The 144,179-nt window shown below is 34.5% G+C and overlaps 5 protein-coding genes across 7 annotated transcripts; 1 reads left to right on the top strand and 4 right to left on the bottom strand.

The window, feature by feature from the left end:
- Positions 1–4,230: 4,230 nt before the first annotated feature.
- Positions 4,231–5,388, bottom strand: LOC108345181 (TLC domain-containing protein At5g14285). The gene has a single exon (XM_017583761.2). The coding sequence runs from the start codon at positions 5,169–5,171 to the stop codon at positions 4,434–4,436; it is 738 nt and encodes a 245-aa protein (XP_017439250.1). The 5' UTR covers positions 5,172–5,388; the 3' UTR covers positions 4,231–4,433.
- A 63,313-nt stretch (positions 5,389–68,701) lies between these two features.
- Positions 68,702–69,310, bottom strand: LOC108344456 (uncharacterized). Its single transcript, XM_017582897.1, has one exon. The coding sequence runs from the start codon at positions 69,308–69,310 to the stop codon at positions 68,702–68,704; it is 609 nt and encodes a 202-aa protein (XP_017438386.1).
- Positions 69,311–85,669: 16,359 nt separating this feature from the next.
- Positions 85,670–86,875, top strand: LOC108344457 (uncharacterized). Its single transcript, XM_017582898.2, has one exon. The coding sequence runs from the start codon at positions 85,785–85,787 to the stop codon at positions 86,685–86,687; it is 903 nt and encodes a 300-aa protein (XP_017438387.1). The 5' UTR covers positions 85,670–85,784; the 3' UTR covers positions 86,688–86,875.
- A 25,164-nt stretch (positions 86,876–112,039) lies between these two features.
- On the bottom strand, positions 112,040–121,538 carry LOC108345823 (cytochrome c1-2, heme protein, mitochondrial). The gene is made up of 8 exons (XM_017584606.2): positions 121,381–121,538; positions 119,786–119,853; positions 117,301–117,515; positions 116,518–116,797; positions 116,303–116,374; positions 112,798–112,914; positions 112,622–112,687; positions 112,040–112,534 (listed from the first exon to the last, which is right to left on the bottom strand). The coding sequence occupies exons 2-8, from the start codon at positions 119,840–119,842 to the stop codon at positions 112,418–112,420; spliced, it is 924 nt and encodes a 307-aa protein (XP_017440095.1). The 5' UTR covers positions 119,843–119,853; positions 121,381–121,538; the 3' UTR covers positions 112,040–112,417.
- A 7,669-nt stretch (positions 121,539–129,207) lies between these two features.
- LOC108343718 (fructose-bisphosphate aldolase-lysine N-methyltransferase, chloroplastic) lies at positions 129,208–135,306 on the bottom strand. 3 transcript variants are annotated; one of them, XM_017582061.2, is made up of 12 exons: positions 134,799–135,306; positions 134,386–134,461; positions 132,906–133,111; positions 132,697–132,783; positions 132,511–132,603; positions 131,565–131,719; positions 131,373–131,457; positions 131,205–131,291; positions 131,010–131,129; positions 130,657–130,758; positions 130,405–130,575; positions 129,208–129,484 (listed from the first exon to the last, which is right to left on the bottom strand). In XM_017582061.2, exons 1-11 carry the CDS (start codon positions 135,129–135,131, stop codon positions 130,408–130,410), a joined length of 1,512 nt encoding a protein of 503 aa, XP_017437550.1. In that variant the 5' UTR covers positions 135,132–135,306; the 3' UTR covers positions 129,208–129,484; positions 130,405–130,407. The 3 variants fall into 3 exon arrangements, with proteins under 3 accessions (XP_017437550.1, XP_017437547.1, XP_017437548.1); XM_017582058.2 differs by having other exon boundaries at positions 129,208–129,514; positions 134,799–135,305; XM_017582059.2 differs by lacking the exon at positions 129,208–129,484 and adding an exon at positions 129,835–130,069.
- Between the last annotated feature and the right edge of the window lie 8,873 nt (positions 135,307–144,179).

Here is a 144,179-nt window from a genome sequence, read left to right as displayed (position 1 = left end):
CGGATATCGTTTCCCAAGAGACTCGTGTCACCAAACAATCGTATAATTTCCAACTAACTTAAACTAAAGAATGCTTCATAATTTGTGTTTTTGTGCAATTAAAGTAAACAAGAAACATAATTGATAAAAGTGATCTTAGATACTCAAACACTAGGAAATGGAAAGATTAGAAATGACATGGAATGGTATTGTTGGGGGTATGATTTCACCTACTTCACTATTATGTATAGAAAATCACTTCCTCTTCATTAATATGCCAATGTCAATCTACTAAATTACTCAAACCCAATTCCTTGGTAGAGAGAGCCTAGACTTCCTTATTAGGTTCCAATCCCTTGGAAAACCTAACAATTATTTCTGCATTAAGAATTGAGATCTTAAGACAACCAAAGGTCCTAGCTCTATTCCTAGATACTATTTCCTTTAGGTGTTTAATCCAAGTCCAGATTTACCCAACATTTTCCAATATCAAGCAAACCCTAAAATCATGTAATGGGTAGCAATTTCACAACAAGCATTAAGAAAAGGAATTAAACACTAACAATCAATGAAAGAGGCATAAATTCATTCAAAACATAGTGGTTTACATAAGATTTCAGTGGCTACATCAATCCCCCAACAATAATGAAACTAGCTCTCCATGAATGGAGAGCTCAAGCTTACAACAATGGTGGAAATGGAAGAAGGAGGAAGACCCAAGGTTGAAGAAGGACTGTTTCCACAGCTCCTAGCTCGCCTCCAAGAGCTCCAATTGAGAGAAATCGCGTTTGGGCAGCCAAAGATCCCAACCCCTTCGCGTTTTAGGGTTAAATAAGCTAGATCTGACACATCAGCAAAAGTCGCGCTCGGGCGCCCTCTCAGTCGCGCCCGGGCGCGAGCCTCTCGGAAAAAGTCGCGCTTGGGCGCCCCATTTCTCACGCCCGGGCGCAAGCTTCTCGCAAAAAGTCGCGCCCGAGCGCCCCTTTTTCACGCCCGGGCGCGACCAGCACACAAAACTGGCACCTGGTCACTTTTCTGTGCAGAAACTGGCCCTGGTGCAGTCGCGCTTGGGCGCCCCTCAGCCAGGGGGGGCTTGGGCCTGACCAGCACACAAAACTGGCACCTGGTCACTTTTCTGTGCAGAAACTGGCCCTAGTGCAGTCGCGCTTGGGCGCCCCTCAGCCAGGGGGGGCTTGGGCCTGACTTTTCAGCACTGCATCAATTTCACTTTTTCTGCAGATCTGCTTGCTTCTCATGCTTGGTTCAGCTTTAGACATTATTGGAGACTCTTCCAAGCTCATTATTAGCTACAAAATAAGGGATTATTGATGAAAGCACATCAAAGTAGCCAAAGATACAATTATTTAGAAAACAAGACAAAAGAAGAGGATTTAACAAGTTATAAGTTATAAAGGAGTTGATTTTGCTACTAAAATGATGCTTAGATAGTGGTAAAAATTAGCATTATCAGTCATCCTCTCAAGGAGCAAAGCAAATGTGGGATACTTTGGTCATTACGTGCAAGGAATTTGACGAGATTAAAAGAAATAAACTCAGTCTACTTACTAGACAGTATGAACTTTTCACAATGCTAGAAAGTGAAAATGTTTAGACCATGTTTAGTAGATTCCAACCGATCATCAATAAGCTTAGATCCCTTAGAAAATCCTACGACAACTTCGATCATATCAATAAAATCCTACGTAGTATCTCTAGATGATGGCAAATCCCCTAGTCATGATCAAACACTTTTAAGAAGAGTGGAAGTCATCCTTGAAAATGATATCAACTCTACCTTGTGGACCACCTTTGAAGCCATCATGGAGCATAGTTTGAAGAGTAGTGTAGGTTGTTTAGACCATTGTATCCAGCCATGTAGTGTAGGTTGTTTAGGCCATTGTATTCGGGCATGTAGTGTAGGTTTGTTTAAGGTTTTGTATTAAGACCTAATTATCATAGAGTTTTCCTTAAGTTAGACATCAAAACCATGTGAAAAGTATGTGCTATGTGTCATACTTCTATTGAAGATGATTTTCTTTTAGTAATGGCCACATGATACTCTAGGAATGGAGAAGATTGTATTTTGTGAGTGACCACATGTGCTATCTCATTAGAGAGGATTTGTTGACACTTGTCCACTCTCTTGTAATGATCTTTGATGTTGAGTAATGTTATACTGCCCATTTTTGGCTATACTACTCATCTTAGATCAAGACTAGAGCAACCCATGAGGCCCCTCTAGTCACCTCTTAGAGTTGGTTTAACCTCTCTTTGAGCCTTCAAACACCACCACCACCATTTAACCACCATATGGCAATGAGCTTTTAGCCTCACAAACACCATAGCTTCCGCATTTCCAATCCCTATCCTTGATGATCCACCACATTTCAACACCATAAATATTTAAGGGACCATCTCCATAGTATCTTTATAGCTTTGACCTAACCTAGCCAAAAAGGTTGCTATCATTAGAGAATGGAAACCATTGGTTACTGTTGTCAAGACATTAAAAAATCTTGATGGTATGAACTTGGAAGAGCTGATCGAAATTTTAAAGGTGCATGAGCTTGAACTCCAAGAAGATGGCTTAAACAAGAAAGAGAAAAGTATTGCTCTTAAAGGCCATCAAAAAGACACCCATAAAAGCCCTCAAAATAGAGTCTTGAATGATGATCCAAAAGCTGGTATTGATAGACTCCTTGCTAAATGCGTTTTCGAATGAAACAAAGAAAACTTAAGAAGTGTTTACACAGGTTAAATGATACCATGTGTCGAACGATATCATTCATCCAACGGTGAAGTCTTCATTAACTACTTGGTATCTTAGTGAAAAACTTAAACGATTAAATCCTACCTGAATGGTAGAAAACATGAAAAACACTTTGTTGTTCTGAACATGCATTAAATGCTATTAAATGCTTAACGTTTAAAAACAAAAAAAGTGATAAAAAAAGGCATATTTGTCTCCATGCATATCTACTCTACTTTGTGCAGATTACCTATGTCAAGTATCCACCTGCTCCATCCTATACAAATCAGAAGTAGAAAAACCAGACATTCACAAAATGTTCTCACTATCAAAAGTCGTGCCATAAAGTTCGTACAACCTACTTTTGATAAGAAACTGAAAAAGCATGCATGCTTTGACAAGTTGACTTTAACCAACGGCTGTTACCTACGACAAGACTAATAAGATTCGAAGATCAAAGCAAAGTACTATCTAACATAATTTTTTTGAAATCCTATATATTGAATAATGTCAAAGAAAAGAGCAAGAGAATAAGAACACGAATACGAAAGAAAAATTTGTGAAGAAAAGAAAAAGAAAATACTCTCAAGCTTCATAGAATTAAAATCCTAAGAGTCTATTAGATTGAATTGTATTATATACACATCCTCTCTACGAGAGTAACGGTCTAAGGACTTGTATTTGATTTATTGATATTACTTTTATTAAGAGCTGATCTTATTAAAATGTTGTAGGCAATCCATTTAAACGATTGAAACTATTTGTTTGAAAACTTATAGTTTGAATAGTACTTTCAAGTAGAACATTTAACAACTTATATAAAATCTTTTAATCCTTGAGAAGTCTGTTAAATTATCTTCTTTGCGAAAAATTTTCCTATAACACTAATCACCCCCTCTAGTTTCTTCCAAGTACATCAATAACATCTAACACTTATTTGTCCTCCTTTTCTAGAATTTACATGTTTCACAAACTCCATTTATTTCATCTTTACATGCTTCCGCCTCCAACACATGAAGTCTCCTTCAACTTGCTTGAAAAAGGGTTTCTATCATTTGGCACCAAACCTTCATATGGATCATATTTTATCCTTTAGGTCATGTTTCATCATTGGTGTCAATTTTGCATATTAGTGAAGAGTGCTTTGGTTCACTTCCATTATTTGATTTTCGAGTAAGTCATTCTTGCATCATATATACTTTAAATTAGTTTTATTTAGTCAATATGAAACTTTTAATACCAACAAATTTACTTTTGTGAATAAAACTAGTAAAAAAAATCTATTTTACTAACACTTCCATAAAATTTTATTAATAATTACATAATTTCTTATAATAAATGAAAAAATACACATAGTCAACATTGAGGTTACAAACCATTATAATATAAATGTAGAGAGTAAACATTAATATCATCTATCCATCTTTTACTTGTCTGTTTTTTTTTCATGTTATTATTAACATTGAAATTAATGTAATATTAACATCACATGATACAAAGATTATTAAAAAAAACACAAAATAGATATAAATTAGAAGTTTGTGTTTAACATTTATACATGAACTCCACCTAAGGTAGTTTTTTTTTCATTTTTTTCTAAGAGAGTTTAATCATACCCAAATATTTATTACACGAAAAACATTTACATAAACAGTTGACCTAACATGCAAGCTATTAATTTTGTATTAAGTCCCACATTAATGCACTATCTTATCTTGTCCTCAACTTTCCTTGATCTTTCTTCGTAGACTTCAATCCAAAGATTAGAAACCCACGCAATGCTCGCAGCAATGGCCACCGACACTACAACGACCCAGGAAATCCAAACCCACGTGGCAATAAAACCCTCAGCACCTCCACCTGAGTAAAACGCCGCCATCCGGAAAACAACATACGGCCCCAACAAACCTCGTACCACAGAATACAAGCCATAAAACGGAACCGACAAAACACTAGCCACACTCGCCGCGAACTGCGCGTCCTTCCGACGCGCCCGGGCCAATGCCCACGCGTTCTGCGGCGCGCTGGTGACCTCCGCGATGGCCAGGAGTGTGAGCACTGCCACGGCCCCGTGAACCGCCACGTGGCGGCACGTGAGGATGACGAAGAGCGTGGCGAAGTGGTGGAAGACGAACGTGAGGTCTCCGCTGCCGGTGAAGAACGTGGCGAGATGTACGAGGTCGGCGGCGAAGTAGGCGGCGCTATAGTCTAGCACGAGGTTCTGGAAGTTCGTGTTTGCGGCGGCAAGACTGCGGTTTTCAGCCGAGAGGACGGCGGCGACTGCGAGGACCGTAGCCGGGGTGCCGTGGAAGAGGGAGATGAGGCAGCTGGAAGCTTCGGGTCGGATCTTGGGGCTCCATTTGCGGAAGATTATGAAGTAACCGAGAAGGTAAATGAAGAAGAAGAAGGTGAAGAATTTGTGGACGTGGTTTTCCATTTGCATTAGCTTTTCAGAATTGGTAGAGTGAAAGATGGTGCATTTAATAAGGTTTTGTAGAGCGTGCTTTGTTGTGTTGGGAAAGAAAAACAGAACTGGAATGAACAGGGTGGTGGGGGAGGATCAACGGTTTTATTTTTCAAGTTAGATACAAAAAACGAATTCCTTTGTTTAGGTCTTTGGTGTTGGAACGGTTTGATTTTGCAAACTAAGACATTGTTTATTTTATATAAACTACCCAAAAATTATTTTTATTAAATAATTCAACTTATGTTTTAATTAACTATCTTAATTTAAGATTTCGTTAGTATAAAGTTGTTATTAAGTAGTTATTTACATGAAACAAAAAAAAAAAAACTTCCTAATATTATCTTTTTCTTATCTTACTTTTAGAAATAACGATATATTAACAACTCGTTTTATCCTTTACCACCACTTATAACTTTTTATTATCTTTATTAAATAATTAATTTGGATTGTAATTAACTTATTATTCTTATAGTTTAATATTTTATTATTAAAATGTAGTTATTATATGATCGTATAAAAGTTAATCAGTTGTCAACCTATATATAATAATTTTATTTTTAAACACCTGAAACGTAGTATTTATAATATTTTAATTTTTTATTCTATCCTTTACTTGCAAGGATTGATTTTCTAACGAAGTTGAAATTTTGGGTAGATATGATAATGATATGTTGAGGTAAAAGTAGCAGCCCAGCCCTACCTTCACTTGATCTTTGGCAAACAAACCTAACAAAGATTGACATGTAATTAATAAGTAGAATAAGATGCAGAAATTATTTATTCCTATATGTAAAGCTAAGTTGGACAGTTTTACAACTCTAAAATCAAACATTATTTCAGATTTTTAAATTCAATGTACAAATGAACTATATGAATGCATATTTAGTTATAAAATGCTTGGATTAAACTCAAAACATATTGCATTCAGGTTCAACTTGTGTTTGTGTCTTTTGGTTTTTAAATGACCAGTTAAATCTTTATATAGGTTAAAGCAAAGAATTAAAACTGGAAAACGAATCAACAAGACAAGTAACAACTAACGAAGTACCTAAATTAAAGGCATTTTTGTGTTGATCAGTGGTGGAGATGCATTCTTGAGTTAAGCACTCATTCAGTTAAGCATACAAAGAAGTGAGATGCCATAGAACAAAAGGAAAGGACTAACATAACAGAACAAACATGACAAAGCATCATACAATCCACACATAAATTAGCTCTCGTACTCTGGATAGATTTAAGTTAGTCAACCTATATCACGTGCACACATACCATGATATCATGACCGGTTTTACAACAACAACATTCATTCTAATATACTCAAACAAAACTGAATCAAAGGTCCAGGACTTTAATACATTTAAAAGCTTCGTACCCTTTAGCAATCTGGCCATAACACTACATTTCACACATGCAACATAGCTTGGAATATAAGAAAAAATAGTAGTTCAACCTAATATGACCATAGCAGTCTGTGGTTTCAATCATTCCCAGACAAGGATCAATAATACAAGCAATGTAATTCCCTAAGATGAACTCAAAGCACTTTAATAATACAATCTCATTCTTTTACTAATGCAACCACATTTTTATTCAACATTTAACCATAATTCTACATCAATGCTCACTTCGTTAAGAGACAAAGAGCTTACCTCCATGCTACAACCTCCCTGGACGAAGACAACCTCCTAACACCACACCTTTGCCCTAGAGTGAGCTTCACTCGACCTTCGACGCACTACTACAATTGCAATCATTTTCCAATGATATTTAGTGTTAAACAAAATCTCCAATGCGAACCAAAAGCAATACACATATACAGGTTAACTCACACATGCATCATAAAGAGGGCAACCACCAAAAGGTACATAATTTGAAACAATAATTTGAAGCAATAACTTACCTCTACGGCAGCGACAACCCTAGGTGTATTAGCACCTCCGATACCCTCTTTCGTGAAGCCCTTCTCACGCAGCGAAAGCCACTTCGTCACATAGCCCCTGGATTAGCCTCCCTCAACAACTAGAATCTCTACCCACGCCGCGACACCAACCCTGACGCAGCGACAACACCTCCTGACGCCGCCAAACCACCATTGTAAAGAAAGAGGGGCTCGAAAAAGTGAGAAACAATGGCAATGATGGTTTCGGATTGTGAACGACAGAGGGAGACAAAGATTAGGGCAAGGGAGAGTGGAAAGCGGGGACCTGACAAATTGGGAGTGAAAGTTTGGGAGAAGCTTTCGCAGAAAGTATTTAGGAAAATGGAAGAGAGAAATCCCAAATTCTGATTTCATTAAGTGAATGTCTATACCGACGGCCAAAAGCCTTCGTTGCCCAATACCGAAGGGCAAAAGCCTTCGGTAATGACCATCTTAAATAACTGTTGGGAAATCCTTCGATATATCAATTTTATCAACGACCAAAAGACCTTTGGTAATCAGCGCATTTCTTGTAGTGAAGAGAGTTTTATCAAAAAATATTTCTGTCATTAGGTAGACAAGATATATCAATTCATAGATTTATTTTATTTTAATAAAGACATAATTTAATATTTTTTTGTTAAATTAGTTATAACCACGTCTTTATAAGTTTTATGTGTCAATTTATAATATTTTTATTTTTTTAAAAGTTTTTTCGTCTTACGTATTAATATTAATATTAGTATCACGTATTAGTACTAATGTTATCTGTTAATGTCTTATATTCAATTCGATTTTCATATTTTTTTATTTAATTGAATCTAAATTTTGTTTAAAATTGAAAAATGTTATTTTGTCCACGTATAAGATTTGTTCGATTTTTTTTAAGTTAATTAGACTTAACTAACAAAAAATTTAGTTCAATTGAGTTTACTTATCAATAAAAATAAAAAAATCTACAAAACTTCTTCTATTTTATGAAAAATATAAAAAATACTATTTATTTTATAAAATTGTGAATGTAAACGTAAAATTCTTATTGTAATTTTTAAATTTTAATATTTGAATAAAAAAAATCCTTTTTTAGCTTAGTTATAAATTTAATTCCTCTAACATTAATAAAAAAATGCTAATATCCACATCAAATTTAAACCGACTTATTAATATTGTTTATATCTCTTAATTAGTCTATCTAAATCAACTTTGTAAAATAAATAATATTCTTTTACAATTTTTCATAAATAGAACAAGTTATGTAATTCATTTATTTTTATTGGTAAGTAAAATAACTACTTTATAATTTTTAAGTTAGTGTTGACTGTTCTATATCTTTATAGAAACAACATTCTCTAATCTTAAAAATATATATAAAAATTAAACTTAATATAAACCATTAACATGTGATGCTGACTTAACACTTAAAAATATATATAGAAATTAAATTTAATATAAATCATTAACATGTGATGGTGACACTAACACTTGACATTATCACACAACATAACATCACTCATCCATAAAAAAAAACAAATAAAGTAAAAAAAAATATACTACAAAATTACCCATAATATTACAAAGACATCATTAACCATATGAACCAAATAGTAATAAGGACTTAGTTGAGAAAAAAACAATATCAACACTAAATTGAATCATACAAAAAGCAAAAGAAATTAAGGTCAAAATAAATGAACTAATTTACTAAGTAAACCTTTTTTTTCTTCTTAAGTTCATCTTTTAATAAGGTAAAAATTTATCTTTTAAAAAAATAATTTATTTATTTATTTGATAAAATAAATAATTAAAAAAGTTCTCTACATCTCAAAAAATTAAAAAAAAACTATTTTTAAAAATAACTAGAACATAATTTTTTAATATTATTTAAAAAAATTATGTATATCTTATTGTATTACTTTTAATATTTAATAATATTTTGGTATCACCTTTTAATGGGACGATTTTATCATTTAATAAATAAAAAAATTTATATTTTATTATTTATTTATTTTCTTTTGGTGTTACTTTTTAGTTGAACGATTTTATCATTATATCAATAAAAAGTAATGTGTTTATTTATTGCATAAAATATACAGTGAATAATTTCTCTTTTATTTTAAAAAACTAAATAAATGTTTTAAAATAATAAAGTTTTTAAATATTACTTTTAAGTTGATTCCATGTTTTTTCAAAGAATTTATTCTATTATTTAATTAATTATTTTGTTAGATTTCTAAATTAATTAATGTAAATTTTCAATTAATTTGTTGGCGTTATCAAAGTAAATTTTTAATTAAAAATAAAAACTTTGTAGATTATTTATAGTAAATTTAACCAAAATATATCTCGATTAAATATTATTATGTCTAATCATGTATATTCTTTTACTTCTTACATAAAGTAAAAAGTTAATTAACCAAATAACCTTCTTGATTAATTCTTGTTAACTTTTTTACCTTTAATCAAAGTACATTCTCAATTATTGGCAAAAAGTCATTATATCAAATGAAAGTTTCTAACTTTAATCAAAGTAAATTCTCAATTTAAATTAAAAGTCCTTGGACTCATATAATTGATGTGTTATGTAGATTTAACACCATGTTAATTTTCTACAATGTAAAAATCATTACTTTTACTTGATTAAAAGACAAAAGACAGATAAAAATAAATCAAAAAACAAGAATTAAAAGAAAAAACAAATTTATTCATCTAATCTCATAATCCAATTAAGAAATTACAATAGAATCAATTCGAGAGGCTTAAGGATGAGAGGACCCTAGTCGAAGGTAAGGATGAGAGGACCCTAGTCGAAGGTTACGACAGGTTGTTCAAGGTCGAAGGTGAAGACCGATCATCTAGATGAAACATCAATACTAGTTTATTGGGATGACATTAAAGAAGAGATGGCCTAGGCCAAAGTTTTGAGACAGGTTGGCCCATGCACAAGGTAGAAATGAGCTAGCCCAAGCCCATAGTCGAGCTGAGTCGATTCAAGCCTATGATTAATGCAAGATGATCTAGGTCAAAGGTCGAGACAAGTTATCCTAGGCAAAAGTTTTAGTCAAGTAGGCACAAGTCAAAGGTCAAGCTAAGTTGTTCGAGTTAAAGGTCAATCAAAATTGGACAGGTTGATAATCAATATAAGTTTGCTCGACCCAAAAGGTCATGCTTAGTCATCTCACACCGATAGTAGATCCGAGTCAACCTAGATTTGATCCAACTTTGTCTATCTTGATCTTAAACCAACTCAAATATGTTGGCCCATGGGTTGGCCCTAACTCATAGGGTTTTTTGAGTTATTTTGACCTTGTAAACTTTTTCTTATGTGGGCCTTTTGACCTTGTGAACTTTTTTTACCTTGACCCATATAGATCACGACTAAGACTTTTGGCTTGGCCAAATTGATATGTCTAATGATAATATTCTTTAGGAAAAGTATTATAAACTAGAGCTTGGTTGGTGAAAATTTAAACATGTTGTATTAACTTGGAAAATTTAATAGATGCAATCAAAGTAGAGGCAATGCTTTAAAGAAATGGAGACAAGAAAAATTGTGAATTTAGTTTATTATCATGAGATATTGATGTAAGGGATTTTTAAAGTAGTAATATTGTTAGTGTAACATAACTACTATGATTGACCCTCTTGCTTGGATAAATAGACATGAACGAGATTTTGTAACATAAATTGATTAGTTTACTAGTATTGGTAATTCATGACACAAATTTTCTTAATATAAGGTATCACATCATAGGTTCAGTTATGTTTAGGTGCAGGAAGAAAAAGTAAGAAAGATTATCTTTGAAGGGAATTAGAAGTCCATGAGAAAGATTAGATATAAAGATGATGATAGTAGTATTGCCTTGAAGAGTTGAAGCATTATCTTTATATTGCTTAATTTCACAATTTTAATGATTACAAGAACCTCAAATACTTATTTAATTCAATGGAGCAATATGAAACAAAGGTTATTGATGAAGTTTTAAAGGATTGTTAATCAAATAAAAAAAAAGTTAATCCAGTATTAAGTATTATTTGAACTGACTATAAATTTAATGATAAACGTAGATGGAATATATATATATATATATAAATATATATATATATATATATATAAATATATATATATATATATATATATATATATATATATAAAATGAAATTTATAAAAGTGATATCAAAAGTTTTTGATGTAGTAAATAATTTAACTTTTAAAGTGTTATCACATTTTTATTATGTTATTTAATGTAATGAGTAAAAAGTGTAAATATGAAAACTATAATCTATCAATATAATATTACTTAATGTCTGAATAATAAAATAAACATTATAAATAGTATAACGGTTAAAAAAATAAGGAAATAATACAAAAAGAATTCTTAACCATTATTATGAATTTTTATTCAATAAAAAGTTAAAAATAAAAATAATAAAACTTTCTCTCATAATATGATAAAAACATTTAAATAAATAACAAATAGTTTGAGGAGAAAAAGAAATAAATATAAAATGTTAGAAATAATATTTTAAAAAGCTTTATATCAGGTAGAGTGTAAAAAGAAATGGTACAAGCTAAGGAAAAAAGTTGCTTACCAAATACTTCTAGAAAGGTACACAGTTTTCAACTAAAAAAGAAAAAAAAGGGTAAAAACTAGCTAGATCAAACAGACACATATACTTTAGTTTTTATGTAAAACAATTTATCACTATCTCCACACCAAAACTCACGTTACTTTTCCTTATGTTGCAATATATTTAATTCCACCCATTGATATTTGTATGTCAATGGATTTTAAGTATACACTTCAAATTGTAATATTAGTATTCAGCCATTTCTTCCTGCACCTCCCTAACTTTCAAAATCTCCCTTTTACCCTTATGAAATATAATTAAAAAAAAGAATTAAAATGGTATTGTTTTCTTTCCTTCCTACACAACCTTCGTCCTTCGGCTTGTTCTTCAGCTTGTTAATGTAGTTTATTTTCTTCGTGCTTATTTTTCTCTTTGTTCTTTAGAAGAAAATTCAGCAATGAAGATTAAGTTTTTCTTCAACTTGGAAAGAAGTATGACTTTATTCTGGTAGAAGAAAGACTTGAATCTTTTCAGATTAATCGATCTTGTAAACACATGTGAATTTTGAATTATACAATTCGAAATGTATTTTTGAATTTGAAATTGTATTTCCAGATTAAAAAATACCTTGATCAATCCGAAAAAGGGATTGAGGTGCAGAAGGAGAAATGAGAGAACTGCAATAGATTTTATTAAAAAATTTTCAAGGGTAAAATGGGAATATTGAAAATTATGGCGGTGCAGGAAGAAAAAAATAGGGATGCACGAAGAAAAACCCTTGCTATTGTTATTATTTTTGGCGTTTTTTTCATAGATTTAGATTAGCCAGTCCAAGGAATTTATTAGCAGTACTAAGTCTTGAGGGAGAAAATTTATAAGTGAGTATTCTTTTAAGTGAAGCTTACAAGGGAAACGGAAAATGTAAAAAGAAAAAAAAGAAATTGTTTTGTTTTAAGGGTTTTTTCTTTTCTTTGATTATTTTACATGACGAAAACACTTTAGGGCATATATTTGAAACCTGGCTATCCGAATTGAAAGCTGTAATAATATTTGACGAGAAAAAGAGAGTTCTAGACAGATCAGTTGGTAACAAAAAGAAAAGTTATTGCGTAACATTTAACTGTAAAAAGGTAAATTAAACCAATTTATAAATATAGTTCTTGAAATTATTTGATTTTATAAGACTTCAAAATGCAATGAAATATTATTTATTCTGAAAAAACAATCGATGTAATTAGTTTCGTAAAATTCTGAAACTTAGTTTCGAGATTGTTTCAAAACTAAATTCTAGAAATCATTTGCTAGATGTTAGCATATGTTGTAGAAATTAGTTTTTGTAAGAGTATATTTATAAAAAAAACAGGTAGAAAGAGAGGAGAGAATGCAAACAAAGTACTATTCAATTTATATATATATATATATACACATGTAAACATATATTTATCTGCTCATTTAACTTTTAATATTAAATTTTTAATATATGAGTATATATGACTCAAAAAGAAAATGAAGCAAGGCAACTTGTTTTATCTAATCACAAGTTGACCTATTTCTATTTGATTACAAGTCAACATTTTTCTATCCGGTCATAAAGTCTACCTATTTTTAAGCCGATCTATTTTTATCCGGCCATAAATTAATCTATCGTAATTTAATAGCTATTATTCTTTAACTTAGCATATTTTTATTAGAGAACTGGATTATAGGGTAAATGGACCATTAGACTCATTCTAGTGCCTATAGGTAAGGGCTCACAAATGTCGTAATAAGTAGTATAATCATCGAGGTAAATAATTTACAATCATATTTACAACATTAACTGTTATCTGACATATCCGACTAACTTGGACATCAAAGTGTCTTTTGCAAGCACACCTTCATTCAGTAGTGAAAGATGAGTACCAAGAGGAAAAAGGAAAAATAGTTGATGCATTGAAGATTCAGGAAGTCCGTGAAATTAATCTTATACATATATATAGGAAGTCCGTGAAGTTAATTTTATACTACGTAGAAAGAAGTTGTCCCTAAAATGGAGAGGGAATCATGATATAGGAAAATAATCTTTTCAAACAAAAACAAACAAGAGTAAAAATTTAACTAAAAGCGCACAAGAAGTTTAATGTGATTTTGCACAATACTCCACAAAAAAATTACTTAGCATGCAATTTTCATGGATAAAATCATAAAGCCTTTTTTTGCAACCAAAAGTCTCACATGTTCTAAAACAAACATGCTAATAACATATCTACTTGAATTGTTATTGCCACTAGTGATCTAGTAGACTCAGTGGTAGTGACAATTTTTTTGCGTCATCAGCCCTCATTACCTTGCACATCAAACTTAATTGTCAGCAACTTTCACATAATTGTCACCGACAACTCATTACTCAAAGTAAAATCCATCATTAACACAATCTCAACTAGGGATGGCAACGAGGCGGGTCGAGCACGGGTAGTGCCTACCCGCAACCCGACCCGTCGGATAAAAATGTACCCGCTATCTGCTTGGGTACCCGTTTAAAAAATATCCGCGAGTATTTTAAAATCCGCGGATACCTGCAAAAAATAAAAAAAATATATTTAATACCTTTTTAAAATAAAATTTAAATAAAATTAAAAAAAATATAATATAAATTAAATTAAATTTTAATTTTAATTAAATTTAACTTAATAAAATATAATTTTATTTTATTTTTAATTAAATTTAATTAAAAGATATATAAATTATTAAACTTTTTTAATTTTTTGCGGGTAACGAGTACGCGCGGGGCGGATAGTATACTATCCGTACCCGACTCGTTTAAAAACAGATATTAAAATACCCGTTACCCGCGAATAGTAAGTACTCATCACAGATTTTACCCGTGGATACCTGTGCCTGCAAGTAAAATTGTCATCCCTAATCTCAACCAAGCTAGACCTAATCACACGTACATCAACAAACATTATAAAAAAAAGATGATAAGACTAATTTCTGTCCAAAAGAAAAAAAATAATAAAAAAATAACCTCTCTCCAAAATCACAACAATTGGTTTTGATTAGTAAGCCAAATTATTTCTCTTCCTTCCTGTATTAAAACCTAAGCTCTTATATCTATATTGAGAATCATGCGATAAGAAAATAATATCACATTCATAAATAAGAACACAAATATATTAAAGAAAAACACAAGAAATTTGTAGATAACACTACAAACCCTTCGTAATACATAACTAGTCTTTCCTATGCCCAAAAGACAATTGTGATTATAACTCCAAAAATCATTCTTTATTTTTACAGTGCCTCTTTTTCATATTACTTTCCTTGACACGGAATCAAATCCATTACTTAACAATTTTCATTATACTAAATCGAATTTGATTGTTAGTTATATGAAAATTTAAACATAACCAAAAAAAAATCAATAGATACAATATCTATTAGTTTTGTTATTATATCAATTGAAACATTTGTTATAAAAAAGAAGACTAATATTAACATAAAGAGTTATCAATTTTGTGTTATCGTCATTTTTAGTGATTGGTAATTTCTTTTCCCAAAAACACCTTTAATGCCATAAGTTTATATATATAGTAATGAAATTCGATCTTAATTTGCGTAACTACCCACCTTTTTCAAGTTGAAACAACGGAATATGTGAAAATGAACAAATTATTTAAAATCATTTTCTATTCGGTTCAATTTGTTTGTAAAGCGTATTAGAAAGTTGAAAGTGTTAATCTTGTCAACACAATTCCGTTTTCTTAAAATTTGTTTCTAGAATACTTCAATAAGTTACAAGAGAAGAATTAAACGAGAGAACATTTCGAAATTGTTTATGTTTTTGTTAAAAAAATTGTTTGAATAATAACAAGTGTTTAAGATGGAAAATTAATTGCTGAGTAGTGGAAAAATATTACTAAAATCAGTTGTTAAAACAAAAAAGAAATAGTAAAAAGTGTGAGAACCTGAATAATTAAGAACTTAAATCCACACTCTGATCACCATTTATTACACCTTGCCACGTCAAAACCCACTCACTTCCACTCTGCATGCGCCGGCCATGTGTCACTGAGGGAACGTTCCAAAAACGTTAGTGGAAAACAAGTGGCATGATGAGAACGGACGTTCGTCCTGTGTGGGAAGGGAAATCACCCTCTGCATGCGCTGACGCCATCTGTCACGTCAGAAGCTTCTAAAAGCTGTAGTGGAAACCAGGTGGCAGTACGTGAATGCATGGTCGTTTGACGTGGGAGAGAAATGATTTCTCTGAAAAACACTTTCCATCAATTCTGCATTCACCTTCTTCCTCACGAAACCCTTGCTCTTCTTTTCTCCAACTTCTCTCTAAAACTCCTTCATCTTCTCTCTAAGATAACTCACCACCAACCTCTCCGATTCCATTTCAGAAACCGTAGGATCATTCACGACGTCGTGAGCTCTCGCTGGAACCGAACGCTTTAGAGTTCTGTAACCGGTAAGTTCTCAAACTCTAAACGTTCCTTTCTGAGTTACATGCGGACCCTGGTACCGCTGCATGTTAGAATATAAACTAAGATCTCCTACGTTTCTTTTGGTTTGAAGTAGCGAAAACATTTGAGAAGCCGTTGAGTGTAGAAAAACCCTAGTTGGACGAGTCAAAAGCCATTGTGCTTGGAAGTTCACTGCTAGACCAGGTAAGGGAAGCTTTAGTAATTTAATTTATACTTGTATGATGTGTGTGAAAGCATGAAACTGTACTGGATGTATGAACTGTATGATATTTAAGTATGCATGAACGAGTACTGTGAAATGGATGGATATGAATGATATTGTTTGAACTATATGCTGAGAATGAAACGTATGATTTGGAAAATGAATGATTTCTGTATGTTATGAGATGATAATATGAATTCTGTAATGTATGAGATTTATGGTGGAGATAAATTATAAGATATGAATCGTATGAAAATGGTGAAGTTACAGTAGATGAAAAATCTGGAAAATATCATATTCTCTGCTTGATAAAATACGCTCGTCCTTGTACGGTCATATACCATTCGGTTTCTCTAAAATTGATTTAGAGTGAAATTCTTTCATTTGGAAAGGATTCTGTCTTAGAACGAGCGTCCCCATTTGAAATGCTAATTGAGCGTTCGTCTTAAGTAGCGCTCGGTCTTACACTGAGCGTTCGTCCCAATAACGATCGATTTTATTAAACGTTCGCCTTAAGTAGCGCTCGGTCTTATGTCGAGCGTTCGCCTTAATAGTGTTCAGTCATTAACTGAGCGTTCGTCCAAATGGATTCTCGGTCTTGTATCGAGCGTTCGTCCTAAGTGGCGCTCGGTCTTAGATCGAACGCTCGTCCAAAAAGGTAAATGATAAGTAGCGCTCGGTCCTATACCGAACGCTCATTCTTTCCGTACATTTTAACGAGCGAGAAATAACGTTCGTCCTGATCTTAAATAGCGTTCGTCCTGATCTTAAATAGCGTTCGTCCTGATCTTAAATAGCGTTCGTCCTGATCTTAAATAGCGTTCGTCTTGATCTTAAATAGCGTTCGTCTTGATCTTAAATAGCGTTCGTCCATACAGTTAATTAACGTTCGTCTTTTTAGAGAAGTGTAACTAAGAATGAAAATGTGATGTTGAGGGAATTGTAAAATGTGCGAACCATATATGAGATGAAATTATGAATTTTGAATTTGAACGAGCGTTCCAAGGAGGAACGTCTCTCTGTTTTGAATATGATGAATTGTATAGTATGACCATGGTAAAATCGCTGATGGCTGTTCATCCTGATATTTCGTGAGTGCTCGTCCTCATATAGAGGGGAGTAGGTCATGCGTGGGAATGGCAGGAGACTCTAGTCCTATTGAGTACTTTGGACTGATAGGGTTAACCTCGGGTGGCAGCTGATGGATGGTTCCAGTTACTACATCACCCGGGTGCACGAACGCCTGCGGTTACATGGATTCATACAGTCCGGACGGTCGTTAATTATGAGAGTTTGAACGAGTTATTATACGCTTGGATATATATATATATATATATATATTGCTGTATGAATTGTATGATTGATTTCATATGTTAAAGTATGTGGGTTGTATGAATTAAATTACCTAAGCTTACCCTTGCAATTCCTTGTGTTGTCTACTGTTTATGTACGTCCGTCTTGTCAATGCAATGATCATCCGTTGTGGATGTGAGCAGATGGAGAGGCGCCACTTGAAGATATGCTGGAAGAAGAAAATTTGGAGGACGCCAATCTGGTGGAAGTGGAGGTTAAAGTCGAGCCTTAGTGCGCTCGTTAGGTTTTAGTCTTTGGTTTATCTGTATAGTTTTTGGGGACGTTCGGTTATTTATTTTGTAAAACCGTTCGTCCTGAATCTTGTATATTTTGGAAATTTACTGAACCTGGTATCTGTTTAGCGTTCGGCTTTTATTAGCTGATTTTTAGTTAAGACTGCACTGTTTAACTCTGTAAATGTGATTAGTTCTAATTAATGGTAATTACTATTTATTGGGATGTTACATTTAGTGGTATCAGAGCAGTTTTGTTCTTTTAAGGACGTGTAGGTTATGAGTGCACCATGTTTTGCTGTGTGCTTAATATGTGTTTGAATGAGTTCTTTCTCAACTCTTTGAACATCTCTAACGTTCGTTTTCTCTGTGTTCAGAGAATACATGGCACCTAGACTTCCTCCGCCACCTCAACCCAACGAACAGGATACGTCCAACAGCGCTCGGTTGTTGGAGACGGTGATTGACAGACTTCAGCAGCAGAATACCACCCTTATGGAACAGAATGCTACACTGATGCAGCAAAATCAGGTAGCTATGCAGAGTCTGGAAGCTTCTCGATCCAACTCTGAGGCGACGCAGCGGCAGTTAATGGAGATATTGGCTGCAACTAGGGGCTCGGCTGGAGCGTCCTCTTCTAACGCTGCTCCGCCTACTGCTGAGTGGAGTTTAGAAAGTTTTCTCCAACACCGTCCTGCCAAGTTTAATGGGAAGGGCCTTCCGGACGAAGCGGATCAATGGCTAAGAGACATGGAAAGGATTTATGATGCCAAAAGGTGCCCGGACGATAACCGTTTGGCATTTACAGAATATTTGTTAACGGGAGAAGCTAGCCATTGGTGGTCGAGTATGAAGATGTTATTGGCCAAAGCCCAAAGCCCAATTTCCTGGGAGGTCTTTCGGGCTAAATTTTATGAAGAGTATTTCCCGGACAGTGTGCGGTTTGCTAAGGAGGTGGAGTTTCTTCAGTTGGTACAAGGTGGTATGTCCGTCTCGGAGTACACCAACAAATTCAAGCACCTGGTCCGTTTTAATACCATGGCTACGAGTGGAGAATGGCAATGCAAGAAGTTTGAAAATGGGTTGAGAAGTGACTTGAAGGTATTAATATCAAGTCTGTGTATTAGATCCTTCCCAGCCATGGTTGAGAGAGCAAAAGTACTGGAGAAGAACGTTGCTGAGGCCGAGCAACAGAAGAAACAGCAAGTGAGTAGGGGGCCGGTTTTATCCAGAGGTACAACGAACGTGAGAAGGTCTCCATACGTTCGTCCAACTCAATCCCCTGGCGGATCACAAGCCTTGGTCACTGCCGGCCAATCTGGACAGCCAAGGAGCTTAACTTGTTATCAATGTGGAGGACCGCACTATCGGTGGGCTTGTCCACAGTTATCAGGAGGAAAATATTGTACTCGTTGCAGGCAGAATGGGCACTTGGAGAACGAGTGCAATATGGGAGGACGTGCGGCAATGAGGCCGCCGAATGCTGGAAGAGCCCAACAAGGAAGAGGTGGACGTGCGCAAGCTACAGGAAGAGTTTATGCAATCACGGGTGCTGAAGCTGCTCGTTCAGGTACACTCATCACCAGCACTTGTGTGTTATATGGAAAGCCTTGTTGTGTATTGTATGACTCGGGGGCAACACATTCCTTCATCTCGAAGGCATGCGTTGAGAGGCTGGGGCTAGTGGAGAGTGAATTACAGTTCGACTTGGTGGTGTCAACCCCAGCGGCTGGTGGGATCAAGACGTCTACAGTTTGTGTAAGATGTCCGATAGAAGTTGAGGGGCGTAGATTTAAGGTTAATCTCATTTGTTTACCCCTTCAAGACTTAGAAGTAATTTTGGGGATGGATTGGTTGGCTACCAATCGGATTCTCATTGATTGTGGGAAGAAGGAGTTAGTCTTCCCAGGTGAAGAAGAGGAGGAGTTATCTGTTGATCGCGGTCAGTTGAAGGAGGACATCATGGAAGGAGCGAGCTGTTTTCTGATCATGACGTATGAAGACAACGAAGTGGAGCGTTCGTCCAATGATGAGAGCAGTGGAGGACGAACGGTAGTGGATGACTTTCCGGACGTCTTTCCGGATGAAGTCCCTGGTCTACCTCCCGTTCGTGAGGTCGAATTCACGATCGACCTGGTGACAACTGCTGCACCCATCTCGGTTCAACCTTATAGGATGGCACCAGCCGAGTTGGCCGAGCTAAAAATGCAGATTGAAGAATTGATGGATAAGAAGTTCATCAGGCCGAGTGTTTCACCATGGGGAGCACCTGTGTTGTTGGTCAAGAAGAAGGACGGCAGCTCTCGGCTCTGCATTGATTATAGACAACTTAATAAGCTGACCATCAAGAACAAGTATCCACTGCCAAGGATAGACGACCTACTGGATCAGTTGCAAGGTGCGTGTGTGTTTTCAAAGATTGATCTACGTTCGGGCTATCATCAAATTAGAGTGAAGGAGGGAGATATTCATAAGACTGCATTTCGGTCTCGTTATGGTCATTATGAATACGTGGTGATGCGCTTTGGGGTGACGAACGCACCTGCAATCTTCATGGATTATATGAACCGGATCTTCAGACCGTACCTGGACAAATTTGTAGTGGTGTTTATTGATGACATCCTTATCTATTCCAAGAGCTTTGATGAGCATGAAGACCACTTGAGAATCGTGTTGAGCGTGTTGAGGGAAAAAGAATTGTATGCCAAGCGTTCAAAGTGTGAATTCTGGATGAAGGAAATCCAATTCTTGGGGCACGTCGTTTCTGCAGGTGGTATTGCAGTGGATCCAGCCAAGGTGAAAGCAGTGCTGGATTGGGAGAGCCCACGTTCGGTCACAGAGGTTAGAAGCTTCGTGGGGCTCGCGGGCTACTATAGGCGGTTCATTGAGGGATTCTCTAAGATAGTAGCCCCTCTGACTTATCTCACGAGGAAGGATCAGCCGTTCGCATGGACTGATCGTTGTGAGGAGAGCTTCCAGGAATTGAAGAGGAAACTAACGAGCGCCCCAGTGTTGGTCATTCCAGACACGACCAAACCTTTTGAAGTGTATTGTGATGCGTCGTATCAAGGTTTGGGTTGCGTATTGATGCAGGAAAGGAAGGTAGTGGCGTACGCTTCTAGGCAGTTGAAGATCCACGAGAAGAATTACCCCACACACGACTTAGAGTTGGCAACAGTCGTGTTTGCACTTAAGATTTGGAGGCATCATCTGTATGGAGCAACGTTTCAAGTATTTAGTGATCACAAGAGTGTCAAGTACCTCTTTGATCAAAAGGAATTGAATATGAGGCAAAGGAGGTGGCTTGAATTCTTAAAAGATTATGAGTTCGAGCTGTTGTATCATCCTGGAAAAGCTAACGTGGTGGCAGACGCCTTGAGTGGGAAGGCAGTAAGGGTCTCGGCAATGATGGTGAAAGAGCTGACCTTGGTAGAAAGTTTTAGAGATCTAAGGTTACAGTTCGATTTAGGAGCGAACGTGATTAGATGCTGTAACCTTAGACTTTCTAGTGATGTGTTTGATCGGATCAGAGTGAAACAGCGTGAAGATGAGGAATTGGCAAAGATATTGAGTACGCTCGGCACAGATCAGGCTAAGGGATTCAATATTGGAACGGACGATTTACTGCGCTATATGGATAGAACGTGCGTTGCAAACGACGGCGAACTGAAGAGAATCATCCTGGAGGAAGGACATCACAGCCGTCTTAGCATGCATCCGGGCATGACTAAGATGTATCAGGACCTCCGTTTATCATTTTGGTGGCCTGGAATGAAGAGTGATATTGCACGTTTTGTAGCGTCTTGTTTAACTTGTCAACGTGCAAAGGCTGAACACCAAAGACCAGGTGGATTGCTGCAGCCATTGGAGATTCCAGAATGGAAGTGGGATAGCATTTCCATGGATTTCGTGACCCATCTGCCACGCACGGTCAGAAACCATGATTCAATTTGGGTAATTGTGGATAGATTAACTAAGAGTGCCCACTTCCTAGCAGTCAACCTAAAGATGTCAATGACAAACATGGCCAAATTGTACGTAAAAGAGATCGTTCGGTTGCATGGAGTTCCTTCAAGCATCATTTCAGACCGATACACGAGATTCACATCTCGTTTTTGGCAATCGTTGCAAGGAGAATTGGGAAGTAAGCTGCAAATGAGTTCTGCCTATCACCCTCAGACGGACGACCAATCTGAGCGAACCATCCAGACGCTCGAGGACTTATTGAGGACGTGCATCCTAGATCATATGGGAATATGGGATGAAGTTCTACCGCTCGTTGAATTCACATATAACAACAGTTTCCAAGCAAGCATAGGGATGGCACCGTTCGAAGCTCTCTACGGAAGAAAATGTCGAACGCCGCTGTGTTGGTTTCAAGAAGGAGAGAATGTATTAACAGGACCAGAATTAATCCAGCAAACAACCGAGAAGGTGAAACTGATTCAAGAACGATTGAAGACGTCTCAAAGCAGGCAGAAATCTTATGCTGATAAGAGAAGAAGACCCTTAGAGTTCGCTGCTGGAGATCACGTGTTTCTCAGGCTGAATCCAATCACTGGAGTGGGAAGAGTTCTTCGTCCAAAGAAGCTTTCACCCAAGTTCGTAGGGCCTTATCAAATTCTGAAGAAGATTGGATCAGTGGCGTATGAGCTAGCTTTACCACCTCAATTGTCCAATCTCCATCCAGTCTTTCACGTTTCTCAGCTCAGAAGTATGTAGCTGATCCATCACACGTACTGGAGTTGGAAGACGTCCAACTTCGCCCAGACCGAACGCTGGAGATGCAACCCGTCCGAATTGAAGATAGCCGTACCAAACTCTACAAGGGAAAAGAAGTTAGTCTGGTAAAAGTGGTGTGGGACGCAAAGACTGGTGATTCAACATGGGAGGTTGAAGAGGCTGTGAAGGAATTATACCCGCACCTATTTCCTGGTAAGTTTTAGAATTTTCGAGGACGAAAATTTTTGTAGTTAGGGGGAATGTGAGAACCTGAATAATTAAGCACTTAAATCCACACTCTGATCACCATTTATTACACCTTGCCACGTCAAAACCCACTCACTTCCACTCTGCATGCGCCGGCCATGTGTCACTGAGGGAACGTTCCAAAAACGTTAGTGGAAAACAAGTGGCATGATGAGAACGGACGTTCGTCCTGTGTGGGAAGGGAAATCACCCTCTGCATGCGCTGACGCCATCTGTCACGTCAGAAGCTTCTAAAAGCTGTAGTGGAAACCAGGTGGCAGTACGTGAATGCATGGCCGTTTGACGTGGGAGAGAAATGATTTCTCTGAAAAACACTTTCCATCAATTCTGCATTCACCTTCTTCCTCACGAAACCCTTGCTCTTCTTTTCTCCAACTTCTCTCTAAAACTCCTTCATCTTCTCTCTAAGATAACTCACCACCAACCTCTCCGATTCCATTTCAGAAACCGTAGGATCATTCACGGCGTCGTGAGCTCTCGCTGGAACCGAACGCTTTAGAGTTCTGTAACCGGTAAGTTCTCAAACTCTAAACGTTCCTTTCTGAGTTACATGCGGACCCTGGTACCGCTGCATGTTAGAATATAAACTAAGATCTCCTACGTTTCTTTTGGTTTGAAGTAGCGAAAACATTTGAGAAGCCGTTGAGTGTAGAAAAACCCTAGTTGGACGAGTCAAAAGCCATTGTGTTTGGAAGTTCACTGCTAGACCAGGTAAGTGAAGCTTTAGTAATTTAATTTATACTTGTATGATGTGTGTGAAAGCATGAAACTGTACTGGATGTATGAACTGTATGATATTTAAGTATGCATGAACGAGTACTGTGAAATGGATGGATATGAATGATATTGTTTGAACTATATGCTGAGAATGAAACGTATGATTTGGAAAATGAATGATTTCTGTATGTTATGAGATGATAATATGAATTCTGTAATGTATGAGATTTATGGTGGAGATAAATTATAAGATATGAATCGTATGAAAATGGTGAAGTTACAGTAGATGAAAAATCTGGAAAATATCATATTCTCTGCTTGATAAAATACGCTCGTCCTTGTACGGTCATATACCGTTCGGTTTCTCTAAAATTGATTTAGAGTGAAATTCTTTCATTTGGAAAGGATCCTGTCTTAGAACGAGCGTCCCCATTTGAAATGCTAATTGAGCGTTTGTCTTAAGTAGCGCTCGGTCTTACACTGAGCGTTCGTCCCAATAACGATCGATTTTATTAAACGTTCGCCTTAAGTAGCGCTCGGTCTTATGTCGAGCGTTCGCCTTAATAGTGTTCAGTCATTAACTGAGCGTTCGTCCAAATGGATTCTCGGTCTTGTATCGAGCGTTCGTCCTAAGTGGCGCTCGGTCTTAGATCGAACGCTCGTCCGAAAAGGTAAATGATAAGTAGCGCTCGGTCCTATACCGAACGCTCGTTCTTTCCGTACATTTTAACGAGCGAGAAATAACGTTCGTCCTGATCTTAAATAGCGTTCGTCCTGATCTTAAATAGCGTTCATCCATACAGTTAATTAACGTTCGTCTTTTTAGAGAAGTGTAACTAAGAATGAAAATGTGATGTTGAGGGAATTGTAAAATGTGCGAACCATATATGAGATGAAATTATGAATTTTGAATTTGAACGAGCGTTCCAAGGAGGAACATCTCTCTGTTTTGAATATGATGAATTGTATAGTATGACCATGGTAAAATCGCTGATGGCTGTTCATCCTGATATTCCGTGAGTGCTCGTCCTCATATAGAGGGGAGTAGGTCATGCGTGGGAATGGCAGGAGACTCTAGTCCTATTGAGTACTTTGGACTGATAGGGTTAACCTCGGGTGGCAGCTGATGGATGGTTCCAGTTACTACATCACCCGGGTGCACGAACGCCTGCGGTTACATGGATTCATAGAGTCCGGACGGTCGTTAATTATGAGAGTTTGAACGAGTTATTATACGCTTGGATATATATATATATATATATATATATATATATATATATATATATATATATATATATATATATATATATATATATATATATATATATTGCTGTATGAATTGTATGATTGATTTCATATGTTAAAGTATGTGGGTTGTATGAATTAAATTACCTAAGCTTACCCTTGCAATTCCTTGTGTTGTCTACTGTTTATGTACGTCCGTCTTGTCAATGCAATGATCATCCGTTGTGGATGTGAGCAGATGGAGAGGCGCCACTTGAAGATATGCTGGAAGAAGAAAATTTGGAGGACGCCAATCTGGTGGAAGTGGAGGTTAAAGTCGAGCCTTAGTGCGCTCGTTAGGTTTTAGTCTTTGGTTTATCTGTATAGTTTTTGGGGACGTTCGGTTATTTATTTTGTAAAACCGTTCGTCCTGAATCTTGTATATTTTGGAAAATTTTTACTGAACCTGGTATCTGTTTAGCGTTCGGCTTTTATTAGCTGATTTTTAGTTAAGACTGCACTGTTTAACTCTGTAAATGTGATTAGTTCTAATTAATGGTAATTACTATTTATTGGGATGTTACAAAAAGAGACTCAAATAGACCCACGTGTTAACGATTTGTTTCTAGTTTTCGCTTTTAGTTAATAACTTAATATTTTAACCACTAATCTTAATATATCATATTATTCACCTTTACTACTTTTTTTTTTTAGAATTTATAAATGAAATGATAAAATATATTAATTAAATATTTCCTTTATATAAATCCTTAAAAAATGAAGATAAAATGATATTTTTGTAATTATAGGTTAAAATAAATTGAAAATAACAAGGATAAACACAGTCTATTGTAACATTTTCTTTATAAACAACACAAAATGGCCTTTTTAACAATCATAAACAAAAACATAAATGAACACTAGATATGGATAAGTTTTCAGTGCAATACAGCGAAACTTTACCAAAACACCATTGAATAGATGTGATGACTTATTAAAGAAGAAAATACACCAAAAGAAACAATCATATTTATAATAAATCCAAGTACAACTAAAAGTCATAGAGTGAATTAAATATGATTCAAGCGTTGTAACATCTTAATTTGATATATTTAATTAATTTTTAATTTAGGGTTTTACAAAAAGAAAATACTATTAAAAAATACACAGTATAATAATTATTAAAAGAATAAAATCTAAATTTAACTTAATTTTATAAAACCGATTTAATAATATAAGATTTTCAATATAAAACCACTTATAAGTTATAAATTAATATTATTTCAAATTAAGATTCTAAAATATTTTCTTATAATAAAGAATCACGCGTTCATGTCAAAAATATCAATCATGAAAACCGATAAGGTTAATAACAAACGATACAATAAAAACAAAAAAAAACCTTAAATATTTAGAAGATCATATTAAAATAGTATGATTTAATTTTAATTTAATATTTTAAAATTGATTTAAATAAAATTTATTTTATTTATATATTATAAATTGATTTTATTTTTAAATAACATGAGACTTTTACTAATAAATAAAAAAAGTATTGAAAGAAACATTGATATTAGGTTTATAGGTCTAGAGGGTGGACAAATCATTTGACTAATGGCAAGTACATGCTATTGGCCAATGACATATATGTCTTCTTTTTATGTGTAGATGGGACCAAGAAACCTATCAAAGGTTGTGACTAGTGACCTGCAACTAAAATAATTCAATGATTTGAATATTATAAGAGGCTGCTGCATGCTATATATAACTATATCATCAAATGGTACTTGAGAATTTTCAAAATAGATATATATTTTTTGGTGTATGGTTCAGATCATGCATTCAAAAAGCTACTAGTTTTTGTTATCCCAATGTGTATCTTTCTATTAAACAACTCCATCATAGTGTACTGCTATTTCTATAAGTTAGGCAAATTTAATTTTCTCAGTCTAGGGTTCCAACATCACCATAGCCCATGAGAATAAAACTTATTATATATTAAAAAAATAACTTCAAAGTTGCTTGATTGAATGCCAATAATTAAACTGTTTATCTTTTCCTAATCAACGTATGATGTGCACGGTTAAGGACATGATTTGAGATAAAAACAAAACAAAATCAATTATTTTATTGATTAAGATATAACTTTTTACTTTTTGCAAACGAACTATCACATAACCAATATGATAAAAAGGGGTCGATTGAGTTCAGATTAATTAATATATACGTATGTAAAAAAATTAATTTTGGAAAAAGTATATTTATCTAAAAATTTATACATTGGATATGTAAATAATATGTATTTAATGATTCATTTGGTTCCGATTCCATCTAATTTTAATTAATTTGAATATTTAAAGTATGTAAATAAGAAATTTAATATTCTAATGAATTATGATGGATTAGATTAGTTTGGATTTAATATAACGTAAACTAACTAAATCGTTTTATATTTATTTAATTAATTGATTCTTATTTCTTGGATTCGTAAACACCAGTTATTATTAGTTTGGTTCTCGTATTTATATTTTTTCTTTTAAAACCCGAATAAGAGAGTGTATTAATATAAGAATATACAGAGAAAAACTGTAACACCCCATAAATACAATAATAAACCATATAAAGTAGAATATTCACATATATTAATATATCAAATCAGTCTTACAATTAAAGAGATAAAGTCCGCTCGTGGCCGAACGATCTTACATAACTATACAAATATTAAAGGCGTTCAATAAACATAAATGACTGAATGGTTTACAAAATAGAAATACCGAACGGTCAAATTACTCAAAAAGGGAAGGGGGTCGCTCTAATACAGCAAGTTAAATATAACTACTAAACAGCCAACTGAAAGCGTTACTGTTCGGCCTTCACTTCCACATCCACGAGGTTTGCTTCCTCCAAATTTTCTTCTTCAAGTGTTTCCTCAAGCAACACCTCTCCATCTGCTCACATCCACACGGATGATCATTGCAAAGACAGGACGGACGTACAGAGACAGGACAACACAATGAAAAACGAAGGGTAAGCTTATTGAATTCAATTCAAGTAATAACATGCACTTCATAACACAATCAAACGCATTAAATACATTCCAACATATAATTCAATAAGTTCTTTACTCAACCAATTCCTGATACTAGACTAACTGTCCGGACCGTATGAACTCTGTGTAGCTACGACGTTCGTGCACCCGGTGATATAGTAACTGGAATTTTCATCAGCTACCACCCGAGGTTAGTCCGTTCCGTCCAAGTTACAGTTATGGACTAGGACCTCCTGTCGTTCCCACACATGACATACTCCTCTCTACTTGAGAATGAGCACTCACGGAACATCAGGATGAACCGCCAGCTAAGCTTACCACATTCATACTTTACAATTCTCAACTTTCATTCAAGAGTCGTTCCTCCCTGGAACGCTCGTTCAAAATCCACAACCATAGTTTCACCTCATACACTGTTCATTCTTTATAATTTTCCACTTTAATATCATTTTCATCTTCTGATCTAATTTCATAAAAGGACGAGCGTTAAGCCCTCTCCATAACGAGGACGAACGTTAAAAACGAAACCGAGAGATCCTCGTTTCTGAAGAGAACAAAACCGACACTTATTACATGACAAACGTAATTACCACTCGAATCAGTTAAATGAACTGACTCTAGAACGATCCGATCGATACTCAGAACAGATTAAGTACAAAGGCTTTAGGCTGAATCCAAATGGATAGAGATACAACAAGACGAGTAATTAACTATACCGAGGACAATTCATTTAGAGAGACCAACTTCCAGTCAATGACCGAACGCAGTAATACGCATTTACTAAAATGTTTGGACGAACGCTATTTACACCCGTTTGATAATTAAAGGCAAGGACGAGCGTTCGGCATAAGATCGAGCGCCACTCATAACGAACGCTTTGGGTCGAGACCCATCACTGATTCGAATTAATAATAGAAATAGAAATAAGACGAGATGATAAAGTTAGATTTTTAAGAATGACTAAGTGTCCGAATGTGTATTTTCAAGCTTCTCAACTCCTCACACAACACTCAAGATATCTACGTTTGGCCGAACGCTCAAACGTAGCATTAATATAAGAGGGCGTTCGTCCACAACTAGAATTCTTTCCGAATGAAAGGATTCAATTTCAAATAAAGTTTAATAACAACACCGAACGGTCAAGGACCGTTCAATGACGAACGTAATTTATCATAGGGAATTTCATACTTAAAGATTCATTTACATTTACTCATTTTCAACATATACATTTCATACTTCCAAATACTCATACCATAGTTCATCACATATTCACCATACATCAGTTCATACTTATGACCATATATCAAAATCAAATATCACATATCATGCTTCATGCAAATCACAGAGCATCCATACAGCACAATACAACATGCGAATTAAATTGAATAAGCTTCTCTTACCTGGATCAGTGGTGAACGTCCTAAGAGTATGATTTTGATTCGTCCAACTACAGCTTTCTACCCTCAACGATTTTTCTTAATTCCTCCGACTAAGTCTAACCATAAAAAATATAAGGAAGAATTTAGATTATACCCCTGCATGCAACCAAAACTTGGTTTTGCATGTAAACCAGAGACGAACGACTCAGGTCGAGAAACTTACCAGTTCCAGAATCTGGATCTGTTCGGTCCAAATTGAAGCTTACAGCGTCGGGAGTACTTCTATGGTTTCTGAATGATGAACGGAGAAGAGAAAAGGTAAGTTTCAGTAGAGAGAAGGAAGATGTTTCTAAAGAGAAGGAGGAGAAAATGGATATTTAGAGTTTGGGGGGAAGACGGTGCGTGCAGAAGAGTGTGGCAGGTTTTTCAGAAATCATTTTTGTTTGCCCCACGCCCACACGGTCATGCGCGCTTCTGCTGACACCTGCCCTCCACTCACTGACTTTAGAATGTTCCATTTTGACACTTGGCAATTGTGCGTCAGAGTTTGTGAGTGCGTTTTTAAGGCACCTGAGCAGGGTTTTGGGTGCATTAATTGTGATTAAACAGGTGGAGTTTTGGGTGTATTTAACGAGGCCTGACAAAAACTCTCCATAAACATAAGGCTAATTAAACATTTATAATTAAATAGATTGAAATTCTAATATATCAAATGTTGTTACTTTATTACACTACTATTATTGCATATTTTGTTTAAATGAGTATCAAAACTCTTATGAATATAACCTTATGTGAAAAAGAATATATTGTAAGTTATATCAAAATTATCGTCATTATTCTCATTTCATCCCTTAAATTAGATAACAAACATGTAAATAAGTGAACCATTTATTCTATTAATAAATGTCACTTTATTATCTTCTAAAAACATTAACGTTAACATAAAAATAAAGAACATTGAATTTTTAAAAACTATAAAGATACATTAATAAAAATAATACAAAAAATATATGAAATTATTGTTATGAATATAAAATTAAAAAAACTATTTGTTCATGCATATAATGTGTAAGATTGAGAGACGTACCTTTCTGACTTGACTTTTTTGCTCTTCAATGCTTGAGTTGCCTGCTCCGCTCGCTATTCTTGACCAGGGGAGAGGTACCTGCAAAAGACACTCTAACGCTCAAGTTAGGAGCAGTTTAGTGAATTATTTATGATAATTGAGTATTTGAGTTCTGGTCGAACATACCTGGCTTTTGGCCTTGACCTTATATTTATAAGGCATCTCATGGATCATAAACTAGCACATATCCAATAAAATAAAAACAAACTTACTTTTAGATTCGGTTAGTTACGTATAAACGGTTTATCAATATCTTTAATCAGATATCTTTGATTATTTTATCGTCTGCTGGACTATGGGCCTAATAATAACTTAAACGTTGGACCAATTATGGCCCAACATTGTTGATGTAGCGGATGGACCAAACGGTCCTCAGTGTTAACCGTTCGGTCTATACAATATACCATACATATGCTCCCAAGTTTGAGTTAACCGTTCGGCTTTAGCCAAGGTTAACTATAGGACTTGTATGAGCTTGAGAGAGGTCATTATCGTGGTGTTGGGGAGCTTGTTTTTAATGTGCTTTTAGTCGTTGCTCATCTCTGAACCGAACAACGAACTCTAGGAGATGGAAGTTCTTTCAAAAACCTTTTTCCCATGTTGAGCAGTAGACGCTGCAAATCCGGACGACTGATCAAGCGAAACCGCTTATTATTTTATTGGACGTTTGAAGCCCAAAACGACAGATCTATATTAAGAGGTGTCCTTGGTGAGCTATAGGTGCTTTACTATCTTTTGAACTGCAAAATAGATAAAAAGGTGGCCGTAATAACATTAACAAGCACAATCACTAAGAAGGTTCCTCGCCGCTCAGTTTAGGACCAGGGGTTCTCGGAGAGCGTTCCCTAAGTTTTGTGGACGAGAGTGAGAGTTCACGGAGAACGTTCCTCACTGCTCGGTTTAGGACGAGAGTGAGAGTTCCTCACTGCTCGATTTAGGACCAGGGGTTCTCGGAGAGCGTTCCCTGGGTTTTCTGGACGAGACTTTGCCGCTCAGTTTTTCAACCTAGGAGTTCGTTTTGGAACTTCCTAGTGTACGAGAGTGTCAGTCCTTGGGGACGTCCATCACCGCTCGGTTTAAAACGAGAGTGAGAGTTCACGGAGAATGTTCCTCATCGCTCGGTTTAGGACCAGGGATTCTCAGAGAGCGTTCACTTGGTTTTGTAATATCGCCATACAACCGTTCGATGACTTGAGACGATAATCTCCAGGTTGACCAAGTGGTTGTATACAGGATCATGTCATTTATACTGAAGAGAAAATAGCAATTGGAATTCAAATGGTCAAAAAAAATGTAGGCAATCAAATTAATATTAAAACAATTTGGGTTATAAAGCCGGATGGCCGGGCAGGGGAGACCGTTCGCTCTTCGGTTGAACGTTTGAAAGCCAAATTGAGGAAGCCACATTAGAATGTGTCTCGGATGAGCTATAGGTTCTTTATGCTTTGTGACCGAACTAGAGAGAGAGACCAAGGTCTGCCCGGGCCATACCTTGTAAGTAATAATTTTCTGCACAAACTTTCTCTGGTCATATGGATAAGAGCGATTGGCCTGATGGCTTGCTGACAATTGGTACATTTGGAAATAACAAGGAAACAATAGAGAAGAAGTGCACAAAGCTTGTGATGCTGAACGGTCGAATGGATTGAATACTGGATGCCAAATTTGTTAGTACCTGAGGCCATGGAAGGTCGAGCAGTTGAGGCCGAAGGGCCGAATACCTGTGAGGCCAAAGGGCCGAATACCTGTGAGGCCGAATGACCTAATAGTTGAATGGTTGAAAACTTGACATGCCAAATTTGGCTAAGTGGTGAATGTGCCATTGGACCTTGAATAAGTATTGAATAAGTATTGAATAATATTATAATATTGAATTAAGATATTTAAATTAAATCATTCAGCAAGGAAGAATAATTATCAAAATATATGTATTTTTGAACAAAGCCGAATGCAGGCAGGTGCTAAAGCTATTTTTATGTTGTTGGTGAGTCTTTTCGTAGGTGATGCATCAATCATAGAGGATGTTTTTATATGTTGAGATGGATAACATGAATATTCCAAATGGTTTAGAAGTATAAATTAAATATATAATATAAAATGAATTTAAGATGGTTATATCAAAATATTTATCTGTAAAGTCGTAGAAGCTTATTGACGTTGATGGTGAGAGTTTCTTCAATCGAGATCAATATGTAAGGGCCTGGTCAACATGATGATGCTGAGACTGCGTTCTTGTCTGGTTCCTTACAGTTTCAGTGGGATGCCGCTTAGCCCCACGGTGGGCGCCAAAATGTTCCTGCATATAATGTGTAGGACCGAGAGACGTACCTTTCTGACGTGACTTTTTTGTTTTTCAATGCTTGAGTCGCCTGCTCCGCTCGCTTATATTCTTGACCAGATGGGAGGTACCTAAAAAAGACACTCTAACGCTCAAGTTAAGAGCGATTTAGTGAATTGTTTATCATAATTGAGTATTTGAGTTCTGGTCGAACGTACCTGGCTTTTGGCATTGACCTTATATTTATAAATCATCTCATGGATCCTAAACTAGCACATATCCAATAAAATAAAAACAAATTTACCTTTAGATTCAGTTAGTTACTCATAAATGGCTTATCAATATCTTTAATGAGATATCTTTAATTATTTTCTGCTGGACTATTGACCTAATAATAACTTAAACGATGACCTAATTATGGTCCAACAATATTGATGTAGCGGATGAACCGAACGATCCTGAGTGTTAGCCGTTCTGTCTATACTATACACCATATACTATTAAACCTATAATATTTTATAAGAAATGTTGAGCGAATTTGATTCAAAATTGTGTTTAATGGGAAAGTTATTAGTGACGTAAAAGAAAATAATAAAGGAAATAGAAGTGAGAATAAGGGTAGCGTGAAAAAGGATGTGATGTAAGAATATTATAGTAGCATGGTGTTCCCTGGGAAGAAGCCACGTAGAGTCCGTCTTTCGATAACTGAACTACACGAAGTTGAAGCTCATTGGGCCTTGCTTTTCGAGGGTAACCAATCAAAACCCTCCAAAATATGCCACCCAAGGGATACTGGGACTCACCTACTTCCAATTATTCAATTCTAAAATTATCCAATCAATCTTCCCCAGACACGTGGTGCTTCCTCCCCCAGCCACCCTGCTTCCGCTATCATTGCACATCAACCGCAGTTCATTAACACGTGCTTTCACTCTTGTTGGTTTTAAAGTTTAACCGTCTTCGTCACAACTAAAATATTGTGATATTTTGGTTACTTTTAATGTAATTTTTGTTTTTGGAGAAAGATTTCATGTGGTATTCTTTATTAATATTATTATTTTATATTTGGATGAGGGCAAATACAAGACTTTGATGGAAATGTGATCGAAGGTCTTGATGGAAGAGGATGAGGTGGCGAAAGTAGTTCTATTAATATAATCTAAAATTATCTTAAATTTTAAATATAATTTAAAAATAAATATAAAAAATAAAATAAATAAATATTTAATATTGATAAATATCTAACGAGAGAATTTCTCATCCAACGAATTAAGGGAAAAAGAGGTTCAGATTTACAGTGGAAAAGTGGCGTTCATCGACTAATTCCACCGTTCAGCGTCCAAAAATCAAAGAGCTCGCTGACTTGTGGCGTTTAATGTCCATGGTGGTGTTTAGCATCCTTGAATTTAGTGGCTCTTCGATTTGACAGCACTCAGCGTCACACAGAACCGCTCAACGATATATCATACGACAACCACTTGGTTTTCCTGATTTGGTTGCACCCAGTTCTATCAAAACAACCAAATTGGTATTCTTAACACTAGAATTGACTCAAAAACGTGTTTATAACTATAATTGAGTATCAATTTGCTTAATTGGTTAGGAGTGAGATTCACCATATCAAACCAACAACTCGAAAGCTCACAACTCAACTCTACAAGTTACGAACTAGATTTTTTTTATCTAAGTAGTTAAACAAGTCACAAATGACACAAAAATAGACCCCAAATATTTATCTTCTCCCAAAATAAACTCTTCTAAATTTTTACTTGTCAAAACCACCAAAATAAACTCGAAAACAACCAAAAACTAACCTATTGACTACATGAAGAAGAAACAGGTGATTCCACTCAATTATGACCTCAAAACCTAACCCTAAATGATCAAAATAGTTAACAATCAACAAGTGTTTACAACAATGCTCTTCCAACTAAGATAATACATATTTAGTTCAATTTCAAGCACTCCTACTCTTACAAGGCACACTTGAGTGAAATACACAATAAATGGGATTTCCTTCTTGGAAATACCCTACAATTCCTCCATTCATACCATTGTTTCACTTTACAAACCAAATACAACATTAAGATCACAATTTTTTATCATAAAATCATGGAAAACAATGAATAAAAATGTAGAACAGATGGGACCCATCGACATTAGAGGTGTGCCTAATGTTGGCCTTCTAAGGGCTTGTCGCCTAGTGTTGGACCTTTAAAGGCTTGGCTCTTGGCGCCAGGACCCGTGGAACACATTTGGATGAATTTTAAATTTTAGCACCCAACGATAGAAGGTGGCACCCAACAACACAAAGTTAGTGTGCTCATTGACTTTGGTTCCACCCAACGGAGAATAAACTCACCTTGCAAGAAACAAGTCAGAGGGCCACTGAGCCTACTTCAGTTGATAATGCCATGACATAAACTAGAAACTGATTATGGAGAATCTAGCCGGATCAATTGACTGTAATTGATACCTCTACTATTTTCTTTAGATCAAACAAATTTATACCACTCTTTAAATGATACCAATCAAATTAGTTACTCGATTTAGAATGCTCTCGCTCAATTTCTACCTCAAACCATAATTCATCAAAATAAGAACACATACAATTTGCACCCAAATAATACATGATCACCTCAATTTCCACATATCAAACCAGATTCAAGAGAAATTATATTGTCTAAATTTATGTCAACATCAGAATGTAGTAATACAATTAGTTAATGTAAGACCTGGGAAATAAATTCAAGTCTAGGCATAATTTAATTGGTTGGAATAAGTGTTAGTTAATAAAATAGGTTATATGTTATATGGTTTACTTAGTAGGAGTTTATTTGAGTATTTCTAAAAAAAAATAGTTTATTTGGGAAAAAAGTTCCCAAAACCAGCGTGAGGGTTCAAAGTATTACCTCATCCACTGTGCAGCCATTGCCCTCTCTTTCCATAACCATCCATGGGGTGCTAATGGGGGAAGATGTTTTGAATTATGGGTTTGCGTGGGATAGGAAGCAAGGCATGGGTGGAAAGAAGAAGGACATATAGTTTTACGAGCCCTTCACCTTCGTTGGTGTGTAGTATGCATTCAACGATACCGTTTATCTTCAAACGAAATTTGCGATGTGCCTCACATAAGGAAGCTAATGAAGGTCTGGGAGAATCACGACAAGTCGAGGAAAGTCAAGGTGTAGTGGTTCTTCCACTCCCACGAGATTCAAAAGTTCTTGGAAGTTTTTTTTTGACGTGTAATGACGGCAAGGGCTTCGCCAATGTTAATCCTCTCGAAGCTATCGTTGGAAAGTGCAATGTCGTTTGCATTTATAAGAATATTGGAAATTTGCAAGCAAAGGCTGATTTTTTTTTTCTACCGTTTTCTTGATGTTGACAACGCAAGGTAGTGAACCAGACATATGACAAGATTGATGAAATTAAAGATAGAGAAGGGGGTTGTGGAGCGAGCGATATGAGCAATCAATGCTCAACCGGAACAAGGGAGAAAAGCGGGTAGAAGTAGAAAGCATAGATTTTAAGAGGTTGTATTGTGAAAGGGAGACATGAGGGAGACGAAGGGGAGTTGGGAGCAAAAAATTCTCAGAGTTTTGGTGTGTTTGGGGTTTAGGTGAGTGTTACACTGAGGGTGAATTCAATGTGGTCGAGAGGGAGAGTATAAATTCGGAGAAAGGATGTCGAAACTGGAAAACAAGAAGTAGAAACCGCAACTAAGGGATTTATGGAGTTAGAAAGGCAAATACAGGTATGGGAGTTAAACTGAATGTGTTTGTTTGATTTGTGTATCTGCTTAATTTTCTTAAGTTTTGGTTTCATGAATGTGGGTATTGTTTGAAATATTATTCATATGCCAAATTACATAACGTGAATGTTATTTGATGGTACATTGGAATGTTTGTGTTCATTGGTAGAGATTCACCTGAGTCTAAACCTTGATGATTGAGAATTGTGGTGTGTGCTCTGTTTTCGACCCATGAAAGTGAAATGGTTAAAAAAAGTTTTTGGAATACTTGAATGAATATTTTTGGATTATACTCTTAACGTAAAAATGATACAACTTTGAGTGCTAAACGTTTGAGTTCATAGTTAACGGTTAAGGTTACTTGGTTGGTTAGTGATTCTATTTTTGTGATATGGGAAAGTGTGGAATATTGTTCAACTATTTACAGTTGAGGTAGAGACTATGTGATTGATAAGAAATTGATTGTACTTCTCTTGGATATCATTGGTTGTGGTCGTGATGGTTTGTTGTTGTGTGGTAATATTTGACATTGGTATTGGCGATTTGAACTAATTATAGCCCTGAGGATTATTGTTTATGATGTTGAGAGTTTGGTTGACTCTAATATCTCTTGATTGAGAATTAAGTTGTTGGGCTGTTGTTTTTGTGCACTGGTATGATAATTTGGTTGTTCGTGCCAAGAGGTAACAGTTGATTTAGTACAACTGGTGGTGATGAAGATATTTATCAATGTTTAGACTAATTAAGGTATCTACGGGTTAAGGTATACTATTGGGTGGTAGTAGTTAATGAAGATTTTCCAAATGGTCAGGTTATGACTACAAGAGTGTGATATGAGATTTCTGGGATTGAAAGCCAAAGGATGAGGAGTTAGTGAAATGGATTGTTCTGACAATTATCTTGTATGTTGTTGTACTACCATGAGGTGTGGTGGTGGTGGTTGAGTCACTAGATATGTCTTCTTATTATACTTTGTTAATCAAGAGTTTGAACTTTTCCTCTTGTGAGAGGGTAGAAAGGTAGTCATCTTTCCTTTTGTGATGGGGTAGAAAGGTAGATCTCTTCGTCTTTAACAGGCAGTGTAAGAGATGTGTCTCTTCGTCCATGGTGGGCAGTAGAAGGGACTAGGATTCAAGTGTTGCATTTCCTCTTGTGAGAGGGTAGAAAGGGATGAATGTCTTGCCTATAGGGTTCCAGCTCATGCTGAGTTTAGAGCTGATTTGAGTAGCTTGAGGAATAGGGTTCGAAGTTGCGATGAAGGACCACTCAAATTGTTCTGTTTTGGTAAATAGGGTGGGGGAAAGTTTGGAAGAAGACATATGTATATGGAGATGGTTGGTATTGGCACATGTTTCCTTTAATGGGAATGTTGTGTGGAACTATTAGGTTGATCATGGTTCCTTATACGGGGATATATAAGTTGTCAATGTATTGATATTCATAGTCTTACTATGTGTTGATATTGTTTGATGTGATAGAATTGTGATAAGAGTTTAACATCTGAAATATGGATGTTGTGTTGGTGTTTAAAGGTTGATTTTGTTAGCTCACTCATACATTTGTTTGTGTTGTTTGTGTCTGTGGCGATGATTGTATAATGTGTTTTATACGGGAGCTCAAATAAGTATACAAATGATACTGAAGCAACATGATTAACGAGAGAGGGGTTTGTAGTAGGAGTTTGATTAAAGTCTTTATTTACTTTGGGAAAGGGATTAAAGATGTGTATTAAGCTATTTATTTTTGTGTTGGTTTTGGGATAATTAATATTTAAAGTTGTAATAGCTATATTAAGAGGAAAATTTTAATTACATTATGGTTTTAGCGAAATTCTTTAATATTGGTTTCTCTAGGTGACTCCCAAAAATTGGGATATTACAATTAAAGCTCCCAAAGTCATAGACCAAGGTCAACTTCCCTTACCAAACAAAACTGCTCAATATAGCTCTAAAAAAACACACACTTTCAGGCGTCACGAAAATGATTAGGTCATACCATTATGATTACTTATCAAAAGGAACCATATAGAAGACTTAAAAAGTCACATGCAAACAAAAAGTGGCCACATGCAAAAGAAAACAAATTTGGATCGAGAAATAATGGAAACATGATTTACTAAGATGGAGAAATTGATCAGATTACTAGGAAGATCTCGTTATAAGGATCACACCAACAATCCTAAATTTGTGAACAAATGAACAAATGGTAAGAACACTAAGAGAGAAGTTATATGATTCTAGAAAAGAATTTTCTAGAGAGATAATATGTTTTAAAGTAATGAAACTCATTATAAGATTTTTTATTTATAACTAAATATTTAATATTAAAATAATTGAGTGTCATTATTTTTAAAAAATTATTAATCTTAAAATATCAATTTCTCAGTTCTCATATTATGTCCATAAAAATTTGTATAAGGTTTTAAATAATTATATTTGTAATAAAAGAATTCACACATCACAATATTATAAATTTTGTTTTATATTCTTTGAATTCATTTTTTAATATTTTCTTTTAAAGCTTAAGATTTTAATAAGACCAAAGAAAAAGTAAAAACCAACAAACTAATTGTATTAAAATACACCATTAATGTATTTATATTGTTATTAGAGGAGTATAGAAATATATATTAGAGATGAATTGATTATACGAGTCTAACAACACACACTATTCAAATATAGCAAAAAAGTTAGATAAGTCTAACAATCTATATTATCTATTGTAATGTAGAAAAGAAGATACTAGGAAATTTACTTTTTTATCCATGTTTATTTATTTGAATAAAGAAATATCTTCCTTGAAGCTATAAGAAATGAACACCTCCTTTAAATCACACAAAGGATGAACATACCTCTTTTGAATCACACAAGAGAGGAAGAAACGTCTTTCTTGAATTCACAAGGGATGAACACCTCCTTTGGATCACACAATCTTTTGAATCACACAAGAGATAAAGAAATACCCTCCTTGAATCCACAATTAATGAACACTTCATTTGCATCACACAAAGAATAACCATAACCCTCTTGAATCACATAAGAGATGAACAAACTTACAAATCCTAGCAGACAACAATACTTATTCACTCATGAGTCACATATGATGAAATTTAAGCCCCCCACAAGAATTATGTTTTTCCAAAGCTTATGATAGAGCTAATTTTCACAATCTAACTTCTGTATTTTTAGAATAATAACTCCCTCTTCATTTATAGAAGCTATTTTTTAAATTAGGATTAAAATATAAAAATTCATGTTACAACTACCCTGCTAATAATCAATTATTGTAAGCAACAATTGATTATTCCCATATTTCTTGAAAATAATTTTTCTTTACAATAATCAATTATCATAAATATAATCGATTTTCACCGTGTGTGGTTTGAAAATTTTGTTTTTCCTAAATTGTTTTAGTGTCATTGCTCTATGACTATATAAACTGAGTCTAAAACACTTTAATTAACATTACAAGGTTTTACAAAATTTGAACATTGTAAACAAAAGTTACAAGTCTTTCAAACAATTCTTGATTTTTCTTTTTCTTTAAACCTTTGGTCTTGGTATCATCATTAAAACAATACCAACTTCTTATTTTCTCAATAATTTATTATCTATTATAATATAAAAAAAAGAAGAAAATGTATTTTGTTGCCTATGTTTATCAAATTTGACAAGTGTCCCAAAAGTTGTTTATTTTTTTGTTATTTGACATTGTTAATTTTTTTTTATTTATATTTTTTTACTATGTTTGTTTTATTGATAAGTGTCGCAAAAAGTTAGTTTTTGGTCCTTATTTAAAATTGTTAATTTAATTTGTTATTTATATTTATTTGCTGCAACATGTGCATAGAGTTATTTTACTCTTTTATCTATTTATTCTATTTTTAAACTTATTTACTCGAATGGAAATATATTCAACTTAATTTACCCTTTTACTATTTCAACTTAATTCACTTTTTTATCCCCAATTATTTTCTCAAATTTAAAATCTTCATATGGACCTCTAAAACTTCAATTATGATTAAAGTTGAATTTTTTTAATCGATTTAATCTATGATATGAATCTCCAAAAAATATTTTAAAAAATTCTTGATTTTTAAAATAAATAAATAAAAACTTCATTTAATTTGTGTACTGAGACACATTTTAGTCATCATTAAAAAGATTTCTAAAGCATTTCCAATATATTTATTATTAAAGAATAATTGATATTTAAAGTATTTATTCTTTTATTTTTCTTATTTTTATACTATTTTTCACTTTTAATTATATCCTTTTATGATTTTTAATTACTTCTTCATTTAATAAAATTAAATTTAGAAAAATACATTTTAAATTTATTTTTTAAAATAATATTATTTAAGAAATAATATATACTTATTAATATAAATTATTTAGATTTTTAGATAGAAAAATTGTTATATAACAATTTTATATTTCAAATTTTTTTAATCAAAATGATATTTATTATTTTCACATTTGCATATTATATAAATATTCTTATTGTTGAATATTTTTCATACTTTATTATGTAAAAATTAAACTGATATTATTTAATAAAAAAAATTAACATGAATTTTGAACATAACTTTGTATAAGATTTTAAATAATTATATTTGTAACAAAATAAATTAAAAGATTAAACTTAATAGTTTATTTTAAAGATGAAAAATTTATGTTTAAAATTTATATTTATAATAAAATATCACATTGCTTAAATAAGTATAACAAAAAATATTCAACAAGTTTGTCGATACCCTAATTAAACTAATTTAACAATGCACATTAGATGAATCTACCATATAATCATTAGACGAATATAATAAAATACATTAGATGAATTATTTCACACATTGATTAGATGAGTTTAAGAATATCCATTACATGAGTTTGTCCATACATTAATTAAACAAGTATAACAATAAACATTAGATGAGTTTGACAATACATTGATAAGTCGAGTCTAACAATCATTCCACAAGTTTGTCCATACATAAATTAGACGAGTCTATTAATACATATTAGACGAGTTTATCCATTCATGATTAAATTTGTCCTACAATACATATCAAACAAGTCTAAACATACACTGATTAAACGACTCTATACATACATTAATTAAACGAATCTAGGAACAAACACTATACGAGTATGTTTATACACTAGTTAGAGAAGTCTAACAATATACATTAGAAAATTCTATCAGTATACAAATTAGACGAATCTATTAATACACATTAGACGAGTTTGTCCACTAACTTTTTTAGACGAGTCTTAATATATACTGACTAAATAAGTATAACAATATATGAGTGTGTCCATATACTAATTAGATAAGTCTAGCATATTAGACAAGTTTTTCAATGTATTCGTTAGACGAGTCTAAAATTACACATTAGAAGAGTCTAGCATTACACATTAAATATGTATTTTCATACACTAATTAGACGAATATAGAAAAAGATATTGTAGGAGTCTAACAATATATATTAAACGAATTTGCATATACATTAATTAGACCAGTATAACAAAAAGTATTAGACAAGTCATTCCGTACATTGATTTGATGAGTATAGCAAAGACTATAAGAATAGTCTTGGAATACATTAATTAGATGAGTAAATAAAAAAGCATTAGACGAGTATGTTGATATATTGATTATATGAGTCTAGCAATACACATTAGATGAGTCATTCATATTTTGATTAGATGACTCTAGCAATATACATTAGACAAATATTTTATACACGAATTAGATGGGTCTATTAATACAAAGTAGACAAGTTTATTCCTTCACTCATTAGATAAATCTTGTAAAACACACGAGTTTGTTCATATATTGATTATATAAGTATAACGAAAAATGTTAGACGGGTCTAATACACATTAGACGTATTTGTCAATACACTAATTAGATATAACAAAAATATCTAGATGAGAAATTTCATAAATTGATTAGGTGAGTCTAAGAATACACATTAGAAAAATATGTTCATATACTGATCAGACGAGTCTTGTAACATATGTTAGACGAATTTGTCTATACATTGATTAAACGAGTCTAATAATATACATTTGACGAGAGTGTTCATAGACATATTATATGAGTATATTAATACACGTTAGACAACTATATTCATTATTGATTAGACAACCTTAAAATATACATTAGACAAATCTATCCATGTACAAATTAGACAAGTCTAAATAAACACATTAAACGAGTGTGTCCATATACTAATTGTTGTAAAAGCTGACAATACTAGAATAAAGATCACGAACAATATACTTCCTGAGGCATGTAGATCATTGTCCTTAAGGACTTATCCGCGGTGTATTGCGCAAGCCCCCAGGATACAATAGGAACTTCTTAGAATTTTTGAATATCTCAGAACTAGCAAGGATCTCTTAAAAGAGAATAAATAAACCCAGAATATTTTTAGGAAAAGAGAGATAATGAAATTAGGAGAAAAGAGAAAGAGAGAAGAATGATTCTGATCCCCTTTTAGAGTGAAGGAAGTGCTCTATTTATAGAGTTGGTGAATCAGGCCCATGATCCAAAAGATCCAAAATATCTGCCAAAATATCTACTAGGGAATATAATATTTTTAATAAAATAAAACAATGCAACCTAAATTGAGCGTTGGCAGCAACAAAATTGATGGAAGCACAAGACTCGGAGATGCAACGTTCCGCAAGAATTGGAACATGCACAACCAAATCAACATTAGATATTTTGCAATATCTGTGTAACGACATACTTTTTATAACAATCCCCCACATATTGCAAAATATATATAAAAAGAAAGAGAAATTAAATTATTCTGGGTCTCACAAGATGTATTGCATCAGAACTGGTATAGCAAGCTATAAGAATCAGTCTTAGATTAAGAAACTTAACACACAGTATAATTGGTATTACAAGCTATATGAACCAAAGATACTTGAGTGTGTTAGAGGTTTATCAATCACAATACACCCCCACAATCCTTGCTGTTATCGCTGTGATGCGCTTACTAGGCCATGCGCGTGCCCAGTATTCATGAGTGCTTTAGAGATCATGCCAGGATCTCATGCAAGCGGCCCCACTTGACACTCGTATAGGTGATTTCATCAAGTGTATGCTGCAAACCATACACCACCCATAAGGGATATGAAAATAATTAAACTTTGTTTAAACTAAATTCTTTCACCACATAGAGTTTTAATAACAAAGTTTAGCCTCTCAATAATGCAGTCTCTAGCACTTTCACACACACACACACACCATATAGGAAGGGACATAATTGATTAAAATCAATTTAGTGCTATCAGAACTAACAAGTGACTTGTTTTTACCCATATGAACCTTATTCATGGGATCTCCAATCACAAAGGTTGGGTTACCATCACTTGTTTGTTTGTCAGTGGCTTAAGTCTCATTCCCCTCGATGTTTATAAGATCGTATTTCTTCCCAAGGGTTTTGTCAGAGGATCTGCTAGATTCCGTTCTGACCTCACATAGTCAATGGAAATAGTTCCACTCTTTAGCAGCTGCTTCACCAAATTCTTATTTTTAGCTATAGCTATTGTCGATTGGCAATCACAGTGTATTGATACCGATGGGGTTGATTTCATTCCTAGTGGAATGTTTGCTAAGACGTTTTTCAACAACTCAACCTCACTACCAGTCATCTCAAGAACGACAAACTCAGATTCCATTATTGATCTTACAATAATTGTTTGTCTGGCTAATCTCCATGTAATCGCACCACCCTCTAGTGTGAATACATAACCACTAGTGGATTTTGTCTCATCTGAATCAAAGATCCAATTAGCATCAATGTACTCTTCTAGTACAACTGGAAATCCACTATATTCAATGGCGTAATCTATTGAACCTCTTAAGTATCTCATAAGCATAACAAGTACATCCCAATGTTATTGATTTAGACATTGAGTGTACTTACTCAGTCTAACTACTGCATAAGCAATATCAAGTCTAGAAACGCTTATCAAATGTAATAAGCTCCCAATTATCTGGACATATTGAGGCTGAGATAATAATTCTCCTCTATTTTTCATTAATTTAGAGTTAGCATCATAAGGGATACTCACTAGTTTTAGGTCATAAAACTCAACCTTTTCTCAATATATTGTTCTTAAATAGTAATATATTATCTCCCTCCCTTTATGATTCTAATTGGCTTCACCCATTTCTTTTATTTCAAATTTTGATCCTAAAACAATTTAATTCTAATGACCAGAATCATTCTCATTCTTTGTCTAAGACTTCATTCACCGTTATCTCATTCAAAATTATAATGTCATGATTTCTAGTTCCAATTCGATATTCCGATAGATTTAACTTCTAGTAACCCAAAGTCCTCAGAACACGTCAACTCTCACTGCCGTAAGGAAAGGAACGACCCTCTGTTAATCAACTCAGACCCCAAAACACGCTAGGAATCAATAGAAAAGAATTTACCCCAATCGCGAATCAAAATACACAAAGTTACGAAACCCCCAAAACGATCAAGAACACGAGATTCCCAGAAACAGAGATTCACGTCGTTGCCGCCACACTGACGCACTCAACCCGTCGTCAGTTCTGGACTAAGGGGCTTCCGCGATTCCCACCGTTACAAGAGCGTCCTCAAACCCGCGGAGGGCCGCCATTACGGCGCACACTGCTACGGAGAGAACGTCACACCTGTGCCACCAAACCTGGTCTTTCCTCCATGAAAAATTCCAAGAAGGAAACCCCAAGATCAGAGAACGAAAATGAACCCAAAACTCGACGTCGTCGCTGCTTTCGCCCATCAGGGCGCCGCTGCCGTCGCCATCTTCATGCATTCAAAAAACGTGAGCTCTTCACACAGGAATCGAAACCCCCAAGATCAGAATCGAACATGAGAACAGAGAAAACCCAAAATCCACAACGAAACCCGAAATGTAACCACAAATCGAAAAACCTAAGCTTGCAAGAGGAACACGCAATTCGCTCGACACGCCACGATCACCATCGCGATTTGCTCTAAAGAAGCATGCCTCCACGATCCCGATGCTGTGGCGGTCACACCTACCGCCACGAAGAGACGCCGCTGTGAGTTACCATAGGAGAGGAAGGAGAAAGTTCTCCTTGCGCGAGACTTGTACGATACCAGAAAAGAAAATGACCCCTCAAAGCTAGGTCTGACTCGCCCAAAGCCGGGTCGATCGTGAGAGAAGCAAAGAAACCAAGTGGAAAAAAGAAAAAAATTTCCACATTTCAAACCGAATCTGAAGCCCCAAAAAGAAGATAACCTAAGGTTATCTTAAAACGCTGCAACCTCTTTCAAACGTAATTCTCTTTTTATTTTCCTTTTTCTAATTTGAACAAAACCCTAACTTTTGTTATATCCTAAATAAAGAAGTCTCAATTTACAAAATTCTGCTACAGAGTTCAATTACGTGAATTCAATCACGTGAATTCAATCACGTGAATTCAACTATGGAATTCAATTACGTGAATTTAATTGTAGATTTCATTATAGAATTCAATCATCCAAATTGATATTAACATATTAATACGCAATAATCAATTCCATTTATTTATGATTAGAAGTATCATTCAAAAATTCAAACATCATCATACAATAAACAAAATAAACAAAAGTAAACTTCCATACCTTTTTTACTTTTGAGAGTAGCTTGTATATATGAAAGTGGTTTCGCAAATACCTTTCAGTTTAGAAGTAAAGTTTTGATCCTCCAAGATTGAATTGTTGATTTCAGTCATAAGTTCTTAAAATTTTTGTAAAAGATGACAATAGTAGAATAAAGATCACGAACAATATACTTCCTGAGGCGTGTAGATCACTGTCCTTAAGGACTTATCTGCGGTGTATTGCGCAAGCCCCCTATCCGCGGTGTATTGCGCAAGCCCCCAAGGATACAATAGGAACTTTTTACAATTTCTGAGGATCTCAAAACTAGCAAGGATATCTTAAAAGAGAATAAATAAACCCAGAATATTTTTAGGGAAAGAGAGATAATGAAATTAGGAGAAAAGAGAAAGAGAGAAGAATGATTCTGATCCCCTTTTAGAGTGAAGGAAGTGCTCTATTTATAGAGTTGGTAAATCAGGCCCATGATCCAAAAGATCGAAAATATCTGCCAAAATATCTACTAGGGAATATAATATTTTTAATAAAATAAAATAATGCAACCTAAATTGAGCGTTGGCAACAACAAAATTGATGGAAGCACAAGACTCGGAGATGCAACGTTCCGCAAGAATTGGAACATGCACAACCAAATCAACATTAGATATTTTGCAATATCTGTGTAACGACACACTTTTTATAACACTAATTAGATAAGTCTAACTAGGGTTGGAAAAAATGAATTGCACTGTTAAAATCTGTACTAAACCAGAAAATAGTTTGTCTGAACTGAACTAAAAAGTAGTTTCAGACGAACTGAACTATTTTATATCCTATCAAACTGCACTGAATAGAATTGAACTATAATATAAATTGAACTGAACTGCTAACTACATTAATTTTAACTCATAAGATTTAAGTTTTCAATAACAAATCAGAACAAGGTAGGTAGATCACAAATAAGTAAAAAAATCAGCTGAAGCATTTGAAGGTGGCATGGGAACAAATAAAACGTAGTGCAAGATTTATTACAAGTTCTTTTAGAGCAATGCAAATCCAATATAAGCTAACTTTTAACTATTGTGTATTCCCAAATCAACATTTTAGCTTATTTGTTGGTGTTTGACTTTGTCAAAAACAATTTCTAATATACCTTTTTTTTCATTCGCCTAGGAGTATTAACCACATTACAGAAAAAGCCATAAAAGTATAAACCGAAAATGAATAAACAATGCAAACACCACAACTAACCTTCCCAACATGCAGTGCCTGACCTTGACTTAATTTCCTACTACTAACTTAACAATGCAACCGTGATAATTACCACGAACCCCCACCACATCCACCAACGCAGCAGTGCCACCACCGTGCAACATATTGCCAACAACGGTAGGAATCTCTACGCAAACAAAATACAATAAAAGAATTAATAGAAATGGAAATATATACCAGAGATTTAAGATTACCAATTGGATTTACCTTCTCACTAAAATTTAAAGTGAATCGCAAAGAAAAAAGGAAAAAATTGTTCTTAGGGTTTATGCTGAAATTTTAGAATAAACTGAGAAGAGTAGAGGAAAAAGATGTGCGGTTCACACAGTCAACTAAACTGTAAGGTTCAATTTTTTTCAAACTAAACTATAGAATATTTTAATTAATTTTTAGTCAAAATATTTCATTTTTTTAAGGATAATATAATATAATTAATTGTAGTTTTAGTATAGTTTGATAAATTATATCGATCTTAAGTCTAACAATACGAGATTGTTAATACAATAATTAGATAAGTCTAATAATATTTTTTATACCAATACGATAAAACATTGATTTGTAATTTAAACAAGTCTACTCTGCATATTTTTTTTTGAATATCTTTATATTTTTAAAAATTTATTCTATATTTTTGTCAATATTTTATCTTTTATATTTTTACAAAATCTATTATTTATATTTTTAAAAATTGATTGACTTTCTAAATCTATGAATCATTTCACCTTAAAAATATTTATTACTTTTTCAGCTTTTAAATTTCTTTTAATAAATATACAAACACGTATGTTTAAAACTAGCTGTAATTAAAAAAAAACACGGAAGTTGTTGTCTTCTTGTAATCCGTAGGTGTTGTCTTCCGTATCCATCATCATCAGTATTTGGTTAACGTTAGGTTAGACTAACAATACACGTGTTTAATAACTTTTCGCAGAGCCTCACTTTCTCTCTGGACCCACCCGCCAAACTTCTTCCACAAACTGCTTCAGATGCATGGAATCTTACCAAAAATATTCTATTAAAAAGATATTTAAGGTTTAACAAAAGATTTCCAGAAGGGGTAATATAATTAAAAGTTGATAATATACATTTAATATGTTTTTTTATATTATATATATACATATATGACATGCAGTAGTATCATATTTATTTTTCTGTTGTAAATTTGGTTTTCTTTAATTTATAAAGTATATTGTCACAGTTAAGTATAATAATAAAGAAATTTATATGAATATATTTTACCATAAGATTAATAAATGAAATAATAAATTTTTATGTTTTGAATATTATAATTCTTTTATTATTAAAATTTTAATCCATATTACCTTTATACTGATTGATTATTATGAACGTAAATTGTTTAAATAATGTCATTTGTGGAGAATAATCCGACCATGTAAAGTAGCTCCATTAATTCTACAAGAGTTTAATGCTACGTGTTTCTGCAAGGTATTTTGATAGAAAATTATGACGTAAATGTTGATATAGAGTTGTTCAAAATATTCAAATATTGATTATCAAGAGTTGGCATATGGCGTTGGCAAAAACAGAACGCCTAAAGATCAAAGCCTACGCCAATAATCAAACGCTTTGGTCTAGCGATGTTGACCTGGAAGATGCCAATATCTCCGAGGGAAAGCCTCTTTGCATCTACCAAATGTGGATGAAGAGTTGTTACTTGATTATCGTCAACTTTATCGATGCGAAGGAAAAAAATAATAATTAATTTTAGGTATGTGATAAAACCCACACATAATAAGAGTGTAATAAAATATTTAAAAAACCAAGTCATTAATAAATGTCTGATTTAAGTAAATTTTAAGGTAATTTTAGAATTTATTTCATTTTGATTTTGTTTAGATTATGCTTAATTTATTTTTATTTAATTTGTTTTATAGTTCTTTGTATCAACAGAAAGTTAAAGTGAAAAAATAAAAAAAATGGATGAAATTGAAGTAATTTTGGATAAAAGCAATATTAGTAGCAACAGAGTTGGGGTTTGAACCACATAAACAAACTCATTGTAAAAGAAAACCTTAAACATTAAACTTGAGGCTAAGTCATAAAGACTCATTCTAAAAGAAGTTATCCTAAGGCTGAAGCATTAAAGCATGAGGCTTAGGCCTTTGAGGAGGAAACCTCAAGCACCCACCTTTGGAAATATCTAGAATATAACTTTTACAGCTTGAGTCCAAGATATGTAGCTTAAGCCCTAAGAAAGGCAGTTTGAAAAGATCTGGAATAAAACCTCCACGACTCAAGCACAATAGTTAGAGTTGAACACTTTCTTTGACAATTTATAAATCATTGAGTAGATGATCAAATATATAGTAGTAGAGTAGGAATGGGTTTTTGAGGCTCGAGAAAGATGTTTTTATTGTAAATCTTATGTCTAGATGCTGCTGAGATTACATTACAATATTCTATGAGTAGTTGAATTCTCTCGTGTTGAGGTTGGATATAATCAATTCTAACTCTATATACTTCTACTTCTTGGATATTCATTCATGCTTTCATTCAATCTGTTTGTGAATTAGTTTGTGTTTGTTGTTGGATCAATTGATTACTCGCCTTATTTCATTGACTTGAGATTGAGTGAAAACTGGTTCCAAGTTATGGTAGAACTAATTTTCCTCTTGTTTTTAGATGTCAGGAATAAATCTAAGGCTCTAGCTAGTTATAGAGTCCTAATCTTAATGCAAGTGATTCATTCAAATTGTCATTAAGGAATCATACTGAAGTTTGATGATCTTAAACTCTAGGTGTCAAGAATGAACCTAAAGTTACATTTAAATGGCACTCTCAAGACAATGAATAATTTGCATAAGTACATAGACAATATCAATAATGGTGTAGTGGAAGAGGATGTGATGAAATCCACTTATAGCCTCTACTTCATTCAATCTAAATAATATACACTACTATCAATATTTTCCAAATACAAAAGCCTAAAAACAAACTACCAATATGCTTGTTAAATCCCTGTGGATACGATAAACCATATTCGACTCTACTACAAATGACTTGGTGCACTTGCTAATAGGTCACACAATTGGATAAATCTTTTAAAACTTGACATTGTGTGATGTTGGAGATTTTGGAGCTTAAGCCTAATAAACATAAAAATGACAACCTAAGTTTACTCCATCAAGTTTTTGGTGTCGTTACCAGGGATTTAGATCAAGTATTTGGTAGTTCTAGTCGTTAATTTTGTAAATATGTAGATATCTTATAAATATTGGGTTTGTATATATGTAGAGTTTCGCTTTTGCACTTTTGTATAGGTTCAATTTTCATTTTCTGTTTTGCTCTCAAGCATATCTCAAATAAGAGGTAAGTTTAGAAAATATATATTTGTATTCTTGTTTGGTATGTTAGTGTATTTTATGCTATGAAAGCAAAATTTTGGAGAAAATTTGCTCTTTAATTGAAATCTAACAACTTTGACCTTTGCTATTTGTTTGATAAATAAATTTCTCTACAATTATGGAATTGAGCTAATTATTTTTTCGTTAGGTTTTTATTCAATCATCTTCAATTTAAATGTAAGAACGTACTTTTTTGAAGTTTTTTTGAGGATGTAGTTTAATTTCGAAAATACGAAACAGATTGTAGAGAACAAATTTAACCTTTGTTGATTGTTTGATACATAACTTTTGACACAATTATCAATTGGGGGTTAATTCTTTTTTGCATTATATTTATGATTAAATGACATTTAATTTGAATGTAAAGACATATTTTTTGGAATTCTTTGGAAGGTACAATTTTGAAAAAACCAGACAAATTTCACAAGCACCAATTTCTAATTTTAAGTGTTTAAAAATTTTAAATTGTGAAATTAGATGTTGCGTTTTAGTCTAGTTTTGGCATTGAGCTTAAAAGAAAGTATTGAATGAAAGTTGGACAAGGTCTTAATGATATGCTCCAATAAACAAAGGCAAGAGCAACATAAGGAGAATAGCAAGAAAGAAAAGAGAGAAAAATTTAAAGTGTTCTTATATCATCTAAGCTCAATATCTTTTGAGAGAAAAATCTTTGTAAAGTGAGAAACACTTTCAAGTGTTACGATTGTATTGTATTTGAACACATATCCTCTTACTAAGAGTCATTCATCTGTACCTTGTAGAAAATCTATTTGTAAATTTGTTGTAAGTTCTTGAGAAAACTCAAATACTTTGTTGTCCGGCTCGGGTTGAGTTGAACATCTAGACAATTTTCTAGGGTAGATCTGGAGAGGCTAAACTCAATATAGTCAAGTTGACTAAAAAACCAAGAGTAGTATTCATACTCGTTGTAACCAAGAGTGGTGAAAATACTCGGTGAGATCATGGAAAGACAAAACTCATGTCATCTTGAAAAAAAATAGTGAAACCCCTTAAGAATTTTTAAAAGATAATTAGATGTAGTTCAAATTGAGTGAACCAGTATAAAAATTTGTTGTGTACTATTTCTCTATTCAACTGTTTTCCATTTACTTATATTATTAAAACCTAGCATATAATGATCTTTAACATTCTTATACACCATCTTCGTAAACTATTAAACGCTAGTTTGTAAAAGAAAATTAAAAACAATATTCATCCCCTGTTTTTTCCTTGTAACTTCATTTCTCAGCAATGATGACATTTATCATAAATATCATTCACTGTTGTAAGAAAATGTACGTTACCTTTAGCTAACTCATTATTTTCCTTATAATTGAAAAACATTATTTAAATTTATAGTTCTTCCATTTTGGATAATCATGAGTGCCTTATAAATTTAACCTTTATAAGATGAACTACACTTGCAAAGTATTTCCGTTTAATTTTGTGATTATTTAATTTTACAACAATACCATAGCCAAAAATTTCAGTTTTGTTAATCAATCAAATTAGTATATGATTTTTGACAAGTTTAACTTGTTATAGTGTTTCACATTTTGTAGAGATCATGCATCATAGTATTATGACTTTGTTTAAATTTTAAATTATATTTACTTTATTTTGGTTTTAATTTTGTGATCAAAATTTATTTTTGGGCAAATTAAATTATGTTTTTCATATGACTTAAATTGTGATACTCTAAATTAGTTTAGATGAAATATTGACTTCCTTGAACTTAAATTAATTTATGTAAACATTGTGATATTCCTTTAATTATTTTAATATTTAAAATTTACATTTTTTTAGTAAAAAGAATAAGGTTTTTTCTTTTTAAATATCTTAACCCAATCAATCTAACCTACCTAAGAATGGCTTGAATTAAATTAATTTTAACAAAGAAAAAAAATACAGAAAATCAACACAACCCAACATTTTTCATAAGGAGTTAGATAATAAATAAATTGAATATGTTTTTAGTTTGTGAATTTTGCTACGAAATTAAAATTCATCTTTATCCAAATGTTTGATATATTTTGATCTCAAACTTTAAAAATAAATGAATATAATTTTTTTAACTTAATTGCGTTAAGCTTTTTAAAAGTGTCAAATAATGTAAACAACTCAAATGCTAACATAAAACACGTTTGAAACATAAAAAAAAATTAACGTAATTGGATTAAAAATATTATATCTATCTATTTTTAAAGTTTAGAAACGAAAATGTATCAAATTTTTAAATAAAGACGAATTATAATTTTTGCGTCAAAGTTACATAATTATGGGTCATAAATTTACTCACTTTCTACCAAATTAACTCGGTAATTATATTTCATTTTTTCACAATTTTAGTCTCTTATTTCAAAGAAAAGTGTAATTGTGATCTAGTCCTTAACTTTTGTTTATATTTTAATTCATCTTTTTTTATTTTCCGTTAAGCTTTTGACTTAAAATGCCAAGTACCATAAAAGAATTATTTAATTAATTAAAATGTAAAAATAAGGTAAATAAACATGAGTAAAATCAAATATTGAGCCAAAATTTCATATTTTTTAAAGGCTAAAATCACCAATCAAGAATTAAACAAATATCAATATTTTAATTTAGTTAATAAAAAGATTTTTAATAACATTTTTTCTTATATTTATAACAACAATATAATACTTTTTATTTATTTTTTAGTTAATATTTTCTTTATTTATTTTTTACTCGAAGTGAATTTTATATTTTCTTAAAAACTTTAATATAATCTCTTCCATTAGGTAAAATGCTTACCCTCATTCCTTCTTGTATGGTAGGATATCTGAGTTGAGCGGATGACAATTGTAGATTGAACTAACGACTGAATGATCGCTTTTACCCAAACGACTACTAAGAGTAAACAAGCCACATATTAACGAGTCATCAAACGATCACTCCAGAACGATCGCCAACAGAACGATCGTCATATCATATACTCGTTATTGTCGCTCCTAACATCGATCGTCTTAATAGAGATCGTCTGTTACTTGAACCAAGCGATCAACATTAGGTCACAGGGTTACGTCAACCCAGTCAAGGGTAGGAGTCAACAGACGTTCGATCAGCTTTAGTCTAACTGGATCAATTAATCCAGATAAACCAAAGCATAAGTGGTTAGAAATATCTGACCATGATATCGCAAATCACGGAACCAAATGACCCGGTATCAAGCACGACCAAGCGGTTGTGTTTTCCAAGCAGTTGAGTTCTCCAACCAACCGGATTTTTAGGTAAACGATTTATCTTATTTTTAGGTTAAATATGAGAAAACAGAAGAGAAAAAGGTACGTTTTTCTAATAAGAGGGAGGAAGTGATTATTTTCCTTGACTACTGAACTAAAAAAGTTCTATCATTCCCTTTTTCTGACTTGAGCGTCGGAGTGCCTTCGCAGGTACCCACTCCATTCTTCCTGGCGAGCTCTAAGTAAGAAGAAGAATTAAAGATACCCAACCCTTTCTAGCGATAGGACGACATCTAAAGAAACGCAGAAACAACGGCAAAATAGGCCTAATGGCCAAGGCCTGACACATAACAGCAAACGCCTGAATGTATCCCTAGCTATTGGGATGCAGTTGGGTTGGAGCAACATTTAGGGTTCTTAAAACCTCCATCTGAAACCCGATTAAAGGCAATCTAATGTACAGATCATAGAACGACGAAGAATAGAAGTAGAAAAAATCGTTGGTGGCATTCTCTCTTCCGTGAAAAACTCTTTCATTCTCATGGCAAGCTACCAACTTGATGCAAGACCTTTAACTTAGAGTTCTCAAAACACAGCTATTTTCTACCCAATCTTCTAACACTACTCTACTTCTAAATAAGCTACGAAAATCACTTACTTCCTGAGAAGCCCAATCGTAGCTGCTATCACAAGACGAAGGAGTAGCGCAGTCTTCTGGTTCTTTAGTCAATACATTCCCATACAGAAACGCATCTTCGCCACCAAGAATGGTGGTGATTTCATGGCGCCTCCCCGCCGACGACCCTTCCAGTATATCAGCACTTTCATTCCGCCCCTTTTCTTCCATCGTCAATGGTGAACAAACTAGAACAGGGAGAGGGTTCAGGTTTACCTGGCGGGTTCGTAAAAGAGAAGAGTAAAGTTGAAGCGAGGCAAGAGAACCGTCACCGGAGCAGAAAGGATGTTGTTGCTACTGCAATGTCTTACGCCTCTTCACATTTCATTTCACGTTATTAAAAGAACAACTGATGGCAAAACACTGCACGCCGTAGGATCAGCTTAATCCAACGGCTCTGTTTTCATGCCTTTACATATACCTTCAAAGGCTAGAAACCCTAAAACCTTTCGACAAAACTGTGCGTGGCAAGTACCCTACTCAATAACTATACCCTCAACGTCCTACAGTAAAATCGCACGCTTACACCGCGTTCGTTAACTCGGACTCGGGGGGCATTATGTATGGTAGGATATCTGAGTTGAGCGGATGACAATAGTAGATTGAACTAACGACTGAACGATCGCTTTTACCCAGACGACTACCAAGAGTAAACAAGCCACATATTAACGAGTCATCAAACGATCACTCTAGAACGATCGCCAACAGAACGATCGTCATATCATATACTCGTTATTTTCGCTCCTAACATCGATCGTCTTAATAGCGATCGTCTATTACTTGAACCAAGCGATCAACATTAGGTCACAGGGTTACGTCAACCCAGTCAAGGGTAGGAGTCAACAGACGTTCGGTCAGCTTTAGTCTAACTAGATCAATTAATCCAGATAAACCAAAGCATAAGTGGTTAGAAATATCTGACCATGATATCGCAAATCACGGAACCAAATGACCCGGTATCAAGCACGACCAAGCGGTTGTGTTTTCCAGGCAGTTGAGTTCTCCAACCAACCGGATTTTTAGGTAAACGGTTTATCTTATTTTTAGATTAAATATGAGAAAATAGAAGAGAAAAAGGTACGTTTTTCTAATAAGAGGGAGGAAGTGATTATTTTCCTTAACTACTCAACTAAAAAAGTTCTATCATTTCCTTTTTTTGACTTGAGCGTCGGAGTGCCTTCGCAGGTATCCGCTCCATTCTTCCTGACGAGCTCTGTGTAAGAAAAAAATATAACAATACCCGCTGTTTCAGTATGGATGTGAAACCGAGATACGAACCTAGCAAATCTCAACTGCTCCTTCCTGCGACACCGCTAAGGTGATCTCTCTCTGTGTTATGTTCTCCGAGGGGAAAATGGGATGGGTACCTGCAAAGGCACTCCGACGATCAAGTCAGATAAGGGATCCCTTGAATCTTTTCAGTTCAAAGTGATCAAGAAGAAGAAGAATTTTCTCTCTCTTAATTTCTCTAAGGGGAAAAACGTACCTTTTTTCTGGTGTGCTTTGTGTATTTAAAATAGTAGAATAAACCGTTTACCTGAAAGTCCGGATGGTTACCGAATTTTATCTCTGGAAGTTATAACCGCTAGATCGTGTCTAATACTGGGTCAGTTTATTCCCGTGATTTATGGCATTGACCGATATTCATAATTGGTGACTTCTAACCGCTACACCTTTTAAGTTTAAGATATCGCTCATTATATGTCGAGCACCTTATGTACTGATGTAACTATGCGGATGCGGACTGTCGTGTGAGCATTTTTTCAGGACATCTTTATGTCGATCACTAAGTGGTCGGCGTTGAACATAAGAAAATCCAGAAAATGGTCGGTTGGATTATATGTCGATCGTTTAGTAGACTGTATCACTGTTTGATGTCGATCACCAAGTAGTCGACATCAAACTGTAAGTGCTACGACCATAAGAAGGCCTAGTGGACGGTCGGTTGGGTTATTTGTCAACCGTTTAGTGGACTTAGGTATCCTACGGTACGACCATAAGAAGGCCTAGTGGACGGTCGGTTGGGTTATTTGTCGACCATTTAGTGGACTTAGGTATCCTACGGTACGACCATAAGAAGGCCTAGTGGACGGTCGGTTGGGTTATTTGTCGACCGTTTAGTGGACTTAGGTATCCTACGGTACATGCCCCCCGAGTCCGAGTAAACGAGCGTAAATGTTGCTTGCGAGTTTGCTAAAGGACGTTGAGCTGTAACTTATTGGGGAAATGATATGCACCGTTTTGATGTTTAGAATTTTAGGGTTTTCCCGCTTTTTTGGATAAACGAAGAGAGATGAAAAGGCAGCCGTTGGATTAAGAAGGATCCTACGGCGCTGACGCTTAACCTTCCAGCCTTCTTCAACACGCTTCAGAAAGGAAGTAATCACTTTTGCGGAAAAATAGAAGTTAGCATTGTGTGCTGCAAGCGAAAAATTATTTGCAAGACCTCCGATTACGCTGAATCAGGAATTTACCAGGTAACCTTTTCCTTCGTCTTATCGTATTTACTGCCGATAATGGAAGAAAAGGGGCATAACACCGGTGACCACATGCCGGGGCCGTCATCAACGGCGGAATGCCCTGATATCACCACTATACCCTGTGGTGCGGCGGCGGAATGCCCTGAAATCACCACTGTACCTTGTGGTGATGATGCCTTTGTGTATGGGAGCGTGTGTGGTGAGGGTCCGGAGGGACGTGTAATATCTCCGGTTAGCGGGGATGAGTACGCCTGGGCGGCGTGTGAAGTGAAGGAACTTGTGAGTCAGTTCAGGAGTAGGGCAGTTTTGGTAAACTGGATCGAGAATAGCTGCATTCTGAGAACCCTAGGGTACCAAACATGTGTAAGGTTGGTAGCTTGCCGGGGGGATGGGAGGGTATGTTACGGTAGGGAGAATGCTCCAAGTGAGTTTTTTTATTGTTATGCTTCGCCATTTTATGACTTGTATCTGAGATTGCCGTTCACAACCTTCCAAATGGATGTGTTGCGTACCCTGAATGTCGCGCCTAGTCAATTGCATCCCAACAGTTGGGGGTATGTGCAGGCGTTCGCCGTGTTGTGTCGGGCATTAGGAATTAGGCCGACTGTAGGATTGTTTCTATATTTTTTTAGATGTCGACCGGTCGCGAAGAAGGGATGGGTGTCGTTGATTTCGGAGCCGGGTAATGCGCTACTAGAGCTTTACCTGCAGTCGTATAGGGGTTTCAAAGAAAAATTCTTTAAAGTGTTGATCACCGATGCCGGGCGGAGGTACTTTTTCGGTGGTGAGGGGAACCCCAAATTCCCATTGTATTGGACGCAGGATCCGCTGAGGTTCACCTCTTGGTCTGAAGATAAGATGAGGATTGAAGAGTTAGAGGCTCTGAGTGTGTTGACCTCGTTGCCCCGCCCCTTTTCTTCCCGTCAGCTTATAAACTGCCTTGAGTTCGATGACGCGGATGCGAGGATGTTTGGTATGTGTCTTTGCTTGTTATTTTTGTAAATTGCTTTGTTGTTGCTGACTGTTGTGGGTGGACTTTTGTGTTGCAGAGATAATGGGGAGAAAGGGAAGTGGCAGGAATTGGTTCCAGACTATTGGCAATGAGAGGGCTGAAATTAGCCACCCCGGGTCGTCCTCTGGTCGTGCAGTTGGTCAACAACGTACACCAGTGCAAGCAACTAGTCCAGTCATACTAACGGTGTCGACTGATGAAACGTTGGCCGTTGAAGAGCAACTGGTGCGAAAAAGGAAAGTGAAGGCGGTCAACACTAGCGGCGCTGCGTCTAAGAAGCAGAAGGAGGTAGCTGATGAGCCAGAGCGTCCTCTCCCACTCGGCGTGTGGGATTCTTCCTTTACGTTGGGCCATAAGGTGGAGCTCAACCTAGATAACTCAGAGAAGAAGATCATAGAGAATATGAGCGAGCAACAAATTGCTGATGCCATGCTGGAGATGACGACCCGGGCTCAAATGTTAGCTTGGCATATGGCCTATGCTTCTGATAGAGTTACGCTCCGGGTTGAGTTGGAGAAGGCGCGAGCTGAACGCAAATAACTTATTGAGGCTCATGCTGTATGTGAATCAAAGCAGAAGCGGTCAGAGCAACTCCTGAAAGAGGCAGCCATGCACCATTCGCCATGTCCTCGATGATGCGGAATGGGCCTTCCCAGTTGGCAGCCAGTTTGTCGTGCGCTCGATTCTTTCTAGCCTCTCCTCGTTTTCGCCAAACCAGATCGTCGCTTTTGAACGCTCTGGGTTTGACTTTAGTGTTGTAATGGCGAGATAGCATTCGCTTTTGTGCTTCTGCACGGACGGTAGCAACCTCTCGACGCTGAGGAAGAATGTCGAGATTCACCCGTATCTGTTCGTCATTAAGTGTCATATCAAAGATATTTCGTCTTAACGAGGGTTCGCCGACCTCGACCGGGAGCATGGCATCAGTGCCATAAGTCAGGTTGAATGGTGTCCCCTGTAGATCCGTGTGGAGTGTACCGATATGCCCACAAGACCTCTGGTAGCTCTTCTACCCACAAACCTTTGGCTTCGCCGAGTCGCTTTTTTAACTCAGTAAGTATAGCTTTGTTTGCGGCTTCGGCTTGGCCGTTCGTTTGAGGATGCTCGACCGAGGAGGTGACATGTTTGATGCCCAAACTGCTGAGGAATGGCTCTAGTTTGCACTCGATGAACTGGCGACCGTTGTCGGTAATGATCTTTTGCGGTAGTCCGAATCGACAGATCAGGTGCCAGATGAACTTCTGTACTCGCTGAGCACTGATGACGGACAACGGCTCAGCCTCTATCCATTTTTTGAAATAGTCGACCGCCACGAGGAGGAACTTGTTATGCGCTTTGGCAAGGGGTAAAGGTTCAACTATGTCGAGACCCCATTGAGCGAAGGGCCAGGGAGAAATGATACCATGCAAGTCCTCGGGATGTGCATGGATGTCGTGACCGTGGGCTTGACAGGAGATACACTTCTTAACGAACGTCTCACAATCTTGGTCGAGCGTAGGCCAGTAATATCCGGCGCGGAGTACGCGTGCTCTGAGCGTTCGCTTACCCGAATGAAATCCGCATACGCCTGTGTGCAGCTCGCGCAAGACGTAGTCGGCTTCTTCCTCTGATATGCACTTCAATAGAGGAGTACTGTGGTCGTGGCGGTATAAGTCGTCGCCTATGCACAAGAAACGTGCAATTCGCTTTGAATCAGCCAAACTAAGGCTCTCTCCCTGTTCCTGTCGCACCATTAGATCCTTGATCTTCTGTCGCCAGTCTGTTGCAGGAGTCGACACATCGGTGACGAAATCTTCCACGACAGGATGGTCGAGCGTCATCTTGATGATTGATGATAGCTGTGTTCTCTCCTTAGAGTGAGTTAACTTGGACAGGAGATCTACTCTTGTGTTTTTCTCCCTGGGTACATGGACGATGTTGACTTCGGCGAAATTTTGAAGTAGAGTCTGAGCTTTGTGGAAATAGCGCAGTTACTGATTATCTTTAACCTGATAAGTTCCGTTCACGTGGCCGACCACCAACTTTGAATCCATCCGACTTTCTAGACGAGTGATTGCGAACTCTTTGGCTAAGGATAGACCAGCAATCAAGGCTTCGTACTCAGCCTGGTTGTTGCTAGCAGAAAATTTGAATGTGATGGCTTGTTCTACAATGAAACCATCTGGTCCTTCTAGGACAACCTCGGCTTCTCCCCCCTTTTGTCAGAGGATCCATCTACGCTGAGGAGCCACTTTGGTGTCGAGTCATCGGGTGCGGGTATTAATTCAGCTGCAAAATCCGCTAAATGCTCACCCTTGACGGAACCCCGCGACTTATAACGTAAACCGAACTCGGAAAGCTCTATTGACCAAGAAACCATCCGTCCTGCTAAGTCGGGCTTGCGGAGGATCTTGGCGATCGGGTGATCGGTACAGACTACTACTTGGTGGCTCTGAAAATAGGGTCGGAGTCGACGCGAAGCTGTGAGTAGAGCCTGAATGGCCTTGCGCTTCTCCTCTCCGAACCGTCGCTTCTTTTGCGCGACAGGGCGTGCCTCTCTGAAGATAGACAACTTATGGGCCATGACTCCGGGGTGGATTCCTGGCATATCGGAGGCCGTCCACGCGAACAAATCCGCGTTGGCTCGGAGCATATGTCTCAGATCCTGTTCATCCTTCAAAGCGAGGTCCCTGCCAATGTTTGTGTTTTTGGAGGCATCCGCTGCCAATGAAAGGAATTTGACATCGCCTTGTGGATGGAGACGCTCATCTATGTTAGTTCGGGGGTCCAAGTCGACCGTCGCTGTTTCAGCTCCTCTCGCCCTTTTGGTTGGGACAAAAGGGGTGACCTTAAGCCCGGCCACATAACACTGTCGTGTCGTTCGCTGGTCGGCTCTGACGGTGCAAATGGTGCCACGTTCTGTGGGAAACTTCATGGCCAGGTGAGGGGTGGAAACAATAGCTCCAAATGCATTCAAGCAAGGTCGCCCTAACAAGGCGTTGTACGATGTGTTGGCCTCGACCAACAGAAAGCGAATTCTAAGTTTCGGTGCTTCCCGACCAGTTCCAAGTCGCGTTCGTAGGTCGAGGTACCCCCGGGTGTCAACTCTTTCCCCTGCGAAGCCTACAATTTGCTCGTTGAAAGGAGCAATAAGGTCCTCTGATAGATCCATCTTTTTGAAGGTGGACTAGTATAGGATGTTGACCGAACTCCCCTGATCGACGAGTACCTTGCTGACGTCGTATCGAGCTATTTCAGCCGTGATGACCATGGGATCATCGTGATCGGGGTCGGGCGCATGGAAATCTGCATTAGTGAATGTAATATCCGGAATCGACCGAGGCTATTGATCCACCATGTGTACCGACTTTAACTATCTGAGATGTCGTTTCCTGGCGGAGGACGACACTCCCCCCTGGCGAAACCACCCGATATGGTGTCAATTCGACCTCGGACTGAACGTTCTCTCTTCGTTCGTCGGGGTGGGCTGCGCGATCGCCTGCGGCGTCGGTCATTCCTGGGAGGCGATCGCTCAGGGCTCCGTTTGGAGGGATCCTTACGGTGAGGAGTTGTGGCTCGGGTAGAGATTCTGTCCTTAATGTAGTTCTGGAGGTAGCCTGCTCGGATGAGTCGCTCCAGCTCGTCCTTTACCAAGTTGCATTCTTTTGTGTCATGCCCACGATTCATGTGTCTTAACCCTTTCTGTGATTCATTGGCTAAGGGAAACTTCCACTAACAGTCCATGATCTTGGACCTTTCTTTGAAGCGAACAACATTTCCCCGAGTGTCTTTAACTTGATGAAACATTTCAGCAAAAGATTCATGCCTCATATGATCTGCAATGTGGCGAGAGATGCAGGTGTTAGCGATCCTCTCAGGATACTCAAATTATTTTTTTGCGCTAACATAGGATTGCAATTAATACCACCTAATACCCATGAGGGGTACATTAGGATACCTCCTGCAATGATATGTAATCTGATCTATGCTGCCAAGGGACACACCATTTATCTTGTTCTTCGTTTAAACTTGCACAAAGTTGCGCCCATTCATTTGCTCTTTTCACATGTGGTTCACAAGGAACAGCCTAAGACAAGTGCAAAAGTTCCTAAAAATCACTTCTTTTTCCAATGGTGACCCCTGTTCACCTGACTGAGTGCCTGTGATGGACTTTCTGTACAAAATCCAATTTTATCTCGGGTAATCGTTTACAGTGTCCTTGTAATCGATTATATACTGCAATAACTCGTCCATGGGGTATAGGGAATTTTTAGGCGTCTCCAGTCTCACGGGAAATGAACCACAAATAAAACACTGGTAGACAACATAACATCTTTCCCCCTTAAGTTCGTAACAACGATTAAGGGTCCCATAAACTTCAGCCAGGATGGCACTGACTAGATTCTCACAGCGCTCTTTGTCTCCCACAAATGCATTCATAGCGGCATAATCGATGAGGTTCTTAACATTTTAGGAGAAAGCATGACACCATAGAGGAGAAGGGCTAATATATCTGTAAACATTTCCCAATTTTCCTCTTAAGCCAAACGATGTAGGTATTCCTATAAGTATCTTTGAGGAAGGCCCCTCACTTTGCCCTTGATTGTGAACTCGTTTTCCAACTTCATTGGGTGTACTTTCCTGATCCTCGCTAACTGCAAGACAAGGATATACTGCTCAAGGTAGTTGTATGGAGTCTTTTCCATATTTAAGACTTGCTAGAATTCTTCCACTGGTGGTACTAGTTGGAAATCTAGGAAAGTGAAGCACTTTAGTGGTGGATCATAGTACTGGGCTAAAGTAGTAATTGCTGATGTTTGGACCTCCACCTCTAACAGACTCAACAAATTCTTATACCCCACCAATATTATCCTCCTTTACTCGACGTGCATCTTTTCGTCAAAATGTATGAACTCGAATACCTCTTGACTCAAAATTCCATGTTAATTCCCCTTTTTTTAGCTTAAGGCCTTAATCACAACTTTATAATTTTTGACTAGAATCCACAAAACGTGACAAGACTATAAAAAAAACATGAGCTAAGAAAGAAGGAAAAAGTAAAAAGAAAAAAAAACGGATAAAGAGGTATGTACAAGGTGCGTGATTTTTATTAAGCGAACATGAGGGTTATAAGAATACACATTTCTCCCTTTTGTGCCTTATCAAAGGTTGGATGACTGAAGTTCTAAGGCCAAATATATGCACTCACAAGGATAGCTCCCTAATGCTTAAATCAGGCCACCAGAGCTATGGCTCTTTTCACTGTTTCTCCACAACAGTCAGAGTAATCAACTAGATGTGGAGACACAAATGAAAAGAACAGACTCTGGCTGGGGTTCTCACGATAGCCAAACAAGAAGTACATCCCAGAGTGACACCGCTACACAACCCCTCTATTTCTAAGTTGCGCTCAGACCCGGGTATAGGGCCTCACTCATGATATGCATATGATGTGTGTGTGAAGGGAGAATACAATGTACACCCCAAACCCTCACCTGCAAAACAACCAGAAAATTCCCAAGAAGATATAACATGTTTTCTACCCTAGGGTTCAATAAAATCACAACAAACACAGATGCAATTATGCCAAATATCAACAAAGATAAAGAAAAGGGGAAGAAAAACATAATGAAAAACCACACTGAAATCGCACATCTAATTAAATGGCCTGACTCTCTGGTGATCCCCAGTGGAGTCGCCATCTGTCGCAACCGGAATCGCGACGGGACGACGATCCAATAAAAGATGATTATTTTAAAAAAAGATTTTGGAGTCGTCACCATAGTTTATTCTGGAAAACTACGGAAAAACCATAAAATGATAAGGCATGGTCAAATTGAACCAGATTCTTGATTCGGGAGTCGGTTACGTGTAGGGAAGGTATTAGCACCCTACAACGCCTGCCCTAAGGTAGTACCTTTAACTAAATGCGCGAAATGTGGATGTGGTTTTCAAAGTGTTTAACATTCCCTTGAAATAAAACTCTAAAGAAACAAACAATACTTTTTAGCTTTTTGGGCCCGACAAGGATTGACCTTGCTCCTACGTATTCTCATGTGAGAAATCAGGGTTACGTAGTTCTTTGAGAAAACTGCTTGAGAAAATTGTTTGGAAAATTGTTTGAGAAATTGTTTGGAAAATGATTTGGATTTTTGGGAAAGTGAGCCTGACAAGGACCAGCCTTGCTCCTACGTATCTCCACTTTTAGTGGAGAATCAAGGATCACGTAGTTCTGCCAAGGCGATATTGTTTGTTGTAATATTTATATTTTTTTGCGTAATGAGTACTAGGCTGATGCGTACGATCGCACGAGCACTCATACGGCTTTCTCTTTTTATTGTTTTGCGTAATGAGTACTAGGCTGATGCGTACGATCGCACGAGCACTCACACGACTTTTCCTTTATTGTTTTGCGTAATGAGTACTAGGCTGATGCGTACAATCGCACGAGCACTCACACGGCTTTCTCTTTTTATTGTTTTGCGTAATGAGTACTAGGCTGATGCGTACGATCGCACGAGCACTCACACGGCTTTTATTTATTTCATATTTGGGCAATAAGTACTAGGCTGATGCGTGCGATCGCACGAGTACTCATACCAATATTTATTACATTAAATGTTTTTTTTTTAAAGTTTTATATATTTTTTTTATTATTTAATTTTTATATATTTTTATACAAAACAACACAAATAAGTTTACTATAAATAAATAAAACAAAGGGGTGAGGGTTACTGTACAAGGGGTTACAAAGAAAGAACTTTCGTTTTTTATCATTTTTTTTTATCATGGGTTCGAGCCCAAGGGTAAGGACAGGGGGTGTGTGAGTGAAATATGGGGTGTGCAGGTGAAATATGGGGGTGTCAAGGGGAACATATTTTTTATTTTTTATTTTTTTGGGGCCAAAACTCTTCTTCAATTTTGGATCCACACCGTAGTTTCTCTGATTCCCACGTTGACAGCCACCTCCCACCTCACGTTCTTGCCGCCGGCGATGTGGGTTGGCAGAGGAACGTCGCGGTAGCAGGCGAGGGAGAGCGAGACGGTGTCGGCCTTGCAGGTGACATGCGCGGGAGCCCGTTTGCAGACTTCAAAGAGTGTAACGCGTGGATGGCGCGAGGCGAAGGTAATGAGATGGGTGATGGTGGTTCGGTGGTTGAGGAAGATGAGTGAGGGTTAGGTGGTTGAGGAGATGAGTGGCTCGCGAAGGTGTTTTGGGAGGTTGATGATGACCAGTGAATATGGGGAGAGGAATAGAGGTTCACGGCAGCAAAAAGGGTTGAGGATGATGTGATGAGGATGGAGAAGAGTTTGGGGTGGTGGCCCTAAATGTGGATATAGCTATGGTGACTGGTGCATATGGGTGACGGTGATCCTAGAAAGCGCGGTGCATAGAGGAGAATGAGTTACGATGGTGTCAGCTACATTGGTCACGGAGATGAGCGGTAATCCGGTAAAGGTGGGGGTTGGAAGGTAGCTTCCTGGGGATAAAATGACAGCGAAGGAGAGACTGATGAGGGAGTGGTGATCCACGGTGGTAGGTTTGCGTTCGGTGCTGGAGGTGGTGAGGCAATGAAGATGGCTCGCGCTGTAGGTTCAGACGAGAAACAGTGATGACAGAGTGGGCATAGTAGGGGATGATGATGGTGAATCTGGTGAAGTCTCGATGGAGCGATGTCGGAGATGAAGGAGGTGGCAGTGAGGAAAACTTTGGAAATGGTTACTACTTGAGGGACCCAGTTTTTTTTGAGAGTTTGACACCGGTTTTACTTACAGACTTGGAGTTGATTTAAATTTTCCTCACTGGTGATGGTTGAGACGAAGAGGATGGGGAGGTGATTGTTACAGTGAGATTTAGATGGTGAAGTATGGAAGCAATGAGAGCCGTTGATGGCAGGATGTGGTGATGAAGGAAAACGTATATTTTCCATTCATAATGACATTAACATTTAAACAGATTCCGCCCAAAGGTGGAATAACTATATCATGCATTCAGTCAACATCATACACTGAATATCATATACAAACAATAATAAGGCTCAAATTTAGTGGCCTACCTCTCGAAGCTATCTTTTTATTTTCCCTTTCTGTTTCAGCTTCAACAACCCCTGGTCCAGTAGCCTCTTGTTTTCATTTTCGCTTCTATTTACTCTCTTCGTTTCATCTCTGTGATCCAGCAACTTCACTTCCAGTCCTCCTTGCTTCAGTCTCGTTCCTTTTTTTCAAAACTCCTCCCTTCCAGCATACGTCTCTGATTTCTGCATCACATAGCACCGTTGCCGGGGAGGGTCCGGATGCGTGAATGGAAGATGGGAAAATGATAGGTGTAGTGAGTGTTGGTCGTGTGATTATGGGGTTGAAGGACGTGGTGTTCGGTGTCGTGGTAAGTGAATATAAATGATGGTTGCAAGTAATGGAGTTGGGAAAGAAAAAAAAGGAAAAGTGGTAGAGGTGGTTACGGGTGAAGGGAGTCAAGGAGTTTGAGGTTGATAGCCATGGGTGTTCCCAGTAGCCGTGAGTGTTGAAGATGAAGGGAGGTTTGAAGGCTTGGTTTCCTGTTCCATGAAACGTGGTAGTGGAAGGAAAAGGTGGCTGGAAAGGTGTCACGAGGGAGCCGGGTTTATGGAGAGGAAAGGGATGAAGATCATGGGTTGTTTTGAGGTTTTGGTTCAGAGATGAATAATGGAAAAGAGAGGGACCCAGACAAAGGTGATGGCTATGAGTGAATATGGAGGATGGATGTTTAGCCGTGAAGTCTCCCCCCCAGTCCCTCCGTCCGTGGGTGTTTTTGGATGAATGAATAAGCTAAGGACCGAAGATGGTGGGCTCACGTGACCTCCCTCTCTGCTTATCAGAAAACCCCAATACAATAATGGCGTAAAAGGTAACTTTACAGAGTAGGAGAGATGGGCAGCCGCTCCAGATGGACGCTCGTGGAAGACAGACTCAGGTGGGAGTGCCAGCAAAATGATTCTCTTCCCCTTTTTTAAAATGCTGCCAGAAACCCATATTGTAAGTGGTTTTTCAGACTGGCCGCGTGCTTGCTTTCACCACGTGCCTCACAATTGTCCTGCCGTGTTGGTTGTATAAGAAATTGGTTTCACACTTCATTCTTTTTTCTAGTGCTCACCAATATTGTTGCTTTTCATGTGGTGCAGTCCACCTCCTCCCATCTGAAACCTGACCGTATGCCGTGGGTTCTCCTCTTTCTTTCTACAAGTGGTGGCCTCTCCACTTCTCTCCTTCACGGTCATGCTTGCTTCCCTTTGCATTATTTCTGATTTCTTCATTCTTTATTATATATTTTTTTACCTCATCATTTCTGCATGTGCCGTGCTTTCTCCATATTTTGCTGCATGTGGGGCTCTCCAATATGTGTTCATTGACTGCCTTCTCGTCAAGTGGTTCTTCCATGTAATCAAAATACCATTTTATTCTCCTTCTCCCATGTCCTTCCACTTTCACGTGCATGTACTGACCAAACTGCATCCACTTACACATATGTTCCTGGGAAAATCTGCTTACTACTGCGTGTGTCTTGGAGCTGCTGTTCTGGACGTGAAAGAGTTGGAGCATGGAGGTTAATGATGATAGGTGGGAACCTCCGCTGTCAGACCAATAAAAACGTTTGGACGCACGGTCAGATACGGAGCCAGCTACCAAAACGAACGACCATTACAAAGATGAACGAACGCTCAGATTACATGACCGAACGCTTAGAATCTGATACAGACCGAACGCTCAAAATCTAATTCAGATCAAACGCTCGGCACGGACGCTCGCTAAACTGAGAACAAAACCACATTAAGAACGAACGTTCAAATAGTGGAGACCGAACGTTGAGCATAAGAATTGCCGAACGTCCAAACAAGCATGAATGACCGAACGGTTGAATAGTCACTTATGGACGAGCGGCAGGAAGGGTAAGAGTTGGACGAACGTCAGAATAAAGGGTGGCATGCACGAGCGGTAGGTGGAGTGAGATGAACGAGCGGTAGAAGAGCCGAAGTGATTAGGACGAGCGGCAGAAAGGGTAAGAGTTGGACGAACGCCTCAACACATTGTTTCCCGAACGCTTACATTTTAAGACCGAACGTTCAACTGAGAAGACCGAACGTTCATATAAAAAAACGTTTAATAAACACAATGACCGAATGGTAAACATGAGAGGCCGAACAGTTGAGGGCGAGGACGAACGTCCAAAATGAACAAATGGTCGAACGGTATAGGACGAACAGTTGAAGCAATGGAGGACGAACGCTTTCGTAAGGGTGAGGACGAACGGTCGAACAGTGCAAAAGGATGGAACCGAACGCGCTCAATGGAGGACGAACGATCGCGCCATGCCGAGGACGAACGATCCTCGAGAACGATCAATAACGCTCGTCCTATAACTACAGTGGAAGATGAACGAGCGTTCAACAATTGGAGCGCTAGATGGGCGCTTGGGACGGACGTCCTCTATTCTTTTTTTTTTATTGCCATTTTATTTATTTTTTTGTTTTTGTTATTATAAACCTTTTTTTTTGTACTTTTTTATTTATGTCTTTTGTTGGTGAAAATAAATTTTATTTAATCAACCCGGACGAAATTGAGTGTTGACAGGGCGGTCGGTCTGATTTATAGTCGTTGGTCGATCACTTTGCAGTTTTCTTTACATCATGACTGGAGGTATCATGCTGCTGCTTCTTCCGAGAATTCCGGAGATCCTCGATGCGGATGAACTTTGCAATTGTGGATTGCAGTTCTTCCATAGATGCTGGAGGGTCAGCATATAATTGTTCCGCAAAATATCCTGGCCTTAAGCCCGAAGGTAGATTGCTGATGATAAAGGTGTGATTGATATCTTTCACACGCCGGGTCGTCTCGTTGTATCGTTGCATGAACGCTCTTAGTGTTTCATCTTTTTCCTGCTTGGTATTCACAAGCTCAGCAGCAGTCATCTCCAGTTTTCTGTTGGTCGCGTACTGTTTTCTGAACAGAGTTTCAATTGTCGCAAAACAATCTACCGAATTCCGTGGAAGAGTGTGGAACCACTCCAAGGCCTCATCCTTGAGGGATAAGGAGAAAGCTCTGCAGATGACAGGGTCATTATCTGTGTAGAACGCCATGGCGTCTACAAAGTTGCGCAAGTGATTATCGGGATCGGCGGAGCCATCATAACGTTCCAACGCTGGGGGAGGTTTATTCGGCATGTGCACTTGCATGATGGCCTCTGTGAATGGGAGCAGGTTAGTGAGGCGCATGGAAGTAGGCCCCTTCCTTCCTCCGCCAAAGGGGTCAGATGGTCCTCCATGGTGACTCGCTTCATTGTTATCTTGCCGATTAGAGGCAGATACTTCTGGCGGTGGGCGTTGCGCCCTTAGTGCCGCCAGCTCCTCCGCCTGCTTGCGCTGGAGTTCTTGCTGCTCCCGTATAGTTTATGCTTGTGCCTCGATCTGGGTCTGCAGTTGCTGGATCAAATCGCGAGTGTTGAAATCTTCCATAGCTCCGGTGGTCGTCGTTGGGATGTCAAATCTCGGCCCCACGGTGGGCGCCAAAATGTTTCAGTATGGATGTGAAACCGAGATACGAACCTAGCAAATCTCAACTGCTCCTTCCTGCGACACCGCTAATGTGATCTCTCTCTCTGTGCTATGTTCTTCGAGGGGAAAATAGGATGGGTACCTGCAAAGGCACTCCGACGCTCAAGTCAAATAAGGGATCCCTTGAATCTTTTCAGTTCAAAGTGATCAAGAAGAAGAAGAATTTTCTCTCTCTTAATTTCTCTAAGGGGAAAAACGTACCTTTTTTTTTGTGTGCTTTGTGTATTTAAAACAGTAGAATAAACCGTTTACCTGAAAGTCCGGATGGTTACCAAATTTTATCTCTGGAAGTTATAACCGCTAGATCGTGTCTAATACTGGGTCAGTTTATTCCCGTGATTTATGGCATTGACCGATATTCATAATTGGTGACTTCTAACCGCTACACCTTTTAAGTTTAAGATATCGCTCATTATATGTCGAGCACCTTATGTACTGATGTAACTATGCGGATGCGAACTGTCGTGCGAGCATTTTGTCACGACATCTTTATGTCGATCACTAAGTGGTCGACGTTGAACATAAGAAAATCCAGAAAATGGTTGGTTGGGTTATATGTCGATCGTTTAGTAGACTGTATCACTCTTTGATGTCGATCACCAAGTAGTCGACATCAAACTGTAAGTGCTACGACCATAAGAAGGCCTAGTGGACGGTCGGTTGGGTTATTTGTCGACCGTTTAGTGGACTTAGGTATCCTACGGTACGACCATAAGAAGGCCTAGTGGACGGTCGGTTGGGTTATTTGTCGACCGTTTAGTGGACTTAGGTATCCTACGGTACGACCATAAGAAGGCCTAGTGGACGGTCGATTGGGTTATTTGTCGACCGTTTAGTGGACTTAGGTATCCTACGATACACCCGCATTGCTGAAAGGATAGAACATCATTCATCATATCCGCATCTCGACCTCAACATTTACACTGAAACACTTCTATTCTTGGTTATGGAATTGAATAACAAACGCGTAAAGAAAGTGAGAAATTGTATTCGTTAATAGTTTATCATTTTCTAAATGAAATTAATTTTAATGTAATATAAATGATCATATATAATTTCTTTTTTTTTAAATTATAAAGATCACATTGAACAATAAGTATATAAATAAAATATTAAATCATTATTATAAATGTAAAACCTAAGATTATGAAAGAAAACTATAAATGACATTACATTCAACTGTGACTAAAATAGAAACAGGAAATTAGCAAACGTGGGAAGTTCTGAGGATTGGAAAGAGAACAGAAACATGTCCTTGTCGAGCGCAGTGGCGCAACAAACATATCTAGCAGAAGATATGCTTAGGCTCAAACATGCAGTGCATAGGAAACTACGATTCGTTATCTGGTGCAACGTTAAGATTTCACAAGATTTGTGTCGAACGCGTTTCGGTCTGACTCCCAAAAGTTGATTGCGCTCTTTGCGTTCTCATTGGGGCGTGGAGAAGACGCGCTATGACTCGAGATGATGACGAGAGAAGTAAGTTGGGGCAAGCACTTTTAAGATGAATTGACACGTGGTCCGCAACCAAGTCACGTGTCCACATTCTCCAACTTCCTCATCCACCATCGCATACTTTCACCTCACATAATTTTTCAATGGTCACCCCACCCAATCATGGATTTTTATTTTGTTAGCATAAAACTAGAAGAAATTATTTAATTATATATTTTAAGATTAAATATATTTTTTATGCACTTAAAATCTGAGTTTTGGTTTTCTTGTACATATAACTCATCCATGTTTTAAGGTTTTGTTCTATATTAATGTGACTCATACAAAAGATAAGTAAAATTTAGCCAATGATTATTTTCATTTTAGTTCCTAAATTTTTTTTTTGTTTTTCGTTTTTCTTAAATGAAAAGATAAATATTTTTTATTTTACTATTATATGATTATATTAGTTACTTGTTGATGTATAAGGAGAAATTAAATTGATAATTTTAAGGATATGTTTGTTTTTTAAAATGGATTTAGGAGAGTGTATTTTAGAGAAAATATAGGTGAAAATGAGATTGTCTTAGAAAATATAGCGAAATGTTTGTGTGGAGACAAAAGCTAAGATGGATGGTAAATTGGTTCTTCCAGTGACCTACTTTTTCTTTCTACAATTATATTTTATTGAGAAGTTTTAGGTGCACAAAAAGTTGAGTCACAAAAGTTTTCAAAAAACAAAATAGATCCATTTGCAACAGTTCTTAGAGTTTTGATGTAGAAATAATATTTTTCGAGTAAATTAAGGATTTAACTTATTTTCTTTTTTAACATGCCGTCCAAAGTTTATCTTTTTCAAATATTACTTTAGCATACCAATTACTAAGCAACTTATTCAAGTATTTAATATGAATAAGAGTAACTCTTTCATGTCATAACCTTGGATTTTTTGCCTTATCAATCAAACATGTTATGCTACTACAAGATGCATTTTCAAGGTCGATCAAATATATATTATTATGTCTCAAACCTTTTAATGCAATCTTAGTTGAATCGTTTTGATGGATGGTGAAATAGTCACGTTCAAAGGTTACCTTGAGTCCTTTGTCACATAGTTGACTTATGCTAAATATGTTATGCTTTAGCCCTTCTACATACAATACATTCTTAATCATTTAGATATATACACCTCAAATATCACCTGCTCTAAGAATCTTTCCTTTATTGTTGTCTCCATAGGTGATAAAGCCTTGTTCTTTTATTTGGAAATTGACAAATTTATTCTTATCTCTAGTCATGTATCTTGAATATCCACTGTCAAGATATCACATTAACTTTCTAGGTTTTGAAGATTCCTACAAAACAAAGCGAACAAGATTTTTTAGGTCCCTAACAACTTATATGGGTCCAAAATCATTTTATAACATGCATCCATCATATTTTTCATTATGAACATCATAATGCTTGATTTTGAACTTGTTTAAAGTGTAACCCTTTTTCATACAATAAAAACAAGTGACACTATTTGAATTTCTAAAAATAGTAGTTCCCTTTTTAACCTATACCTTACGGGTGCTTTTAATTGGGTTCTTTCTTTTAGGAACACTTTGTTTTTTGAAAACCTTTTTCTCAAGTGTAGGTTTTTCAACATTTTTGTTTTTAGTTGCCTCTTTAAGAAACTTTTCTAGAATATCAATATCAAACATGTAACTCTTCAACGAATCACATTCAACATTTAAAACATCTTTCTTTTCTAAGTCTAAAATGTTATTTTTCAAAACAACTTCTTGTAGATCTTTTTCAAATTTAAGTTGTAATTCTTTAAAATCCTTTTTTCAATTTCTAACGAGCAGCATCCAATTTTTTAGATTCATCCAATAATTCTTGTAATGAATCATGCAATTCTACATAATCATTCTTACAATTAGAGACACTTACTTGCTTCTAGAGGATTCATGGTTTTCCATTAGACAGAAATTTGCTTGCTCATCCGAGTCACTTGAGTTGTTATCCTCCCAAGCTATCTAAGCTTTCTTCTTCATAAGGATTTATTTTCCTTCTTTTCTTCATCATTTTTTGTGGTTTGGCTAGTCTACCTTAACATCCCCTCTTTCTCCAAAACCATAACACTTGTACCTGGAAGAAGATCCTTGATTCTCCTTCCTCCTCACTTCTAAATGGTCCTTTTTCTTTGGACTTCATGAAATCTTTGAACTTCTTGATCCTTAGACTCACGTTTTCGTCATCTAAGTCTTCATCCTTCTTGGGGATTTTGTTCTTTGTAATTTCAATCTTGAAGGCCAAGTTCTTTTTCTTTCCTTAGTCTTCTTCCTCATTTATCCAATTCAAGTTCATGCTCTTTTAACTTTCCGAAAAGAGCCTCCATTGACATGCTTGCTAAGTTTAGAAACTCTGTTATTGTAGTAACCTATGGTTACCATGACCTATTCAAAGAATTCAAGATTTTTATATTTATTTGATTAGTGTCAAAATATTTACCTATGCCGAAAAAATTATTGACAATATAAGTGAAGTGCTTTTGCATGTCATATATGGTCTCTCCTTGTTGCATCTAGAACATCTCGTATTCCTGGATTAAAGTGTTCTTCTGTGCTTGCTTGACATTATCAGTTCCTTCACGAGTTATACAAAGAACTTCCCACATCTCTTGATCACTTTTACATATAAATATTTTGTAAAACTCATCCAAAGTTAAGGCAAAAGAAATAATATTTCTGGCTCGAACATCATACTAAGTCCTTTTGTTCTCTTCCACAATCCATTGTGAAAAGGGTTTTGGTTCATGCAGGTCATTCACAAATATAGTAGGTAGAAAATGTCCATTTAAAACAAGATCCCAAACACCTATATCAACATATTCTAAAAATATTTGCGTCCATACTTTCAGAAAGGATAGTTTTCTCTAGTAAAAAGAGGAGGTTTGTTAATAGAGACACCTTCAACAAAGGTTTGGTTTTGTCCCATCATTTTCAAAATATTTGAAAAACTATTAAAGCAAGCTCTGATACCAATTTTTAGAACCGTGCAGCAAAATATTCGCGTGTAGACAAAACCAATAAAGGACTGAATTGGTTTATTTAATAAAAAATGTGTCTTTTAATAATTTTCTCTTTTAATAAATTGATTTTATAACAGAAATATATTACTTTAAAATAGAACAATAAAGATAAAGACTGTAGTAGGGAAAGATAAAGTTGTAAAGTTAGTTTTATACTAGTTCGGATAAAAAAGATCCTATATGCAATTATTAATCTCTCTAAAGAAGGATTAACTAATCACCAAAAATAACCACAACTTACAACAACAAAGAGTATAATAAGGTTCGAAAACACTTTTCTTGAAGACACAAAAGATAATAATACTTCCTTTGACAAACAAATGATAGATAACTTCTCCTATAGCCACAATAGATGTCCACACTCACTTAGACACACTCAACGAAAGCACTTTACCAACACTAGGTTTTATAAGCTCTTTTCTTAAAACATAAAAAGTTTCTTTGGAACAACACTAAGCTTCTTACAAAAAAAATGAATAGTTCAAAATTTATGGAAACAAAATTTATATAGACTCAAAATTTGAAAGTTTAGATCAGAAAACTAAAGAACTATTTTGTTATTAACAATAATAATCAATTATCATAAATAGTAATCGATTATTTAAAAAAATACACTAAATTTCGACATAAATAAATACATAAATCTAATTGTACCCTTTTAATTCATCTCCAAAATCTATAGAAAATACACTAAAAAATAATATTATCCTTATTGTATACAAAGTATAAAGAGTTAATTAAATAAGAAAAAAATTATTAAAATGAAATTAATAAACCTTTGACCGGATGTAATTAAACGAGAGTATAGCTATTTTAAAAAGGATAAATAGGTAAGAAAAGTGATTAAGAGGTTCACCATTGACCGGAGAAGAAGTTATAGGAGGACGGAGTTTGGTGTTGTGAAAACTGTATGACATTGTGGAAAATAATTTAGAAAGCGTGATATGTTGAAAAGTTGAAGGAGGTGAAGAGAGAAAAGAAAAGAAAAGATGTGAAAGAAAAAATGCATGTGTTTAAAAAAAAGCGTAGAAATTGAGGGAAGTAAGAGACAGCAATATTAAGAGGCGAGAGAGGGTTGGCGGTAGATGATTGGTTGAAGAAGAGCATCGGGTACATGACTTGATTTACTTTAGTGGAAGGGTCCCTTTCTCAACCCATAAATCAAAATGAACCAATGAAAACCCATTGCTGCCTGTTCCTTTCATAAGACAGGTGTCCTTCTCCTCCTCTTTTCCCTCCACCACTCCTTCTTTCATGGGCCATTGCTCCGGACACAGACACACACTCACTGTCATTGCTGTGACTCCACGTCACACTCAACACCAATTTGTACAATGTGTTATCATGTTTCTTCTCAGAGAGAAAATGGGCTTTTGCACCATACTAGGCAAAAATGAGGAATTTATTACGGATCTAGGCAAAAATTGACCAAAAGTGAAGTCGTGGGAGGTAATAACGACTTCAAAAGAAGAAGTCGTGCTCCCCCTGCACGACTTCACACTGTTCATAGCAACAGTGTTGAAGTCGTACACCCCAAAAACGACTTCTGGGTCCTGTAATCGATTACCATTTTTTGGTAATCGATTACACAATGTTGAAATCCTGACCCCTGCAAGACTGGAAATGTGAAGGCAGAAAACGTACTGGTAATCGATTACACCATTTTGGTAATCGATTACCAGGTGGGTTATGTTGGAAGAAGCACTCTTGCGTGAAACTTTCTGGAAAAATCGCGCCGGGCGGACGATCTGTATGTGGACGAGCGTTCACTGAAAATGGACGAGCGTCCACTTCTCCTACCGAGCGTCCACTGAGCGCATCTCGACGAGCGTCCTCTTAGCTAGATGGACGAACGTCCTCTTAGCTTTCGGGACGAGCGTTCTCTCTGTCTGGCTGGACGAGCGTCCTCTTCTGCCTGGACGAGCGTCGCTTCTGCCTGGACGAGCGTCCGCTTCTGCCTGGACGAGCGTCCGCTTCTGCTTGGACGAGCGTCCGCTTCTGCCTGGACGAGCGTCCTCTTTTGCCTTGCACCAAAACAACCTGGTAATCGATTACACATGTTTTGTAATCGATTATCAGTGCTTTTGGTGGCATACAAATTTGAAGTCGTGCAGGGTGGTCATGATTTCAACACTCTGTAATCGATTACCATTACATTGTAATCGATTACAAAGTCTTGAAGTCGTTTTTGGGGTGCACGACTTCAACACTGTTGCTATGAACAGTGTGAAGTCGTGCAGGGGGGGCACGACTTCTTCATTTGAAGTCGTTTGGGCCCCCCACGACTTCCCCATTTACGTAAATTTGTTTGACTTTGCCTATTTTGGTAATATAAGAGGCAAATTTGCCCATTCTTGTGCAAAAGCCGAGAAAATGGGACTCACACCTCCATTTCTATCAATCCATGTTTAAAGGACTTTTATTTTCTACATCGATCATGTGGAGAACCTTTTTCTCTTTAATTTTGTATTATTTTTAATATAAACTTCGGTTTGTAATTAAATTAATATTATTTTTAATTTTAAATTTTAACACATGAGTTTACTTATTTTTATATATGATAGGTATATTTGAATTTTAAGAATATATGATTAATCTCTTTGGTATATTTTCTTTTTCGTGTAAGTATTTTTAATTGCGAGTATCTTTTTCATATTACTATTTATTTTAATGGGATATTCTTACTTAAACTTTTATCAAAAAGACTTTTAATATATAGATCATACTTTACTTATAAGATTTGGTCAAGTTAACTATATATTCTATATCATGTTAAGAAGTAAATTTTAAGTCTAACTCAATCTTACAAAATTAGTTTGTAAAGTTAGATTTACAACTACTTATATACTGTAAATTGACATTATCTTTAGTCGATGGAAAACTTCCAATACACCCTACTCATGCAAAGACATATACATTTCGAGGGTGCGACTAGACATTAATGAGTGGTATGATAATGACTTGATAACAAGTGGAACAATAGACCTAACAAAGAAAAAATTTCACTAGGATAGACTCTAACTCATGACTTTGATACCATGCTAAGAAGTGAATTTTAAGCTTAACTAAACTTTAGACTAATTATGTTAATGGGCATCTAACCATTGACACATTACATGACACTAATTATAAGACTTCGACAACAAACATTAAACTTTAGCTTAAGAGTAAGGGATATGTTGATCATCTCACCCAAAGTGCGCCTTCTATTGATGGTAGCAAAACGTTTCATTAGTTGAAAATTGATGCTCAATTATGAATGGTTCTCAAATATATTATTCACTCATTTTTAAAACAACTGTTTCGTACCTATAAAATATGTTATTGGTCTTATATGGATTTTCTTATGACTATTCCCATGTTTGTGATCAGATTTTGAGCTCCCTTGTTATCCCCAATTTTGCTTCTACTTGCTTTGTTAAGACAAGATCGTCAAGAGAATAGACTGTCTACTGTTGTGTATGAAAATTTGTTTTAAAGAAATAGTGTCTAAGAAAGAAATATTTTATAAACATTTATAAAAGCTTATGATAATGTTTTCTGGATTGAACTGTCTAATGAAGTAAAGTTATGAGCAACGTCTAAGAAAAGAAAGCGTTTACCCTTTTAATTGAGTAACAAGCTAACGTTTCATAAACAAGAGAGTTTATCTCTTTTATAACACTAAAGATTAAAGAAAGTTTTATTTAATACAAAGTTATCTCAAGCAAAGTGTCTTAAGAATACATCGTCTAATGTATGACCGTTAAATGCTACCTTTCACAAATATCCGTGAAGAAGCATCTAATGTTTATACCATCTGATGATTATACATGTTATAAGTTTCACTAATCGATGCATTTATGAATGACATAGCAAATGATAAAATGTTTAAAACATGCAATACAGTCTAAACGCTTATGAAATTTCAAAATATTTAATGCATGTACCATAAAGTGCTTCGATGCTTGTATAATTTGTTCTTAATATTTGATCAAATCACTAAAGTATAAAGATATGATCATAATCATTGCATCTAAGAAAAAGGCGTTGTGAGATACGAAGAACATTCTGGGAATGTTTTCCTTAAAGCCTTTTGCTTTGTCACATCGTACAGGCTTAATTTTGGTAAAGGCTATGATAAAGCTCCAAACCTATATACGTAAACTAAATTTTGACTTCCTACATAAAACTACCTACTCTCCTAAAGTCAACTTTCTAGTCTAACAGTTATCTTTCAAGAAAAGCTATATATAGGCGAAAGCTTGAAGATAAGATAAAAATGATAACACAAGAAAGATAAGATGCATACATGCGTAAGGCCTGATGCATTAAGCCCAACTAGTTGGCCCATTAAAGATCATCTAGGAAAAGAAAAGGAGTTTTCAAAATCTCCATGTCAGCAAAATCGTACAACCCTCATTAAATGTACCTTGATTACCCTGAAAACCCCAACTGTTTAAATTCCAAGAAACCACATTTGCCCCTCATAAACATAATCGCCAAAGGAAACCAAATGTCTTTGTGCCCTCTAATTTTTCTCTGAAATCCCGAACACTCTCACCCTCACTCTCAAGCACCTTATCTCTGAAACCATAAACACTCAAAATCCCAAAAACTCTCTCTACGACCATGACCGACATAATCCTTGAATTATTCCAGCCGTAATCAAGTTGTTATCGAACCATCCATTAATGTATAATATCATAATCGATATGCATTTTCCTTGCCATGAGGGAGGTGTGTTAGGAGTCTCACATCGACTGAAGATAAAACCAATTTAGAATATGTAAATAGGTGCAAGTCTTACCTATTAACCATTTTTGTTAGGTTGAGTTAGGTTTAAAGTTTACCTCTTATAAATTGAGAATGTACATGCCTTTTTTTCTCTTTAAATTTTGTATTATTTTTAATATAAATTTTTGTTTGTAATTAAATTCAATTAAACTTTAAATCGTACAATTTTTAGTTTTAGTTTTGTACAATGGGATTTTTTAGGCTATATTATAGTAATAATATTATTAAATTTTTGGTTTAATAGATTCAGAAGTCCCTATTTGTGCAGATTTACGTCAATTAGGTCATCATATTTTGAAAGTGCTCAATTGGGTCCCTATTTATGTAAAATTGTGTCAATAATGCCCTTGCCGTTAATTGCTGTGGACAACGTTAAATTTTTTGCGTTAATGGCATGCTGAGGTAACATTTAATAACGATGTGACACAGTAACAACTCATTACGTGGATTTATTTGATTTTAAATTTTTAAAAACTTTAAAATATGGTAAATTTAATAAAAAAAATACATTATATTTATTTATGGAAATGAAATTAAAACGTATTAGGATTAAGTTTGGTATTTTGGGGTCAAATTTTGAGTGTGCGAGAAAATTGGGGAAAATAGGGTTTTTCGTGGATTCGTTCTAGTTCGAAATTGGGAGAAAATAGGGTTATAGTGAGAAATTAGTTGTGGGATGAAGTTTGGTTTTACGATTTTGGCGTCATCTATCATTGATTTTTTGGTGGAATCGGCAAATTGTTAGCGGCGAAGCAAGTAGAGTCTTCTGAGTTGACTCAAAACCAGCATATAAACATTGCACGGTGTTGGTGGCGGAGGAGGTCGAGGAGTTGGGATGGGGAGAAGTCGAGGGGGAGAGGGTGGTGAGTGGCAGAAGTGGAAGATGAGAGAGTGAAGGAGAATCTGAAGGTGAAAGAGATAGAGAAAGAGAATAAGAAATGTGTTGTGTGGCGTTGGGTTATTACAGTGTAAGGAATAGGGTGGTAGTAGAGATATGATAGTACCATTAAGACAAATTTACAAACATGTGGCGTGCGTGAAGAATTAGTGACCACAGGAGCGATGTTCAGAAGCCAAAACCACCAAAGGAATTGAATAATCCAGTGCAAAGATAAATCAACCAATTCACTAGTGAGAGATAAATTATCATAGAAGAAAAATTGACTCCTTTTTTCCACTTCTTTCTCATCAATAAAAACACATTAAAAGTTCATAAACCCAGAAGCCAAAGCCATAAGCAGAAAACACTGTAAGACTGTAAGGCATGTGAGGTGCACTAGGCAGTTGGATTGGGGGGTAGGCGTGGATGTAGATGTTGAAGAGGTGGGTGTGGGAGGGTGAGAAGAAGGTTTCCCAGAGAGGAGGAAGAGGAAGGCGATTCTGGAGGTGGAGGAGAGGTGGGAGGTGGTGTGTAGGGCGGAGGTGCGGCGGAAGAGGGCGAGGGCGTCGGTAGAAGAGGGCTATTCAACCATTTTTAGGTTTTCTTCTTTTCTATCTAATGAGATTGTGGAGTTGATTGTGCAGTTGATTGATTGTGGAAACAAAAATATAGAGATTTTTTTATGGTTGAATTTAGAATGGTTAAGACATGTATGAGCTTTAAAATCTCTTCATTTACGAGGACTATATTTATTAAATATAATTTATTTGAAACTTAAAATAAAATAACTCCACGTAATGAGTTCTTACTGTGCCACATGGTTAGTAAATGCTACCTCAGCATGCCACAACGCAAAAAATTTAACGCCGTCCACAACAATTAACGGCAAGAGCATTATTGACTCAATTTTACATAAATAGGGACAAAATTGAGCACTTTAAAAATACGAGGACCTAATTGACGCAAATCTGCATAAATAGGGACCTCCGAATCAATTAAACCTAAATTTTTTAAACAATATATTTTTTAAAATACTTCAAATCAACCCTCAAATGTAATAAAACATAAATTATAAGTTACATATAATCTATCTTGTATATTTATTATATTTTGAATAACACACGCACACGCCACACACACAAACACAAGCGCGCGCACACAAACACATACATACACACACAAACATACATACATAGTAGCTTTTATGTTTCTTGAAATGTGTTCTTGTGTTATAAGGTGTTGTTGTCGTTATTAGGTTTTGAAGTTTGGTTCATCCCTTCAAGGGAGATGTTTTTCGTTCCTTGTGATTTATTAGGGAAGGTGTTTTTCATATCTTGGGTTTCAAGAGAAGTGTTTTTGAGTGACACGGTGTTGTTGCTGTTAGTGTTTACAAGCGTGGTTAATCCCTTCAGGTTTGTAAAGGTAAGTGTTCTTCATCTCTTATGGTTTTCAAGAAAGGTGTGTTTTCATTCGTTGTGGTATTTCAAGGAAGATGTCTCCATCTCTTGTGGTTATTCAAGGGAGGCGAGTTTCATCACTTATGGTTTCAAGAGAGGTAGTTTATCATTCTCTGTAAGTTTTCGTAAAGAAGGTTTCCTTTATTATCTTGATTATGATTTTTCATGTTGCAGTTGTGATTAATGGTTGTAATATTAAATTCAAGATACTAATTAATGATCACTTTGTTTGAAGTAGCTGCAATTGGATGTAGGATCTGTTTTGATATGAACTAGTATAAAATTTGTATGTGACTTTTTCTATTCCTTATTCTCTTTATTATGCTACTTATGAGAAAAATTAATTTTTACACATTTTCTATAATATTAGTACTTAGATATTTATTACTATAGTTTGATATAAACTTAGGATTCATTAAATAAAAGTTTTAAATAGCTCAAATTTTTTTGAAAAGTTGAAACTTTAACTTTAAACCAATTCACACCCTCTTGGTTTTGTTCGATCTCCTATATTATTTTAACAGTGTGAACTTAGTTGAAATGACATACAACAATGTCTCTACATCAGTTGACATCGTCTCATACACATGCACTTAGGAAAAAGATTCTATACCAACATTGGAAACCATGTCCTCTAATCGGTCTTTATCCAATCCCTCTTCTATGGTGGAATCAACAACATCTTCAATTCTGGAAACAAATGGAAAGTCTATTAATTTTTATTGTCATGTCCAAGTTATACAACTTCAAAGGAAACCATCACATAGAAGGTATTCCTTAATTTCAGTTTCTTTCAACCTTCTCCCATTCAAATAATTGACATAAGGACATCCAAACTTAACTTCATCGCCACTTCTACCTCGCTGCGATGCATAAATTGTATAAATTCTTTTACTTCTCTCTCATATTCAACACTGATGTGTAATGAATTAATCTAATCCCAATCCATACATATATGTACTAAAATTGTATGGACAATTTCAGTATCCCCTAAAGGAATTATCAACCTAACTTAGTATTCAAGGTGTGACTCTATCCCATTAAAAAAGACTTACTTTTTTTAGTTAATTGATACATATCAATTGTAAACAATATTTCTTAAATTTTACAATCTTTTTCCAACATATCACATTGGTCTTTTAAGTTACATGAAATGTAAATGGTTATCAACCACAATCAATATGCATTCGAAGATAAATAAAAAATAAAGTTATCAAATATTCATGAAGTCTAATATATGTATATTAAAATATATATTCACTAATAAACTATTAAAAAGTATGTAATATTCTTCAATTGTCCAATTGGATAGTTCAAGATCATTTACATATAAAAAAATATATAAGTTTTTCAAAAAAATAGGAGATATTACATAATTTTCGTATTGAATCTCAAAAAAGAAACTAAAACTCATGTAACAACACTTCCAAACAAACTAAATTTAAACATACAATAAACCGTTTAAAAATATAATTAATTCAACATATTAATCAAAAAGTAAATATATTAAAAAAAATTAAATAAAATATATTAAACCACATATTAAAATAATAAATATTTCAAATAATAAAAACAAAAAAATATAGTAAAATTTTTTAAGCCACTAATCCAAGAGAGGAACCTAAGAGCATTAGAAGCTCACTGGGGCATCAAAAACAACAATGTCGACAACAAAAACCCAAAAACACAATAGTAGCAAGATGAAGAAACAATGAGAACCTTCGAAACACAAACCCAACAATGCAACACAAACCCAACAATGCAACAATGATAGGAACCTTTATAACCCAAACCAACAATGATAGTATCATTGGGTAAATCCAAAACGAGAGTACAAACCTGTAAATGCAAATACATGATGAAGAACAGTGGGAACTCCAATGGTGGCGCTCCAAAATGCAATGGTAGTAATGGCGACACTTAGAAACCTAAAATGAAAGCAAAAATGAAAAAAATTGGGAATCAAAGGAAAAATGAACCTAAATGTAAGCAAGGAAGAATGAAGAAATGTGAGAAAATGCCTCTCTTTGGTGGAGGAGGAGAAGAAGAGCATGTTTGGAGCAATGGGGGCTTCAATAGAATACTCATAGACAAGTAAAAAATTTCTAAAATTTATCCTATTTAGACAATATAGGCTATAATTTTTCGTAAAATTGTAGTATATGCTCTAGTAGCCAAAGTATTGCTACGATTCTCTAAGAAACTGTAGCATATATTATGATTAATTTAGTATAGGCTATGATTTTATATGAACCGTAGCCTATACCTTGTTTGTAATTTGAAAAATGCCACCTCATTTGAATGTTATGTTTTCCTTATGATCGAAGCCTATTATTGGTAGTTAAATGGGATTTGCATTAATATAGATGAGCCAAGTAATAAATGAATTGTGGTAATTGAAATGCTATGCTCTTAAGTACTCTTAAGTAGAAAGAGTTACATTCTTACTATAAGTTATTAAGGTAGTCATCTATATGTCATCCTTTTGAGAATTATCTACCTAAAACCTACCAAATACATAGTAAAAATATTTTAGTTATTCATCTTTGAAGGTGAATGAGGGGTAATTATAAATAGTTTGTATATTCTATAATCAAGAATAATTAGCAACTTTTTTTTGTTAGTGAAAACTAAAGTGCTAACTATAAATTGGACTTAACGTAAAAATTCACTACAAATTAGAATTGAATCATAGTTTTACTTTGCAAAGATAACATTTATTAAACAATCTAACAATGTACAAGAAAGGCTATATTCAACTTCTAGACCTTTACTAGAGTTTCCCTCTTTATAAAATCCATTAACTTATTTGAAGTTCTCAAATGAATTTTACATATATCTATCCGTCTTCTTAATTTAGAAACTTCATAAGTAGCTAATCCTTTCACCCAACGTCACATTCTTACTGTTTTGGTGAAAATAGATTTTATATATATCTTAATTAAAAAAGATAAATACAAATGAGAGTTCTTTTATTTAACCTAACCATTTTCTACAACTTTCTATTTTGATTATAATCTTTAAAATTTTATAGATTAATAATAATACCATCAAAACAAGTGCTAAACTCGTTATTATTTGATAAATATTTATACTATGAAAAAATGTAAATAAAACTTAATCACTTCTATTATTTTTTAAATTTGTAACGAAAAATGGAAACAGCTTAAATCAATGAAAAGAGATGCAGAAGTACGGAGATGATAGAAATCAAAACATAATTTAAATGTCACTAAAATATGATTAATATGAAAAAGATGAATTAAACTAGAAGTTAAAATGATGGTGCATTCTCATTAGTTATAAGACATAGAGTTTTAGAGAACTTTTATAGATATTTTGTGCAATAATATGTTACTCACACCGAATACCATTGTAGATGTCTATATAGGTTGTCGATTTGTAGCGTATGTCGATCATTGCCAATTTTAGTGTATCCATGATGTGTCAAAGTTCAAAGTTCTAATTTGTCCAAAACTATTTTTTTCTTCTGGCTGTTTAGATTTTTCTGGGATATCAAAAGGTCTTTGCTTGATTAATGCTTCCGTATTTTTGTTGATGTTGTCTCAATGTAACTTCCCTTATCGATTTTATTTTCACCCAGAAATCAAACACTGCCTTCAATTTTCTTCTTCCTTAATTTAAAATATAAAACTTAAATTTTATCATTAGTTTATTTATTAAGTTATAATTATATTGTTTATAAAAGAAGTGATTTATAAAAATAAAAAATAAATGATTTTTATAAATGAAGTTGTATTTGAAAGGTTAAAATTAGAAGAAATGAAAAATTTGAATAGAAAAAGAGTGTGTTGGTTGAAAGAAAAGATAAAGTGGGAGGGAGTAATGGTTGTTGTTGGCAAATAGAAAGGGTGCACGTGTGATGGTGATGTGACAGGAAAGTGATTTGCACATCGAAGACGAGAATATTGTGGTGTGCTGCTCCCTGCAAAGAGGCCACGTACCCCCTCTCTTTCCAGGAGTGCTGCACACCCTCTCCTCCCTCATTGGCTCCTTCCCATCGCCGTGGGCCAATCACAACGCCTCCCAGATACGCCACTTTTCCCACCCTCAACTTCCTCCTATTTTACCATTTCACATTTCAAATTAAATCCTTTTTTACTCTTTTTAACTCCAACATTTACTATCCACATTATCACCTTTTCTTTCAAAATCTAACATTTTTCATCTTACAAAATACATTTTTACAAATTAATAAATACTTTTTTATGATTTATATAATACCGTAATGTATTTAAGGCTCTAGGTAGCATTTGTCCTTTTGAAAGGAGATAAGTAACATACTAAATTTGCTCCAATCACCTTCGGTTAACCTAGACACGTGGCGCTCCTTCACCCAGCCACCGTGCTGCCGTTATCATTATCGCTTCCGCTCCATCTCTCAGCACCGAACCCAAAACAATCGCTAGAGAGAGAAACCAAGAGAGAGAGAAACAAAGATCTAACTCTCGCTTTCGCTACCTCTTGTTTCCTCCCTCCGTGACCGTGATGGACGGTGGAGATGTCTGGAGCTTGGCCGCCTGTGCAGACGCCAACGCCGCTTCTCACGTCAACAGAATAATGCTCCGTTTCCGGCCGATCGCGCCCAAACCAGTCGCCGGAGGTTCCTCCGCCGCAGTATGCGGCGGCGGAGGAGAGGTAAGTCAGAGTAGCCGCGTGTCAGTCCTCGGGAAGAGACCGAAAAGGAAGTACGTTAGGATTCGGAGGAACAGTGGATACGTGAGAAAGAATAGTAGTAGTATCGTTAACGGTAGCGGTAAAGATATTGATAAGTCGTCGGACGTGGCGGTTGTGACGTTGCAGTTGATGCCGGAGAAGGAAGCTCCGGGAGGAAACTCGGTGGCCGGAGATTCGTGGTGTAAGAACGTCGATCTTGACCTAACGGTGGAGAAGATTCAGATCGTGGAGAATCGGAATCCGAAGGCGCCGTGTGCGACGGCGGAGGAAGGGAAGGGAGGAAAGGGTTCAGATCTTGTTGCGGCGGGGAAGGTGGCGGAGTCTTGGGTGACGGTGGAGAGCGTGATAAGCACGTGCATGGGGGATGGAGGTGGAGGATTAGGCTGTACGGACGCGGAGAAGGTGAGGACGCTAGAGAGCGACACGTGTCCAGGGTTTGTGTGTGACGGAAGTTTGAGGGTGCGGTGGGTGAATGAGGCGTACAAGAGGATGTTGGCGAGCGAGGATATCGTGGTGTGGTTGAAGGTGAAGGATAGCGCTAGAGCTGCCTGGTGGTGCTACTCTCACCCGGCGTTCACCTGCGGGGTGAGGTTGCAGTACACGTGGCGGAACGAGAAGTGCACGAAGATGGTGCCGTGTGATGTTTGGAGATTGGACTGTGGCGGGTTTGCATGGAGGCTAGACGTGAAAGCTGCGCTGAGTTTGGGTCTCTGAAAAAAGAAAAAAAAAAGAAAAGAAAAACCAGAGACGCAAACTCGACCTTATTATATATGTATCCTTTTATATATAGATACACACCTTTACATAACTTGCTAGCTCCAGTTCTGTGAATTGAGTTGAAGTCTCCTCTCTGCAAAAGGACCTGTTTTGTTAGGTATTATTCCAGTCAGTATTTACTGCTACTACTGTTTAAAGAAAATGTTAAAAAATTGGCAGGATAAAAGGTTTTTAGGTAACGCCCTTATTTAAAATAGTTGGAGAAGGATATTTGTCGTTTATAATGATCTCAATCAAGATGTTGTGGGAGAAGAGAACAAAGATATCTTGATAGAAGAAAATAATTGAGTTGATAGGTGAGTGAAGAGAAGAAGGTTGGAAATGGGATTGGGATTGGGATGGTGCTTCTTACTCTTTGGTTAGTCTTCTCTTGGGAGTTGGGAGGGCTGAAAAGTAGAAACGTATGGGAATTAAACATGCAAAGTGCTACTGCAAAGTGGTGTGCTTTGTGCTATCCGTGTCTTGTAGAACTAAAGCTATATTAGGGGAAGAAGTGTGTGCAAACTATGTTGTCGCTACAAGACTTTGCGACTAAGAATAATCTTGGTAAATATATGCATATATTAGTAATGGTAGTAATATCTACGTATGTATCTATCTATCAATGTATATCATTCTCTTATTGCATGACTAACTAAGTTGCTTGTGTGTGCATTGGAGAGAATAATATGAAGAATAGAGAGTTTTGTGACTGTCGTGTATGACTTTGTTGTTTATTTAAGTGGGGGCATATGGAAGTTAGGTAGAGTTCTAAAAGCAATGGAATTTACTCTTGGTGTATCTTTTCTTTCACAGCATAGCAAACTTTATTTGGTTATTTGATGACTATTTTTGTTTTTTATTTGAGATCAATTACTGTTTATAAAACATTATTATTTTTATCATATTATATTTAATATTTTACTTTCAAACTCAGTTTTTATAAGAAATGAAATGCAAAAGTTCCAACTTAAAACACAAAATATTGTTTTACTTATAGTTAAATGTGACTTCAAATATAATTTTTCTTTTGACTTGTTATTATTAGAGAAAATTAAAGTAGCTTTTTATAACAACCTATCAGAGTTGACTTATGGATAAGTTTCAGTGTAATATCTAAACCTTGCTTTCATTTTATAGAATGTTTTGATGATTAATATTAATAAAAGGAGATATAAGATGTTTTATTGATTTATTTTTTTTTGAATCATTAACATCAAATTTGTAATGATTTATTCATTAGAATTGTGTTGGTCATTAAAATTTAAGAGTTATTTATACTAAAATAATTAGTAGCAATAACCATATTAATTTAGTAGCATTCTATTTTTCTTTTTTACATCTATAAATAATTTATAATCTATGATTTATCTGATCATGGTATGAATGTTATTTCATTGTCTTAGTCACGAGTCAACTTCAAGTGAAATTTCTATTGAAAAGAAACTACTAAAATGCTGTAATTGTGTTGTTTCTTACTACTCTGTACTGAGTTTGATCTGTTGCCATCACGTGAACTTGTCATCTTCAAATATAGTTTATTGAAGTTGTATTAACTATTAAGAATACCTTGTCATGCCAACAAAAATTCTTATTATAAAAGTTAATAACTTTATCGTATATGATCATTTGTAATTCAATAAAATCCTAATTATTTTACATTTTCATTGCATTCTCTCTTTATCTTAGTTATGGACTACTATAAAGTTCGCTTTTACTCTATTAAATTTACCTGTACAAAAAAAAAAAAACTGTATACTATATAAATTTAACTATATTCTCTTCGAAATTGTATAACATTGCCAAAAGTCTCTATATAATCAAACTTGACAAAATAAATTCAATAATATACTATATCTACGTATTTTAGTATTGTTATTATAATTTGAATTCTCTTACAGAATTGTTTATCATTTGCTAATACTCCACATGTACTGAGATTGTATATATCAATCCAAGGAAAAAAAATACGTATTTTAATATTAATTTTAGTACAAAATAGTAACCTACAATACACACCGATGTAGAGCTTGTTAATTAATAAGTCAATCTCTAAATGCATACCAATATCTAAAGAGTTACAATCTAATTTTAATATATTTCAAAAGACACTATTAGTTAACTAATGGTTATTTTATGTGATTTACAGATTTAACTCCTTTAAAATAAAGTCTTGAATTTTAATATTATACACACAATGTGCATATTCTTCCCTGTACGAATGAAATTATTTCATATGTAAGATACTTATATACTATTTAAAAAAGTATTTTTTACAAACTGCAATTACTCTGTAATTTCCAATTTTTTACATAAATAATTTTTCTTGATCAAAGTAATTTTATAAGTTTTTTCTTTGTTGAATACAGGTTCAAATATTTCCAATACTCTACTTAAGAAAAAAAAAATCCTTTGATGATAAAGAAAAAGTAAAGTAAGTTTTTTCTTCATTAGTAATATCTCTTACGATAATTTTGTAACTTGTGTCTTCCTGTTTATTTATTATAAGCTTTGTTTTTCATTACCTTATCATGACTCTTTTTTTTTTTTCATTTTAAAATAAAACAATATTTAAAAAATACCATGCGGTTTGAATTAATAAGATTATTATATTAATTGTGAATTACAATATATATCCAATTATTAGTATTATAATCCGTTATATGAAATAAATTTTGTGTTTGAATATGTTTGATGAAAAGTGGTTTGGAGATAACCTATCCGTGTTTGAATAATTTAAAATAATCGTCTCCTCATAGTAAAATTATAAAAAGTACTATGGTTACTTGCAATATTAGGTTTTGTTTTAAAATTAATCGATTGCTAGACATAAAATGAGAAAATAAAAATTAGTTCAAGCAATTAATTGTTGATAATAAACTATAAAATCATGCTTATCTCGTAAAAGCCAATTTATAACAGATTTTTGTATAATCCTAATTACCAACCACGTGTAACATTAGCATCAACACCTTTTTTCTCTACCTGTAATATTTTAACCTCTAAGAATTACCCAATAAAAAAATACTAAATAAAATTATTGTAAGCAAGTCAAGAAACTTAATGTATGAATTTTATAACTTTTTTTTTATAGATACTATAACGTCAATATAATTGTTTTTTTATTCCAATTGAGTTTAAATAAACTAGTTTAAATTAAGAAACTTTCATCTCAATATTATATGCATGATAAATCTTTCGACTCAATGCATTTTTTTTAATTTCTAGTCAAATATAAACATAGAAGTTATTCCTATCCGTAATATTTTATATATAATTTGGCTATTCCAATTAGACTAGTTATTAATCATGAGTTAACTAGATGTTACTTTATGCTAATGTTACTTTATGTAAATTTGACTTCTCATTGACAATTTTTGATGAATATTTCATTCTTCTTTTATCTTCTTCTTTCTAACGTTCATTTTGATTCTTATAAAATGAGGCTGACGAACGTTTGTAGTAATCGTCCTGTATAAGATAGAAATGAAGTTTGTATTGCATGTATGTCCTATTTTCGGTTTGCTTTGATGTTTTCAAATGCTTTTAGTGTTTTTTCAACATTCTATGTTTTCTATTGTTTTATTTGTAGTTGATTTTGTTTAATCTGTAAGAGACTCCTTCTTGATTAATGTTTTACTTGTTTTCATTATATGTTTCGACGTAGGTACTATGTCACGATTTCTTAAGACATGAACATTCTTTGAATGTCTTTCTTGTTATTGACACCTACTACTGATCTTGTTTAGGGTTTTGATGTGTAGTTCATTCATCATATATCATTTTTTTTGTTTTTGAACGTTGAATATTTAATGTCATTTAATGCTTGCTCAAAACAACAAAGTGCTTTTCATTTTCTATGTACTGTTGAGATAGCGTTTAATTAAGCTCTTCTTCTAAAGATACCAAGTGTTGAATAGGAACTTCATCGTTGGACGAAGTAACAGTTTAGTTGATGGTATCGTTTAGACTGATGCAAACGCTTTTTGTGATTTTTCCTTTTTAGAGCAATGACGTTTAGCATGTTATGTTTTTCCTTAATGTTTTAGGTTTTTGCTTTTTAATTTTTTTTTGTGAAAGATGTTGTCTTGACACTATTTTTGTCCCGCGAGTTCAACCGAATATCCTTTGTGTATAGTAAGTTTACCCGTTTAGTTTAAACTCTCTTAGACGCTTTTGACTTAACAGTCGTTTAGTATTGCGTCTAGGTGTTTTTATGTTTTCTTCAATCTTAAAGATTTTCATAAGTTGGCCTTATTCTAATGCTTTGTGTGTGTTTCTACAATCCTATTGTTTTCTAAGTGTTTTCTTAGGCTTTTCTTTAGCTGGTCTTTTTTTATTTTTCTTATGTTGTATCTAGTTAGTTTTTACGTTTATGCTTGTTCTATGTTTCTAGTGTCATAACCTAGTTTGATCTCATTGATTTTCTGTGTGTTAGACTTCTTTCTAAAAAGATCATCTATATCTTTTCTTCTTGGTGAATTAGACTTATTGTGTGGATACTTATTCTTTCTAACTTGGAGTTAGCATTTAATGTTTGTTTTCTATTATATGGTTTGTTCTAATGTGTGGATACCTGTTCTTTCTAACTTAAGTTTGTTTTCTATTCTATGAGACTTCCTATTGTGCGGATACCCGTTCTTTCTAACTTGAATTATCGTTTAATATTTGTTTTCTATGGTTTGTCCTAGTGTTTGGTGTTTGTTTTCTATTCTTCTAGACTTCTTTGTTTCATGTTGTTTAATTAAACTTCAAAACCAAGGGTTCTATAGAGGAGTTTGTCCTCTTTTAACAATGTTGCCAAGTTTGCAAGGCTCGAATAAGAGCATATAAGTCCTTGTCATAAGTGGAATAAATTAGGTGACTCTTCTTGAACTTCTCACTAAAGTAAGTTGTAGAAAAAGTTAGGCTAATTGTCTCAACCAAGAGGGGGAGGGGGTGAATTGGTTTTCCCCTTTAAAAAGCTTTTTAAAATCTTTGAAGTTTTCTTGGAATGCAATCAAACAAGAATTTGAACAATGTAAAAGAGAAGGGATAGAAAGATCAACCTAGAAATTTATACTGGTTCAGCCAAGCATATATCCAGTCTTCCTTCAACAACCTGAGTTGAAGGGAACCACTATATTGATAGAATTTTACAAGTAAGAAATACATAGACCAACCCTCTCAAATGTACTCTCCTTTCCCAACTCAATATCACCTATAGCATAACCCAAAAAGTTATCCCCACTTTTTGTCACCTTAGAGCAATCCCAACTCTGAGAAACTAGAACTTACAAAGTCCTCTTCTCACAGCAACAGGGAAACACAATCACCAGATTGTAGATGAACATTGATATGATATACACCACAATGTGCAGAATGATCAGCAATATGAAAACACTTCAAATCTTGGAAGAATTTTTATGGATTTCCTTCCAATTAAGCAATCTTGATTCTCCAACAATATCAGGACGCTCTTGCAATTAAATCTCAACAACCAAGTTAGTTATGAAAGTTTAAGATCATCAAAATCATTGAGATTAGAGAGTAATGCGTCTATTTATAGATTTTTTAACTCTGACGCAATTTAATCGATTAGGCATTTAATGTAATCTGTTAAACTTTTCCTTCTGCTTTAACAATTTTACATCTGCATAAGATTTAACAGATTAAAATATGCATGTAATCGATTATATAAAACATACAAGCCACAACATTCAAAATATGACCGTTATTGACAGTTATGACTTTTCAAGAAAATAGTTTTCACTTAAAACTCATTTTAACCGATTAGACAAATAATGTAATCGGTTAAGTTTCATACTTAAGCAAATTTGAAAACATTTTCCTTTCAAAGCACTTCAATGCACTCAGCAAGCATGTATTGGCCTAGCAACGTGCTTTAATCGATTATACAATTAATGTAATCGGTTAAAACATAGTTGTTTTGCCTCTGATAAGCATAAACAGAAATCTGAAGAAATTTGACAGATTATAAAAAATTGTAATCAATTATTTCTATCAGATATGCAATGTGCAATGTGTTTCAACTAATGATTCATTTTCAATCAATGAATACATGTACCAAACAGTTCATGCACAATCACAGATATAATCAACCAATTGTTTTGTCATTTTGTTGTACAAGAAACTATAAAACATTTCTTTTATCATCATCAAAAACTCATATGTGAGATATGGGTTCAGCTATACATAGCTCCCCCTATCAACATAAGCAATATGATGAATTTCTTGAAGAAGTACAACTCTAATGCGTACATTAGAAGCATCACACTCAACTTCAAATGACTTAGAAAAGTCAGATAAGGCTCAAATGGAAGCATGAATTAACTTGTTTTTAAGGACTTCAAAACTCTTTTGTTGCTCATCCCCCCACTTGAAACCTATATCCTTCTTTACTATGTCACTTAAAGGAACAGTGAGAGAAGAGAAATTAGGCATAAAGTGGCGATAAAAACTAGCTAGGCCAAAAATCTCCTCACATCCTTGAAGTTTTGAGGAATAAGCAACTCTTTAATTGCATCTATTTTGGAGGAGTCCACTTGAACTCCTTGGGAGCTAATGACAAATCTTAGAAAAACTACTTGCTCCATGATAAAAATTCATATCTCTATATTCGCAAACAATGATTCATCCCTTGAAGAACACTCGTAACATGCATGCAATGGTCATCTAGATACACTATAAATGAGAATGTCATCAAAGTAGACCACTACAAACTTACCTATGAAATGTCTTAAGACATGATTCATGAGATGCATGAAAGTACTAGGAGCATTGGTCAAACCAAAGGACATGACAATCCACTCATATAGTCCAAATTTGGACTTAAAGGCAATCTTTCATTCATCTCCTTCTTTGATTCTAATTTGATTATAACTGCTCTTAAGATCAATTTTGGAGAATATGGTGGAACCATGAAGCTCATATAATAAATCATCTAACCTAGGAATGAGATGTTTAGACTTAATGGATATATTATTAATGACCTTAAAATCAATACACATATCCCATGAACCATCTTTTTTAGGGACAAGTATCACAAGCATAGCACACACACTCATGTTATCTCTAACCCACCCTTTGGACAATAAACCTTATACTTGTTTTTTGATCTCTTGAGTTTCCATGAGATTTGTTCTGTAAGCTGGACGGTTTGAAAGAGAAGATCCTGGTATAAAATCAATTTGGTGCTCAATCCCTCTAATATGTGCTAAACCTTTTGGAGGATCTTGAAACACATATTGGAACTCCTTTAGCAAACTATCTAACTTAGAAGACTTAAGGACAAAAAGTGGTGGATAGACACTGGGAAGGAAAAACACAAAAAATAGACTATCTTTTTTCAATAACTTTAAGTACTGCTTTATGAGAGATGAGACAATTGTGCTTGACCTTCTCCTTTTCTTCAACTATCTTGGATTTCATTATAAGGTGGTCTTCATGTATGTCCTTTGGAGTTAGAGGTTTCAATATAATTTTGCACCATCGAAAAGTAAAGGACATCCTATTGGTAAGACCATCATGTTAAACATTTCTATCAAATTGCCAAGGTCTACGTAATAGGATGTGAGTTGCTTCCATGGGTACACCATCATAAAGAACCTCATCTTGGTATTTTTCTATAGAAAAGGAAATATGGACTTGTTTATTGACCAAGATTTCAACCTCCTCACTTAACCATTAAATCTTGTAAGGCTTGGCATGCGCAATAATAGGCAACTTGAGTTTGTTCACTACATGTGTGCTAGCCACATTGATGCAACTTCCCCATCTATTATCATTGAGTAAACCTTGCTAGCTATAAGACATCTAGAGTGAAAAATATTTTCTTTTTGAATGTGATCAAAGTCCTTGTGGACTTGTCCTAATAGACGTCTTATAACTAGTAGGTCTTCATCAAATGGAACCTTGTATTCATCTTCACTTGAGGAAGAAGAAGAGTGAGAAGTGTGTGAAGGTGAAGAAGGAGGAGAGTCATCAATGAAAACTTCTTCTCTCTAATGCACATTGCCCTTTCGTTTGGGCATGTAGATGCAATATCACCATGACCTAAGCACTTGAAACATTTAATTTGACAGAGCACAAAGCTGACTTAGGCTTAGAAGAAGGCGCATTGTTAGTAGAAGAATGGCGAGATTTATTAGTGTTCTCCCTAGAAACATGTTTATCCTTCTCCTTTGATGATGAACTTTTGTAAAAAAGTTCTTTTGAAGAGTTTGAAAACTGGTTGCAATAGGATTCTTTTCTTAAAATTTGTTTTTCCACTGAGCCCTGTGTACCACAACATCCAGAATCTCATCATCATGGAGTTCTACTACATCTTGTATTTTTCTATTAAGACCACCAATAAATTTAGTTATCTTTACTTTATCACTCTTAATTGTGTGAGTATGATGTAGGAGAACTTTGAGTTCACGAGCATACTCCTCCACACTTTTTCTAACTTGATTAAGTTGTTGGAGCTTAACCAAAAGTTCCTTAAGGTAGTATGGAGGTACGAAGCGTTAGAACAAAATATCCTTAAAATTTTCCCACGAGCTCGCACGGGAGCCCATGGTGGTAATGTTCATCCTAGTTAGCCATTGCATGACGTATCCTTCTAAAGCTAATGTAGCTACTTTTACACGTAAAGAATTATCTTCACTATACAATTCAAAAACTTGTTCTAATTTAGCTAGCCAGTTTTAAAACAATAGAAGGATTCTTCTTCTTCTTTGAAAGGTGACAAGTTCAACTTTGGCAATTGAAGGCATTGGTCAAAAGCTTTATCTTCTTGATGCTTCTTGAAAGGGAAATGATCATGAGGATTATACTTGTGCTCTTGGTTTCCATATGTTTGCATTCCTTTCATGTTAAGCTCATTGTCCATCCTCTTATGAAGAAAGTCAAGTTGATGCTAAATTTGTTGAAATGATTTTGTCATGTCTAATTTACTAGATGCACTTCCGTGATGGCTATCTCCATTGGAGAACCTGTAGACATGTTTCTAACACAAAAAATAACCAAAAACTCATAATAAAACTAGTTAGAACAGCAACAAAGGTCACTCAAAATAGCAACTCACTCAAGGTTGAAGGCCACGGTTTTTGTGTAAAAGAAAGGAGCGATCACTCCAACTCACTTGCAAGCTTCACTCAAGATAGCAAGGTGTCTCAAAGTAAAAATTTAGAGCACTTAATCAGTAAAAGATAAAAGTGAAAGGATGTACAATCAACCTCAACAAATATAAGGATAGAAGCCAAGAGACATACACTTCAAGAGGTTAAAAAATCAAATGAACACTACTAAACAAATGATGTTAACGGAACCTAGTAAACCAAGAAAAATTGGCATAGAAAAATAGCAGCAAACTAAAGTATTAAAAGAGACAAAACAACAAGTAAAATGAAGGAATCAAAACAGAGGCACATATGAAAAAATACTGCAGTAAAAGAATGCACACAAACAAGAGGCAATCACACTAAATATTTTATGCATACATGAAGAGAAAGATCTAAAAATGAGTGGAAATAATTTGACATGTTTCAAACCTATATATTTTGTATAATGAAGTAAGTAGAATCTCAAAAATTGATGTCAAACACACACAAGAAGAGCATCAAGTCTTAGCCAGAAGCAAATAACAAGCATATACAATTTTATTTTCAATGTTGATTGATGCAACACTTTATTTTTTTCAGTTTTGGCCAAGACAAGACAATATTTGTATGTGTGTTTTATCAAAATGAGTTTTGTTTTTGAGGAGTACTTATACTTAGTGAAGAACATACAAGCAAAGCCTAAATACTTAAATCCTGATTTGATCCATCTCAATTCAGCATACAAGAGCAATGATGCAAAGGACTCTTGCAATTGTAATTCAAGAAAAATTCTATAGCAAACGCCTAAAGACGAAGCACATATAACTCAAATCAATGGCTAAACATAAAACAAAAATTCAATACAGACTAGCCACGACAAGACATAATAGCTGGAAAAGGAAACAAAGGAGAATTTAGAAGCCTACTTGTTGAAGACCTCCAAGAGGTGTTTGGTTCTTTTGTTGGAAGGTTCTATTTGTAGCATATGTCCAACAACTTTTGGACCACTTCTAGGTACGTAATTAGAGTCTTTAGATCACTCTTAAGGTGTTCTTGATGAAGTATAACATCCAGAGGAAACAAACTGTTGATAGGGGGAGCCTAGTGTTTACATATATTGGTTTTTGATGATGAATAGGTTTAAATTATTAGAAATAGTTTTAATCATTCTTGCACAACAAAATTGCATAATAAATGTTTAGATCATTAACATGTTAGTGTTAGATGTATTAATCTATTCTTGATTAGTGAAATAAACCTAAAATAGATTGAAAATATTGTTTCTAGTAATAATAATCGATTACATAAGTGATATAATCTGTTAGATAAGTTATAACACTTAGAAAGCTAAACACGGGCAAAACACTCTATTATAATCGATTACCTAAGTTACATAATCGATTAAAACAAAGAAAAAGGCATAATTTATTATACAGATAACAATTTTTTAATAAAGGCAAATGGATCACTAAATAGGTTAAGTGGCAAAATAATCGATTATATAAGTTTTATAATCGATTAAAATAGAAAGAAAGGTCTAATCCATTATACAAATGACCTAATCTATTAGGTTAGTTAAAAGAGGCAGAAATAGATATAAATGTTGAAATAATCGATTATGCATAAGCTATAATATGTTAAAACAGAAAGAAAAGCATAATAGATTATGTTGATAATGTAATCGATTAATCTGCGTCAGGAATTGGTTTTCCTATATAAACAAGACTTGAGACGTGTTTCATCAACAATTTTAATTGGCATATACTGACATTATTTGAGTTTTGAGTATAGGGTCTCTCAAGAACAGATCTTGGAGGATTTCACGCTTCATTGGTGATCAAACATTCAAAGATTCATTCAAGATCAAGTGGACTTCACTATTCTTAACATATCTGCACTAGAAGAGTGTGTTATGATCAATGCATCATTATTTCTATATTGTGAAGCACCTGTGCGAGCCAGGTTAGAGATTGAGGGTGTCCATCTCTTGTATTGGGTGGGAGTGAGTGTTTTCCTTTCTTATTTATGTTGTAATCTGATTTGAGGATAACAATTGAGAGTTTCATTGTATTCTCAACTCAAATTTGATTTAGTGGAAAACCTCTCAACTTAGGTTGTTAGGAGAAGACTGGATGTAGGCTTGTGATAAGCTGAACCAATATAAATTGTTATCTGTTTTGATCTTTCCCTTATCTTTCTTTACTTAGTTGATTCATTTATCTTTGATTATTGATTTCAAGATTCCAGAACTCAGGAAAATTTGAAAAAGATTTCGAAAAAGGTTAAATCCAATTCAGCCCCCTCTTGGATTGAGATGTAAGGCCTCTTATTTCTAACAATTGGCACCAGAGCTGAGTTGTCGAATTTTAATCGATTAAACAAGATCTATATGACCAGTATATCTCAAACCTTTGGATAAGGTGCATCCACAAATAGGCCACCTCTATTTTCGGGTGAGAATTATCCCTTTTGGAAAATTAGAATGAAGATCTTCTTGGAATCAATAGACAAAGGTGTATGGGATGTCGTGATCAATGGACCCTATGATCTAACCAATATAGAAAATGGGAAGACCAAATCTAAACATTTTTCTGAGTGGACAATAGAAGAAAGCAAGAGAGCTCACTATGATGTAAGGGCCAAGAACATAATCTCTTCTGCACTTACAATTGATGAATTCTATAGAATCTTAGTTTGTGAAACAGCCAAAGAAATGTGTGATGTTCTAGAGGTTACACATGAGGGTACAGATGAAGTGAAAAGAGTTAGGAAGAACTCTTTGATTCAAGAATATGAGATGTTTAGGATGAAGAATGGTAAGACTATATATGATGTGCAAAAAAGATTTACTCACATAGTGAATCACCTTCTTGCTCTTGGAAAGACCTTTGACAAGGAGGAGCAAAACATTAAGATTCTAAAGAGTGTAAACAGAAATTGACAGCCATAGGTTACAACTATATTAGAATCAAGGGATCTAACTACCATGAATATGGCTACATTGTTTGGAAAAATAAGGGAACATGAGCTTGAGTTGGGAAGGTTGAAAGAAGAGGAAGAAGGAGAGCAGAGGCACACAATTGCTCTTAAAATTGCTGCAAGAACAACAAGCAAAACAAGCTCCAAAAATCATGATGTTGAAGATGATCTAGAAGCTGAAACAATTGATGCTGAAGTAATGAGTTTCATGGTAAAAAGGTTCTCTAAATTCTTGAAATTCAAAAATAAGACTAACTCTGATTGTACAGGAAACACAAAGTCAAATATAAGAAAAGGAAAATCAGTTACTGCACCAACTTGCTATGAATGTGGCAAGGTTGGACACATTAAGCCAGAATGTCGAGTGATCAAAATGAAACAAAGGCTGAAAGAGAAGAACAATCAAGAAAGCAGAAACAAGAGGGAAAAAAAAACCTAGCTCGAGAAGATAGTGCCTTAAGCTCCTCCTCAAGCGAATCTGATGAGAATATTGAAGAAGTAACTAATCTTTGCTTGATGGTTGGATCAATGTCTTCACAAAGCACTGTGATTAGCTTTGAAGATGAAATCATAGAAGACATGTATTATCAACTCCTTGATGCATTCCAAGAATTGCATGAAGAAGCTAGAAAAATTCAATATGCAGATAATAGGCTTAAGAGTCAAAATAGGTGTCTAGTGAGTAGATTAGATAACCTAGACAAAGAGAATAAAAATCTGAAAACTAAACTAGAAGAGAGCAAAGTAAGTGCTTAAGAGTGTGAAAAATGTCCAAGACAGTTAGAAAGAATTGAATACCTCATGAACACTTTGTCTAAGTTCACTCTAGGTAGTTCAAACATTGAAGTCTTACTAGGAACATAAAGAAATGTACTAAACAAGCAAGGAATTGGCTATATCGGTAAAAGTAGAAAATTGAAGGCCAGAAAATTCCTTGACATTAGTAAACCCTCATCCATAGCATGTTGGTGTGCCTAAGGGAAATTTAAAATGGATTCTTAAGGAATCACCACAACCACCTAACATTAAAGGACCCAAATTCAACTAGGTACATGCATTCAAACCTTTTAACTGTTTTGTAGGTACTAAGATGAATTGAAAATTTATGTGCTTAAGGTGAAATGCAAAACTGAAGTGTATCTCACAATTTAAAGTGTTCATGACACCTTGAGGACATCAAAATTGGTAATAGACTCTATCATTGGTAAACCATGCATATTTTACATTCTGCATAAACATGTTGAATGGTGTTATGTGTGCTTTATGCTAGATATAAATAGGTTGAGTGAGAATATTCAAAATGATTGATTTTGCATGATTTCATCAATTTCAAAGAAAACTCTAATCAATTAGACATTCTTCTTTGTTTTGCTGAAAATTGGGTTCTATAACTGAAATAATCAATAAGATTAAAAATCTAATCGGTTAAAATAGCTTCAGAGAGGGTTTTTCAAATTCAAATAGATTTCCCACTTCCTTTAATCCATTAGGTTGAAACCCTAATATGTTAAATTTCTTTTCCCTCTCTCTTTTGCTCAAAATCTTGGATTCTCTTAACAACTTCAAGCTTCCCTTAACTTCCAATCAATCATTAACCCTCTTTTACTTCTATCATTCAATCTCTTGTTCTGAAAACACCCATGGCTTCAACCTTAAAACCTAATCGCATCAAGAGGGCTGCCTGTAAAGCAAGACCTTCAAGTCCAAGTAGGTGGATAAGTGATGAAGAAGCACAAGCTGACTTGATCAGCTTTTGGAAAACGAGAAAAACAAGGATGAAAGTCAAAATGAAGGAAAGGAAGTTGATCCTCTTAATGCAAATGCATCCACTGTTGCCTCCTTTAGACCAAAGAATGAATTCGAAAGATATATGGTTAGGAAGATGCATACCTTAACAAGCCATCATGACATCTATCAATACAAATTTAACAAGATTGATTAAGAGATAGTTGTTATTCAACAGAAATTAGGAATGCAAAATCTGAATGATGATGATGATGATGAAGAAGAAAATAATGAAACAGAAGGTGATGCAACTGAAAATGATGATAGTGGTAGTGAAAAAGATAAGGATGGTGATGAGCATCAAGAAGAAGATGCGATGGAGGAAGATGGAAGTGAAGAAGAAAATGAAGGAAATAAAGAGGAAGAAGATACCAACCAATCTGATTAAATTTTCTCTTAAATAATTTTTTTTAATCCTTTAATCCCTAGCCATAAGGCTAAATACTCTTGAACTTTAGTTTTCTATGCTCTAGTTAATTAGGATTATGCTTTCATTAACAATACTTTTATTTTGAACAATACTTTCTAGTTTTTAATATGTTGTTTGGTTAATCATATATATATATATATATATATATATATATATATATATATATATATATATATATATATATATATATATATATATATATATATATATAGTGATTGACACTTAAAATGCTTGGAAAATGCTTTGGTTGATATTGATTTTCATATCCAAATCTAAATGTACGTTTGAAATAGTCTGTGTTAGCAAATAAGTGTATTTCAGATTATATATCAATCTGACATTGATATATATGTTTGAACCTAACATGTTGCCAAATTGATCTCATCTTGGTACATAAATATGATATTTGGTTATGTGATAAATAATAACATTGTATATGGTATATAGAAAGTAATTATGCATGTGTAAATCAAAGTGGAAAAGATTCTCACTAGTACAAAAATAGCGTATAACATCACGCGTTCAACGTCAAAATACTGAATAGCCAACGTTAAAAATGATCGGTGACATTTTTGTAAATAAATGCAATTATTAGACATCGTTTAGAAATTTAATTTGACGTTAATTTATTATAAGATCTTGAATATTGAGAAGTTCGACGACCTATTGGATAAATATTGCGAACATGTTTGGCCCGAAGGTGAAAATATACTTACGTATGACGTCGAATGTCCTAGAATTAGACGTCAAAAGGTTATAAAATGCCGAATGCCCTAGCGTTAGACGTCAAAAGGTTAGTGAATTCAAAAAAAATTTGAGCTGGAGATTGAAAATTCATTCACTTTACCTTAGCGCGCGAGACCCTTTGCTTTGGTTAAACTTTTCTTAAACAAAGTTTGACGGCCATCACATGTAATTTTTCTTTCATTTGATACAAATGCATGTTAATTAACTATTTTAGGTATGATTTTCGTTTGTTTTGACCGATTATTTTCGTGTTCTTGTCCTTCATAGGCGCATTCTACTTTCTCTCTCATGGGTGACAACACTTTATTCTGACGAACCCATCTTTTGAAGGTTAGTTTTCGTTTTGAAGAATTTATTTGTTAATTAAACTTGTTTGTTGTTGTTTGATTGAACTTGTTTGTTGTTGTTTGATTGAACTTGTTTGTTGTTGTTGTTTGGTTGAACTTGTTTTTTGTATTTGTTTGGTTGAACTTGTTTGTTGTTGTTGATACTACACTGCACGTTCATAGTTCGTACTTTATAAAATACCAACAACTGAAATTTGTTATTTTTCTGTTTTTAAAATACCAAAAACTGAAATTTGTTGTTTTTGTGTTTGTCAGGTCTTCGTAGAGTTGAAAAAAATGATCACAAAGGATCACAATTAATTAAAAAAACAAAAAAAAATGATTAACGTTGTATATTGACAAAATTAGACGTTATAATGTAAGGTCGAATTTTTTAAATTCGACGTCAATTTAACGTCTCCTGATATGATGTCGGCCTTGAATTTGACGTGATAGGCCAAAAAACACCGATGTTATACGATGTTTTTGTACTAGTGTCTACTATCAATATACTATGTTTACAAAAATAATTCTGCAGATTTTAACCGGTTAAGCTACTGGTATAATCAATTACGTGACCAATTCTGATTGAATATGCATTAATAGCTAAATTTGATCTATTGTATAAGTCTAAATGGTCATTTATTATATGCTTTAAGTAAAATGCATATCATATGTGTTATCCAATTTAAATTCACATGGTATTTCATTGTGTATAGAGATATATGCATAATTTTGATTCAAATCAAGCAATTCTAATCCTGCTGCATGACTCTGATGACATTAATCAAAATTTTGCTGCATAATACATGGAAATTGTGATATAATACTCTATGCTAAAATTTGCAAATCATACTTGAATTGAGTATTACAAAGTGTACTTGATATTATCATGATTTACAGTCTTTGACAGTTAATACCATTGAAATATCATATCTGTTTAAGTTAAATTCTGCTCTAATACATGTGTATAACATGAAAAGGACTTGTTCATCATGACTAAAATTGATTAAAATGACATTTCATCACTGAAACCTGAAACGTAATTCACAACCTTAAACCTAAAGCTTGAATGATGCTTTTATGTCGAACTAACCAATATGTATTTGGTATACTGAACTCGCATTCCATATGACTTCCACTACCTCTTGTAGGTTTTTCTTTTCTTCCAAGATCCTAAGATAACCTTAGTCTCAATCTAAACCAATATTATTTTCCTTTTCAAGTTTAACTCAACATGTTTCTTCTCTCTATTTCTTTTATATTCTTTCTTGACTTCTTTGTAACCAGCCACACCTTTTCACTCTTTTAGCTTATTTTACTAGTCATAACATATCTGTCATTTTATTCCAACACTTAAACTTTAGAAACCTCCTCAAAGCATATCCACAATCCTCCTCATCTTCCCTAAGTTGGGTGGTTTAATGGTTTTTTAGGTTTCAAGGGAGTGTTGGGCTGGAAAATCACAAAATAAAGGATAGTTCAGGCTAAAAAAGTAGGGTATAATGGAAAAAGCATTCATGATAGGCTATTTGGCAAAGTAGTGCTAAAGAGAAAATAGAGTCTGGGTCATGTCAATAATTCAATGAAAAAAAATTATATAAAAGAGAGTTACCACAAAGCAATCAAAAGTGAATTACACACAAACAAACAAGGCTCAAAAGCACACAGGTTAATACTAATTTGATCTTAGAGCTAGTTTCCTAGATAGCTTAATCATTTTTTTCTAATTTCCTATTCACAACCTAATGGAGCTTCTAAAAACATATATGGCAGACTTAATTATTTTATATGAAACAACAAATTCCAAAAAATAAGAAGTCCAAGAAAGATTGCAACAAAACTTCTAAAAAAGACTCTACAAAACTTAACTTATTTACAAACAAAAACTACCTGAAGAACTGAAAACTTGTGATATTTGATCCCAATAACTTGTTCTTGAAGCTCCCTCAATCCAAAATGTCGCTTCTGAACTTCAAAATCTTTTCCAATCCTTTGAAATCCAAAACTCATATTTTCTATCTCCCAAACTCCAACACACTACATTTTCGTACTTTGAGGTAAGAAATTGTCTTAAAGGCCTTATCCAATTTTATAAAGGTAAGCAAGTCAAGTCATCCTTGAATCTACATTCCTCTACTACTATAGAACACTTAACACTACCATAAAGACAAGAACATGACAACAATTTTTATAGAAAATAAAACTCAAACCAGAACTCTTTCTCCCTCTAACATGACAACAACATGAGTGTGCACCATCATTACTCTTATTAAGACATTTTTTGTTCTTAATACTCCTAGTTAGATACACAATATTTACATTATAAACATAAACTTTTAAACTTTACAAGACACGAGAAACCTACAACCCTCAAATCATTCTAAAGACAAACTACTTTGATACCAAAATGTAACATCTTAATTTTAGCATCTTACACCTGATACAATAAGACATTATAAAATTGATAAAACAAAACAGCTTTTGTCTCAAATTATAGATATAATATTAATACAATCATACAAAAATAACCATAATAATAATCATATCAAAAACAACTATGAAATCTACTAGAGGATCACAAAGAAGCTTTACAGCATCATTGTCCTCCAATAGAGATGCTTCAACACCTATCTCTCATTTGCTCACACTAGTAAGGTAAATCATCTCCAAAGAAACACCAAAAGAAACGACAAGGTAAGCTAATGTGTTGAAGAGTTATCCTAAGACAATTAAATCATATCAAATATAAGCTAAACATGGATTAAATACAATAAATCATATGGATACACATAAATAGTTGACATTAGACTTAATTATTCGAATACATGCCTTTAACATTGGGTTTCACTATAAACGTGCAGTTGTAGTAGTATTTATGCTCTACAGAGTAATAAACATAGGGGTTATCACCTTACCACTCACAAGGTCAGTCCCCTTCGCGCCTAAGACTAAAACAGTCCAGTGGCTAAGACCTCCTGCCATTCTCTTCCCCCATTATTCCTCTCTATATGAGTTGAATGATTGGTAGAATATCAAGATACCTCCTTATTGAACCTCTATATGTCAATGCATACATTAAACATCACCACCATACAAAATTTCTTCTTGAAATTCTCTCAACAACATTACCAAACATATTCATAAGAAAATCACCATATCCATATGTAGTCATCATGCTCACAAACATACTTAAAGTTTATTTAAATCAAAGCAAACAACCAAGAAGAAAAATAAATCAAGCATACAAACTGGGGCTCAAAGGTAGTGCACAATAGTCTTCTTACAAAAGGTGGTACTTAGCACCAGTCTTGGCGCTTAGCGCCATTTTTACGATCAACGACACCCTTATTTCGTTCAGCATCCTAAAACTAAAATGCTTCAAACCAATACTACAAGGATGACGCTCATCGGCACCCTGATGCCACTCAAAACCAAACCATTCGTAGAATTAGGCGCTTAGCATCACCCTGACACCCTCATTGTTATTCAATTTGAAAAATAGGACGTTCATCATCACCCTAGTGTCGCTCAACACTATACCATATATCAGCACTTGTATTTTGTTCTTTTGAGGGAACTTATACATGTTCAACTGATCAAACTGGTACTCCTTTCCTAGTGCGTGAGTTTAAAACAGTTTTAAACATGGAAGCTCATACCATTTGACCAATTGCTTAAATTTAAGTTCTCTAAATCACACAAAACAAAGTTCGAACTAGCCAAAAATCCAAGAATCAAACATTGAAATCACAAACGCTAAAACATAAAATTTTTAGATTTCACAATCTTTAATAACTTAACAAATTCATCTCATACAAATCAGACAACATTTTCACATTTCAATAGATCCACCCATCACACCTATCAATCATTCAGGTAATTCACCATACAAATCATACAATTATAAATTTCAAAGTCTTTATAACTTAAAAACAATGTAATTAACTTCCCTTACCTAAGAGACAGATGAACTTGCTTTAAGAAATCTCAAATCCCTTCAAGCTCATTGGACCCTAACCAGTGAAACTCCTCCCAACTTTCAAGATGTTCTTCTACTCATAGCAACATCACAAGAACGATCCAAACATACCTTCATCAGAGCTTCATATAGATAACTAAAAAGACATATTCAAGTTAAAGAAAACTCACATGCAACATATAATACAAAAAGACCAAGAAAATAACTGAAACTCAACTTATGTGAACAGAAAAACTGATCAATCTAAATTGAAGAACTCTTCACAAGGATCAATATTCTTGATAGGGGGAGCTAAACCTACCCTTTATATCTATGTTTTTTATGATGAACCAAATAATGGTTTTATAGTTTCTTGCACAAATGGCATAACAATTGTTTTATCTTTATTGTGTTTGTGCTTGATATATGAATTCATTAATTGATAAATGAATCATGCTTTAAACATATTGAATATATCATTTCTGGTAAAATAATCGATTTAACATAGTATATAATTTGTTAGATTTCTCCAGATATCATTGTATTCTTAATAGGGGCAAACTGCTCAGTAGTAATCGATTACTTAGGTTGTATAACCGATTAAATAAGTTTACTTTGTTCAAATTCATTTCATTTAATAGCTTGAACTGTCATAACGATCAAATGAATTTATAACTAGCTAGTGAGATTATATAATGATTACATGCTTGGATAATCTGTTAAAATAGAAGCAAACATGTTAAACCAGAAGGAAAAGCTTAACAGATTACATAAATTTCTTAATCAATTATAATGCGTCAGGATTCAGAAAATCCTATTGTGAGAAATAAAGAAGATTGGGAGAAAATATCCATTGTGTGTTTAGACTACACATAGGGTAGTTTATTTATATTGTAAGATATGGGCCAATGCCCTTAATACAGAATAGACTAAGCCCAAATAACAAAGACACACATCTTAACATCTAACACTCCCCCTCAAGCTGGAGCATATAAATCATATGTTCCAAGCTTGTTACAAAGATAATCAATTCTAGGTCCTCGTAAGGACTTAGTGAATATGTCTGCCAACTGGTTGCTTGAGTTAACAAACTCAGTCTTGATATCTCCGGATATGATTTTTTCTCGAATGAAATGACAATCAACTTCAATGTGTTTGGTTCTCTCATGAAAGACAGGGTTAGAGCTAATATGGAGAGCAGCTTGATTATCACATATAAGTATCATGTGAGTGACATCTCCAAATTTCAATTCACTAAGCAATTGTTTAAGCCACACAAGCTCGCAAGTAGTTGATGCCATAGCTCTATATTCTGCTTCTGCACTCGACCTTGCCACAACACTTTGCTTCTTACTTTTCCAAGATATCAAGTTGCTACCAATAGAGACACAATATCCAGAAGTAGACCTCCTATCAGAAGGGCAACCAGCCCAATCAGCATCTGAATAGCAAACGATCTTTGTATCGTTGTTAGGGCCATATAGCAAACCTTTTCCAGGTGATCTTTTAATATACTTCAGTATACGAACAACTGCATCCCAATGGTCTTCACATGGGGAGTTTAGAAATTGACTCACCACACTAACTGCGAAGGAAATGTCAGGACGCGTAACAGTTAGATAGTTTAATTTACCAACTAGTCTTCTGTACCGTTCAGGATCTGAGAAAGGCTCCCCCTGATTTGGTAGGAGTTTGATGTTAGGGTCCATAGGTGTCTCAACAGATTTACAATTCATTAACCCTGTTTCCTCCAAGATGTCTAACGCATACTTCCTTTGAGATATGACAATACCATCATTGGATTGTGCTACTTCAATACCCAAAAAGTACCGGAGTTTGCCAAGATCTTTGGTTTGAAAATGATGACAAAGGTGTTGTTTCATCTGAGAGATGCCAAGATAGTCGCTTCCTGTGAGAACAATATCATCGACATACACTATTAAATAGATACATCCAGCACTCGAGTGGCGATAGAACACTGAATGATCCGCTTCACTGCGAGACATACCAAATTGTTGAACAACCCAACTGAATTTACCAAACCAGGCCCGAGGAGACTGTTTTAGGCCATATAAGGATTTGTGAAGACGACATACCAATCCAGATGACTCCCCCTGAGCAACAAAGCCAGGCGGTTGCTCAATATAAATTTCTTCTTGCAAATCACCATTGAGAAAAGCATTTTTGACATCAAGTTGGTAAAGAGGCCATTGTCGAAGAGCGGCCATGGCAATGAACAGGCGAACAGAGGTCATTTTTGCCACTGGAGAAAAAGTATCACCATAATCCAAACCAAAAATCTGTGTGTAGCCTTTGGCAACCAGTCGAGCTTTCAGACGATCAATGGTGCCATCAGGACCAACCTTGATAGCATACACCCACCTGCAACCAACAACAGACTTTCCAGATGGTAATTGGACAAGCTCCCAAGTTCCACTTTCCTGTAAAGCACTTAATTCATCCATCATAGCTTGACGCCAACTAGGATGAGTTAAGGCATCACCCACAGATTTGGGAATTGACACAGAAGAAATGGATGAGAGACAAGTATAAAAAGATGGAGATAATCTGTGGTAATTAAGAACAGTATAATGGGGGGAAGGGTTACGGGTAGAGCGTATACCTTTACGGAGGGCAATAGGCAAGTCAGACTCAGTTGTTGGAGCCGGAGGAGACACATGAGGCGGCACCGGAAGTGAGTCATGAGGGAGACAATTACGATGACTATAAACCTGAAGGGGTGGAGGTGAAGGATGATCCTGTGGTGAATGAGAGTCTAAAGAAGGAGAAGACAAAATGGGTGGAGCATCACCAGGAGGATCACAGATAAGAGGAATATCAACAGTAACAGCGAGAGGTACAGAACTAGAAGATAAATGTGAAAAGTAAAAAGAAGACTCATCAAAAGTGACATCAACAGAGATAAAATGACGATTGAGGGAAGGGGAAAAACACTTATAGCCCTTTTGTGACCGTGGAAATCCTAAGAAGACACATTTGTGAGACCTAGGAGACAACTTATCAAGACCAGGACTAAAATCATGAACAAAACATGTAGACCCAAAAACTCGAAGAGGTAATGGATGCAGAGGGTCTTGAGGAAATAAGATAGAATGAGGGATTTTGTTCTCTAGGACGGAAGATGGCATGCGGTTGATAAGATAACATGCCGTGAGAACAGCATCACCCCAAAAACGTGAGGGTACTTGACCATGAATGAGAAGGGTACGAGTTGTTTCAATAAGGTGTCTATTCTTGCGCTCAGCCACCCCATTTTGTTGAGGGGTATAAGCACATGAGGTTTGGTGAAGAATGCCATGAGAAGCCATAAAATGTTTAAACTGTTGAGAAAGGTATTCACGGCCATTATCACTGCGTAAAGTGCGAATAGAAACCCCAAACTGAGTTTTTATTTCATTGAAAAAGGTTTGAAAAATAGAAAACAACTCAGAACGATTCTTCATGAGAAACAACCAAGTACATCTGGAATAGTCATCAATAAAGGTAACAAAATACTGAAATCCTAAAGTTGACTTAACACGACTAGGTCCCCAAATATCAGAATGAACCAATGAAAAGGGGGATGACGCTCGTTGTGAAACACTACGAGGAAAGGAACTACGAGTATGTTTACCTAACTGACAAGACTCACACGACAAACTTGATAATTTGGACAGACTCGGAACAAGTTGTTGCAGTTTGGCAAGACTGGGATGACCTAACTAAGCATGAAGAAGGGATGGTGACTCCATGATTATGCCAGCATGTGGAGAAGGGCTGAGATGATATAGGCCATGAGACTCACATCCTGTGCCAATCATGTGTTTCGAACTCCGGTCCTGCAACCAAACAGAATCTTTGGTAAAAGAAATAACACAATTAAGGGAACGAGTTAGACGACTTACAGACAATAAGTTAAACGGAGACCCAGGGACATAAAGTACATTATCAATGGATATGGATGGAAAAATATGAACAGTACCAATACCACGAGATGAGACTCTAGACCCATCAGCCATCGTTACCGAGGGTAAATTAACCGGACCTGACAAGGAAGAAAACAAGGACTTGTTACCAGTGATATGATCGGTGGCGCCTGAGTCAAGGACCCAAGATCCGAGAGAGTGAGTCAGACCAACAAAAGGAGTACCTGTGCGTGTAATAGAAGCAGATGTAGTGGAACTAGAGTGCTGACGATCCTCATACCATCTGAGAAATTCCTGAAAGAGTAAAGGGTTATTTATGGGATTTGATGTAGGATGGTCTACAGACGGTGATGGGAGAGGTGGATCAGAATTAGCCATTGCTATAGGTCGAGGAGGATGTCCATGAAGCGCATAACATCTATCAATTTTGTGGCCTAGCTTGCCACAGTGGTCACATTTTGGACGTCCTTTACTTGATTGGCGAGACTGACTCCGATCATCAAGTTGGGCAGCCATGGAGAGGGAGAAACCCTAAAAATTCAAAGTGTTGTGATTGACGCAACGACCACAGATCCAGAAAGAGGGCGAGGAGGCGATCACGGCGGTGCTGATCGGCGGTGGAAAGCTCCGACGACGCGCCGGCACGCACGGCGGCAGCGGCGACTCTTGCGGCGGCGCGTGAAGGCGCGTGAGAGGTCCGATCGCCGCGATCTTCGTACGACGGTGGTCGCCCGGCTGAGACGCTTCCGATGGTGTGGTCGCCGGTCGATTCTGGAACTCCGGCGACGGCGACGGCGGTGGCGACGGCAGCGGCGGCGACTGCGACAACAGCAGCAGTGATGGATGCCGGAGACCGTGGAGTTGACTTGAACTATTCCTGTGCTCTAGATACCATGTGAGAAATAAAGAAGATTGGGAGAAAATATCCCTTGTGTGTTTGGACTACACATAGGGTAGTTTATTTATATTGTAAGATATGGGCCAATGCCCTTAATACAGAATAGACTAAGCCCAAATAACAAAGACACACATCTTAACATCTAACACCTATAAATACGCATCTTGAGCTTTGTTTCAAAAAAATTCAATTGCTATTTCATAACTAACTATTTCATTGAGTTTAAATTGGGTTTCTTACACATCAAGATTCTATAAGAAAGTGGACTTAATTGTTCTGATTTAATTTGCACCAAGAGGAGTGTAATTGGAAGATCTGGATCATCATTGACAATTTGTATTTGTCTACCTGTGCATGTTGGCCAGGGGTTTTGAGAGCTGTGAGTGTTCTCAAAGATTGTAAAAGAGTGAGAGTATTCATTTCTTGTTTTCTAGTACTTTCTCTTTTATGGTTGATTCACCACTTCTTGTTTGATTGATTTCAAGAAAACCAAAGATTTTACAAAGCTTTTGAAAAAATCAATTTTTTAAGATAAAATCCAATTCACCCCTCTTGGCTTGAGATATAAAGCATCTCTTTTCTAAAAAATCTTAATGTCTTGATTCTTAATAGATGATGTGTTTCTAAACAATGAAACTCATTCTATATATATTAAAACCTTTTAATATTAAAATAAATAAGTCTCACTATTTTAAACCATTATCACTTTTAAAATACCAATTTCTAGGTATTTACTCAAACAATAAAACATTTAAACATTTTAAGTTTAAAATATAAAGTGACATATTCATTTTGAAAAATCATGACGTAAAAATAATCATAAAAGTAATATATTCGTATTTACATTTACTAAATACAAATCCCAGCCACATAAATCAAACTTTTAAATGAGACTCTTATAAATGTATGAACCGTCTATTGATTTTGACATAAACGGTTATCTCTAAAGACTCCGCAAACATTCTTATGATTATAATTTGCCTTAGAATTTCACGTGTTCCGGTTTCATAGGCCATGGATAGTTGAAGTTGGTAACTGCGTTGATCAGAAAATCACAAAGCGAGTAGAGCAACTATGAAGTTAAATTTTATTTGTAATATAGTTCGAGAAATATGGATCTACTTTACAATCTCTGTAAAACCACCTTGCTAAACAAAACGGTCCTTAAATACTGAACCACAAGTATCATAACATTGCAATGAAGTAAAAATGAACCATGTTTCCAACTTCAAAAGGAACATGAGGGCCTAGTCTCTGTTTCTTATAAGATAAACCAAAATGAACCCCAATCACAGGTCAATTACCAGGTTGAGAAAAAAAAATAGAAGTATAGGCTGGACAATGTAACAATACATAGGCCAGAGAAGGGAGAAAAAGTGAAAGTAACTATATCTCACGTACATGGAGGAGCTTTATTTCTATCTCAATAAAAATAGAACATGCTTTCGGTTACTCCATCAACGAATTTGACATGATGAGACAACTTAAGCATCTGACAATTATTGCCAACAATAATCTTTCCTGAAGTGAAAAATGAAACTTGAAAGCAGCTAGTTGACAACATCAAGAACCAGCTTGCGAGACTTTAGAACGGACCACCGCAGGCGGCGGTAATAGGCTGCTTGAAGTAATGCAAGTGATAGAACAAATATCCATTTAAATCCCATCTGCATGTGGTAGCAATGTCCTTAGAAGACAAGGTATTTTCTTTATTGGTTTTAACTAAGATAAAAATAATAATAAAGGGAACAAACCAGTTTTCTTTCCTCCATCTCGGGTTCGGCTGCCCAGGTCAGGAATGACACCACATCTTTACCCATCTGCAGTAAAACATAACCAAAGAAAATATTTAGCTTAGTTCTTCCCATGTTCATAGATAATCAAGGTGATAAGATTTTTACTGAAACCAATCCTCAACAAACAAAAGAACCTGAGATTCTGTAGCAGGGGTGCCATCTTCATATTCAACAGCACCATCATTAAGCATTTTAGGCATTGCAATGGCCCCGCCGGGAAAGTAAGGATTATAGTGCAGTCCTTCTCTAATCTACATTATTATTAGAATGATAACGTTATTCAAAATTTTCCCTTTAAGCACAACATATTAGAAAGTTGAAAAAGTATAATGAAGTTCGCCCATTGTATATTGGATATAAAAGCAAGACCGACAACATGAGTCACATATATGTAAGCCGAAGAATTGAAAACTCTTGTTGTATTTACATTAAAAGCATTTTGTAGAAATAATTGTATTGGAATAACTTTGATGATGTAAGAGTACTTAGAAGTTTTCCTTTTTAGAGAATTTTTACGCAGATAATCGATTATTTCATGTGATAATCGATTATTTCACAGAATAATCGATTATCATTGTCTGACTTAATATTGCCTAGGTCGCGCAAATAATAGATTATTCCTCGGGATAATCGATTATTACTTTTTGAAAACCTCATAACGGCCACAAATAATTATCACACTGGCAATTGGGAGTTGGGTTTTCATTTTCTGACCTCTGGGAATTATATACACCTTCCTAAACCTCTTAAAGGCTCAACTAAGCCATTTGAGAATACAGAAAGAGTGTGAGGAAGTTCTCAAGTGTTAATGTGCTCGAATCAAGTCTTGAGATTAGGAGAAGCTTGCGCTTAGTGTGTCTAAAGCCGAAGCGGTTCTCTTCAAGTTGATTGAACTGAAGTTCTTCTGTTCGTTTGTCGAATGAAGGTGTTCTCTGTTTTTAATATTTTTCTTATCTAATTGTAATATGTGAACTATAGTTCGGTGGAAAAGGTTAATCACTGTATATAGTGATTAACGACTGGACCTAGAATCTTTTGATTCGAACCAAGATAAAATACTGTGTGATTTTCTCTATCTCTACACTTTTAGTTTATCAAATGTTTGATAAAAGTTCTAAAAGAAAATCATAATTTTTAAAAGAACCAATTCACCCTCCCCTCTTGGTTATTGACCGTAACACGCTCTCTAAAACCATTCCACTGCGCGATTCCAATAAACAACAATTGGTATAACAAAAAGTTCAAACATAAAGACTCCCCCTAAAATGGTTTTCCCCCTCAACAAAAGAATAAATGCAATAAAATGTGAAATTTCATAAAATGAAAGGCAAATACATCATGAAATACAAGGAACATAAATTCAACTCTAAATAAGGATTACAACAAAGAGTTAGAAAGGAGAGGTTGGAGGATAATCGGGGGTTGAAGGTTGAGTCGATCTTCAATGTTGCCCAGTCGAGTATCAAAATCTTCAAATCTCTCACAAACATAATTATAATGAGTTTGATGCATTTCCTCAAGTTCATCAAACCTTGCTTGATGAGCCAAACTCATATCTTCCATTTGCTTTGAGAGGTCTGCAAAATACTCTTCCATTGAAAATGTTGAAGCTGCAGATGGAGCAGCTTTACGTACAGGTTTTGCCGTGTGAGCATCGAAATCATCATCTTCATCTTCTTGATTTTCTTCATCTTTATGAAGAAATACATTTCCACGTGCTACAAAGCCCATTTGGCGTAAAGTAGTTTCACCAATTTCGGAACCAATGGACTGAATAGCTTGAGTATGCTCACCTTTGACATTGACTCCTTTAAATTCAAGGATGCGAGAAATAAGGAGCATAAGGGAGATGATAGGCTGAAAATTTTTGTGCCTTAGCATAGTGTCAGTGATGAGAGAAGGCCAATCAATGTGGACATGGTTCAAAATACCATAGATAAGGAGAAGATCTTGCTCAGAGCATGATTGGTGGCACGAGGGCATAGGATCCAAACTATCAAGTAATGGATCATCCTCTCCTCTACTTTGAAACCACCCACCAATAGTTGTCGTCAGTTTGATTGTTGTTGAGGATTTCTCAGAAAAGATTGGAAGGCAAGAAGACGATTGAACTCTAGAACTCCAAGATGAACTTTCACTGCATCATCCTAGATGGTGAGCATAGCTACATTTGTCCAAATGTCGTCATCAAGAATGATGCGTACCCCTTTTACTTTAGTAGTAACAATTCCATCACGATAACGAAGATTGTGGTAGAATACCTGAATAAGGTCGGGATAAATACATCCCTTTTGCTCAACAAGATTGGTTAGACCTTGGGCTGCAAATAGATTGGGAAATTGGAACCCGTAAAATCTGTAGTACTCTAAGCCGACAAACTTGACACCCATGATGCGTCTCTCCTACCAAAAATAAGCAAACTTAACTTGTTTCTCCGAATCAAAGATCCATCCTTCAAGAGTGGCAGGTCTAGGAGCTCGAGGATGTGAAGAGGAGGCACCACTAGTATGAAGCTACTGAAGTTTTGATGATGTTACAAGCTGAAGAATTGAAGACTCTTATTCTGTTTACATTAAAAGCATTTTGTAGAAATAATTATATAGGAATAACTTTGATGATGTAAGAGTACTTAGAAGTTTTCCTTTTTAGAGAATCTTTGCACAGATAATCGATTATTTCGTGTGATAATTGATTATAATGAGCCAAAATAGAAAGAGATTACTCGCACAAATAATCGATTATTTCACAAAATAATCGATTATCACTGTCTGATTTAATATTGTCCAGGTTGCGCAAATAATCGATTATTCCTCAAGATAATCGATTATCACTTTTTGAAAACCTCATAATGGCCACAAATAATTGATTATCACTTGTGATAATTGACTATCACTAGCAATTGGGAGTTGGCTTTTCATTTTCTAACCCCTAGGTTATTTATACACCTTCCTAAACCTCTTAAAGGCTCAACTAAGTCATTTGAGAATACAGAAAGAGTCTAAGGAAGTTCTCAAGGGTTAGTGTGCTTGAATCAAGTCTTGTGAATAGGAAAAGCTTGCGCTTAGTGTGTCTAAGGCCAAAGCGGTTCTCTTCAAGTTGATTGAGCTGAAGTTATTTTGTTCGTTTGTTGAAGGAAGGTGTTATTTGTCTTTAATATTTTTCTTATCGGATTGTAATCTGTGAACTATATTTTAGTGGAAAAGGTTAATCACTGTTTATAGTGATTAACGACTGGACGTAGAATCTTTTGATTCGAACTAGGATAAAATACTTTGTGTGATTTTCTCTATCTCTGCACTTTTAGTTTACCAACTGTTTGATAAAAGTTCTAAAAAAAATCATAATTTTTAAAAGAACCAATTCACCCCTCCCCTCTTGGTTGTTGACCGTAACACACTCTCTAAAACCTTTCCGTTGTTTCACCTAACCTACCATGTATGCATATTTTTATTCATTTGTTAAAAAGAAAATTAGAGGGAAAAAAACAAACATCACTCTGGAGTTGAACCACCAACCCATCACGTGGTGTATAGAAATTTCTATGTATGACAACTTGCATAGAATGAGTAAAGTTATATTAACGATATGAACATCATAGTTTATTATTCCTTAAAAAGAATGTTTTTGAGAAGAACTTACCGAAACGCCAGCAGGAGGGTCACGATATCCAGTTAAAAGTGCAAACACATAGTTCTGACCATTGTGTCGAGCCTAAAATATGAAGGGTAAAATTATTTCTGATATAAAAGAAATATAATATCTAAAAATATTACTAACAGACTATATCAAGGGTAAAAATATTTGATATAAAAGCTATATAAAATCTAATGTTACTAACAGACTACAGTCATTACTTTGGTGATGAGACTAAGATCTGGAGGATAGGCTCCACCGTTAGCAAACCTAGCAGCGGCTTCATTTCCATATGGCTGAGGAAAGCGATCACTGAGTTTACCAGGGCGTGTAAACATCTCACCCTCATCATTAGGGCCATCAACCACCTCAATCTCCGCTGCCATAGCCTTTACCTCTTCTTCTGTATAAGCAACCCCAACCAAATCACGGTATGATATCAAAGACATGGAATGACATGAAGCACAGACTTCTTGATAAACTTGATGACCACGACGAATCCTACACATTCAAAAATCAGTTAAATATGGTAATACCTATATTAGTATAAATGGCTATATAGCATTCCCGTAAAATATTGAATTGGGCAAATGATTAGATAGAGAAGAATGCAGTTCACAATATTATGAATCCTGGCCAAGAAAAATATCCTGAAATAAAATTACATTCTAACAATCATTCATGATATTTTTAAGATAAATAACTGAATGATAACATTACTATTCACCAAATACACAAACAGGATTCAAACCCTGTGAGATCCCTCGTAAAGGCATTAAATTATAAAGCAAGAAAGGAAGATGGAATGACTGGTCCACAGGTGATAAAACTAAACATAAGAGCAATATGACAAAAAAGGGAAAAAAAATACACCTATAATTAACAAATACTTATAATGCATCTGTAAAATGTACAGGGAGTAGTTTGACTGTACAAAGTCGCTAATTCACAAATTATATTCTTGAGCAAGAAAAATAGAAAGGGAAATTTCAGGTCAGACTCACGAAGCATGATCATATGAACTGAGAATGCCCTTGTGAGGCCATGGATAGCTGGGACATGCCAGGCCATGCTCAGCTTCGTCAGCTAATGCTGTTGTTGAAAAACTTAAAATCCCCGTGACACCAGCTCCTACTAATGCAAGTGCTCGTAAAGAGTTGCTGCCAGTAGAGTTGGCACCATCGATCTTTGAGATAACGGGTGACGTGAAAGAAGAACTCTACAATGAATGTAAAGTAGCTATTAGCAAATGAAACAATTGGATTGTTATATGGGAGGCACAATGTTTATATAGTCATGAAATTTTTTAAGAGATGCACAATATCAGCCACAAGCTGAAATGGATGCCAATCACATCACAAACACTGACATGCTATATGCACACACATATACAGATATAGATAAATAGAAAGATGAACCTCATTAAAGAATATTATCATTTTACCATATAGAAACTGTCTCATAGCATAATATCCCAAGATATGATAAAATTATATCTTTGAGTAAAGATATATTCACCTTTCCAAACCAAATTAACAAGCTTTACATTTTTTATATGATAAACAGTCTTATAAAAGAAAAACTAAGAGGCATTAGTTTTAATATTTTATTAGTTGACTACACTATAAAAATATTTTTTAAATAGTATGAGGTCATTCATACTTAAGTGTCTATTTAAGTGTCCAAACTATATGGAGACATTAACCAGGAAACCCAAGGTAACAAAAATAGTAGGAGACGCGTTTGCACTTCAAAGTTCCACCATACTAGTTTGCAAAATGGTCTTTCACTCTTTCTTACATGTCAAATAATGACTATAAGTCTATAATGCAAGATAGTTTCCATTAATTGGAATTGGCTATTTGGACGAAAAAACCCAGCGGTCCTATTAAGAGGTTTTAAACACTAAAGAAAACATTACATTTAACATAAAATTAAAGAATTGAAGGTAAAGAAAAATGAAGAATGGTATGTCAACTGGACCAACTAATATTCTTTTTGAAATTTTAAGTTTAGGGAGGAAAGGTATATCATAGCTTAGCAAATCATTCAACAATACAATGTGATCAAAGAAAATGTTACGTGAGAAGAGGAACAATTTGATACCTATTTACAGGAATAAAGGGAATGAAAAAAAGTGTGCAGACACAAGGATCAATCTAATATGACACTGTAAGACTACGTAAAGAAAAAGGTTTTAAATTGCAATTGTAGTAATGAACTCATGATCACATAGAGTGTGAATCCAGCGCTATCATGGTTGAGGTTACCATCACAACTGAGATGTTGTAGATGCATCAAATGATGTAGACTGAGACAAATCCATGGTAAAGCGTGTTTGAGAACCAATCTTATGCCAATGAGGCTCTACATTTGTTTCTTGATTTCATTGAAGATTCAGAAGGAAACAAATATATTTTTAAATTTTCCTTTTTTGAGGAAAAAAGGAAAAATATAGATTCATGCAAATTCAGTTACACTTGAAAATAAGAAAGTGGATCAGTGATTCCAGTAAAAAACAAATTATCGATGCCCCCCAACTATCGCCAAACAACACCAATTTGAGTTCTCATATGTCACTCTACATGCAATTTTGAAGCCAAACAAAATGCAGAACATAATATTTGGCAGGCTTCATCACACAATTTGAGAGAAACTATCATCCTCGTCTGTTTTCAAAAAATCGTTCAAACCTCAGACGCTAAAGTGTTTTGTTTCTGAAGTAAATACTCAGCATTTACAAGTTGAGTCACCAAACCCCATGGGTTTATGTTAACATTGAAGAAAATATAGCAATTGAAATAAATATAACTGAACAAAATTTCGTGCGACACTTGTTGAGGAGATTAAAAAGCTCATAATCATATATGGTAGTTTGGTCACAAGGCTTAATTAAGAAAAAGATAAGGATCAAATGGAACATAGTCAGGACTATTAAAAAAAGACTGTAGTACAATGAGGTAGCATCAAAATAAATTTTGACAAAATAAAATAATGACCCATGTAGCCCACCCCAACACTTGGCTTGATCATTATTGGTGCTGCATACATTAGCTCATTGCAAGAGTTTTTTATTATTATTAATATTTACCATTATCCATCTTCAATCGCTCATTTATAATTTAAGATCTTCAAGTTTTTCAATAACAAACATTATATAACATCTATGACTCTAAAAAGAAATTGATAAATCTTTTACATACTAGCAGCAATGGTATGATGATATAGATAATGATTTTTAACATTATTGTCACATTACTCAAACAGAAAACAACATTGGTCAAGTAGAAATTTAAAAAAGATAAATGATTGGCTCTAACATCTTCCAGACAAAATAATGTTCTCAATTTTAAATTTGTTCACCAATTTTATTTTATTTTAATTATTTTTGGTCTAATGGTCTCTATTTTATGTCCCATGTTGCAAGCACCAGAAAAATAAATCTTCCAAAACAAATAATCTTATCAAAAAGAGAGGGGTCATGCTTACAGAAGAACAAGATTGGAGTTTCCTCCTCAATAACTGCCGAATAACACCTCCAGCCATCTCAGTTCAGACTGCAATCCATTCATATAAAAATTACAGAAAGTAACTAAATACCTCCAACCAAGTATAAAAGATAAAATATATGGGTAATGACAAAGACAGCATCACCAGAAAGTGCAAATAAGATAAAAGTAAATGTTATCAACTGTTTCTGAAATGGAATAAGAAGACTAAACCCAAAAATGAAAATTTTCCAGGAAAAGTACTAGCAAATTTTGTAGTTTAGATTATGGTTAGATGATCTACCAATAAAATCACCTTTTTCTCAGTTTTTTTTGCAGAAGTAAAATCAGAAATCTTCCATGGGCATTTTTTTGGACAAACTTCTCAACATGGACCTCCATAAGTTAAGGCTAGCTTATGCATAAGATAATCTGTATAGGTTATCTCAAATAGTTCTCTAAATTAATAATTTATAACTTGTGCATGAAGCTAATTTAATTTGTTTTCTTTTTATTTTTATCTATTAGAAGTTCTTATGGAGAAGTTTGCTCAAACAGAAGCAAGGGCATAACTTAACCTTTAACTTATGATAAAAGTTTAAAGTTCTAGTTGCATCCAATTTTTCAAAAACCCTTGTAGAAGAAGAAAGTAAGAAGAAAATTATATATATATATATATATATATATATATATATGTGTGTGTGTGTGTGTGTGTGTGTGTATAGAGAGAGAGAGAGAGCGCTTCTAGAAAGTAGCTCATGGAGAATCCTTTTTTTATTTTTTTTTTCTTCTTATTTTCTTCTACTATAATTTTCTATCAAGATGTTTACCAGAACAGATCCAAATTCATTTTACCTTCTTATCTTCTTAAAGTAAAAGTCTCCACATAAAAGTTTATCCAAGTAAAACCTTACCCTCTCTCTCCCATATATTCTAGTTATTGGTGAAAAACATTGGCAACAAGATCGAGAAAGCAGTAGACAAGATAAGACCAAGCACGAGTATGCACACCACGAAAGAGAGACTAATTTTAAAACCTCGTTAATAATTAATACACAATAAGTTTTACGGTTTAACTGGCATCATCCCTCAGTGCTGATTTCAAACAACTGAAAGTACAGATAATCGGAAAAGAAACATTTCCTAAAAGCTGCAAAATGTATTTAAATCGTGTATTTTCAGGCATTTTCAGCACCAAATATGCAACTAAACTCAAATTAAGGTCTCAAGAATAAAACAAACACACACAAAGGGCCAAAATATAGATAGTTGCATAAGCAGAAAAAAAGAGCAACATCATAAACCCATATCACCAAGCAACACATTCAAATGAAATCTCAATACGGCAAATATTTTTCTGCAACAACACAAAACCAGGAAGCTCGGTTCAATTCAGAAAACGAAGCTTCGTGGTCCCAAATGGGAAGTAATAGAAAGAAAATAGATATCAAATTGTTAGGGAGATGAAAATTGTAAAACCCGTAATTAAGAAGTGGGTAACAGATCCGAGTTGCAGTGATTGCTGAATATTTAAAAGACAAAAAACAAATTAAGTAAAAATTATTGGAAATGAAGAGAAAGGAAAAAGGGACTTACGAAACGAAAGCTCTCGATTGGGAACTGAGGATCTAACGAGGAATAAAGCGAGAAAGTGAAGAAGAAAGAAGAAGAGAGAGAAACTGCGAAAGAGAAGCTTTGAGCCACACACGCCTCTAATGTTGCACCCACGGGAAACGCTCTGTGCTGTTGGGCCTTACTCACAGGCCTTCTTAAGTTGCTTGTTACCACATTTTTTTTTATTTTGGGCACATCTCAGCTATAGTTTGTAGCCATTTCTTACTGCATTGGGTTTTTTATTCCTGCACCCGTTTTTTTCTTCATGCATCCCTTATGTTTTGAAATCCCACATTTTCCTTAATTAAAAGTTATTAAAAAAAAGAATTAAATATTTCTCCTTGATTTGCTTTCATTCATTGGTGTCTTCTTCTTACATGTATGTCTCGTCTTCTTGTTTCTTCTTTTTTTTGGTTGTTGTTTCATTCTTTCCACAAGTAGCAAGAACACATCAACCAAAGACCTTGTTCATCTTATTAACGAAGATTACAAAAGTTGGAAGTTTGAAGTTAGTTGAATATTGAATTAGACCGATATTATTAAATTAGAGAGATCATATCGGATTAGTCAATTCAATTTGAAGATCTATGTACTGGATTAGGTAATCCAGTATGTTGTCTCGGATTCAGTAATTCATACAGGATTATCCAATTTGGATAGTGAAATACCGATTGGGTAAGATTTGGGAGATCATGTTGAATTATCTAATTTGATACACACTTTTTGCAAACCGGATTAACTAATCCGGTATGATCTCGCAGACTCGGTTACGCATACCAGATTGCCCAATCTGGTATTATTAGGTATTTTTCTCCATAATTATGTTGGATGCTTAAAAATAATGTAGTATGAGTTTTTGACCTAATTTGTTTGTTCTTTTTGAAGGTGTTTAACGTGTTGGACATGGATGGTTATTTTGAGCAAAGTTTGTGCATGAAAGAATGTGAATGTTAATGAGTGAAGATGTTATTGTAGGAGAATATTATAATGCAAATTTTATGATAGATGATATATTTGCTACGTGTATGATCTGCTTGAGTGGGTGCAAGGTACTCCTTTTGGTTTTGGTTTTGTGATTTTCATTCTCAAATCTGACAAAGCTAATGGTCAATCTGGAAGGAAGACATGTTTTGTTAAGATGTGAAATGGGTGGTAAGGATAAAAAAATACAAATTGATTTGCAACCAAACATAACTAAGATAAGGAAATGTGATTGTCCGTTTAGGTTACGAAACAAAGCAATTGAGAACGAAGAGAGATTGACAACTAAAGGTGAAATTTGGCACTCATAGTCATGATTTGTTGAAGACTTTAGTTGGTCACCCTTATGCTAAAAGATTGAAGTCACATGAACATTCTATACTTATTAACATAACTAAGTGTTTAGTGTACCCTAAAGAAAAAAATGAAGACAATGTGACTATAATAAAGCAACTGTATAATGCAAGGTATGCTTATAAAAGATCTTTGATAGGATGTAGAATTGAAATGCAAAAACTAATGATGTTGTAGGAGCGTTATAAATGTTTTCACTACAGTAGATGTATGGAGTTTTTAGATGTTGTAAGTGACATATTTTGGACACACCTTAATACATAAGTTATCAGACGCTTGATTTATAAAGTTTTGTTTAAACTGCAAGTTCAAAAATAAAAGGTTTTTAAATCGTTTAAGCATATCTACTTGAGTGTTTTGAGAAAGACACATCTTAAGAAGAATAGTGTTTAATGACATGAGCTTTTATAAATGATTGTGTTAATAAACAATTGCAGAGTTTATAAGTAAAATGTTTTGCTAGGCTGAATAATAAACACAGTTATTTTATACTGGTTCACTCCACTGAGCTACGTCTAGTTCTCCTCTAAAACCTTTTGATCTTTACTTCAAGGATCTTCAATTTATAGGCTTCAAGAGAAAATATATGTTTGATAGTAATTGTTTTTTATCTTTGGATTTTATTAGCCTTTTTGTAGATAGCAGCCGTAGCTTGAAGTCAACTTGTCAGAACAGACATGTTTTTTCAATTCTTTATAAAAAAAGTAGGTTGCGTGAACTTTTCAACACGAGTTTTGATAATGAGAACATTCAATGAATGTCTTCTTTGTCTCTAATGTCCACTTCTGATTTGTATATGGTAGAGCAGGTGGATACTTGACATAGGCAACTGCAAAGTGTATAGTAGATATGCATGTAGAAATATATGTCATTTTTCTTATCACATGTTGTTTTGAAATATTGTCCATTTAATGCTCTTTATTGCGTGTTCATAACAACTATAAGTTTTTCAAATTTTCTATCGTTCGAGTAAGATTTGATCATTTAAGCATTTATGTAGAGATACCAAGCAATTCATAAAGGTTTCATGGTTCAATGAAAATGTCGTTTGGTACAAGGTATCGTTCGGCCTATACAAGGCATTTCCTAACAACACTTTGTTTAGTGATCTCATTTAAGTTCAAGAACGCGTTTAACAAGATGTCTTTCAAGACATGTTTTTGGGACAATGTTTATATCTTTTAGCATGTTTACCAAAACCATCATTTTGTAAGATATAGGGAAAGCTCGTTTAGAAAGTCTCTCAAATAGCACATTGACGCATTTTGTGAGAAAATCGTTTGGTAGTGCATCTACTAAGATATTAATGTGTTTACTAAAGCTTTTCTTTAAACATTTTGTTCTTCATAAAGCTTTTCCACAAGAATCTTTTCTTTCAACGATATATATCTCACAAAGGTGATACTTTATGATATGGTCATTTTATTTATTACTATTTGTTAAACTTCAAAAAATATGAGGATGTTAGACGATCTAGCCTTATAGACGATATTGTCTTAATAAGTAAGCATTGGGCAACAATATTGATGTTTACTTACAACCATTTATAGAAGAATTGAAGGAGTTGTGGAACACTCGTATCAAAACTTTTTATTTATATGGGAATTATGCATGCAGCCATATGGTGCACTGTTAGTGACTTTCCCGAACTTGGAACCTTACTATGTCAACACCCAATTTTGTGCACCTTCATTCTAAAAAATAAAAAAATATAAAAAATATGTTTTCAATTAATGGTAGGTAAAAATGACAAAAAAATGAAATAAATTTTCTTTGAATTTTTAAACTTTAATTTTAGCACAAAAAGAATAAAAAAAATAGTAACAAAAATAATAATAAAATAAAATAGACCAATTTGTTTTTAATCTATATATAACCTTGTCCCCTCTTTACTCTTCGTACCTTTCACATGGCATCTTAGTCTTTAAAAGGAAAGATGATAACGTTAGTTTTTTAAAAAAAGATATGATTATAATGATTTGCAAAATTAAGATCAATATCTTAGATATTATATAATTTGATTGATTTTTGAAATATATTGTTATCAAGACCAATTCTTTTCCTATATTGTTCATTGCTAATCAATTCACAAATTAAGACAAAATTATCACGATATTACAATGTATGTATATAAATACAGATGGTAAAAAATAACATAGAGAGATAAAGAAAGACATAGAGAGAGACTAGAGGAAAGTGTAGGGGGAATAAGTTCTTGCATAAAAGGGGCTCTGCTAACAACAATTACCAAGGAAGAAATCATTGGAGCACCAAAAGTTTGGAAGGTATGTGAAAAAGGTAGCTGTAAAATTTGGAAGGTATGTCACTTCCATTTAACAAACCCAATAACACTCGTTACTCTGACTAGAACCGAGTATCACCCACTCTTGGTTGTGCAATATTCTTCACCACTCTTAGTATCCCTAGACAATCCCGATATCTTCCTGATATGTTGTCTAGTTAAGTTTCACCCAAACCTCGTTTCCACTAGACAAACTTGTCTAGCTACAGTTTAATCCCACTAAATTAAGCATTGATTCTTTGTATTCTCTTCTGAATATTCAATCAATCAGATCGCTTACAAGTCCTTAGATCATTACTTTCGCAGAAAGGGAGTGTTTTGCAATACAAATCAATCTATTTGACTTTTATAGTTTCCTCTTTCCTTACAACTGTAAGCTTATGATTCTATGAAGCTTGAGAGTATTTTCTTTTCTTTTAAGCTTGCTTTTCTTCTAAGATAATTTCTTTCGTATTCATGTGCTTATTCTCTTGCTCTTCTTTTCATAGATCTTTAATTTATGGGCTTCAATAAAATGTATGATAGAAAATACTTGCTTTGATCTTCAGATCTTCTTATCCTTGTCGTAGGTAGTAGTCGTGGGTTAAAATCGACTTGTCAGAGCATGCATATTTTTTCAGTACTTTATCAAAAGTAGGTAATACAAACTCTTTCGCACGACTTTTGATAGAGACAACATTTTGTGAATGCCTTCTTTGTCTGTAGTGAACACTTCGGACATGTATAGGATCGAGTAGGTGGATGCTTGACATATGTAATCTGCACAGAGTAAAGTAGATATGCGTTCAAGAAAATATGTTCTTTTCCTGGTCACTGTTGTTGTTTTGAAATGTTATGCATTTAATGTTCTTTAATGTGCATTTAGAACAACTATAAGTTTTTCAATTTTTTCTGTTGCTTAAGCAGAAATTGATTGTTTAAGTATTCTAGTAGGGATTGCAAGCAGTTCATAAAAGTTTCCTCGTTGGATGAAAACGTCGTTTAGCATAAGGTATCGTTTAGCCTTTACAAGGATTTTCATAATAGCGCCTTATTTAGTGCTTATTCATTTGGTTCAAGAGCATGTTTAGTAAGATATCTTTGAACACATGATTTTAGAAAAATGTTTATATCTTTTAGCGTGTTCATCAAAAATATTGTTTTGTACTTGATAATGAGAGCTCGTCTAGCATTGTTTAGCAAAGTCTAACACAAGTGCATTTAACAAGACTCTCATATAGCACATTGACACATTTTGTGAAGAAATCGTTTGATAGTACGTCTACTCATGTATTAGTGCGTTCGCAAAAGCTTTTCTTTAAAACATTTAGATTTTATAAGGCTTTTCCACAAAACGCTTATCTTTCAACTATATTACTTTTCAAAGATAATACTTTGTCATATGCTCATTTCGTTTATTGTTGTTTGTTAAACTTCAAAACATATGAGAAGGTTTAGACAATTCAATCTTATATGATTTTGTCTTAACATACAAGAAAATATCATTATGGAGTAGTGTTATGATTTCCTATGTGCAAACCCAGTATGCACGAAAAGGTTAATGGGATTGGCCCTCATTGTTGATGGAATAAGTTTTGTAACATGATGATGGGTGATAGTTGAGTCCATGTATATGTTTCATAATGGTAAGTTTATTTCTATTATACCATTTCCACTTTTCCTTCATGTAATGCATTATTTTCAATAATTTTAATATGAACAAATTATATATTTATGAATGTCACAATTGGTATTAATTTTTCATTGTTGTTGTAACATTTGTTGTCTTTTTTTCAAGTTATTATTGAATGGTGTCATCATCGTCACACAGGAGTCGTATAAGTCATAAGGGAAAAGAAAAGGTGATTAAGAATGAGACTCTACATAATGAAAGCCATACATCGAAGATGTATTAAATTAAACATGTTTCTTCAGCAATCATCATCAGATGGAGCACTATGCAACTTATTTTTATACAAGAAATCTTGTGGTGCCAAAGATTCTGAATTTTGATTCATTTGCCACATCCAGTCTATATTTTCATCATCACCTTGTATTTCAAAGTGTATCAAACTTTGTATCATTGGACTGTCTATTCTATCTGGATTTGATAAAAGTCTTTTATTCTAATCTAAGAATCTCAACTAATGGATATCTATAGAGTGAGGTGAACAAAGATAAAATTAAGTTTAGATCAGATGATTGGTTCAATTTTGCCCATTTGAAATACGAGGGTAAAAAATTGTCCTTTTGGAGATTTACTAGATGACACTCCCTTTGTCTGTGATATAACATTGGCTTCTATGGTCAGACCAAACATGCAAGGTCAACGTCTGAAAATGGTTGGTTATTTGAACATTAATAATGACAAACTTCTTCATTATGTTGTCGTGCATATGTTAACTTCACCACAAGTTGAAAATTTTGCAAAATTGTTCCAAGAAGATATCTTTATGATATGGGTGCTCAAAAAGAATATATTTATCAATTTCTCTCATCATATCATGCAAGATATTCTTAAATGCAAGGTCGATGACACACTTCTACCATATGGTGTATTGATCACTCAAATTATACAATACAATGGAGTACATCTTGAGACGAACACAAGCACTTAAATTGGGACCAAACAATATTGCCAACATCGATGGTGTATGTCAATACAACCTCTGTGTTAATGAAGAAGGACAATTGTAAAATCAAAGTCCTGAGCATGACGATCCTATTGTAGGAAGTCAACATCCTGGTGGTCATTTTAAACATCCTCCCTACCCTTCAAATTCTGACATGATGACTCAAATGTAGGAGGAGGTTCAAGACTTGCAAAACAAAATGCAAAGTATGAAACAAATGCAAAGACGTGTTTTACGAATTGAAGAAAACTTACTCAATTTATCTTTGGATATGAACCGACAATTGATAGAAGTCAATTTTAATGTGAGCTTAATTATGCATAAATTAGAATATTAAGTCATTTGTCATTATATAATTATATTACATTAATTTATTATTTGGTTTATTATGTTATATCAACTTATCACTTTGCTTTATTACATTACATCAACTTTAATTATATGTTTTTTTGCCATCTCTAATCTCATACATGACGTATAATAGAAATGTTAACATAATATCATTTGAATAAGGTACTTTTAGAAGGAACTTCATTATGAATTATATTATGAATTATATGATAAATAGAGTTACCTTATTACATACATATATTTCTCATATAATATCTTAACTTCACTTTATTATTTGGTTAATCATGAATATTCAATTTGATTATAAAACCAAAAAATTATACTACTTATGACTAAAATAGATTCTTAAAAAAATTAAATTCTAAACAAACTAATTTAACTTTATTTAAATAAAATTTTATTTTATTTTTAATTATTTTTTACTACTTAAAATATCTTTTACCATTAAATATGTTATTAATAAATATCATTTTATATTATTTTTACTATTACAAACATTTTGATAATATTCAATTTCTATCTATTAAAACTTTTTTTTATATATCACATCTAGACAAATTTTCACAAAGATTACTTCTAAATTTACTCTTAATAAATTTTTCTCTTCGTAAATTCCCTAGCATCACCTAAAAAGTCATTAGTTCTATTGCTCCAAATTATTATTAGGAATAACATGTTATGTTATATATCTTAAGAGACATGCTCATCATGCGAAAGGGAAGGGTAAATTTTGCATATAACAATTATATTCAATTACCTTATCACATAACAATTATATTAGGAACAACTATATTCAAATGAAAAATAGCCTTATCACATATAACAATTACCTGTATTTGGTTTTGTATATGAAAAATACCCCCAATGAAAAATAGCCTTATCACATATACCCCAATGCTTCGTATATAATATTTGATAAAACTGCAGATGGAGATTTAAGTTGCCAACGGATATACAGCAACCAAGCTTACCGTATGAAAACCACATTGGCTGGTTTCTGGGAAGAATGGATGAAAAGTACATCGATATATACCGGTTGTACTTTACGTAGCCAAGGGTTGATCAGTTTTATCCTCATTTGTGGGACTCACAAGAATATGTTTTATCTCGTTTAGCCTATCCCTACATTCGTAACATTATACAGTAATATAACTTGTGACATCTAACATTTTTAAACAATTTTTTTAAGTAAAAACTACAATCAGATGGTTTGACGTGCAAAATTGATAGAACTATATACACAAATGAATTAGATATTGTGATTCAAGTTTCCATTTACAGAAGATGTCGTTCCAACGCTCAAATATAAGGATCAGTGCAACTACAGGAAGACAGTGAAACAAATTTGACCAATGATGCTTCCTTACCCAGGGAATGAAGCAACGCCTAATTCAAGGGACGCGAACACATTGAAATTTTATCTTCAGGGGTAAAAGCCCAGCCGTAACCTTTTAAATTCAGAATTCTTGCATCATTGTTCATTGAGCTGTGATTCAAATATATTACTGTAATTGACCTACGAAATCCATCATAGTATTCAGAAATTTCCTGGTCCGATGCATCATGGTTTTCCAAAATCAAACTACGAAGTAATTTTCTTTTAGCTACGGGGATTATCAGTCCACTGACTCCACTATTATAAATAGACCCTAAACTCATAATGCATAAGCATCTACTAAGCAGTTAGAAATCTGAGAAAAGAAAATCCTAATTATATAACTACCAATCAACCCAGCACAATCATTTTGTACATAAAAAAATGGATTATGCAATGTAAACTCTTTCTTAACTCTACTTTTTTGTAATTAAAAGAAATTATCTTAAATTGAGCACATATTTTATCTGTTTGCATAACAAAGGGTGCTTTTCATATAGCAAGTTAAAAGAAACATGAGCATCATATCAAATCTTAAAGTCTAATCTGCATTCACATTTAGACCAAAGCTGAGGAGGGTAACCTACACATTCCCTTAATTCAGGGGCTTTCTAATAGAGTCTACATCAAGAACATATATTTTTTCTGACTTGGTTCACCAAATCCATATATTTGTACAGTACAGACATCCAGTTCCTACAAAGTATGTGACAAAAATTAAGGAACTGCGCTGCAGAAAATTTCAAATCATTTTGGATAATTTGCCCCATGAGCAGTTATAGGACACTAAAACAATAAGAAAAATGAAAAGTTTCTCTACAAACTAAAACTAGCTTATGCTTAAGTTAACATTTTCTTCATATAGAGAAGCTAAGATATGATAACATCCATAATAATTTATGTATAAGCTAATTTTATTTTATGGAAAAGAATTTTCTTTTTTCCTTGTTTTCTTCTATTAATGTTTACAGAAAAGTTCATTCAAGCAAACCCTAAGAACATGATTATGCTGTTTAAAACCAGAGTCTAACCTTTCATTTTAATAAAGGTGCATAGGGAGCAGGGCAGGGAGATATACTGTGATCTGGAAGCTGATTTATGAAATCAGTTGTTGCATGCAAGCAGGCATGAAGGATTTTTTTTTCCAGCATAACAAATTGGGTAGCAACTCGCTTCTTCGGATTCAAATTACCATCTGCCAGCTAATGAAATAGATATATTGTTAGTGAAAAAGTTGACAAGTCTTATACATTATAGTCAACTTCTAATGATAGAAACAGTACCATAGATTCATCTTCAGCCAATGTTGTAGGGTACCCAGCCAGCCGAGTCTTGAAATAATCTCCCAGCTGGTCCAACACAGCCCGTTCCATACAAGGGCTTACCTAAAATGTGCCGATAGAATCAACTTTTCACATAAGAGTTACTCTTTCCATTTAATTGACTAAGGATAATTTTGTTTCGAAAAAGGAATAAAATCATGTTCTAATTAATAACAGCACTTGCAAGAACAAACCCTCATGTAATGAAATAACACTGTGTGAAAGAGCAAATGGATTAGACAAATACTGGACTGTGACCATGACATTCTTAAAATTCTTCAAATTCAAACAAGCAAAGGATGAAACAAACTTACAGGACAAACTGGACCTTGGGAGGAGATGACAGATTGCATCTCAGAAGGATCTGAAAGATAGCCCAAACGCAGATAAGGAAGCATATCTAAGAGAGCTTCCCTTTCCTTCCCAGAATATACCTAAAGGTTCAAATAAGGAATTAATTATAAAATTCACTAAGTAACCTTAAAAAATAGTAGGTTCAGTATCAATACACGAAAAACTTGAACTGATGACTTTCCATTTCTTTGAGCCACCATTCTTTTATCTTGATATTGTGGATCTTCAGTATTTAAAGCTGCCTGGGACAGTTGTATCAACAAGGTTAAATTTGAATTCAAACAGAGTACTGGATAAAGCAAAAATAAAAGTCCAACTCATACCTCAACTATTAGACGATCATTGGAATTATTTTCATCAACAAAACCATAGTTTATTAGTAACTTTGAATTAGGTTGTGGGCCACACCTGAAAATGACCAACTGCAAATCTTATAACCTAGTTCCTACACAGAACAAAAAGTCCTCAAACCATGTGCTTTTTCCAATGACATGCAATAAAATGAATTAACATACCAGACAACAATCGGGTCCCCAGCTTTATATGGACGATCAACTGCAAGCTCAACAGCACCATCAACAGCAGTTAACATTGCCTTGCAGTTGCTTTGGTAGGACAATAAAGGAGGTCCCAGGGGAACTAAAGCAAATCTCCGAGCTAAACTAACTTTCTGATTTCAAAAAGGATAAGCAATCAATTTATGTCAGTTGCAGAAAGAAGGGAATCTTGTTGTCCAGACAGAAGAGCACTGATCTCCCAGCACACAATAAATAGCAGAAGAGAAACACAGTCTATCAATGTGAATATTCACAAGAGGGGTAAAATATAGTTTTGGTCCCTCTAAAATATGTAATGTTCATTTTCATTCTCTCAATAATGTCAGTTTGAGGTCCCTCTAAATCCCCATTTGACTGCAATGAAACACTACTAAACAACTTAGAAAGGGACTAAAATGAAATTTACAGATTTTAGAGAGAACAAAAACATATTTTACCATAAAAACATAAACAATGAGAAGTATAGCATGAAATATCAAAGTAAGAACCAAATTTAATAGCAACAACAGCTATCCGAGGACTGCAAGAAAATTACTGCACTGTGCAAAAGTCAGAATTTAGATCTATAGTAATATCCATGCATAATGAAACTCACATTCAATAGTAACAATACTAATAGTACATTTTTCTTTTTAAACTATCATTTCATCTAACAAATCCAACAATCAATTAAAATATATAAACAAATTAAATCAAATAAGTAAAACTTTGTTGCCTGAAATTTAATTGTACCATAGGAGATTACATCATTTCAGATTTAGGTAATTTGACTACATGAACAAATGTAACACTCATGTAGTTAAATAAAAATAGACTTAAAAGATTTATTAGCTATTTAATTTGGTGTTTTTAATGCATATTTAACAACCTGTACAGATATGTAAGGATAACAAGGAAATTTAACCTGTAAATGCACCACACAAGACTGAATAGCAGCAAAGGCTTGTTTGAAAATCTCGAATGAAAAAGCCTCAGTGGGAATGTCATATGGATATTGCTGCAATATATTTATGCATATAATGTAAGAACTAACTGCCAAAATGTAAAGCCAATTCAGTAACTGAACTTGTTCTAGTGCACTTTTAATCACCTGAAACAGAGATCCTGCCATGAACCAAACTGTGTCGAGTTCGTTATACTCTTTTCTTATTGCTTCTACCCTTTCAATAACTTCATCCTAAATCACAGACACCATTTTAGCCTGGTTATATTTGAAAAATATCAAGTATTAAACTAACCTAATATTGCTGCTCATGAATACAATGGATATGAAATAATAGTAAATAAGAGGGGGCTAACCTTAACTGGACTTCCTAACAGGTAGTCCAGCTCAGATTTTGACCATAGAAGAGGTGATTCCACCGACAGCTGGCCCCTACCTCGTTGACGATCAAGCTCCCTGATGTATGGATACCAGAAGGACTTCTTCCCCTGTTTTTTCTCATACATCAGATACAATGCCAAGCACGCCAATTCAGACAATTTGTTTGTTGTCAATAGCTCAGCTGCAATAAGGATGAAAATCACAGGAAATAAATTCCAATTTTAAAACACTTAAATAATCAATACACCCCAAATCCATTGATACCTTGCTTTAAATACACCCGGACGAGACAACACTGACACGCAAATCAACAGCAAAAAGTAGTAAAAAGAACATAAACTGTCTTTTCCAATCAGCTAAAGAATTCAAGATTAGGAGTTTGCCAAATTCATTTCCATGACTATACAGATTTTGTTGCCCAAAATGGCCACACCTACTCTAAACAGTTTCCAATGTCCTGCTAACACAAAGAATGATTGACTACAGTGCTTGCCACACTGCCAAAAAATATCTATCACTAACAATAATTTAAGCTTGTGAAATGTCCTCTATCAATGAAGAACTTAACACCATATAAGACATGACATGCCAAAATCAACCATTGCCCTCATCTTTGCTTGCTGAAAAGAAAAGTTTTAGTATTTCTTGCTCCCTACTGGTGACAACCATATGCAACGTATCCTCTGTACGAAAAAGTTTCACCATTTAGGCCTCTACATTTTTAATTATGCCCTTGCCGTGTGTTACTAAAACCATCAATTGGAGAGTGACTTTTAACATAGTAAAGCTTAAATACTAAATTTAAATTGAGAGATTATACAGGCAAACTATCAATAAATACTATAGTCTGTGTTCTTATAAGTAGAATCATTTTCAATTTGATCTATATTCTACATTTTCAATAACAAACAATGGTAAGGATAAACATATGGGAAGGAATCATCAACTTCAATTTTCTAAGATCCACAGTGTTCAAATTAAGAATGAATGTAACCTATAAGAAGTAAGAACCAAAAATCCATCCACACTTCTTAGTATCTGATAATCAATTTCGCATCCAAAATCTACTAAATTTTGAAAATTCTTAAAAACCAAAAATAAAAAGTTCGGTAATGTTTTCTCATCCTCTTCTTTTGGTTCATTCAAATGTTCTGTTCAAATAATTAAGCAACAAGTTTCCAAAAAGCAGAAATACACTCAAGAGACACACTTTCACATAAGCTTCATAACGATTAAACAAAAAATATAGAGAATATAAAAATGTTTTTAAAAGCAATCAACAAACAAGGCCTAAACGTTTTTCCATTTTCCAGACATTCTAATTTCCATCACTTGTTAGCAAATTAGTAAATAAAATTAAAAAAAAATCCAAATACAGGCAATCTCCATTGTATAATAATGGAACTAGGAGCAAGACAAAGTCAAGACCAAAGAATAAAAACATTGCACAATTACCAACAGTCTCGTTTCCCAATACCCTCTCCAGCGTAACAACTAAGGAATTAGGAACGGAGAATGCAACATCGCCAACCTGCAACGAGAGAAAGACAACCCCAAGCAAATCATCACATAACCCCTCATCAAAGAAAGACCAAATTACATCAACTCCACTCTGGTTTCCCAAAATTCACACTATTCTCCTACCTTTCTATTCCTATAACAAACCCCTTAATGTTTGAAATACATTACAAGAACTCTCCCTATCAACAAGAAACACATTGTATTATATGCCAAGGAGGTTACTGTAAAGTTACAATGAGTATGAATTTCGAAGAAACACGGGTGTCAGTGTAATTTTTTTAATGAAAAAGTCACACACGACAACAGCAATAATAATGATAATGAAATTATTTGAGCCGTGAATGGACCTGAAGATCTTGACTTGCTGCAACGTAATGAATAGGCTTATGGGGATCATTGTGGCAAGGTTTATCCTTCAAAACAACCTTGCACGGCGGGAGGCCGTGTTTGTGCATCCAAGATTTCAAGTCCTCCTCGTGCTTCTCTCTGTCCCCGGCGACTACAGGGCCGCCGCCTGCGAGTAAGGTATCATTGTTGGAGGCCGAGCAAAGGCTCCTCCTCCGGCGGCGGTTAATGCGGAGGTTTACGGCGAAAAAGGTGGATAGTGCCGGCACAGGGGAATAGCGAATCGGAGGAGAGAAGAAGCACGTGTCAGAAACAAAGAGGCGCGAGAGTTCCATGGGGTTAGGGTTTAACGGAATTGGGTTTCAGTTCTCGTGCAAGAAGTGTTTGTTAAAGATATTGGTTTAAAGAGATATTTTGGTTAGTGGGGTCTTGGAGTGTTGTAAGTATGGTTCCTGTCAATGCAGTGGGAAAGATAAGACTACGGAAAGGAGATCAGATTTTGGTTCAGAGTGAAACAGAAAATGAACAAAGGGACAGCTTGTGTTTTTCTAATAAAATTTAGAGTTTTACTTAAATAATTTTTATTTAATGAAATTTTAGTATTTTAATATGTAATAAATAAATAATTTAAAATTGATTTAATTGATGTAATAAAATTAAAATGTGTGACAGTTTAATGATTAAAATGTGTGACAGTTTCTATAAAATTAAGTATAAATAAATATTTAAATACACGTAATTCATCTCGAGTTAAAAATTTAAAGGGAGTCCTTAATTTTATAAATTACGTTAATTATAAAAAATAATTTTGTAAAATCTAATTGAAAGAAAATAAAAAAATCATTATTAAATGCGAGTCCAAATAAAAATAGTATTTATAAAGAACATTTTAAATAATTTGTTATGGAAACTACCTAAATTTAAATAAATTACTTTATCATTAATAATTTAATATAACTGTGCTATTTTTAATTAAAAAAAAACTTAAATTCATTTAATAGTAATGCTTAACAACTATAATTATATCATGATTATATAAAAAAACTTAATGCACATTATAAAACTTAAATTAAAGCAGTATCATGGTTAAATTGTAATCACATTTTATCTTATGAACGAGAACTTAACTTATCGTCCTCACCCAAAACAATATTTAGTAAAAATTTAAATTTTAGTAATCCAAACTAAAAGAACAAGCAAAAATAGTTCATATAAGGGAAGACTAATGATGCAAAAGACATAATTAAATATAATTATAATAATGTTAAAAAAGAGTAAATTTTCTTTCTTTCAAAATTTTATTGTTTAATATATAATTATTTTTAAAATAATATATTGGTGGTACTTTCATAGTTAGAGCTAGTTTGAATCATTTGAGAATTAGAATCAACTTCACAAGTCTTTTATGTGCAATTACCTATTACTTTAACTCATATCGAACTAATTATGGAAATGATAATCTTTAGGTGAAAGAATGGTTGTATATATATAGATGAGAATATTGGTTAAGGAAAGAAAAAAAAATAATATACAATTTCTTGACCTTCGTTATGCTTAAGGACTTTTTTCTATAAAAATATCAAGAATTTATGCTTCATGAAAATTGGTGGGACATGCGTCTGAATGGAACTCTAGAATTGAGAAAGTTTGTTCAAGTTTTGAGTTTGACTTGTTCTTCTATATGTTAGTGAATTAGATTTCATTGAAAATGGTAATTCAAGTTTAAGATAAAGTTCAAGAATGTTGATTTATATGAATATGGTTCAATATTTTAGATGTATTTGAGTTTGATAGTATAGTTTTTATGTTAATGTGGATGATGCATACTTGTCATTCAAAAAAGAGTTCATGATGATGAAGAAGATGATCATGGAGATTGTCATTAGAGTATCAGTGACAATAATTGAAATCATTTTTCTACTTAGTTATTTAATTCTTATCACTTTGAGAACTTATGCTTTGATGCTTTGTAATTGTATGAACTTATCTATTTTTGTATAGTTTGAACTTATATAATTGTCATGCATTACTAAACTTAATTATGTTTTAATTATAAAATTATTGTGAACTATTTTAATTAATTATGATGTTGAACGTTGAATTGGTAAGTATCATATTTGTTTTTTAATATGATGTAAACTCTTGCAAATCAAGAGTCTAAGTTCACGAGTTGAATTTAGAGAGCTCCCATAAGTGTATATAGACTCTCGAGTTTATATCCATGTTCTCATTTACTACGTTATAAGATGTGACAAATGAATTTATATACTTATTTTGTCCTAAAGCCTAAAATTATCCTCCTACATTAGCTAAGCATAATAATTACCTTAGAGACTTTTAATATGAACAAAAACATAATGCAAAGGTTTGTCCTCAACAACCAAATTACCTATATTTTTACAATTGTTGTCCTAAAGTATTAGACTTGGATGGTTTGACCAAAAAATAGTCTAATTGCAATAGTTTATTCATGCTAATCTAACCTAGCACAATCTTAATAAGGCCACCTTCATATTTTAATCATAACACTAAGTTCAAGTTTTGATGAACTAATGTTTTAATATAAATATGATAAAGAGATCATTCAACAATCATATAGTCATAATACTATCAAGCATATGTATATCTATAATTCAAATGAGCATCATACGATACAACATAATATCTATAATTCAAATGATCATCATACAATTCAACATAAGAAGCCAACAAAAGGAAACAAGGACAAATGTGATGGTTTTATAAAACATGTTCACAAGCCTTTTGAAAGAGATACCTAGCAAGTCGTGTTACATATTATAAAAGGATTAACAATAACACGTTTTTAGGATGGTTCACCCTAACCTATACCAAGTCTAATTCTCCAATGCAAACTACAAAGGGTTTCACTATATAAAATACACTAAAAGTACTATCATTATCATTTTTTACTTACAACAACAAGCACATAAAGTCACTTTTGGCTATCTGAGTACATAACATCGCTCCAAGCTTAGTTCATGAAGCATCTCAAGACTATATAGTTAGACACTCCTTAAGTTCAAGCATGAGTACATGGTGTTGGTGCAAAGTAGCTTTAGAAGGGGAAAGATGGATAGAGCCTGGAAATTCAAAATTACTTGCACATGTATGCAATTATAAATGAATTTACTACTTGAAAATAAAAGTGTAAGGATAAATAGAATGCACACAACATGTTTATACTAGTTCACCTCCACCTACGGCTACATCCAATCTCCTAAACAACCTGCTTATGAAATTCATTAATTAACAACTTTGACCCATAACGAGTATCACTCTCTCCAAGTTACACGAGTTTCAACCTCTCAAGGTACACGAGTACAAATCTCCAGGTTACATTAAGTATCAACCTCTCTAGGTATCATTCTTAAACTCCCCCTGATATCAAGAACTCTCAATTACAATACTAAGCAGTCGACACTCTCTCAATACGAGCGTGCAACAAGGCTCGTAAGTTAGAACTTCACTCAATGAAAGATATGAAATGACTTAATCAATTCTTTGACTTGATTTTTCAGTTTGAATCTTTAACGTCATTCTTCAAGACTTCAATTTTGAATCAAGTTAAAACTATTCAAGATATCTTATTTCTTTTGTGATTGAGCTCATACTTGATTTTGAATTCTACTCTCTTCAAGCTTCACAAATTGTCATATTAATAAAACTATGTGGCACTTGATTTTGCATTTGAATCGTTAGAGCAATATCTTTCATTCAATCAAACAATTCATTCATCAATATTAATTTCATTTGAATGTTTTATTCAAAAACTTTTTCCTTCTAAAATGATAGTATTCCTTGTAATTCATATTATTAAATCTTTGTTCCAAATACTTGTATCAATTTGTTAGTTTGGTAAATAATCAGAGATCAAAAACTTGTTTAAACCATCAAAGCATGCCATAAAAGCTTAAGTATTAAAGGTTGTTTAACACTTAGGTCATTTGATGACTTAAGCCGCTTTGGGTCATCTAATACTTTGGTTGTTTGAAACTTAGGTCACCTAATGATTTATGATGTCTTAGGTCATCTAACCCTTAGTTGTCTGATGCCTTATTTGTTTAACACCTTAATCATCTAACGCGGTGACTTAGGTTATCTAGACATCTAGGTAGCCTAGTGCATTTACTTGATGATTTGTACTTTTAAACTCGTCTAACACCTTGACTTGTCTAATCCTTAAACTCGTCTAATGCTTAGATTTCACCTTTGCATTTACTAGACTTGTTGCATTTGTTGACACATTTAATGTATAAATACTAATCATTTAGCACATACAAGCAACAATATACATCATATATATTTTGAAAAATATTGATAATTTATCTTTCTTACTATTTCCATTAGACTCTCTCTTTTAATCATCTAATCATAATTTCCCTTATGACTAGAGACTTAGTGATAAACCTCTTGATGCCTAGATTTTTACACAAAAACTTTATTTCCCATTAATGTGATACAATGGTCAACGAAGGTATTAATCCAAGGAGATTTCAATGTTTTTGAGCAAAATATTAAATGAAACTTATAACTACTTACAAACAATCCTAAAGTGCATATGATAATCGAATCCTAACCTAAAATTTGTGTGCAAAACTAGTATAGAATGAGGTGGAATCCATGGTTCAACATTCTAAAAAGAATGTATACTGTGAGAAATTAAATGAGTATTCATAATGCTTGAATGAATGATATGAAATGTGTTTTGATTGCTAGAATGAACTAAAACCATGCAAAAATAAAAAATGCAAAGGTGTTTGGGAAAATGCCTTTGAGAAAATATAAATGTGATACAATTTTATCCAAGAAAGAGTGTTATCATTTTTAATTTGATTCCTCCAGAAACATAAAAAAACAAATTCAGATAAGAACCTAAAAACAAGGTAGAGATGGAGATGTTACAATTTAGTAGATTATTGAGTTAATGAAGATTTTCCATAAAGACCTTAATCTTTTATAAGAACTAGTGTTTTATGATAAGAACTAAGAGAATCCTCTCTCAATGAATTCAAAATTAATATATGACTATCAAAAGTGTTTACATATGTTTTTGATTCAATTATATATAGACCATAAATGTTTAAGCAACCTTAGAAATCCAAAGGAAAGCCCAAATCCAAAGGAAATCCTTAAGACATTGGGCTGCAAAAGTAACTTGAAAACACAGTCTTCAAGCGTGAACGCTTGCACAGTGACACACCTTAGAAACAAACCCTCGTTGAGCAAACCAAATTGCTCAACGAGCTTACAAAAATAAAAGAAAAAAGGCAAATTATTTTAAATGCTTAAAAACTAAGCCATCATCTTCATGTCTTTTAAGTTCCAAGCTTCTTGGAGAATTAAGAGCTTCAAGGAGATTTGTTTTCCCAAGCTTTTGGTCCTTGACCTTATCATGGATCATTTAAATTGTAATGGCTCCTCTTCAATCAAAAGATAGTCCTCTATCATTCTCTCTTTCTTGAAGAAAATTTCTCCTTAAGTTTGTTCCATTGGAAGGCTTTGTATCCTTAGGTTTGGTATTGGTAGAAGTAGTTCATTTCTTCTCCTTATCCCTAAATGAGGTGGATGATTTCTTGTAGGAGCTCCTTCTCTTTAGTTGTTGATCCTTTAGACCTAATTAGTCTCACATCATCCTTTCCTTCTTGGGGATAACTCAACCACGAATTGTAGAATATCCTACACACAAATACAAACATACGTCAAAGAACACAAATCTAAAATGATCCAAAATAGAAATTTTAGCTAAAATGAGATTTGGATCTGGAAAGTGGAAAATCTTTTATTTTGAAGGGTTGTAGGTCTACCTCCAAGGTGAAATATTCATCTGCAAAAAAAAACTTAAACAATTTTAAAGCAAGGATGCTATGCTCAAAGAAAAACAAAGGAATATTGTGCAGATAAAAAACCAAACTACAGGTACGACTTTGACAAACCATAGGTTTGTTAAGGATGAACAAACAAGCTAAGTCATGTGCATATATTTCCAAGCATTTGTCTTCTTTCTCATTCATCCTTTCTTCTTCCCATTGTTGATGTCATTGCTCCTTGAAGAACAAGTCTTCCTTAGGAAAATAAAAAAGAAAAAGATATAAGTTAATATATTTTTCTCTCGCTCTTTGTTCTTCTTCCTTTTCTGTCTTTTGTTCAAGGGCTTCCTTATCTTGTTTTCTCTTTAACAAATAAGTTGTGTAGAAGGAACAAGGACGTAAGATCCAAGTTAGGAAAGAAGTTGTCTGTAGAAAATAAGGCAAGGGGAGTTATCCTTATTGTTGTCTTTGTATGATTTGTTAAGATTATCAAATATTTTCTATTAGATTCAATTCAACAATGTTTGTTGAAGTTGTATTGTTCATAAAAACAAAGTTTAATTAAAATTTGAAAAATATGAAGATAAATACATGTTGAAGTTGGACTTTATCTCTTTTTCTTCTGATATATTGCTACCTATCTTGTATACTTAGTATGTCATTTATTCAATGTCCTTGAACTACTCTAAGGTAGATCTAAACTCATTCTTGCAACCTAGAACCTAATAAATTCAAACTCAATGTGATTCCTTCACTCATGCTTGAATGAATTCTTGGCTTAAGTGTAGGACTTTATATCCAACCTACCTGTTAGAGCATGTACAAGCCCATACCAAGAATAAGAATATTTGATTGGACCACAATTTAAGATCAATCTTCCAACTCAATCCAATCTAGTGAAATAAGATGAGTTGTCAATCCATTCAAACAATAAATATAAATCAAACCACAAATAGTTGAATAAAGTCATACATAAATATCAAAGAGGTAGTATTATAAAGAATTATAATCAATTACTTCTTATCTCAATACAGGAGAGTTTGACTACTCATGTTGATGGAAAAGGCTAAGCTTTAGGAGTTTGTTGCTCCTTCCTTATGCCTCTCACTAAGATATTCTAATTTGTTACAAAGACAGTGTGTAAAGAAGCTAAGAATATGATGATAAAACCAGAGGCAAGGCCCTGTTTTTATAAAATTTATGGTGTTATGCTCAACTTCATTTTGTAGTGCTCAACAATAGTGATTTTCTTTCATGGTGGGTTTTCTTTCAACTCAACCTTTTCTTTTAGTAATCAACACTTGAGTTTTCCTTCTTTGGAGGGTTTCCTTACCAGCTTAGCCACTTTCATTGGTGCTTTAGGTTTCCTTTTGCAAGGTTTTTTTACTAAGCTCCCAAATTCACTTATTAGAATCTCTACTTCCCAATCGAAAAGAATCCTGAAATATTGAACTTCAAAGAGTATAAGTTCCTAGTTAGCACAAGTCATACTACTTTATATACATGTACAACTTTTTGTATTCTTTTAAACTAGTTCACACTCATGACATTTACCAATATATCTAAAACAATGTTATAGACATTAATGGTTTACATTTGAATCCTTAACAATTTTTGCACTTGATATTTACGTAATCAACCTCATCTCATGAATCCTCAACAAAACATTTCACATGGTCATCTTTAAAGTAATAATGATTAACGATCATAGTTTGTTAAATAATAGTTATTTTTCATCCATGCAAATTATGATATTGAGGACTCATGTGACGAGGATGATAACGACAACATAAAGTTGTGAAAATGGTTAAGGATGTGTAATCACTTATTATGTCTATAACATATGTTGGACTTGAAAAACATTATATATATATATATATATATATATATATATATATATATATATATAATATTACATATATAGATTGATTACGTGAGTAACTTACTTAAAATCTTATTATTTGAAATATGTAATATAAATTATATAAATTATGGCAATAAAATAAACCATAATATTAGTGTTAATTATCATCATTTCTTTACTATTGAGATATTTTATGTATTATATAATTTGTTTTTGAAAAAAAATTAGAATAATGATTGTATCTTGACTTCATATTTGATATTTTAATATGAGAATAAAAATAACAATTTAATCGACAATAAAAAAAGATAAATATGAATGAATGAAAGGGTGATAAATATTAAGTACATGTCAGATATTATCTCAAGAATCATATTATATATAAGATAAAGACGAATAATGTTTGTCATTGTTTTCAAATTTATAAAGAGTGCTAAAAAGTAGTGATAAAGGGAATACAACTTTTCATATGAAATAGATCAACAAAATAAATATTATGTAAAGAAAGAATGTGTACTTGTAACCAAAATATAAGTTTTAACTGTTCACCAAAAATACAATAAGTAGGTATATGCATGCATTTGAGTCATCTCAACAATCACCTAAAACTCCATAAATCAACTTAGTTTTGATTTTATTTAAAAAAAACAGAGAAGATGTGATATAATAACTGAGTACCTACAAGAAGCAAACTTACAAATCAAAATAACAAGAAAAAAATCATAATAATAAATAAAATAGATATTTTTATTGTTTTTTTCGTACCATCCCATTTCTAGGAATCTTATACAAAACTTTTACCCATCGTCAATAATTACTACTACAAAATCTTATATAAGGAAATTTTGTTCTTTATTTGAAAATTGTCAAAAGTAAATGAAAATATATTAAAACAAGAGTAAAAAATAAAGAAAAAATATAAGATCAATATGATTAGTAAAACAAAAAGCATTGTTACGATTTGACATAAATCATCCCTAAAAGATGATTTATGGTGATAACAAACCTCCTAAAGATGATTTATGATGATAACAACCTCCTTTTCCTATTATTTTCTTTTCACACACTCTATTTGTGGGTTGTAACTTTTCTACCAACATCAAATGGACAACAATTATACTACCTTTGAAAACCTTTACTAGTATGTGAGACTCTTCTTGTACTCTCTTATTGTTCTCCATTTCTTGTGCATTTATAGCATAGATTACTAGTTGTTGATGCACTAGAAGACCGCCGAATTGAACAGTATGTGAATTAGGGTTTTGAATCTTTTCTTTGTATACCTGTTCAACTTTGATGGGCTTGGCCCAATTTAAAATGGATATTTGAGGGTTTCATCTTGCACTTCCAATACTTCATCCCGCACTTCCAACTTTTTCAAAAATTTATTTTTAACCTTAATAAATATTTTTTTTACTTTTTTCTTTCGATTTAAAGTAATCTTATACTTCTTTAACTCTCCACCTTCTTAACAAAACTTTTAAAACTGACTTTTATTTATAATTTAATAACTATTTAATTTAATTTAAAAACCTAATATTATTCAATATTTTTTATATTTTAATAATTATTAAAATATAATTTTTTCATTTAAATTAAATTATTATTAAATTTTAAATAGAAAATAAAATTTTAAAAATCATTATATTTGTTTTGTTGCATTAGCCCAGCGAAAGGAAGAAAGGAAGGCT

This window comes from Vigna angularis, chromosome 8, assembly GCF_016808095.1.
Source record: "Vigna angularis cultivar LongXiaoDou No.4 chromosome 8, ASM1680809v1, whole genome shotgun sequence".
Lineage (NCBI taxonomy): Eukaryota > Viridiplantae > Streptophyta > Magnoliopsida > Fabales > Fabaceae > Vigna > Vigna angularis.
Note: the sequence above shows the minus strand (reverse complement) of the source record. Positions and strands in the feature narration are given on the sequence as shown.

Excerpts from the sequence above, each read along its gene's own strand:
- LOC108343718 (XM_017582061.2), bottom strand. The coding sequence starts at position 135,131 with ATGGAACTCTCGCGCCTCTTTGTTTCTGACACGTGCTTCTTCTCTCCT. Across the intron at positions 131,292-131,372 it reads ATGATCGTCTAATAGTTGAG|GCAGCTTTAAATACTGAAGA; the intron begins GTATGAGTTGGA and ends CAACTGTCCCAG. Across the intron at positions 131,130-131,204 it reads CATCAGTTCAAGTTTTTCGT|GTATATTCTGGGAAGGAAAG; the intron begins GTATTGATACTG and ends TTGAACCTTTAG.
- LOC108344456 (XM_017582897.1), bottom strand. The coding sequence starts at position 69,310 with ATGCGCCTCACTAACCTGCTCCCATTCACAGAGGCCATCATGCAAGTG.
- LOC108345823 (XM_017584606.2), bottom strand. The coding sequence starts at position 119,842 with ATGGCTGGAGGTGTTATTCGGCAGTTATTGAGGAGGAAACTCCAATCT. Across the intron at positions 117,516-119,785 it reads AACTCCAATCTTGTTCTTCT|AGTTCTTCTTTCACGTCACC; the intron begins GTAAGCATGACC and ends CATTCATTGTAG. Across the intron at positions 112,535-112,621 it reads AGATGGAGGAAAGAAAACTG|ATGGGATTTAAATGGATATT; the intron begins GTTTGTTCCCTT and ends TACCACATGCAG.
- LOC108345181 (XM_017583761.2), bottom strand. The coding sequence starts at position 5,171 with ATGCAAATGGAAAACCACGTCCACAAATTCTTCACCTTCTTCTTCTTC.
- LOC108344457 (XM_017582898.2), top strand. The coding sequence starts at position 85,785 with ATGGACGGTGGAGATGTCTGGAGCTTGGCCGCCTGTGCAGACGCCAAC.